Raw genomic sequence first — 144,179 nt, forward strand, 5'->3', positions numbered from 1 at the left:
GTACATTTATATGTACATATATAATCTATCACCTATGTGCTATCTTTGTATATTCATCTATCATCTACTATCAATCTATCTGTCCCCTATCTCTTATCAGATTCTAGAGAGAATAAATGATATCCTATTTGTGTTTGGATTCCTATATAACCTGAATAGAACCAATAAAAATAATTCTAAATATATCTAGGTAATTTTATCTCTCCGAATTGCTCAAGTGCTATAGGGACATTTTTATTCTTCCTCCTTAGGTGTTCATGTAAAGTTTGGTTTCACAATTGCACAGTGATTCTACTGGTATCTCAGTACAAAGGTGGGGCTATTCCTGCGTTGCCAATGAATCGCAAACATCCTTGGCATTTCATAGAGAAGCAATAATTGTATCTCCTTTACAACAGCAGGTGGTAAGTTTAACTTGTTAGGTCCTACACAAAGAAGCATTTCCCAACACTACTGCCTGTAACAAATGTTCTACCACCTATTATCTACTGTCTATTACTATCATCAATTCACATCTGCAATATTACCCAAATTCTCCTCACATCCTAGGACATAAATCACAGGTATTTCACTGTGCTGGCACATGAAATATAAATTTTTAGGCATTGCATCTCTTGGCAAAGAAGCATTTGAATACTGCATCCAAATCTGGACACAGGAAATCATTACATAATTTGCTCCGATCCCTATTTCTGGCATTTCACCGGTGGTATTCTCCATTGATTGCATGGCACCATATTCTGTGAGGTCCTGCAGACATCCTTGTCTTCTCAGACTGACCTTAACATGCCTCAACTTTTCTCTGCAGTTCTCCCCTTTCTCCATCTACCCAGGAGAAAAGCTCTACCCACCACTACGAATAGCTCTCACCCAAGTAGAATCTTCACTTTGTTGCCTGTCATGATTCATCTCTTGGTTTCCTTGCATTATTTTTTCTCACATTATTTTTTAGTCCTTTGGCAGGATCTAGAGCTGTTATTCATCCTTGGAACAGAGATCCAGTGCTTCAGGTAGAATGTGTTCTCATTTTTCTGGACTATCCCTTCCACTTCAATCTTTTGCCAGTCACTTTTTCGAGACTCACCTTGAACTTTCTATATCTTTCCAAATCCATCCATTTTTTTCTCAAATGCAGCAGTTTTTTTGTGTACCCATTTTGTCTGCTTCTATCGTTTTATTTCCATGAAGATTGCTGTAGAGTGAAGTATGCAGAAGACTACTTTCCTCTTGCTTTTAACCCCTCAACTGGCAGCTTTGAGTCTTTGCAAATGTTTTGTACCCATAGCATGGTCAATACATATTTCAATGGGTTTGGTATCATTCTCTCTTCTCCAAACACGTACCTCTTAACACCCATGTCTGTGAGCTGGCATAGACGCATGGCCAACTTCCTTTCCCCAGATCCCTTCTTCCTTGAGGAGAGGTTGGCCTTGAGGACATTGTGAATGGGAAAGGGAGAGACCAATTATGAAGACATGATTGGATCTAGATTGTCAGAATAATTAAAGATTCTTTACTCTCTTTCTCCCCTGTTGCACTTTTAGATGAAGTGAGTAGAAATGGCACCCCTTCTCGCCTCCCTGGTGCATGCCTTTAACCTATTTTGCATGAGTACCCATTGGTGACACTATTGACAAACTCACATCTGTACAATCCCAAATATTAGCTGTACCTGCAAAAACAAGTGAGAAAAGAGCCTCTCCACTGCAGCTAGAAACTGAACACAGTCTTTAACATTTTACAATCATTAAAAATGCATCCTCAGAATAATTCACTTTACAATGTCAAATTCACACAGTTTTGGGTTTTAAAGAAGTGAACGACTTGGGTAAGTTTCACTCCCTTTGGGGGCCTCAGTTTTTCATCAGAAAATTAGGAAAGTTGAAGTAGAAGGGCACTGATGCTTCTTCTGCCTCCAAGCCTCCATGAATCTGTGACTCTATAACATGTGCCTTGCAGGAATTCTGCAAGGATTAATGTTTCTGAAATAATTTAAGACCCAAGGATGAAAGGTTTTAAACCACTGCCAAAACCTATTTTTATTAAACAAAGCATGCCAGGGAAATCTGCTGTGCCTGGAGACAGCTCTCAGTGGCTCTCCAGTGCTGCCCAAACCCAACTCAGCTCCAGAAACAAGAACATGCCAGGCAGCAAGGGTTCCACAGATGGAGCCAAAGCTGGTGGTGAGAGGAAAGCACTCACATTCCTGAAATTTAGACAGGAAAGCGATGTCTGTAAACACAGGTGCTCTCATAAAAGAGATCGTAGATCGGTCTGACACCGCTGACCTTATGAACACCTAATCACACACTAGGAAAGAGAATGGAGCTACAGAGATAGTATAATCAAGCTTTGCCTTAGCTGCTTAAGAGCCAGAGAGACGCTAGTTCACAGGATAGCTGAATAATTCTATCTAGAGACTGCTGACACTTCCATTTGCATTTCTAGCGTGCTCTTTGAAACCAAGATGTAGGCCAAGGATCCAGACACATCTGGATTGGAATCTAGGCTCTGCCATCTAGTGGTTACAAAATCGGAAAAAAAGTTATTTAGCCCCCAGGAACTTTCACTCATCCAAAGAGAGCTCAGTAACAGTTAATATTGTCCAACCTGCATCTTTGTAAGGATTAAGTATAACAGTGTATGCAAATGTCTTGGTTCATTGCAAGGGTTCCAATGATTAGTGTATCCAGATGTTAACAGTGTCATTGATTTACTAATAAATACTTAGTTTATCAAATGTGTTATATTTTGTAGCTAACATGTATGATGGTAGGAGATGGGGACAGGGGAAGAAGGAGGGGTGGGAGGAGACCAAGAGGAGCTGCAGCAGCTACATCTCCTGCCCCAGGGCTCAGTCTCTGCCCTAAGCCACATCTCCTGCCCCAGGGCTCAGTCTCTGCCCCAAGCCGCCTGTGGATCCAACCATGCTTTTGTTTGTAAGGCATAGTTTTGAAAATAGACTGCAGCTAAGATATGATATCTATACAAAGGGAATCTTTGTATTTGCTCCTTTAGAAATAAGCCACAAAAACAGGCGTGTGGCCAGGCATGGTGGCTCACGCCTGTCATCCTAGCTACTCAGGAGGCTGAGAGCTGAGGAACGCGGTTCAAAGCCAGAATAGGCACTAAAATCCATGAGGTTCTTAGCTCCAATTAACCACTGGAAAACGCGAAGTGGTGCTGTGGCTCAAGAAGTAGGGTGGGATCCTTGAGCTGAAGAGTTGAAGGACAGTGCCCAGGTCCAGAGTTCAAGCCCCGCAATGCTCTGTCTCTGTCTCTCTTTGTCTCTCTGTCTCTGTCTCTCTCTCTCTCCCTGTCTCTCTGTCTCTCTCTGTCTCTCTGTCTCTCTCTTTCTCTCTCTTTCACACACACACACACACACACACACACACACACACACACACACACACACACACCAGGCACGGGCTGGTGTGACCATTATCCAATTATCCAGGACATAGGAAGTGCTCTTTATCCTTGAGGCTGGGCCAGCCTGGCCGCCTAGTCAGATCTGCTCAAAACAAAGGAAAAACTAAAAAGGCCTGAGAATATGGTTTAGTGGTAGAGTGCTGGCCTTGCATGCATGAGGCCCTGGTACCACATAAACAAAACATAAATAAAATTAATAATATGAAAAATGTTACCATTTAAAAAAAGGAAACAGGTAAAACTTCCCAAGAATAACGAAAATTGCAAATTCTCTTAGAGGGTGATCAAAATATTCTAACTCTGAGAGTCAGATGGAAGTGCATCATTTCTTTCTGATTTTTGGGGGGAGGTTGGTTTTTGTTTTTCCCCACAAATATTCTCATTGTATTAATTTGAAAAATAAATAAATATGAAAATACACAAATCTAAAAAAAATTCCAAATGCTATTTTTCACCTATACAATTCTACAATTCCCTACTAGTAGGGAATTGTAGTAGAAAAAAAATACTGGCTCATTTTTTGAGTACACTTATTCTGGGAAATGTGAATAGATCTCTTCCTTTTATACCAAAAGTTCTCTATGGCCTCCTGTGTGGTAAATAGTGCCACTTTCAGTGCAGATACCTACAATATACAGCTTGTAGACTAACACCACACTGCAACTCATTTTGGTATGAATGATGAGCTAAAGAGATTTTCTTTCCTTTTTAAATGGTTCAAGTAAATAAGATTTTTTTTTTGCCATGTGAAAGTCTACATGGAATTCAAATATGATTACCAACAAGACAGTTTTTTGTGAACATAGCCATGCTCATTTGTTTGTGTGTTTTTGAAGGTATCCCATGCCAGAGCCTCCAAGCTGAGAAGTCATAAACACATTTCCCCATCTTCTTGCTTTGTGCTGAGCTTCAGTCCACTGCAAACCACAGTGACGCGCTGTAATTCCTCATTCCAGGTACCATGAATAATGCAGCACCAGAACTTTTTTCTTATTGTTTTAGGTTGTGTCAAAACATGCAGAGAGGGGTAAAAAAAGAGTCTCTGAGAATTACAGCCCTAAAATACAATGGAATGCAAATTATTTGATTATCAATAGCAAAATGGAAAATTGGTAGACTTTTTACCAATTTTTTGACAAAATTTTCCATTGTTTCCATGAGAACATTTTGACAAGGGATAAAATGTTTTTTTTAAAGTCTTCATTGGACATTTACACAATTAAGATAATGAGTACAATTGTTTATATATAAACACTGTTACCCCATCCCTCATTTTCTCCCTACTCCCCTTCCCCCAAAGTTGTGAGGTTTATATCCAACATAATGCCAAGTGAGTATCACTACCACATTAGTTCATCCTCTGTCCTATTTCTGTGATTCTCCTTCCCTTCTACAGATTGAATAAACTTATATACAAGACTCAGGTACAGAAACTTAAGAAAAAAGAAAATGAAATAACTTCCTACCAAACATAAGGACTTCTTGTTTCAATTCTTGGAGTTCATGCTGACACGCTTCATTATATATGGTCTTATGCAGTCAGCTATTAGGTTATTGAAACTTCTTTTACGAATATCAGAGATATCTTCTAGATCTTACAAATAAGGAAAAACATGCAGTCTACTTTTACTTGGTTCTGACTTGCTTCACATAATATAATGTTTTCCAAGTCTTTCCATTTCCTTGTGAATAGGTCAATGTCATTCCTTCTGATGGAGGCATAGAACTTCAATATATGTGTATATATATATATATATATATATATATGTATATTCCCCATTGTCCACATTCCACCAGCATCTGTTATTAGACTTTTTGATAACAGCCATTCTAACTGGGATAAGGTGGAATCTCAATGTTATTTTGACTTGCATTTCTTTTATGGCCAGAAATACTGAGCATTTCTTCATGTATCTATTGGCCATTATTATTTCCTCTTCAGGGAAGTCCCTCTTTAAGTCTTTGTCCCATTTGTTACTGCTGGAAGGAATAGGAGAAACACAAATAGTGAAGAAAGGTTGGATAAATGGAATTGTGTTAAACTGAAGAGCTGCTGCAGGACAAAGGACATAGCTAGCCAGATAAATAGAAAGCCCACAGAGTGAGAGAAGATCATCACATGCCATACAACAGACAAGGGCAACTCAAGAAATGAAATTACACAGAAATAAAATAACTTTTTTAAAAAGCAGTGACCTTGGACTGGGAGTTTGCCCTATTGGTAGAGTGCTTGCCTAGCATGCATGAAGACCTGGGTTCAATTCCTCTGTACCACATACATAGAAAAAAGCCAGAAGTGGTGCTGAGGCTCAAGTGGTAGAGCTCTAGCATTGAGAAAATCCAAGGACAGTGCTCAGGCCCTGAGCTCAAGCCCAGGACTGGCAAAAAAAAAGCAGTGACCTTATAAAGAGTAAAATGTTGGCAACACCAATCTAAGCACTGGTACCATTTAGAACTCCTAGAAAAAGAGCTACCAGAAAAGCAGGGAAAGTTTAGCTAGAATATCTCTTTACAACAGAATTTCTTCACCAAAATGATATGTAAAAAATGAAGTTGGCAACTATACTTCTGAACAGTTCACCAAACAGCCAAGCAAGGAAATCTATTTGCCAATGTTGATTTCAGAGATCATCATTGTTATAACAACTTCAGAAACATAGCCAGAAAAAAAATAATTAAGATTATCAACTTTTTGGCAAGAACAATTTGTCAAAGAGTTGAAGACATTGAGAACACAATTAACAATTTAGAAACAAGACAAATGATCTTGTCTTCCATGATTATCCAAAAAGCAGATGTCTACTCCAGTCGCATGTTCACTGTGAGAGGAGTCAGGGAAGTTATTGAGCAAAGAGCTCTTACAAATAATCTATTGGAAGACATATCGATGACAATATTTTTACAAGAGAAGAAAAGGAAAAGTTGTGAAAGGATTAATTCAGTGCTAGCTGAAGTAGAATCTGCTAAGGTGTGGTTCTCCTGTTAGTAGTATATGAGGAACAGAAAATACCTTATATCTTCAAATTTTAAGTGTATGAAAATGTAAAAGTATAAAGTCTATGATGATTCATTTGTGCAGAAAACCTTGAAACATGGTGTGCTATTGATCCAGTAGTATCAGCAACAAAAATTTGAATTATTATTCTGGGTTGGGGTTACTGATATTATTATTCGCTTGGGTAATTTTGAGCTCAGAGTCTATTCTCTAAATCACTGTTCCCATCCACTATTATCAGACCTCAGTAGTTTGAAAGTAGCCTTTTGTATGCACTTGGCAATGCCTCTTGATGGAATTGTACACGGACCAATGAATGCTCTTATTTAAATGCATCTCAACAAAGCCAACTTCACTAAAACAAGAATGAGGTTGATGGAATCATACAATGTCAAGTACTCCATGTGGGTTGTGCTATTAGGAGTTAACACTATGACCTAGGTCTTCATGCTCACAAAAAATCAGTAAAGGAATGAACTCCAGTTCTGAGCTATACCTTCTCTGATGAACATCTGAAGGAAATTTCTGTATTTCAAAATCCATTTAGAATCCAACCAAAGGACCCATCTTATCTCCTATGGGAGTGGTCAGTCTACCGTGCAAAGGCTTTTCTAAAAGTCAAAAGTTAAGAAGACTATCAAGGAGAATGTAGGGTTTCTCACTAACCAAAGCCCACACTATAGATGGGTGGCAGGTTTTAGCTGTGATGGTCCATGTAAAGAAACATATCATGAACAAAAGATAACAGATCTCATTCAAGACCCACATTAAAAGAAGAACACTTGCAATCAGCTTTGGCAATGGAGAACACCAAAGTTGAAATGCGATGAAGGTTTTCTAGTTATCATGGACATAGTGATTTCTCTCCATGTATCATGTCAATTTTTGTAAACCCCAAGTCTTTAAGTACAACCTGGCTCAGAGTCCTCTGCTTGGAGTTACATGAGGCCACGAATCAAGGTAGTTGCAAAGCTGTGCTCCTTTGGTTAAAGGAAGGTAAAAATATAAAAAGAGGAAAAAAGGAAAGGAAGGAGGGAAGGAAAAAATAGTAGAAAAATCCTTCAGTCATTTTGTACACCAAAAATGGTTCACTTGGATTACATTTTGGATTAGAGAAGAAAAGGCAAAACTAAATTTAAAAGATTTTTTTAAATACAGCCTCCTTCCCAAATTAGAAGAGTAGGAATGTGAATAATTTGAAATCTGATGTGTTTGAAACAGTGTGGTTTTGCTCTTTGATCCAGGGAGCGCCTGTACTATCCTGTAATTTAGGAGGCATTTTGAATCCTGGGCCTCGTAATTCACTGGTGGCCATGTATTCTAAGCATTTGTGGTCCAGCCATTGTCTATCTTTTTCAAGATCAAGGCAAAGTTTGTTGGTTGGGCCGCCCTCAATCCTTTGCAATCGTTCAAACCCATGAGTCTTCAGGAAAAGGAAGGTGAAAGTGAAGTAGAGAACCAATGTTTGGACCTGCGATGCAGAAAATAAGCCCTTGAACACCAGGTTAAGACTCTGATGGAATCCAAGCTGGAGTAAACAGTGATCAGCTCAGTTCCTTTGCTTCATGGTCAAGCACTCATTTGCATGCACAAATTCAGTTTCCTCCCATGGAATGAATAACTGAGCCCAAGTGGTACAGTTGTCTAGCTGATGGGGAAGACGCAAACCATGACCTTGATTGTCTGAAATCTTAAGAACATCAAACATTTTTCTACCACAAGAATTCTCTGCTTAAACCCATTTGAAACAAAAGAGCCTATAACCTTCCCTTACCATGGTGTTTATTTCATGTATTAAGAACACAAGATACAATAACATTCAAGCCACCCTTAATGCCAAATCTTTTTTGTAACTTTTTTATTTAAATTTTATTATTAGGGTGATGTACAGAGGGATTACAGTTACATTTGTAAGATAGTGAGTACATTACTTCTTGAACATTGCTACCCCTTTCCGTACCCCTTCCCGTGGTTTTTTTCCCATTTTTCCCTCCCGATCCCTCCCAGATTGTAGAGTTTATTTCCAACATATTGTCTTGAGAATATTGCTGTTACACTGGTTCATCCTTCCATCTTTGTCTCATCATCTTGTTTCTTCTCCTTCCCTTCCCTGATTCAAATAAACAAATAAATGTGTACACAATATAACAGGTACCAAAGTCAGATACAGCAGCAATAGAGGATATACTATAAAGGGGAAAAAAGAATGAAATAAGTTCACATAGTACATTAAAAACAACAATCACAAGAATAAACTTCTTGTTTCCTTATCCAGGAGTTCATTTTGCTTAGCCTCATCCTTTATGGTCATATGTACATAGATGTTTTTATGAAGCTCCCCAATAACACAGCAATCTAACTCCTGGGTGTTTACCCCAATGTCCAGAAACAAGGCCATACTCAGCCTACCAGAACAACCATATTCATTGAAGCATTATTTACCACTGCTAATATAAGAAACCAACCCAGGTGTCCCTCAATAGATGAATGGATCAAAAAGATGTGGTATATATACACAATGGAATTCTATGCTGCCATCAGGAAAAAATGCCATTGCCCCATTTGCAAGGAAATGAAAAGACTTGGGAAAAAAAATCATATTAAGTGAAGTAAGCCAGACCCAAAGGAACATAGGCTCCATTGTTTCCCTCATTTGTAATAATTAGTGTGCCCAATCTTATAAACTGTTAGTTCATGATACTAACAAATATAAATCTTACATAAACCTTTTACCATTTTATGAAGATAAGGTTCTTGCATAGATTTCTTAGGTCAGATAGCTCCAAACCATATATTTAGTACTAGCAGATTTATTTGGAAAAATATACATATATATATATTCTATTTATATAGGACTATTTTTCAAAAGACCACTGACATCCTTTGCGTACCACAGTAGAAATTTTTAACCAAAAATGAATTAAAACCAGGAAAAAAACAATTTTCTTGTTAAGGTTTTATTTCTCAATCAGGAAGCAAAGTCTTTTTTTAAAAAAAAATGATTCATGCAGAAAAATCTCAGCACCAACCTTCATATCAGATGCCCAAGATCTAAACTCCCCCAATGTCATACTATGTTTCTTCCTAGAAAAAATTTGCTTTAAAACAAAACACACAAAATAAACCCTCCATAAACTCCCACATGGCAGTAAGCGCAGGAAGAAGGCTGGCCCCAATCCCAGCCACAGTGTGAGCTCAGATTGGCCTAAAATAATTATGGCATTATCATTCTTTTCACCAGTGATTGATCTGGACATGGGCATGGGAATGAGACTGACGAGGAAATTTGCTGAGAGTCTTCCGGGAAAGGTTGCTTTACTTTTAGAAGGAAACGAAGTACAGGCTGCTCCTTCTATCTCAGGATTTGGCTTGGCCTGGAAGCATTGTCTATATGATCAGCATCACCCTGAACTGGTGCTCTGGACATGGGCACAGCAGGGAGACATAAGAATTTTTTTGATGGTCTTGGGGCTTGAATTCTGGACCTTTTTCTGCAATTTGTTGGAGATAAGAAACTCAGACTTTCTTGATCAGGCTGCCTTCAAACCATGATCCTCAGATCTTAGCCCCTTGAATAGCTAGGATTGCAGGTGTGAGCCACCAGCAACTGGATAGGGTCTGGATTCTTACTGATATCCCCTTGTACCTGGAAGCAACCATCTCTATTGCTGCCATTCTTTGAGACACACTTATGTCTGTATTATTTAGGCCAGCTGTTGCTGGAGACCTCCAAATTGCTAATAGCGAATACTATTTCTAAAAGTCTATTTCCCTAAGCAGTGGCCGTCTTGGGTGCAATAGGCCAGAGACATGAGGCATGGCTCATCCCAGGCTATCTCCTAAGCTATCACAAAAGCCAGCACTGCTTGAGATGGCTGTGGCTGAATGAGTCCTTTGTGCAATGCGAGACAGACAGACAGACTTACACATAGCTATGGGTAAATATGGAAGGAAAAAAGTGAGGGAATTGGCTGCAGGACTGTCATGTCATCCCCTTTTCCACTCAGGCACACAAGTGGACTGATTTCTACGACCTCCCCAGAGGTTAGGTTCTGCTGTGAGTGCTGCACAGAGAAGACCCGTGTGCAGCCCAAGATGAGGAAGGCAAGCCTGTCAGGTCTGCCCTTTCAGACTCTCCCTTTTCAACAGCTCCAGTAGGAAATGACCTTCACAATGACCTTACACATCACTGGCGGAGAGAGGACACGTGGTGTAGAGGCCTTGGTGTTCTACTTGTCTCCACAGAGTCAGGACCCTGACTTGACTGAGATATGAACGAGCTATGGGTTTCATCACAGCCCCACGCTGGAGGCTTCCTCGGTCAGGCTGGGACTGCAGGAATATCGAACATAGCAATCTTACAGAGCTGTGATGGAAGCTGATCCAGAGTATTGATGACACAATCATTCTTAGATGATAATTTATCTTTCTAATGAATTCCCTAATAGCATTTACGATGAGCTTTTCATGGTATCAAAATTAAGCACCCATGTGCCTCTTCCTTCACTTAAACAAACTTTCCATTAAAATTAATGCGTTTTTTTTTAAATAAAAAAGCAATTTAAAATTCATTCTTGGAACCGGATTAAGGCTGTTGAACTGAATGTCAGTGAGTAGCAACACTCCAGTACTGGCTCAGCAATTTCTAACAAATGTATTCTACTAATATATGATGGTAAAAAATAGAGGAAGCTAGATTCCAGTTATCGGGGACCTTTTAAAATTATAGCTATTTCCGACAAGAGCATGGCCTAGTGATAGAGTGCCCGCCTACCATGCAAGAAGCCCTGGGTTCGATTTCTCAGTACCAAATACACAGAAAAAGCCAGAAGTGGTGCTGTATCTCAAGTGGTAGAGCTCTAGCCTTGAGAAAGCTCAAGAACAGTGCCCAAGTCCTGAATTTAAGCCCCAGGACCAGCAAAATAAATAAAATAAAATTATAGCTATTTAAGTAATAAATAGAAGCTACTTTAATTTAGACCTTATCATTTTTTCTGGGTGTTTGATTTTATTTTTCCAAGGCAGTGTTTCGTACTGCAGGAAGCAGGCAGTCTTTTCTAGTGCATTCCCATGCACTATATTTCTAGTTACATCAAGTCATTCGTTTTAGTGATGTGTCATACTTTTTTTTTTTAGCCAAGTATATACTGTAACCTTTGCTCTTCCCTAATTCCATGGAGGTTGTTGGGGAAGTACATGAGGAAAATGAAAACTGTAAAAGAGTAAATGATTCTGACACATTTATCATGAGAAGAAAGAACTAGGCCTATCTGACATTAACAGGAAAAAAACAATCTGCTAAGAAACAGAAGTACCATACACCAGTCTCAGCTTCCCAGATAACTCTGTGTATGGCCTTAAGTCACTTAAGCTCCATGGCATTTTCAGCCTTTATTCAACAGTGGGGTTTTTTTTCTCCAAAAATATTTTCTTGCTATTTTGGCAAACAAACCCTTTGTGCAAAGGATGTGACAAAATATAGATAATGTAATAAAGAAGCTACAGCAAGCTATGGGTGGTAAGGACATGTCCTCTGTGCTGCATAAACAAAGTTTTCCACTTCCAATTCCTATGTAATGCTTCCTATGAAAAGCCGGAAAATCTGACAGTGAATCCTGGAGAGGAAGGAAATGAACACCCGGACACAGTGATACCCAGGGCTTCCTGGGAAAACCCTGTGAGTTCTTACAGGTAGAGAACACTGGAGACCACTGTTCGCGAGGGAGAACCGTGAAGACGGCGCATGTGCCATGTCTGCATCCAGTAGCAAGTTGAGCTGGATTGCCATCAAGACCAAGTTCAAGTTCAAAAGGCTGTGACCTTTTTTCCTTCCATCCTTCAGATTCCCGGCCTCAAGCATCATCCTGAGATGTGCCCTCTCAGTGTTCTCTGTACCGAAGAATCAGTTCCACTAAAAACCAGAAGACGTTTAGAGGACGCAGTCCTGCGGCACAGTTTGCTCGTATGCATAGGTGTGTCCTTCTCTACGCGTGCGCTGAACCCTGGTCCTGTTGCCTTTATTAGGAGAGGATGCAGAAAACATGGAACTCAGTCTTGTACGAAATCATTGCACAAAGCGGGAACACTTTGGAGCGCAAGCTTCTGGTGCACAAAGTTTAGAATCCGTTTTCTCAATGTCTTCCAGTATTTCCCACAACGTGGGCCTGCAAGGGCTCCCGCAGGTTCAAAAATACATGAAACGTGAAACAGCAGCAGCAGCGGCTAAGAGCTGCCCCATGCACAGTGGTTTAGATGGGGGTGAAGCTGACCTGCCCTGTCTCAGAGCCTTCTCCTCCTTCTCCTTCTCCTTCTCCTTCTCCTTCTTCTCCCTTCTCCTTCTCCCTTTTCCTTCTCCTTCTTCTCCCTTCTCCTTCTCCTTCTCCCTTCTCCTTCTCCCTTCTTCTCCTTCTCCTTCTTCTCCCTTCTCCTTCTCCCATCTCCTTCTCCCTTTTCCTTCTTCTCCTTCTCCTTCTTCTCCCTTCTTCTCCTCCTCCCTTCTCCCTTCTTCTCCCTTCTCCTTCTAGGTCTCCCTTCTCCTTCTCCCTTCTCTTTCTCCACTCTCTTTCTCCTTGTCCTTCTCCTGGGCCCAAGCTTCCTTTCTCCAGGTGTTGGACACGCACCGTGGGTTCATTTTATTGTAGATTTCAGAAGCACTGTGATCCCCCTGATAAGGGGCGGGGGGGGGGGACCCAATGCAGATGGCGTGAAACCCTCTAAAGAAAGGGGGACACGGTGGGCTGCCGTGGACATGCAGAACTTTCCTGTTGGGCCTCAGGAGTGTGATGTCGTTCGATGACCAATCGAAGATCGCCTTAGCTCTCCACGGACGTGCAGGGGGCGGGGGGGGGGGGGGCGCGGGGCTCGGATCTGCCACGTCCAGAGCGCAGGGCGGGGACGCAGGGGTGGGGGGACGCAGGAGTGGGGGGACAGAGGGGTGGGGGGGACGGAGGAAGGCGGGACGGAGGGGGGCCGTCCTGCTCCATCCAGGGCTGGGGTCCCGGCCGGCTGGGCTGCAGCGCCCTCGGCGTGGAAGGCTTTGCACACGTGGTGATCACGTTAAAAATGCAGCATCATCCTCCCTGCTCCTTCCCTTCCCCAAAAGACGGGACTGGAGGGCGGGGGGGGGGGGTCTGGAGGTCCTCCCGCCCTCCCTCCACGCCCCCCCACCGGCACCCCGTCCAGCCCGCCCTGCCCCCTCCCTCTCCATCCACCCGGCCAAACTCCAGCAATACCTGTCAGCGCCTCCCCAAGAGAGGAGCCGCGCGCGCGGCCGCCCCCTCCCCGCCCCCTCCACCGCCGCCGGCACGTGGCGCGGAGGTCCCGCCCGCCGGGGGCGCGGCGCGCGGCGCGGGGCGGCGGGGCCGGGCCGGGAGGGGGGGCACTGCCGCAGGACGGGGAGGGGCGGGCCGCGGGATCGCAGCTCGCGCGGTGAGGGCGGGCTCGGGGGCGGTGGGGGGGACAGAGGGGGGGAGCAGCCCCGGGACGCGTCCCCTCCCCGCGCGCCCCGCAGCGTGGGGCGGCGTGGAAGGGGCGCGCGGAGGTGGAGCGCGGAGGCCCGGGGCCGGGCGGCCGGGGCGGGGGCCGGGGCCCCCCTGACGGACACGTGTCACCTGTGCTTTCCAAGCCGGACCGGGAGGAGGATGCTGCGGCAGGCGCTTCGCAGGGGGCTGCGCTCGTGCTGCCGCGGGCTGGGCTTGTGCGTGAGCCGGCACCCCGTCTTCTTCCTCACCCTGCCCGCCGTCCTGACCGTCGCCCTCGGCCTCAGCGCGCTCCGCCGCTTCCAGCCCGAGCGCGACCTGGAGCGCCTGGTGGCCCCCAGCCACAGCCTGGCCAAGATCGAGCGCAACCTGGCCGGCAGCCTCTTCCCGCTGGACCCGTCCCGGAACCGCCTCTATTCGGACTTGCACACCCCGGGGCGCTACGGCCGGGTGATCCTGCTCGCCCCGCCCGGGGCCGACATCCTGGGCCGGGCGGAGGGCGCGCTGCGGACCCACCGCGCCGTGCTGGACATGAAGGTGAACCACAAGGGCTATAATTATACTTTTTCCCATCTGTGTGTGTTGAGAAATCAGGATAAGAAATGCGTGCTGGATGATATTATAGCAGTGCTAGAGGATCTCAGACAGGCTGCCGTCTCCAATAAGACCACAGCCAGGGTGCAGATGAGGTACCCGAGCCCCACACTGAAGGTACGCTCCTCCCGCATGCTCCTGCCCGCCAAAGAGCCGGCGCTTCCAGTGCTCGCCCTAAACAAGCAAAGACATGCAGAGGTCTCACCCTGGACACTTAGAAGCTGAGGCTTCCTGGGGGGCGGGGAGGGGGGGAGGGGGAGGTGGGAGGCTGAGGGAAGCACACAGGCCCTGGATGGGGAGACTAGATTCTTCAGAAATTCAAGGCCGAATCAAATGCCAAAAAAAATTATTAAATTAAAAGACAAAATAAAGAGGGGGGAAAAAAGAGCAAAGAAAAAAAAAAGTTTTCTGAGACCCTGCAATGACATCTTTGTTCAGGGTTAATAAATCAGTGACTGGAAGGGGGAGGGAGAGGGAGGTGAGGTCCTGAACAGTTGGGGGCATTTCTCTTCATTCTGGGGATCAATGTATTATTACTGACTGCACATCCACTTGATGCCTTCTCTCCACCTACCTCCATCTTCAGCCTGGCTTGATGTTTTTTTTTAAACATCTCGGGAGTTTGTATATCAGCACCCTGGAAGTGTGTGTGTGTGTGTGTGTGTGTGTGTGGGTGGGTGGGTGGGTTTGTGATGGAAGGAAAGATTCCAGGAGTTGTGTGCGTGTGGATTTGTGTGGCAAAGGACACAGAAATTTTCTGTGTTTTAAAAAAAAAGAGTTGAAAGAAAAAAAAACACGCAATTTCTCACCTAGGAATGAGTTTACTTAGTCCTGCAATCCTTTCCCACAAGAAAATCCAAATGAAAGCAAAATTGTAACACCTCAGGAAGAAAATAGACAAGGGAAAAGGGAGCACAGATGATCAGGATGGTGGATTGTTCAGCTTCTAATGACATATGATCTATATCATATTATATATACTGCATACGATATGTATACTGTTTATTTATCTTGCTGTGGGAGGATGGCCATTCAGATTTGGTTGCTCAGATGAGGTTTATGAACTCCGTCTCCACTGTCAGGATCAAACTACAGCAGGTGCTGAGGCATGCAGTCTCCAGGTGACTGAAGTTCTGGGACAGATGTGACTTCCTAGAGTCACTGCACCATTTGCATTGCTTGACCCTGCCAGGCTTAGAAGCCTGGGTGGCCAAGAACTCCTAAGACAGGTGTTTCTCATGAAGAGCCACCAGTCCTCCTCCTTCTGTGTGGAAGAATGTGTGTGTGTGTGTGTGTGTGTGTGTGTGTGTGTATGTTTGTGCACATGTGTGTTCCCATAGAAATAATGACACAGGAGGGGACCCTAGCTTCAACACATAACCAGCCAGCATCATTCAGTGATGGAGAAAACCACCGAGTGCCCGTTTATTTACTTTCTTATCTAATACAATCAATATGGATATATAACAGAAGAAAATGGTTTTCTCAGGATTATTGTGAGAGGAAAATCCTTGTTTTCATTTCCCGAATTCAAAGAGAATTTGGTACACTTTGAGCCAGAGGTTCCTCAGGAAGTCTCATAGATGTCTTCCTTTTTTCACCATGGTGTCCTTGTTTGAATGGGTCCAGAGGCCGACAGGAGTCTCACTTATGCCAAATGGTGAAGTTTAGTGCACCTAGAGAGCTGTACCGTAAGCTTTCACTCCAGGTACAGGACATGTTTGCTTCAAGCTTACTGGTGGGAACAAGGTGGATTTGGGCACTGGGGCAGCATATTTCTCCTTTTCTGAGTCCTTCAGAGTCCTTCTCCTTCTGAGTCTTTCTGAGAGGATGTGATGGAGGGTGTGTCTTTCTAGCCTAAAGTCTCTTAACCAAGTTCTAGCCTCTGCCATGAGTCTCTGTCATATTGACCCCAGTTCAATTTTCCTATTGAGTCAAATCTGTAGTTCATTCACGTGCACAACAACTTGACTCTCAGTGGCCCTTTGCCCTCCCTGAGTGTAAGAGGACTTTTGTTCAATAAGCAACTGCAGGTATGTTGTTGAGCAGGCAGTAGCATTTTGGCAGTTACCATGTCTTCATCTTACACATTTGATAATTATTGCTTATCCTCATATGATTTCGTGTGTACAATTGTAGGAATAAGAGGTGGAGATGAGTTTTACTTTCTTGGGGGCATCGAAGTGCTTAATTCCAACATCCTCATTCAGTGTTACCTGTAAGAAAGACCTGTGCAATCTCTGGAGAGATAGATAGATAGATCGCTGACTTATTACCGTGCTAGACCTATAATGAATGCTCCATCTAAACTTTTTGATCAGTTGCTTGGTAGTTGTACACCTTGGTGGGGTCCGTGAATAATCATAAAGGAACAATAATTGATTACAAAGTTTAACATAGTAAAATTAGTCTATAAACTGTGAAATGCTACATGCGGACTGCTGCACTTGTTCCGCTCTGTTCCATGCATGCTTCCTCCGTTGTCTGGGTTTGTTTCTGTTTCCGTGGCTTCTGTGAGGGGCTGATGAGATCTGTTGGGGTAAATGGGCCCATTAAAATCTTCTTAGACCAATGGTCCCCTCTCAAACACAGATGTAGTCTCACACAGGCTCTTGTGGCATAAACTGTTATTTCATCACTATGATGGAAGCCCCAGATTCTGTCAATGGAAGCCCCAGGGATCTCAGGATCCAATGAGGTGACTTCCTGTTTCTTATGGGAAATTTGGAAAGTATTTTAATTCATGTGTGGTAGTGTTTGTCAGAGGATACCTCCATGATGTACCCTTAAGTTCAAAATCCACTGGTGTGTGTGTGTGTGTGTGTGTGTGTGTGTGTGTGTGTGTGTGTGTGTGGTGTGAGAAAACTTTATAGGCACTTATTTTTTTTTAGTCTTTGAGTTCATTTTTCTCTCCCCTGCCACCTTCCCACCTGTCCAATATGGAGCTCTGTTCTTTGATGGCCAGGGACGGTGACTTGAGAGGCCTCACAGAACAAACAGCAGAGAGGGGATGCCCTGATTGGAACCTGGCAGTCACTAGGCTTGAAGGAAGCCTGGGGTCCGTGGTGAGAGGCAGCGTGAGGTGAGTGAGCACTGACCACAGGGAGAAGTGAGCGGTGACAGCAGGAGGTCTTCTCAGCCCAGCTCTCCTCAGGACACCCAGGTAGCTCTCTGTGCACGAGGGTTTAGAACTTCTGATCAATGTGATTATCTTGACAAAGTGACAGTGACAAGTAAGGCCACCAAAAGTTGCCTTCTGTGGGTAATCCACGCAGAGGCTTAGATAAAGCTGGTATGAAAAAAAGAGAGCAATATTCAGCTTAGACTACTACAGAAAAATAAAAAGAAACATACAGATTTTCCAGAGCTGGACATAAAAGATGCCCAGTCTGAAATCTCTGCACTACAGACCATAAATTCTACAGCCTGGCCTGGCTCGTGACCTTTACATTATATCCTTGATTAAACACTGTTTATTTGCCCCTACCCAACACTGTCTTGTTCTATGTAGATAGTTTCTCAATACTGGTCGACTAATTTGCTGTGCACGGCCTTGCACTGGTCCTGCAGTCTCACCAAATGTTTTGTCACCCTTTGAACCTCGGTGACATGCCTTTATGTTAAAGCTGTACTTACATTCCCTAGGTCTCCGGACCTTCAATCCCGTTAATTTGAGGACTATCTTTTTAAACCTATAAGCACATGTGCACAATCACACACATTGTAGAAAGTGTGTTATATAAATGTAGCCATATTGAATAGTGAAGGGAAAACTCAACATCTTGCTGAAACTGGTTTCTTTATAGAAGTGAGATGAATATTCGAGATCCATAAGGAGGAACTGGGCTGAATTCTGAGAGTGACTGGCAAAGGAGGAAGCTTCTAGCCTGGCTAAATGCATCCCCTTTGCCTAATATGGTACCTGACACTGAGACGAAGTGGTTGTGTGACATTAGGCAAGTTTTCAATATGGGCACCAGCTTCTTTCTACCACAAAATGATAGGGCAGAGAAAGAAATGGCAAGAATTCTCACCAGCTAGTGCATGTCTACCGCAGTGCAGACAAGAAGGCAGCATCACAGTGGGTTTTCAGTGGATTGATTCCATTGTTACCGGAAAGCACCAATCATGGAATCCTAACAAATAATTGCATAAATATTTTTTTCAGGCCTGAATTCCTTTGTTCCCTAGACTTTTTGTGAGCACCAAAATAGCTGAGGACACCCTTGGTACAGAGTCCTATCTCCTGCTCTCACCTTCAACAGCAACCATGTCGAATCATTTTTCTAAGTACTTATATATGATTCCTTTAGTTCTGGGAATGCCGGAATCAGGGAGGTTATCAGAGTCAAAAGGAGCAGACAGGATTCTTATCCCCACTCCCCGCCCTCAGCTCACCTGACATCGCTTTCCTCAGGGGTTCAGAAACATCAGGGACTTGGGATGCAGTAGAAGAAGTCACCCATGACGTGTAGAAAACAGATGACGAGACTAATTCCCATTCCTTGAAATAACACTCCATACCAGTTGAAGCAATAATTCACAGTACTAACATTTTTTTCATTTTTTCCACTTAAACTTCTAATAACTGAAGCAGTTCTTGACTCCGTGCTTTTCAAAATGTACTGCATGTGCAGGGTATTTGGTATTTTGTCCCACTGGTTATTATTACAGCCTGGTGGGACCACATTGCTTTTAAATTCTATTTTAGAGATTAGCATCTACTCAAGCCTATTTTGGCTATGTCCAGACATATCTGCATATGCTCAATATAAAAATTTTTAAAGAAGAAATCTGAAATGCCAAGTTTCTAGATTGGTCCAAGACAACTCTGGGGTTTCACAGCCCTAGGGTTTCTTTCCCTGGTGGAACAAATCACCCAGCCCCCTTCTCAGGATGGAAAGCTAAGAGTGACTCATTTCTGTGGATTGTTTCTGCCTGTGGGCTGGTGAGTAAGGATGCATTCACGAAGCCCTGGTACACAGACACATTCCAGCGGTGCTTAAACACAGTCAAGAACGTACCAATGGCGTTGTCATCAAGAAAATCAATTTTAGTTTTGTCTTTTAGGACTACCCTTCTAAAGGATTTCACAGAGATTAGCACCACTGTGGTACATACTGGGAACTTACTAGAAGTTAAAATTCCCCAATCCTCAGCTTCTATCTGTTGCCCGGAATCTACATTTTAACACAGTCATTCTTTTGCACATTGGATTTTGAGAGTTGACTCTTAGCCACTAGGTGGGCTTCCAACCCCCTAGCTCATGCCATGAGTTTAAAGTAATGTGTAGGTTCAGGTCAAAATTACCGTAAGGAGATTGTAAACAAGCCTTTTACCATGATGGTATGTAGTGGAAACACGGAAGACCTGCCTGGCAAAGTAGCCAGGGACTGTTCATTGAGCCACCCTCATCTCTGCCCTCGGTTTGAGCCAGTTGCCCCTCTAAGCTTAAAGCTGATTACTGTCTTTCATTACTTTACTTTCTGAAAATGGAGGTATTAAGTCTAACCATCTCTTTGAGGGGCAAAAATAGCATTTTTCTCAGGCTTCTTGGTAATTATTTCACAATAGTAGCAGCACAAAGCCCTAGTTAGTGCAATTAGGTTAATATTATGTGAGAGCCCAAGGTAGAGGAGCCATGCCTAGGAGGCCAGGGTAGAGGAGCCATGCCTAGGAGGCCAGGATGTGCCTGGAAAATGAAATTGTAATCCATGCTTTTTTCAGACAGGACTGTGTTGGAACTGACAACTGAAATCAAGGCTGATTCTTGCCACCTTTCTGGGGGAACCGGGAGCCTCTGAAAAAGACCTAATGAGCAGCGAGCACTCAGAAATGAACGAGTGGTGTTTAGATACAGGATTTGTGCAGGCCCTGTCAATGTTACCCTCCTGGGCTGCCATCCCAGCCTGAGAGGCCCACCGGAGAGTCTCTAAGGTTCCTCTGCTGTGTCAAAAGTTGGAATTTGACTTTGGATTTTCTTCACCATAAAACAGCCTTTTGCATGGTCTGTTCTCTCAATATGCCTACCCAGCCGTATAACTGCTGCCCTCTCCCCATCTCCCCTTCCACCCTGTCAGATCATCTGCACAGCAATTACTAATCACCAGCCACATCCCCACCATTGTACTGGAGTAGCTCTTAGCAGCAGGGGGGAAGTCACCGGAAATCATCCTGGAGATCCAGACTGGCTGCCCTTGTTCTGTACCTACTGCAATTCTAGAGCAGATGGAGCCTAAACAGCCCAATAGGTAGACTTAGATGCCTGCTCAAGCATCTCCCAGTGCTCAGTTTTGGTTGGGCATAGAGGAAAAAAAACTTGAAAAATACTATTAAAAAAAAAAAAAACCTAAATCGTGGGTCCCCTGTCCTGACATCCTCATGTAAGTAGTCTGTGAGTGGCTAAGGCTTGATTAAGATCTCTGATAATCAGAATGAATTACTAAAACACCAAAGTCTCCTTTTTGACCTTGCTAGCTTGACTTTGGTTGTGTATTTGTTCCTCTACTTATTTATTCATATTGGCATAGTCTAAGTTGCATATGGGTAAGGAGTTCCATTGTGGCATTTCCAGACAAATCTATTCTGTACTTCCATCATGCTCACCCCATCTAATCAAAGCTTCTTTTCCTCTTCATTCTGACTGTCGCACCTTTGGTATTCATCCCTTCCTATTTTATTGATGTTTGTGCTTTCTCGTTATGGTTTCTTACACAACTGGCCTACGCAGTGAGATCATAGCTATCTCTTGATGGTGTTTTCCCCTCACCAACAGTACAGAAGAAATGAAAAACTCCCGGCCAGGCCTTTGAGATCTTGCTTCAGTTAGGTTTCCTTACCTAAAACTCTGACATAATTTCAGCACACACTCCATCGGACAATGCAGAGACTGAAAAGCGAGCCCCTCACTCTTCCCTTACCTTCATTCATGTGGTGCATCTTGCTCAGAATGTCTGACACTATCGAAATCTCCCCCCCACAGACACACACACACACACACACACACACACACACACCTGTTAAAATCCAAGACTCTCAAGTCATCTTTTTCCTGAAGCGTCTCTAGGGTATCAAGAAGGAGTCAACATCCATTGTGCACTGTAGGTAGTTATTTGCATGTCCACATACCTTCATGTTAAGATATGCGATGAATCTCTGCTAAAATATAATTCCATATATGTAATGCACAGGTAGGTAGGTAGCCTTCTCTGAATAAGTTAATTTTCCTTGAAGGACTGAGCCAGCAAGGTAGAAGTTGGCAGGACAAGCCCTGAGCAATACTGAAAAGGAAGAGAACACAAGGTCATTTGGGTTAGTCTAACATTGTGCAGCAGTATCTCAGCTCTGAAGAACGATGGCTACAGAAAGGCATTCAAAACTGTGTCCATGGATAGCCCCACTCCATGGGGCTTGCCAGCAATGTCACTCTGGACTCAGGAAACAAAGAACCACTAGGCACTAGGTAAATACATCATTTCCAGCCTGTAACTGATTCTAGAAAAATAATGAGAACTAAAATTAAAATTAAATATATATTATACATATATATACACATACATACATTCATACATGTGGTAAGTTTGCCAGCTATGGTACAACCAAAGTAGAACAACCAATTAAATTTGTATTCCAGACATGAAATTATGTCTAAATAGGTAATGAATATTGCATTCTTTGCTTGTCTGTAATTCAAATTAAACTTGGTTTTCTGTACATGACCTGCTGATCCTGGTCCCAAAGAAACCCACACAATCACATCTGCAGACATCACAAAGTCTCCGGGTCCCCAGAATCCATTCTAACTTCACGGTAGTGGGTACCAGCCAGCCAGGGGACTAGAGACGAGAGCAGTCTAGCTGCAGGCAGCAGTGGATATGCCACCAACTCCCAGAAATGCCTGGCCAAAGGTGGTGGGATCCAGTGTCTTAGGCAAGTGAGTTGATCGAGTGATATTTAAGTGGCTCTTGATGTGATTTTAGTAATGGACCCTGTTTTAGGAAAGCCATGCTACATGTAGTCAGCATTAAGTCTGAGAGAGTACACTAGGTAAAGATTACACCTAGCGTGAAATGCCTGCTATTTTACATTGCAGAGAAAGATGAAAACTATTTAAAAAAGAATTTTTTGATGAGTACATGTAAGTGATATTTGATGGGAATATCTGCAAGCTGTAAACCTGAACCCCTAGACGAGAGGGCACACCCATGGCACGTATCTTTAAAAGCCCTAGACAAGGTAGGTTCCCCACTGCATAAACCCTCGGAGGCAGATGCAAACCTGCTGTTCACCTTAGACAATGGCACTGGCAGGTATCTGTGCAGTGTAGAACATACCCTGCCTTCCTCCAGAGTTACCCTTTGGGTTTTCACGGCTAGAAATGAGACCTGTTCCCATCGTTGCCTTTTACACAAACTTAAAAATCCATCCTGTCGATAAGGAATCCTCAGGAAAATGAAGTTTGGTGTGGTGGGTTTGTTTGGGATTGTTTCTCGTGGTGCTAATTGAGGTTGTGTGGCTCTGTCTGATCCAGCGTTGGCTATAACTTTCCACCAAGAGTGGCAAACCGTGGCTGCCATCGCTTTCCACGCGCAGCTGTCTCCAAGTGGCCCATTCTGCATGCAAGGTTCGTCGTGCCAGTCGTTCTTGACCAGGAAACAGACTTTCCTGTGCTAAGTAGAATAGACGGCTTGACTGGAGGAGACACAGTGGACTCTACGGAGTCTAAGGATGGGGACTGCGGGGCAGCGGTCAGTGGCCTTGGAGACAGACATCCAGCCTAGAGCTGCTCAGGAGAATGAGAGAGGCGCTGCGCTGAACTAGTTCAATGACCTCTTTCCATGGCTGGCACAGAACTCTCCCAGGGAATAGCACAGAAAGCCAAGATTAGTAACTTGACACTTCCTTTCATTTCATTCTTTCCAACCATTTTTATCCTGGGGGGGGGTTGTGGGGGAATTGCTTTAAGGAATTGTAATCTTTCTAGGCTGTGAAACCTGAGATATGGTATTAACTTCTTATCGGACTGTCTCTTGTAAAATATGTCAAGTTGTATACTTCTAGAGTTTAACCTGTCTCTGAAAAATGATGTTACCTGATGTACCTTCCTGGCTGATAGAAATATATTTTGGTCATTGATCAAGTACACTGATGAGAGCGTCTCACTTGCTGTCTTCTATCCAGTATCTTGAAAACTATTGTTGCAGCCTTAAGGTTGCCATCATTGGATAGCATTCTCACTCACTTAGCTTAAAGTACCAACTGTTCCTTTTAATTGAAGTAGGACCTGTATATTTATGAATTAATATAGGGAAACCAGTTACTGATTGCGTCTCTCTTCTAATTTCTCTTTATATATTAGTAAAGAGGGTATAAAGTGAAAAATAGACAAATGTTAAGTTTGCTACTAATTTTTCCATTTACATGTTTGACTTTAAAGGCATTAACTAGCAACTTTAGAGACCTATTCTCCTGTGTAAAAATACTTTTGTTAATCCTCATAATGTAAATTTTCCAAAACTTTTGACATCGGGCATTTTAAATTGTAACCTTCTGCTTAATATACACTCAAAATTATGACAAACTGCAGAGAGATGAGAAAAGGCAAGGGAGAAATCATTCACAGACCCACTCACCAGCTCTTTTAAAATATCCAATTATTCAGCTGTAAAACACATGGTGGTTACCACAGGATACATATTTTTAACCCAGTTTATTTCCATTGTTTCATTAACTCTTCATGGAGATCACTTTGTTGCCAAAGGTTCACTGACTGGCTGCAGCAGGGTTGACAAAAGCCTTCATGTAATATCATTTTTGGACTCAGTCTGGGGTGGAGCCTTCCAAGGGTTTTCACAGTCCTCGGGCAGGAGAGAAAGCCAAGCCGTCCAGCTCATCCACAGATGCACTATGCTTGCTCTTTGAATGGATGCTCTGGGAAAGCAGCCTCTTCTAAGGTGATTCAGAATGGTAGCTTTGGTTAAGTTTAGCCACTGTGAAAGCAAGATGCAGATAGAGCTACCTACTCCAGTGGCTGTTCTTAGTCCCCCCATCCCCCTCCCCCACAAAAAAAAACTTGGGCAGAAATTACAAGGACCAAAGTTATTTACATACCAACTCCAAACTGCTGTAAACTGCTAAGGACCTGATCTAAGATTCAATTTCTGAGAGCATCTTGTGGCTTACCATTATTAAAAAGTAATTGTTACTTCCTTTTAGTGGTTATTAGCTTAATAATTATCCAAAGAATTATTTAGAAATCTTTCAATTGTGTGATGTCTAGCCTTTCCCCAGACCAATTAAACTCTAATCTCAGAAACAAACTTGAGCTCTAGTATTTTCAAGATGCTTATAGAACACCAGTGGACAGCCCACTCAAGAAACCCTGGAGGACCTCAGACGGGAATAAGATTACCTTGCCATGCCAGCTCTTTTGCAGACAAAGTGAGAGAGACCATAGAGAAGAGCTTTAGTCAAGACCCATGCTGCTTCCTCTGGTTCTCAGCATCATATCCAGTTTGGGGGTCTCCAAGGAAGGAAAGAATAAATACTTGGACATGAACCACAAGACCAGCTTCTTCCTTCCCAGTAAGCTATCGGTGCTATGAAACTAACAGAGGCAACCGTGTCTTGCATACTTCCCAATCTGTAATTGCCTGCCTAGAAACACAGTGTTTTTATTCTCTACGTGTGCTCCAAAGATGTAATGAATTCCTCATCATAGGAAAACACATCCCTTAAAAAGTCACTCGCATTGCATTTATGTGAGGAGCTTTAAAATATGTACATGCATGGTAATTATTTATTATTAGGGTGATTGGAGCCAAAGGCAATCAATCTAAATAGTTCAAAGAAGTATAATAATAAAACCTGAAATAAACTTTCACTTCTTGTTAAATTGTTATTAGCTCCCTTGATTTTCATCAAGAAAGTCATACACATCCCGAAGCGGCTAGTGTTTGCTACTTCAAAACCAGTTTGTCAGCATTATTTATTGTGAGTCTGCACTTTCCAATGAGTACATAACAGTAATATGAATGAAAAATCAGGTGAATTAACTCTGGTTTTCTAGCTGTCAAAGTTGGAACATGAATTTTAAAATAACTCGTAGTCCTGGTATAAATACATCTTAGTTGAAAATCTTCAACCCAATTGCATATCTTTTTGACTCTTTGCCTGTGAAAAATAGTAACAGAATTCTTTCATAGATATGTCCACTGGTTTTAGAAAGCTTGAGAAATCAAAGTCATTTATAAATGGGTCATGACTTACCCGAATCAGTTTGATGAGTCAACCTAGACTAAAACAGCCTTAACACAACGTCTAATTAAAGGGAGAGTAAGCTGATTAAGGTGTAATGAGTATTTAAAGTAAGTCCAGCCATGTAGGAATCATAACAATCTCTGTGCCCTTCTTGGGTCACTGGAAAGCTTTTCCATTAGCTACCCAGTGGGTTCTCAAATCATATACTCCTTCTCTTATTATTTTTAGATTGCAATTATAAATCACTTGACACATGGGGTGAAAGCATGCTTCCCTGCTCCACTGCAGAGGCAGGGTGTGCTCTGCTGGTGACTACTATCCAGAAGTTATCCATTACAAAAGGAAAGGCAGAATGACCCACCAGCCACCTTGTATGAAGTACTCCATCTTTGGCAGAAAGTTACAAGTACCTACAAAGTCGATCCCTACTGCCCTCTATTTTGTGTAGTAGTATAAAGTGAAGAGTAAACTCTTCTTTCACCTACTATGGTAAATATTAAATAATTGTGGCTTCATTAATGGAGTTTAACATAGCCACAACTGATTTTTGTGTGTATACTTTCACAATACTTTATTGCAATAGCTTTTTCCAAGGTTATCTAATTTAGAAATTATGTATATCAAATATATATCAAATTATATGAATCCATCTAAGTATCTATCTGTTTATGTGTCTGTCTGTCTGTCTGTCTTTGTATCTATCTATGTGTGTATCTAGCTACCTAGCTAGCTAGCTATCTGTCTATCCATCGGTCCACACACACTTCCTTGGTACTCTAGTTGCTACTCAGGGTCAGTGGCTCTTTTTAAGACATTTGTTCTTTGTATCTGTTTAAAATATGGCATTTCTGTTTATTCTTTTCCAGCAAAGGAGAAATCCAATTATGCTATCTTTTTTAGTGGTATCCGCTAGCTGTAATGTTTCCACATGTGTGTATGATGTGTGTGGGAGGTACTCACCCCCATCCTGCCTTCTCTCACCACCTGCTTCTTCCCTGTCCCTCTCCCACCTTGAATATTTCCTCTTTGACATTCCCGCCTCATCTCCTTCTAAATTCCAGATATGTGACACTTGACTTCTTTCATTTAATATCATAATCTCTACATCTATTTTTCTTGAAAATGATGTTTATCTTTTCTGAATTCTCCACGTGTGTCTTTGGAAATTTTAATCATAATCTCATAGACTCCTCTTCTTTAGCTGAACTGAGGTCTACACACACACACACACACACACACACACACACACACACACCTCATTCTTGATATCTTTCCTTGATACATTAAACTTTTTAATTTCAGGATGGCAATGTGTCTGTTAAGTCTTCAACACACAGGATGTCTTCTTTATGATGATTTTGAAGTACTTTCCTTGCATTTTCTTTAGACTGATGAATAGGTTTTCTCAGTAGAGATTTATCCCAGCCTTCCATTTTCTCAGACTTTGTTAAACTCAATGACTGGCTAATGATATGTAACAAGCTCCTTTTTAAAAAATTCTCAGAAATATATGGTTTAGTAAGGAGGAAAAAAGCAGATAGGGAGTGAGCAGCAGAGCCTAAGAGGTTAGTTAGTGCAAATGATACAGAGCTTCAGAGTCCAGACTTGATTCCTTATCAGTTTAGCTTCCTCAAGATCTCTAGAATGTTTATTTTAATAAGAATGGCATTATTGGAGGTAGGGAGAATGGGGAAACCTTTCAAAGAGGTTTATTTCAATTGGTAATAAATGTTTTTCTTTCAAGATGCATTCATTAAAATTGAGGCCAGTGGAAAGTTGCTCTCAGAAAGCAGAGATCTATTTTGCTATGAGTAACTATTCTGAAGGTTATGAAGTCAGCATAAAAATCACAATAATGCTATAGACTTAAAAAATGACCACAAAGCAAGAAATTTTTTATGAGTCTGCACCAAGAACTAAACAGGAGAGTTATTCATCATTCACAAGACCTGGCTGAGAGATGGCTGGAGCTTTCCAGCACCCCACAAAGCACCCAATTCCTGGTGTATAATAATAGTTAAAATAATGATGGGATCATTTAATCAGACAAAAATCAAAACAACCATGAAAGACAGCTTTTGTAAATCATGAAGCATATGCAATGAAGATGGTGAAACCAGCAAGTAACCACAGCTAAAATAGAATTGATTGGGTAATATTTGGTTTCATAAATGTCTCTGATTTAGTTCCCATTTGAATGTTAAATTGCCACTTTTATTCCCACTAAACAAATGAGTCATGTTTATACCTTTAACAAAACCTTGCTGGAACCAAATGGGTAAAAACACTCATCAAAAAATCATCTCACACCTTACTAATCAATTTTTTTTGTCTTATGGACCTTTCTGGGAATTAATGCTCTGCTACAATTTATAATATTGTAAAACTCTCTGTTAAAAATCATGCAGTGGAGGCCGGGAGTTTGGCCTAGTGGTTAAAGTGCTTGCCTAGCATGCATGAAGACCCAGGTTCGATTCCTCGGTACCACATACATAGAAAAAAGCCGGAAATGGTGCTGAGGCTCAAGTGGTAGAGCTCTAGCCTTGAGAAAGTCCAAGGACAGTGCTCAGGCCCTGAGCTCAAGCAGTGGAAAGACACATGTTTTTCGTAGGGATTCTTTGTACTAGCAAAGAACTAAATAATCCTACTCTGTGTTAAATGGTTTTGCCTAAATGAATTTAACCATCCTGGGTCAAAAATGGAGATATTATTATCTGATTATCCCAGAATAAACTCTTCTTGTTCTATCATAGTAATTTAATCCTCTTAATTCTCTGGATGGCAATTGTTTATGTGTTATTTTTCATGCCAACATAGTAAGATTGCAATCTGGGAAATATCTCTCTCTCTCTCTCTCTCTCTCTCTCTCTCTCTCTCTCTCTCTCTCTCTCTCTCTCTCTCTCTTTCACACACACACACACACACACACACACACACAGGTTGAAGGTAGTGATTGAGCAGGCTATATTTATGTCTCTGCAGGTGACATTCAACATGTCCCTAACAGCCCAGTGGCAACATGTCTCTGATCATTGTCATCTTAATAATGAAGAAGCGGGCACAAATAGTTCAATATCTCGTCAAGGTCCACTTCAATTGGGCAGTGCCAATATGCCGGCTGCAGAACCTGCATTTTTTTTATCATTACACCTTCAGCTGGCTCTCTGTAGGTCTCTCAGTTTTTAATTTGGTTGCTCAGATTCCTGCACTCATGCCCAATGTGTCCATGGGAAATACAAAATGAAAAGTAGAAAAGGATTCACTGGATCACCAAATTCATTCTCCTCCAGAGCTAATAAAAGTGTTTCCTGATGGCATTTTTTTTCTACAAGCAATCTAGTCAGTTTTATTAAGCCAAATTTATGTTCTCCTCATTTAATTGATTGAATTTCTTCCATTTTTCTTGGGATCTGCTTCAGAGCACTAATAAACCTGAGTAATAACATGACACTACTCCATTATAAAACTATTTCTCTTGATTATGGTATCCTGCTGTCCCTTTATCTATTAACAATATAGAATGACCTTAAATAATTCTTCCTATACTAAGGAGTCATGTTGATACTTTGTTTATTTACAAAGGATAAAAGTCAGAGGCTACAATGTGGCTTCAGAAAAGAGGGATGATTCTGAGGTAGTTTTATAATAATGCCTGTCCACAGGTTTCTACTGGAACAAATTGGCAGCTGTAGCTTTTCTAATTTTTATCTAGTGACCATTAGTCTGTGGGTATGCAGAATAAGCATTGTAGAGTCTTTACTTGGTGTAGGATCCTAATGGATTACGTTTCTAGAGCATTATAAAGAATTGCCATGAGCCAGTGAATCTCCAAGGCAATAACTGCCTTGCAGTGATGGAGACATGGCCAGTAAAGAGAGGATCTCATTTCCTAGGACAAAGGTGGGAAGGCTGATGAGAGTCATTCAGTCTTGAAATATTCCTTACAAGTCCCTCAGGTATGCTGTCCTTTAAGCTAAATGTCTTTGCTCTGCTTTCTTTGAACTGTGGTACTATTGATTTGAAGGGAAGAGAGGCAGGTAATTCTGTGGTGGAGGCTGTCCTGTGGGCCCTAAGATGTTAACATTACCTGTGGCCTCTACCATTAGATGCTACTTGTAGTTCTCTCTTTTCCCTCATTGTCATATGGAAAACCTCCCCAAAATCTCCACTTATCCCCTGGGGTGGAAAAGAGCTAGGTTCATACTGAACCAATGTCCCCAGCCTGTGAATGCCGAGGGATTAGTTTCTTCAGATTTGTCTCTTCTTTCTGTAACACAGGCAATTGGAAAAACTGTATCTTTGCACCCAATCTCAACCCCTCCTGGGGCGTGCAATCTGTTTACTCTGGCAGCAGACTGAGAACTTGAGCCTTCAGTGTCCATAGTATCTAATACTGGCAGGAAGCCAGGCCCTGGACTCTGTAGAATGTCTGGAATATCCACAGAAAGCCACTAAGAAATCCTCACCAGAATCTTTCCTCCGCTAAGTAGACAAACAACAAACAAACAAACAAATAACTAGACTCATTCGCTTGAGAACATTGCCATCATATTCAGCCTGGAAGCCGATTTCCATTGTACATCCTGTTGGTGTTGAAAGCTCAGCATTTAGGACTGAGCACAGCTGGTTCTTTTTGGATGTTCAATAACTCATCTTCCTTATTTTGGAGAGTCAGAAACAGCAAGTGAGGTTGCTAAATCCTCAAGGTAAATACCAGAGTTTAGTCGCTAGCACAAAGGAGGGAAAGGTGTGATAAATCACACAGGACTTTAGGAAAAACTATCCAAGGAATGCCACTTGCCAACTGGGTTATCTGCCATTTGGTTAACATGGGCAAAGCTGGGTGGTTGCCTTGGGAGAATTTAGGAACTCAGCTCAGCAAGCACTAGCCTTTGTCGATATTTTCTACATTGCCATGCTGTGTCACCCATGCACCGAGCTCATTTCCCAAGTGAAGTATTTTGGCTCTTCTGAACATTGCTTTCCTCCGACATCAGAAGACAGGCATGGGAAGGCAAGCCATCTGCTCAACTGCAGCTTGTGGAAAGCAGATGACATTTGAGCGACTGCTTGATGATAAATATTTCTCATGATGCTTTCTATTCTCACAGTTGGCTATTTACCGCATACTCCATTTTAGTTCATTTTGCCCTGATCTGAGCTTATCTTGGCTTTCCTCTTGCCCTGGAAGCTGTATTCAGTCATCCAGAACTCTAGACTTCTGGAACCGTGTTGCATGGGAGGTTATTGACACAATTTCAAGTAACTCATGATCTAGACCTTCGACTTCTAATGCCTCAAAAGAGGTACCATTCTAACAAGAGCATTAATTCCAGGACATTCAAACAATGTTTCTCCTTGTATATACTAGGACGCACACAAGTGCTATGACTTGCATATGCTCGTGTCTAAGTCAAGGTAGACTGCTATCACAAAATACCATCCATAGAAAGCAGCTTAAAAAGGACATCTATTTCTAACAGTTTTGGGCATTAAGGCATGGACAGATTTGATGGACCTCTCTCCTCTCTGTAGACCCCTGTTCTCTCTGTATCTTCACATTGTCGAAGGAATGGGAGGGAATCCTGGGTCTCTTTTTCATGAGGACACCATGGGCAATAAATGTGTGGAATCTCAACGTAACTACTTTGGGAAGGACACAGCATTCAGTCTGTAGCACCTCACTTACAGGAAGTTCCATGGACAGTGTGGGATGCTGATGAAAAGGTAAAGTGATTTATCTTAGAAACACTAATGTTTTGTTTGTACTGGTTCAGTGATTGACTCCACAAGACAGAAGTAATCAAAATGGAATGTTCCATTGGTCAGACTGGGCACTTTTGTATGTAGCTCTTTGGAGGGTAAATGTGGGAAAAGGTAAAAGGTAGTTATAGACACATATATGCAACCATTATTCTTTCTGAGGCAGTGTGAAATCATAAATGATTATTTTTTGTCCAGGAGAATTTTTCTCAGGTGATATAGTTATACACGTGTACATATGTAGGTGATTATATAGGAATATATGCATGCATATATCTACACACAACAATTGAATTTCTTGGCTGAAAATTGACCAAGCATGGTTTGTAATATTCTTTCAGAAACAAGAAACAAAACCAACAGTAGTCATTAGAACAAGAAGCAAAAGGAAGGAAAGAGAACTTAGGCAAAAAATCTCAAAACCAGTTTACAAAACTCTTCCCGCATAAAGAATAAAGGAGATAAAACTGTCCTGATGATGGCATCCAGTGTTAGGCTCTGAGAGTGGGCCTCTCCTGGCTGTCGTACCAAGGGAGATTTTATGAGCATTCACAGTATTTTTTCCTTCATGAGATTTTCTTCAGAACCTAGTGCTGTGGCCTGAGCCATTGTACCTACTTAGTGCCGGGGCCTTCTCTAACGCATCCCAAACAGGTCTCCATTTTGCTATATGCCAAAGATTTTTTCCTGGATTAACCTCTTGCAAAGTGGACTTTATTCCATTTGAAACCTTGAGAAGATGTACCATTAGTCAGATGTTATGTTGCATGTGGTATGTATTATTCAATAAGTTGCAGAGTCTCTTAAAATGCAGAACAGTTGAGAAAACTGTGGAAGTAAAGCATTGATATGGTTAGAAGGAAAAGATGAAATAAAAGTAGATATTGATGGACAAGTTTAATATGAGAATCCCTGAGGCTGGGTACAATGGCTTATTCCTGAAATTCTATCTACAGGGAGGTTGAAATTAGGGAGAGCACAGTTTAAAACCATCCCAGCAAAAAATGTTAACCCTCATCTCAAACAAGAGGAATACACTGATATATGCCTGTGGTTCCAGCTACAGGAGCATTATGTAACAGGATCACATTTCATGGCGGTCCCTGAGGAGAAAATGTGAGACTATCTGAAAAATAATTAAAACAGAAAAGATCTGAGGCATAGAACAAGAGGCCTGAGGACCTGAGTTCAATGCCCAGTACTGCCAAAAGAACAAAATAAAACAAAACCAAAAAGGAAACTAAAACAGTAAAATAAAAATCTCTGAATCCCCACAAATAATAAAATTAGTAGAATTAACTATACAATTACATATCATATTTAAATTATAGCTAATTAAAAAGAGAAAAGAATAAGTCCCTCTTAATATGTCTGATTTAAAGTGAAATCACAGTAGAGGAATAAAATGGATACTTCTCAGCAATCCAGAATCCCACTCAGAGACGGTGAGTTGATCATAAGGCTCTCCCAGAATGGAGTTGTCCTGTACAGCTGTTTTTCTTAACCTGATTCTGCAAAAGAGGTGATCCAGTGCCAAGTACAGTACAGAAACCTAAATATGGATGAGTGGTGTCTGGGAATCAATAACTGAAAAAGATGGAATGAAAAGGGCTTAACTGGGAAGAAAAAGCAGTTGACAATATCTGCATTAAACTCTTAATGAGAGCAGGCTTTAGGATGGTTTTCCAATGTGTTATCATAATTCACTTTTTAAAATGCATTTGCTTAGTTGATGATCTCTTGCAAAGGAGTTGTCATGTAATGATGTCATTGACAGAAACAGTGTACCTTTCAATATCAACCCTTCCAACATTCTCACCCACCCCTCCCCTTCCCTCACTCTTCACTTTTTGGACCAGGCATTGAGATCATGACTGCGTTTTCCCCCTCTTCTCGTCATTATTCGTCTACCCCTTCCCATCCCTCCTTTATTCCCCCAAGTACTAAGTAATTTACAAATGTGAGCAGCTTCCATTTTCCATGTTCACTGGTTTTCTAGTTCACACACATTGTGAAATCATAAGGCTCTTGCCCTATCAAAAGCTAAACTAAGACATGGCAAAGAGTAAGGAATGCAGCTAACATTTGACATAGGCTTTAAATGCTTTGTGTATTCCAGCGAGAGCCTCTCATACTCCGGGATCTGTGTTTTGGACCCTGAGAAAGCTAAGATGCATTTACCCCAGCCTCACCCCAGATGCTCAGATCAGAAGGCCAAAGGCTGCAATCTGGAATCAGAGCTCTGCCTGCCCCTTTGTTGTGTCACTTTCTAGCTGAGTGGCATTGGATAAAATGACATCTCTAAGCCCTGGCTTCCTCCTTTAGAAAGAATGGCAGTCATGGAGAATATGCTAGAGAAAACTGGAGAGATGGAAATAAGACATGGTGTGAGGTCACTGGAACACAACAAGCAACCGGTAAATATTAACTCTGGAGAGATGAAAATAATTAAGTGCAATAAAGGTTTGTGCTAGTTGGGTTTTCATAACTATGTCAAAATACCCATGAGAAATAAACTTAAGGAAGGAAGACTTAGTTTGGTTCACATTTTCATTACTTTAGGGCTGAGGAAAGACAAATTATGGCAGATAGAGTATGTGGTGAGAGAAGCTACTCACTTCGTGATGGCCAGCTATCAGAGAGAGAGAGAGAGAGAGAGAGAGAGAGAGAGAGAGAGAGAGAGAGAGAGAGAGAGAGAGAGAGAGAGAGGGAGGGAGGGAGGGAGGGAGGGAGGGAGGGAAAGAGAGACAGAGACAGAAACAGATACAGAGAGAGAGACAGAAAGACAGAGACAGAGAATACAGAACACAAAGTGACAGAAACAATATTCCCTACCATCCAAAAATATTCTCCCAATAATCTATTTCCTGGGCCCCATCTTCCAGGGTTTTCACCACCTCTAAATAGCCCATCTGATTATGCACCCATCGTTGGATTAAACCATCGTAAAGATCAGAGCTCCTCGTCATGTCCCAGTCATTTCTTCACAGCTCATGAGCTAACAACCAATCATTTATATGGCCTATACACGGGTGTCCTAGACCCAAACCATGACAGGGGTCCAAGACGGTCTCTTCACACCCCTATTTTGAAGAATGGAAATTAATTCTTCTAAGTGGCTAGAGTTTTCTCTTTTTTTCTGGAAGTATTGAACCTTGAGATTATATAATTATTACAACTGAGCAATTAAAAATGGGATCAAGAAGTTATTTTCTCCCTCATTCTGCCAAGTTAGGGGAGGGAATGGAATTATACTGGAGTAAGACTGTGGGCCCAGGGAAAACTCTGTAGCTGTAAAGGTTGTTAGTAAATGTATCAGCCCTAAAAAGGGTATTTTTAGAAATAAGACACACAGTTGTCTCCCCTGGATGATTTAGTCACAGAGCTGACTGGAGCCAAAGGGGTGAAGTCTTCAAGGTCTTCCTCCCATTCCATGATTGCTGCAGGATGACATGCAGAGTTGAGAACTTGAAACTAAACATCATGGAAGAGCAGGAAAGGGTGTGGCAAAGGTCATGAGAAAACCGTGTTTCTGTAAGGAATGAGGCACCTTCTAGGATGTGTGGAGTTGCATGATCTTTTGAAACTTTGATGTGGAAAACATTAAGATAAATTATGCTTGAAAATTCAGCTTAACCTTGCAGACTCCAGATCTTATATGATTCTATTGCATTGAAATACCCAATGGTATTTGGGTTTGTTTTTTTTAATGCCACTGGATAAGATTTGTCAGGCCTTACTTTATGTGCTTGCAAACATTTAAGTATTTGGAGATTTCAGCTTCAAATTTTCCATTTTCTTCCATTTACAAAATTCTTATATCGCTCATTCCAATAAAAGAGGATTCTTGAATCAGGTGCAGGTGGCTTACATCTATAATTCTAGCCACTCAGGAGACTGAGGTCTGAGGATCGAGGTTTGAGGCCAAGCTGGCTAGGCAAATCCATGAGACTCATCTCCAGGTAAACACACACACACACACACACACACACACACACACACACACACACACACAAACACACACACACACACACACGCTGGAAGTGGAACTGAAGAGAACAAGGCATGAGCAAACTTTACTTTAGAGTATCAGCTCATAAACACAGGAATATGACATTGGACCATTAAATTTTTATTTTAAAACTGTGCAAGTTCCAATTTGGTTGGCAAATGGTATATTACTAACCTCTGCATTGGTTTTCTATTTTTCCCCCAAAATGACAAGTCTTTTCCTCTTCCGAGTATTACATTGGCAGCTTCAAATTTGAGTGGTTGATCTCTGCTTTCTTTCTGCCCTCAGAATGGTCCCTTAAAACCTGCAGGAGGATTCAATTCCATATAAAACGAAAGGATCAAATACAATACAGGTTGCAATTATGTCCCGGACTCAACCCGGAATTAATTTGTGGACCTTGAAATGATGGGTGAAAGAAGGTAGTTCCGGAAGTTTGAACAAGAGAATCGCCTGCTATTTGGTGTTTTAAATATTCTAGGAGCAGAATCTTTTTCATAATCCCCCAAACGTTCCCTTCGTTCAGCCACCTCAACATGCAAGCACTAAAATTAAAATATTAATGAAATGCATAAACCAGCAGCTCCTTCCATGAAGAGCTTTCTCAGTTAGATCTTTCACTATGTTAATGAGACGCCATGGGGAAAAGGAAGCTCTTACTCTTTGCTCCTACACATTCCCCCTCAAACCTCCACATGCTTTATATTCTGATTTCCATATATTGAAGCCTGTTTTACTGTTGGTTTTGGATCAAAGGTGTAAGTCTGAAAACTGCTTTTAACTCTGGGCTAAATAGCATTGCTTCCTTCGTACAATCCACTGCAGCCCAAGAGAGCTGTTATAGCACATCTGATAGGCTTTATCCCCTCTGGGACACAGACAGCCTCACTTTTATAAATAGTTGGCATCTGGAGGTAGGTTTTTTTCTCTTTCTGAATATTGTTATGAGCTTGGCACCTATCAGGGTGACATTTCGTAAAGTCAGTATCTGCTGTCAGTAGAGGAAGCACCAGCATTTGTGTTTAAAGAGTGGTTACTTTCGGGGAGGTAGAGATTTTGCTGGTGTTTTGTGTTTTGGTATTATATTAAAAAGAAAAGATATGCCTGTGGCAAACCTGCAGCATAAGCTATCGCTCTAATGACTTAAACTAAGATAAACAGCATGTGTGCCCAAGATAATGCTTACGAATAAAACAGGGGAAAAAAGTGGAAAAAAAATAGAATCTTGATGTTCCAAGTTCCAGTCTTCTGATTCCGAAAGTCAAAATAAAATGTCACCTATGATCATAAAAACCATAATCCAATACCTTAATTAAGGCTTAACATGGTTTAGTAATCCTGCTTGTCATCTGTCTCAGATTGACATGTAGTCATTACTCTGGATTAAAAGACAACGTTTTGGACCAAGGAGTTATAATTTTGTGAAAAGTCACTGTTAGAAATCAGGATTCATATGGAAATGTACTGACTTGCTTTGGTGTATTTGTCTAGAGGAAAGGTATGTTTATATCTGCTTACTAGATGGGTTTGCTTATACTTGAAGGCCTTTAAAAATGTATTGAGTTTCTCCAGCTTCTTCCTAATCACATCTGTATTCCTCTGTATTACCAATATAGACAATCATCCATTATCTCTTTCCCTTACACAGAGGAAAAGCAACATACATACTAGGGAACTAGACCCAATATCACAGCTGTTCATCAGAAATCAGAGTCCAACCCCATCTGGCTGTCTTTGTTTCTGGCCAGTATTCCTGGGTGAATATTGAGCCAGTGAAAGAAGTCGGCATCTGTTTGAAGTGTGGGGTTTTCTTGGCAGTTATTTCTGATTAATCACTTTGCTGATTAGTAAAATATTTATTAGGTTCCCACAGTGTCAGATGTCTGCCTCGTGTTTTGACTAAACAAAAACCCAGAAACTGCAGCATAGATCCACAGGGTAGAAAAACGAGGAGCAAAGAGCAAAGTGGTTTTTCATGGAGTTAAAGAATGATACAGAAAACAACATCTAGAATATCAAAACCGGCTCAAAAAGAGCAGTGCAGTTCTCTGTCCAGAGTGCTGAACTGGTATTTCCTCTGTGAAGGGCTAAGAACCCTTACCCTAACCATGACTTGGAGCTTATGTTTCTATTGCATTTTGTAGGGGAGGGCATTGTGTTACCTTGCACCATGCTGTGTTGCGTTTGTCTCACAGATCGAATGAGGTCTCTGGAAGGGAAGAATTTCTGTAAGGACACAGAGCTGGGAAGGAGTGAGCTTAAACACAAGTCTGACCCCATGTGGGTGGCAGGGTCTTTCTACACTTCCTCACGGAAGCAATACGCAGTCATTTTTGGCTCCTGGGTATTAATCTATTTGGGGGCCTGGATTTTGATTAAAATCTTCAGTACATACACTGATACATGAAGCAGAAAGATAAAGAAAGATTGAGGAGTAACACTTTTTCTTTTTCTTCTCTTGGAGTTAAGCAATAATAGGAGAATTAAGTATTTATGCCAAACAATATGTCATTGACCCTGGCTAGTATCCTCACCTGTCATTTTAGACAGAACACAATATACTAAAGCACTCTCTCTCTCTCTCTCTCTCTCTCTCTCTCTCTCTCTCTCTCTCTCTCTCTCTCTCTCTCTTTAAGAATGCTTTAAGGGAGACCCATGTTCACTGTTTCAAAGCCAGTTTATTTCATGGATGGTTACTTCAAGGTCTTATTGTATGCTTTCCAAAATGACAGCTAACCATTTCTCTCCAGAATTATTGTTCTTAATGGTGATTTCCCGAAAACAATGTTGCCACCTTTTTGTTGTCTAATACATGGTAATAGTATCTAATATTGAGCATGGCAGGCATCAGTAGTTGGCGAGTACAAGATTATGGAAATCAATGCAAAAGATATTCTGGAAAAGGCAGAAATAATGCAAATGTGCTTGTTTGTACCTCTCGTGTTTGGCTCTTTTCCTGTGGCCAGGGGAGGCTCCAATGATGTCCAGAAAGGATGGAGACAATACAAGGCACTATGTTTGGTTTTGTTTTTTAAAACTCTTAAGGCTTCTCCATTGCTTCTCAGAATGACAAAAATAAAAGAGTAAAGGAGACAGAGTTCCTCAGTTTGCATTCTTGATCAACTAAGCTTAGGTAAATGGGGGGTCCATGATACTGGGAAGAGGTTTAGGTAAATAGTATCTGAGAGATGGTTCACTCTAATGGCCATAAGCAGATTTTCTTTACAAGTTAGAAGACCAACTGGTTTATTTATGCAATCATAACTTTGTGTTTTCCAATCTAAAAAGATACACAATACCAAATAAGGATATTTTTAAGCTAATAAAACACCTCGTAGATGTTGTTAATAATTTATGAGAAGGAAGTCTATGGTAGGCAATCACAAAACAAAACAAAATCAAACACTTATTCTTCCTTCAAGGAGCTCCTGGTAAAGAATGAGAGAAATACAATAGGAAACACTGCATATAATCATTGTCAATGTCACCAGAGTGATACAAAAAATACCACATGACTTCCGATGAAAGAGATTTATTTCTTCTAGCTTAAGGTTCTTGACATTTTGAGAACAGTTTTTTTTTAAATTATGTACAGATAGAAAATTCCCTTCCAATTAAATTGACTTATCTTGGAAAATTCTGATGTTTCCTCAGTAGTGACTATGGTTTAATGGGCATATTGATCCAATTTGGAAATCTGTCCATGTTATTATTAGCAGCCATGGTATTAAATTATACAGCAATCCAAATTGTTCCTCACCCTCTCTGCTATTCCTCCATGAAGAGGAGCTTCCTCTCCCTCCCCTGGTAGTCACAGGGCCTGAACCCAAGGCCAGGCCTCGGTCCCAGAGCTCTTGTGCTCAAGGTCAGTGTTCTACCACTTGGAACCCCAGCTTGACTTCCAGTTTTTGAGTGATTAATTGGGCCTCATGGGGACTTTCCTGCCTGGGCCGGCCTCGAGCCATGATCCTCACATCTCAGCCTCCTGATAGCTCAGATGACAGGTGTGAGCCACTCGTGCCTGGCAGAAGCTCATTTTAGTTCATTCTTTATTGCTTTATTTTACTTCTGCCTATTCAAATTATTGGCCTGTGAAATTATTCCCAACTTTGGAAATATTCGCAGAGGAATGAGGGAAGGAGGGGAGAGGAAGAGAGATTCCTTTCCTATAATACACGGCTAACTCATGTGTCCCTAAATAATCCAACTGCCTTTACAAATAAATCATAAATATTTAACAACTTAATCTAACATATTCAACAACTTAATCTAGAAGCACCATATTTTTTCCACAACTAACTCTGTCTTTACAGATGTCTGACTATGAGGTCATCATTGATTTTCTGTGCACTGTACCCAGCAGAGAATATTATATTTTTCCTAATTATTTTCTTTCAACAATTTAAAAAAAAAAACATCTGAGGTAAGTTGCCAGGAATCTGTCATTGTATAGTAAACACATGGTCTAAAGGACTCTGCTTCTATGGCAAATAGCCAAGCCAAGGACAGAGAGTACATCGTTACAATGAAATGCTAATTTCTCATTAAAAGGCAAATCCTTTGTAGCAAAAGGCTGAGCAGGATGCAACCTCAATTTCCTTTTACCACACTGAAAGAAGAGTTCCAACTAAGAAATCCTTAGAATCTGAATTGTTTTCATTTTAACGAATTAGAAAACTCAAGCACATGATAAGCCCAGCACATAGTCAACAGCAACAAAACTTGTATTCTGAGTTAGCTAGCCAAATGGGGATAAGCAGGACAGCAGCATCATGTTGCCTTTGCTTAGTAACTATTTATAAATAAATGCTTAATACATTTATTGCTAAGATAATTCAAGAGACTAGACTATACAGGACCTGTTCATATTTTGAAGCAAACTGTTCTCCAAGTATTCAAATCCCTAGACATATATGTCTCCAGTTACATCTGGAAGCTGACACATCTTTATTATTTTTTTCTTAAAATACTATTTTATGGCTGGACGCTGTAGTTCAGTAGCAGAGTGCTTACTCCAGGATGTGTGAAGGATGAGGTACAATCTCCAACACTGCAAAGTTAGAAATGGAACGGATGGCCTTACTTAATGGTGGAAATGATGTGATGGGCACAGCAACCACTGGTGTGGATCTTAGAGAGAGACAGATTACATGAACTCTCAATGGATCGGGAGAAAGTGAGGGCTCATAACTTCTGGGGCAGAGTTCAGATCAGGGTATGAGAAATTACTGAGAGAACATCAAAGCTCAAGGGTGAGTTCTGACCTTAACAGTCATAAGAGGTCTGAAGGCAACTCAGACCTCTCTGAGGGATAATGAATGACGAGAAACGCGGAACGCGTTTAGATTGGAATGGTGTACGGGTCCCTTGTTCAATTGGTCTTAGCCAGATTACTGTTAAATTTAGGTTTCACAAGGAAGTGTAAGAACTTTGCTCCAGAGAAAACTCTTTGCCCATTACCCTTCTTAGCCAAGACAAGCCCATCTTTCCACTTTTTGTCAGTAAGGACTAGTGAATCAGCAGTTAGGACTTGGTAGTACAGATTTAAGGTTTACTCCCGTTTGCAGATAAAACTTTAACAAAAAGGAGAACTGGGACATAGCACAAGTGGTAGCATACTTGTTTGACGAACATAGGTTCTTGAACTCCATCTCTAGCACCACCAAACAAACAAATAAATAAGTTAAATAGCAAACGAACTAGAACAGGATTAGAACTTCATATTCAGGTATGTTATAATTGCACATTGAAGCAAAGCTTTCTTTTTCTGTTTCTGTAAAGCCAACCTTAGTTCATTCGCATATAAGAATGGTTAAACTGATTTGTTTGCAAAGTAAACCTAGGCTTATTAAAAGTGGCATGATTATTTCTACAAGTGAAGGTGAAATTTTTATTAATCACCTAAGGGTTTATTTTTTTAGTTTGTTTAGAATTTCTCATTAAAGACCTCAAATCAGATTTTTAAAACCTACTTGAGATTAGGAACAAGTCAGGAAGTTCTCACAAAACTTCCTACAGATTTGGGTGAATTCTTAGCATATTGAGGCCCCCAAGATATCCCAGGCCCCTCAGCCTGCCAGGAATTGACCAGATGCACACACCTGCAGTGTCCAAAATTCCTCAAGACAAATACAGGCTGTTATTCAAGGGTCTTTGTGAGCATTGGTCTCCTAAAGTTCTTTTCAAATATGACTTTCTGGTAAAGCCTTGGTAAAAGAGTCAGTGCTTCCAGTTATATCCTGTTATGGAGAAAACAGATCATTAATAAATTTATATAGTGTTATTCAAATAACATTATTGCCATGCAAACGAAAGCACTCAAGATTTTCCTAATTCCGGAGGGATCAGTTTAGAAAAAGAGAGAACTGTTTCATCACTGTTCATGAGGACAGCCTTACCAAACTGCCATTCATGGTGGGTGGTATAAGAATGAAAATAAAAAAATGTCTTTAAGTCAGGAAAATAAAACAGTAAACCATCAGGGAGGCCATAAAAACTATAATCATCCTGGAATTTATTGTCTCAAATGAGCCTAAGTACGTCTTTACTACGATGGAACAAATCCTCTGAGATTTTCCAAGGGTCATCTGAGGAATGCCAAAAGTTCATTTGGAGTCAAAAATACTTTACCTAGAAAGGGAGGTTTCCCAAAAAGGAACACAAGGTTGAAACACTTTAGCAAGTAGGATCCCAGATGACTCTTTAACAACTCTTAGGCTCTCTGAAGTAATCGAAACAGACTAAAGTGCAGCACTAAAACCCACAAAATTATTTTGCAAAGATGAATAATCTTTGTTTCCTAGGAATATTGCTTAAAGGATAAATAAAACGTCTTAATTTCTTGGTTTAAGAACAGACAAATAATATAAGCAAATATTGTTTTCACAGAGAGAAAACTAAATTCCAGTTTTGCTCTGGTGTGTTTTATTTTATCATCTTTTTTTTTCAAAACTTCCAAATGAATCCACTCAAATCTTTGTGAGCCTGGCCTCATATAGAATCCTTTTTTTCTGTATTCTTCTTTTTATATAGAATCCCTCTATTTATTCAAGTTTGTCTTGTGTTTTCTTTTCTCCTTGCCATTCTGGAACCACCATTTTAACCTTAACAAAGATTTATCCTTCATATCTCATATATTTCTTTAAAAAAATACATGCTACATTCCTAGACTAATTTCCATTATTCTTGCAATTTCTGGTCATTATAATGCATATGTTTAGAAAACATTAGGTAGTTAGACAATTGTAAATTGTCTGATGTACATAAAGATTTCTATGAAAGAGAACAAATGTTACCAATAGAACACTCATATTTTTACACATATCTGCTATACTGACACCTAGGACAGGAAATTCTGGCTGACGCCTGGCCAGGCCAAGAGTCTAACCAGTCTTACTATCTCTTAGGCAAACTGTCCATAACCAACTCTAACATCAGTGTCTCTACCACCAAGTATCCAGAACTCTATATCTCAAGCTCAGTTCTAGTTGCCCTACCAGTCTAGTCTACCAGTGTCTTCCTTTGGTGAGGGAAATCATCTTCGAGCAGGTATGTGAACACGATGGAACCTGGCTCTAGTCTTCTTTCCTTCCTGCACTTACTCACACTCAGTCTACACAGGGTTTTCTCCATCACATTGAAGTTTCCCTCTACGAGCTCCTTTTCTCTTCTGCCATCTGCTTAGTGGAGGAAGTAACTCTGAACCCAAGTACCCATCTGATCTACTTATCAATCTATTTGTGTTATGATAAAATTCTATCACACCCTGATATGTAATATTTAATATATACATATATCATACACACATATATTGAAGATCTTGCTTCATATTGTTACCAGAGGAAAATTGTCCACTCCTCATATTTCATCGGATGTTTTAAAGATTGTTGACTATGGCGACTATGTCAAATTCATTAAAATTACGTGCGAAACTCCTTCGGTCTCTCTTCAATTCATCCTTACTTTTCCATGCCAGATGAGCCATGGCCGGCAGGATGGGATTCAGATTGCTGTGGAAGCATACGTGGGGAGGTTTTCCATTTTCTACACCAAACAACCCCATCCTGGGTGTTATTCTGTTCCCTTCGAGTGCAGCTCAGTATTTCCACGCGCTCTGATAGGAGCTGCCAGCCCAGTTCAGAGGGAGTGGAGATTTTTGATACTTGTTATTATTTGGTATTTTTAACAAAGCATACAGAATTGGCAGTACCATTTGAAAGGCCTCCCTCTAAATACCTGCTTATGTAACTAATTGCTGAGTCCAAAGAGCTTTACGTTCTCAGTCAAAGCAGACACCTACTTACCAAGTTCAAGTAATTCCAGGTAAATGAAGAGGGCTAGATTGCTTTCTTCATATAATCTCTCTAAAGAGGAGGGCCTCTCTCCTTACTCCAAAGGCATGACATGTCGCCTTGAATTCTCTGACTACTTGCAGAATTATAGGGAGTTAATTACATTACAGTGGAAGAGTGACAGAATGTTTTCCAGAACAATGGGCCAGACTCTTCTACTCTTGCGTCTGTCCATAGCTGTCTGTAGTGGCGGCACATGGAAAGCGGTTCTGTTTCAAACGTGTTAAGTTGGCAGTGTGATCTAGGCATGCTCTCCCTGTCTAGACAAATTCTGTAGGTCATCCTTCAGTGTCAGCACTTTAATTGAGGCCGTCGTTTGAATGCAGTTATCTGCTATCAGTGGGGATGGCACCACACGTTGAATTTATATCAGCCCTGCCATCAATACCCTATTCCTGGTATTGTTTTGCAAGGACCAGTGAGGCCTGTGGCCCATCATGGAATACTAGAGAGAACCCTGGCGGCACAAACAAGACTGACGCTAGCTTCGAACGACACTGCCAACATTACATCTGTCTGAATAACCTGACATGGTGCTCAGAGGATGGGGCAGCAAACCCTTAAAGAAACCATGTGTGCTTAGAACAGTCCATGTAGCATAAGTGCACTGCACTTACACATGAGATGGAACGATGGACGATATATAGAAATGAGGCCATGGTGTATGTGGGGGGGAATCCCCTTGGCCTTGGCTTTTGGGAGTTGCAACTGGAAAATGCCTCTATGGGGATCTAATGTACTCTGAAATCAGATTTGGATCTTCCCTCTCCCAGCCTTCTTCCCACAAATCATACCCCAAAACCCCACATCCTCGCTCCACTGGAGACTGTGTCACACCTTGTTAGTCTCCTCTGTTAGATACTCGGAAGGAAAGCAGAGGGGGTACTGAAGGATATACCTAATTCCCACACCCAAGGAACCTCAGGAAGCCCATAATGAAGAGGCCCGCCTTCCTGGGGCCTGGCTTCCCCAGCAGCTGTGCCCCGACCATCACTTACTACGTAGAGTCCAGGAAGCCCAGGGCTAAGAGGGGCCATGTGTAGTATGTTACAAGGAAATTTGAATGAAATCCTCTAAGCTTCCCTTAAAATACCTAGTTTCCCTCTTTAAAAAAAATACCTTCTGTCTTTTGAATTTGCTTCAGCCTAGAAGCAAGATCTAGGTTACATAGAGGCTGAACCTCCAGAAGAAGAGCAGACGCACATGTCCTTTGCTTTTCTGTGTTGCTAAATACACCCTACTTAGAGAGCGCTGGAAATGTTCTCTGTTTTACCATGGAGTCTGAAGGTGGTGGGACGTTATTGGTGTCGAGAGATATGGATTTAAAAAAAAAAATCTTCAATGAGTTTTGGTTGACGTTTTTTTTATAACTAGAAGTACCATGTGAAAAAAATGTTCACATTGCTTTCAAAGTTCAAGAGTTGATTTTTTTCTTTAAAAATTATCAAATACAAAGACACTGGGTGTGTCTTTGCTTGATACCCCAAATATACCATTGAATACCAAGATTAGCCCATGCTCTTGCCTCAAATCCATCCATCTGCCAAAACCAGTGTCAGCGCATGGGCGGAGGTGAGCCCCGCCCTCTTCTTTCCCGTGCTGAGAAAGGTAATGCGCAAGTTTTGCACGGATCTGTGAGGTAGGAGAGTGCTTGCTTTCTTGGCCTGGCCAAAAGCTTTCAATTATTTTAATAATCGGGGATGAACATCTTGGTCATAGTGAAGGAAATTATATGAACCTCATTAGAATGTATATCACAGACTGCGTTTTCAAAGTGTGTCTGTCCTTTGGGAGATTACAAAGAAAAGGTAATTTAGTGAAGATAAAATAGGCTTAAGCCAGTGTTGGATTCTTTATCTAGCATTTTACAGACATAACATAATTATTATCCCTCACTGTGGATTTGCGAGAGTTGCCTTTCAAATCTAGGAAGGACACAGGTGGAATGAGAAGGAGGAGGAATACAGAGAGGAAGGGAGGGAGAAGAAGGGTGAGGGAAGGGAAGAAAGACAAGAAAAGAAGAAGGGAGGGAGGGGGAAAGGAGGGGAGATGAATGCCATTATGTAGCACGCAAACCAATACAGCAAAGAGAATACTGATGGAGACTGGCAAATAGAGTAAATATTACTATCAAAGAGATAAACTTAGTGACCTAGGCAACTGAGAGATGATTTGCCTCTTGATAAAATGTGGCACATGTCATATATATATGTGTGTCATATGTGACATATGACATATATATGACATGTATGTGATATATATGACATATGTGTATGTAGGTACGTATTTTTCATTTGAGAATTTTCTCAGGGGTTTACTTAAGGAAGAGGAGTCCAAGAAACTTGGTCTGGATTGAGAGAAAGATGAAGCTCTTCTTGTTTCTGTGGTAATGAGCATAGATTTTTATAGTATTTCCCCCTCCCTCTTATTTCTGGTTTTCCTCATAAGGCAGATTTCTCGAGCATTCTTTGCAGTACCTGATTGCCCTAGCACCAACGGGTCCTTAAGTGCAAGGCAAGTCAGACTATTAGAGATAAGAGCAACCTGACCTCTTCCTTGGTGATGAGGAAGCTGGTGTTCAGAGATCTCCACTGCCATCCTTCTGTGTAGTAGCCAAACATGGAGCCAGGTAATGGAGTCCTCCATCCTGGGTTCTTTCTACCCCAGGACAGGCACCTGCAGAGAACTGGGGTCAGCATTAAATAGCTGAGCAAATACACAGTGTGATTTACATATCTCAATTGCACTTTTTATGCTGTTGCTAGGGCTTGAACTCAGTGTCAAATGCTCTTACACCACCACACTGCTGCCCTAGTACTTTGTTGGGTAATTGAAGGCTTTTCTTTCCAGGCTGGCTTTGAAATGAGACCTTTCAGGTCGCAGGCTCTGGGGTAGCTCTGATCTCAGCTGTAAGCCACCTGCACCTGGCTTGTGTGTGACTTACAGAAGTATATATTTATATACAATCATATATATCTTTGTGTGTAATTATATATTTATTAGTAAGAATATCATCCCATTCTAACAGTTATATAGACCACACACACACACACACACACACACACACATATTTTGGTTCTCATCACATCTTCTGTTCGTTGTCCTTACCAGTAATAACTTTGACATTCACAGGGATTAGTGCGCCTGCTCAGCTTGTCAGTGCTTGTGGTGAGGATGCTGAGGAAGACAGGATGTCTACATGGTTCCTATATGGAACTTCCACCCTTTCAAGTATATCCATACATGATGCCAATATGTGTGCCATGTGTTAGGATCGTGAGTGTTGGGGCTGGGAAGGAGAACCCAGAGACCAACTCGCTCCCGTCCTTATACAACTGTCCTCCCCAGGGTCCCCTGTCTTCATTGGTCCCCAAAGTCTCCTTCATTGTAGCACTTCATCAGATAGTGACTGAAAAAATGGCACCTAGTATAATCTAAATAAGATTTCTAAACACTGGGTCTGCATCGGCCATGTTTGTTAATAATAATAATAATAATAATAATAATAATAATAATAATAATTCCAAACTAGGCTTACCTCATTTGTATGCTAGAGTATTTGGTTAAACTTACTTTATATCCAGGTTGGCTAAAATTTTTTATTTCATTTCAGTAAAACTGAAAGCTTATTTCTCAACTTTCATCTTAAAAAAAACAAAACAAATACCTGAAATACAACACTCCACTTAAAAAAATGATTTTATGTAGTTAGACTGTTTTAAAGTTTTGAAGGTCTTCATTGTTAAAATGGCTTTGATGACAATTTAAAAAAATGCTTAAGCCAAGATTTTGGCCTAATGGTACAGTGCTTGCCTAGCATGCACAAAGACCTGGGTTTGAATCCTTGGTACCATGTACATAGAAAAAAAGCTGAAAGTGGTGCTGCGGCTCAAGTGGTAGAGCTCTAGCCTTGAGAAAAGTCCAAGGACAGTGCTCAGACCCTGAGCTCAAGCCCAGGACTGGGAAAAAGAAATTGGGATTGAAATTTGTATTTCATTAATCTAGTATACTATCATCATTTCACTTATTTAAAAAAATACTTTGTAGGAATCTATTTACTTATTATGGGCTTATATCTCACAAATATGAAATCCCAGAATGTGAAAAGAAAAATGATCAATGGTTTATTTTTTATTTATCATTTATTTATTTATTTCTGCCAATCCTGGGCTTGAGCTCAGGGTCTAAGCACTGTCCTTGGATTTTCTCAAGGCTAGAGCTCTACCACTTGAGCCACAGCACCACTTCAGGCTTTTTTTCTATGTATATGGTACCGAGGAATCAAACCCAGGTCTTCCTGAATGCTAGACAAGCACTCTACCAGTAGGCTAAACTCATGGCCCTCAATGGTTTATTTTAATCCTAGCTTATATGCACACTTTACATTGGGATTGGAATGCAAATTATAGTAAGAAAGAAATATTATTATTCAAATGATGAAACCATTCAAACTTAATCATTAATGTGGAAATTTCATCACCTATCACACACAGAAAGGTTTTCTTTTCAGCAATGGAAGAAAGGTAATCACGTAAAGTTTCCAGCACTCTTGCAGAGTATTCTTTACTAAAAATTAACACAACCTGAATCACAATCACCTTTGACAGGGGTTGTGCTGCCAGGTTATTTGAAGACTCTTCAGAAAGAGTTCGAATGTCAAACTATCGCATAGATCGAGCAAACATTCTATTTGTTCCCAAGTACTTTGAGAACATTGTCAAGTAATTCTTTCTCGACACAACTGGCTTTGATATTAATGTCTTCACACTCTTCTGTGTCTTTAAAAGACATACAGTTTTTAAAATTTTGTCTTTTATCTTATTTACACTGTAGAAGTGGGAATTGGATGGGAGTGATTTCCAAAGCCACAAAATATTAACTGGACTAAATGAAAGCTAAAGAGCCCAAAGAATATTTTTCCAACATGACTGCTGTTGGAGAAATAATGAATGAAGTATTACATGACAGTGAGAAACCATCCTCACCAGTAATTTTACTGGCTTACAGGGCAACCATTTACCTATTAGAGGCTGCCTCTGCCAACAATGTCCTATGTTGCGTCCAGAACCTGCAGTGCTGCAGAGATTTTTTTGGACTGAACTCTTTTCTTTCAAAGCCATACCTATTCAATAAATCTTTTGCAACAGCGCATAAAATTAAAGCCTTCCATAAATCTAGCCATTCTCCAGCTTAAAACCCACATCTGTGGTGGATTGTTTTGTTTTACAATAATGGACAATTACATCCAACAAATTAAGAAGGCATTTTTCAGCTCTTCCTGGAAAAGCCTAATTCCCTCTCCACTCTCCAACCCTTACATTCCTTTCAGTTCCTCGAGCTGTCCTTTGCCTGGAGGTCGTACCCACAGAAATCTTTCCCCTCTTCCTGTTATTCCCAAGTCCTTCTGTTTTGTGCAAAGAGAAAATGGAACAGGAACACATTTTGGGGAAATGTTGCATGAGAATAAGTGGCTTAAAGAAAATACAATGGCTTTTGGTTTCCTAATCTGAGAAAATTAGACTGTTAAAATAATCTGGTGCTGCCAAAGAAAAGAAAATGAAGCCACTAATAGTTTTATTCATTAAATAACCTAGACTTAGCAATTTATGCCAGAAGGTGAATGCATTCAGTTAACACATGCCATGGAGTGTTTCTTCTAGAAGAAACTTGTTTAAGACATAGGGAAGTTGTTAGTGAGCAAAACAGAACAGACACTATATCTCAAGTGCACATTCTGGCAGAAAAGAGCAATTAAAAGATTATATTAGATCCTGGGGCCGGGAGTTTGGCCTAGTGGTTAAAGTGCTTGCCTAGCATGCATGAAGACCCGGGTTCGAGTCCTCGGTACCACATACATAGAAAAAAGCCGGAAGTGGTGCTGTGGCTCAAGTGGTAGAGCCTTGTCCAAGGACAGTGCTCAGGCCCTGAGCTCAAGCCCAGGACTGGCAAAAAAAAAAAAAAGAAAAAAGATTATATTAGATCCTTTCAGATAGAGATCATTATCAAGAAGACACAAAGTAAGCCTGTGCAGGGGAGAGGGCGTCCAGTTTAGGTTGTGCAATTTAAATGCTTTCTTCTAAAGCAAAGAGCTCTAGGATAGAAAGCTCGTTAGCTTAGAGAAGAATGTAGGAAAATATTCCAGGTACAAGGAACAACAGACACAAAGGTCATGAGGTAGAAATAACTGGGTAGGTTCAAGGAACCAGTAGAAATGCCAAATAAGGTGATGCAGAAACATGATCACAAAATAAGGGTAAGCAATTATTTGGGAAGAGAGGAAATACTGGGGAAAAGAATCTACAAGGGAGATAAGTTCGAATCGTTGCTTGGGTAGCAGGAGTTGAGTCTTGCCGAAGGCAGGAAGGAGGGGGAGACCTCTGTCGGATTCTAGAAGTGATCAGACTTGCAGTCAGAACATCTGACTTGGAACCTGGGTTCCTTTCACTGACTAATTTTTCTTCCCTAAGTCTCTAGGCTTGCTCATCGATTAAACCCAACAGCTGTAGTATGTGATTGATAACAACTGTGACCAGATGTGAACATGTTTCCTGGCTGTGTTGTCGCCATGGTCATTATTTCTGATCACCACTCTCGAACTGTTCGTATAGGTCATATTTTCATAGAGTTGAATAGATCATAGACGTGAAATTTGTTCCTACTATAAATAGAATGAGAAAATTGAGGAATCCAGAAACCCCCAAATCAAAGGAATGAGCTTTGGGTTTTGTATTCGGTCCTGCAGTTTGAGTGGGCAGCAGGCTGAAGGGGTCACCTCATGCCTGGAGGACCATTCTATGCCTTCATCCAACTGAACATCTCATTCTCCTAGGATATTATGCTAGAAAATACAATATTAGTGCTTCTTTGATTCTCCTAATTATCTACTGACTAGTTCTGAAGGGACAATCTTCTGTAACACCTTGCAAAAACAATAGAAATTTTTCATTTCCATAATGTTGGCAGGTGTATTTCTCAGAAGCAAAGTGACTGTGTAAGTGACAAATACAGCTTGCAAGACTTTCAACAGAACTCTGCATTCCAGCAGGTCCAGAGATCTGATTATTATCCTTTCTTTTTGGGTTCAGATACATAAAATCGTGCACCTGAATGTGAATGAGAAATTCATTCCTATGCATTTCAAAATATTGGGAAAATATAGGACCGAAGCCAATCTCTAATAAAGCAATTCAAAAAAAAGAACCTAAGGGAATTAGACAGTTTAGCTAGTCACATACAATGAAGATCCACTATTTCAAAATCCTTATTTGTCTTCAATATTTTCAAGACATGTTATGAGCCATCTCTTTGATCTGCTGGAATTTCTCTCTAAATGAGGCCTAAGAGCCATATAAATCTCTGCACTGGAGTTTCCTTAGAAGTCTTTTTGGTGACCAAAATGAGTAAAGGCAGGAAGCATGGCACACACAAAGCTTTTGAAAGATTCTTTCAAATAATCAAAAACAAGAGTCTAAATGAAAGAAATAGTAAGTAGACTGGAGACGAAATGTATACGAAAATTCAAACAGAGAGAGAAGGCTAATTGATGAGCATTTGCATGTGGTGAGCAACCTCAAAGCAGTATGGGCTGTGTCTCAGTTCCCAAGAGTGAGTCCCTCTTCCTTCCTTAGAGCTTGCCTGTCCTTGCCTTCCACTCCAGCCACTGCATGTTGAGTGGGGCTTATTCAAAAGGGGGCCCTGGGAAGCTAAAGTCAGCTTTCAGTTTTATTTTTATAAGTAGAGGAGAAAGAACTTTACAAAGATGTCACAGAAATGAAAAATAGCAACAGGGGGAAATCATCCAATAATTAAAAAAAAAAAAACAACTAAAATTTGACAGTCCTAGAATTTGAACTCAGGGTCTTTTGCTTTGTATGCAATTGCTATACCACTTAAGCAACTTGCCTCTAGCCCTTCCTTTTTTATTTAAGAATGTGTTGGCTTAAGTTAATTAAGATGGTTGTAATTATTTGTCATGCAAGGGCAAGTGACTAGGAAATTTCTCTACTAATGTTTTAAATTTAGGGTTTATACTATAAATAGCATCTCTACTTGCTGGGAACTTCTGAATTTTTTTGTGTACTTGCAACACAATCTGAAAAGAGTTTGTTGTGTGCTAAAACAAAACTATGGAAAGTACCTTAGACAGAGTGTAGTACTTAGATAGAGGGTACTTAGACAGAAAGTACCCTTGCTGGAGGCAGGTGTTTGGAAGGAAGAATGCAAAGAGTAAAGAATTGCTCACATCAGGAAGTGGCACTGTGGCTCACAGAGGTAGAGCACTAGCCTGGAGCGGAAGAGCTCAGGGACAGAGTCCACCAAAAAAATGAAAGAGAGAAAGAAAGAAAGAAGGAACGAAAGAAAGAAAGAAAGAAAGGAAGGAAGAAAGAAAGGAAGGAAGGAAGGAAGGAAGGAAGGAAGGAAGGAAGGAAGGAAGGAAGGAAGGAAGGAAGGAGAGAGAGAGAGAGAGAGAGAGACAGAGAGAGAGAGAGAGACAGAGAGAGACAGAGAGAGAGAGAGAGAGAGGGAGAGAGAGAGAGAGAGAGGAAGGAAGGAAGGAAGGAAGGAAGGGAGGAAGGAAGGAAGGAAGGAAGGAAGGAAGGAAGGAAGGAAGGAAGAAAAGCTCACATCAACATATTAAGGAAACATTTCAGTACTATGCTGCATTATGCAGTTACATCACCAATATACAAAAGAGGTATCCCAAAAACATACACAAGAAAAAAGGTATTCGCATGTGTGTGTGTGGTGTGTGCGGTGTGTGTGGTGTTTGATGGAGGTGGTATGTGTGTGTGTGTGTGTGTGTGTGGTGTTGATTGATGGAGGTGGTGTGTGTGTGTGTCTGGTGTGTCTGGTGTGTGTGGTGTTGATTGATGGAGGTGGTGTGTGTGTGTATGTGTGTGTATGTGTGTGTGTGTCTGGTGTGTGTGTGTGGTGTTGTTTGATGGAGGTGGTGTGTGTGTGTGTGTGGTGTTGATTGATGGAGGTGGTGTGTGTGTGTGTGGGTGGTGTTGATTGATGGAGGTGGTGTGTGTGTTTGTCTGGTGTGTGTGTGTGTGTGTGTGTGTGGTGTTGTTTGATGGAGGTGGTGTGTGTGTGTGTGTGTGTGTGTGGTGTTGATTGATGGAGGTGGTATGTGTGTGTGTGTGGATGGTGTTGATTGATGGAGGTGGTGTGTGTGTTTGTCTGGGGTGTGTGTGTGTGTGTGTGGTGTTGTTTGATGGAGGTGGTGTGTGTGTGTGTGTGTGTGGTGTTGATTGATGGAGGTGGTATGTGTGTGTGTGTGTGGTGTTGATTGATGGAGGTGGTGTGTGTGTCTGTCTGGTGTGTGTGTGTGTGTGTGTGTGTGTGTGGTGTTGATTGATGGAGGTGGTGTGTGTCTGGTGTGTGTGTGTGTGTGGTGATTGATGGGGGTGTACCCCTGGTGACTTGAGCACGTCGAGGCGTCTCCACGTTCAGGAGAGATATTTTCATGTGTGGCACATAGCTCCGTCGCGCGGTCTCCGCGTTCGCGTGTGTGGGGTGTGTGGGGAGCCAAATGATCCAGTGGGGCCTTGGGTTCCGGGGCCTCCCTGGGCCTCCAGAGAAGCGGCCCGGGACGGAGGAGGGGTGGCGGGACGGGGCGGTGCGCGCTGCGCCTCTGCGTGCGCCTGGCGCCGGGAGCCAGGCGCCCCTAGCCCTGCGCCCCGGGCCCTGCGCCCCTGGCCCTGGAGCGCCGACCGCCCTGCATGGGGTCCCTGCCCGCGGCTCCGCAGCGCCCGGCGTCCCTGGAGTAAGGCGCTTGTGGTGACGAGGGTCCCTGCTGTCTTTTCCAGGACGGGAGGAGCAGTTTCATCGGACACCAGCTGGGCGGGGTGGTGGAGGTGCCCAACAGCAAGGAGCAGCGGGTCAAGTCGGCCAGAGCCATCCAGATCACCTACTACCTCCAGACCTACGGCTCCGCCGCGCAGGACCGCATCGGGGAGAAGTGGGAGCGCGAGTTCTGCAAGCTGCTGGGCCGGCGCCAGCAGGAGCACGGCGGCGACCTCCAGCTCTACTCCCTGGCCTCGTTCAGCCTGTGGAGAGACTTCCACGAGACCAGCCTGTTGGCCCGCGGCAAGGTCCTGGTCAGCCTCGTGCTCATCCTGACCACCGCCACCCTCTCCAGCGCCATGAAGGACTGCCTGCGCGGGAAGCCCTTCCTTGGCCTGCTGGGCGTGCTCACCGTCTGCATCTCCATCGTCACGGCCGCAGGCATCTTCTTCCTCACCGACGGGAAGTTCAACTCCACCCTGCTGGGGGTCCCCTTCCTCGCCATGGGTAACTACCGCGCCTGCGCCCCCCACCCTTCCTACCCGGTCCTGCGTGGTGGCTAAGATTTTTTGGGGTGTGTGTTGTGTGTGTGTGGTGGAAATTTTTATTTGGAGTGATTCTCTTGTGCCTTATTAAGTCTTTTAAAAAAAAGGTTAGGGAATTAGCTTAATGCTGTCAGATTGTTTTTTCCTGGTTGTACAGTATTGAAATCCCCTACAAAGTTTCTTCCAATTGGATAGGCCGAGGAGTATAGCATGGAAAGATAAGAATATTCCAGACCTGCTTTAGATGGGTCTTGACAAAACGAATGGATTCATAACGACGGAATCTATGACAGTGGTAAGGAGAATTCTGAGGACCACTGCTGTACCAGGCAAATTTCAAAGACCTTAGTGTGCTGTCCACATCATCCTCCACTGTCCCACATCTTTATGAAGTCACACCTGCCCACTGCCATCATACACTCCAGTTTTGTTTTTGTTTCTGGTGAGAAGAATCGGTGGGCATCCTCAGGAAAGATGATGCCTCCCAGTCACCCCTAACTGGTCTCTCAACCATCCACAAAAGGTCGTTTGCCCACACATGACTGTACTTGTGAAAGAGAAAACAGACTCTGGGAATAGGATTGTGAAAGGACTACCAACAAACCTGGTGTATCTTACCAACAAAATCACCATGGTGATGTAGCGTTCTCCTCCCATTGTGTTGTGATTTGGAAAGCTTCGAGATGATAAACCCATCTGAGTAAGAATGTCTACAGCTGAAACATCATTGCTTTCAGCTTCATAGGTTAAAATATGGTGTGAGTAATTGTTTTATCATCCAACATGGAAGGTGCAGGTGATATGGTTGGCAAAGACCCCAGATAACCTATGCCTTTGATGCCCACTTCAGCAAATCTTTGTGCGTGTGTTGGCATAAAAGGAAGCTTCACTGGAAGTGCTCAGGTTCTTTATCCAACTTAATTATGGCCCTGTTCAGTTAGCTCATCTTGTTGAGCATGCATTTCTTTTTGTATAAAGTGGGCAAAATAGTACACATCTTCCAACAAGTGTGTGTTTTTTTAGTAAATGTAATAGAATATAATTAAAGTTAATAGCAGATAGTAAACCCTTAATGAGCATAGCAAATCTGAGCAGTTAACTGGGTATGTAAAGTGAATTTAGCAAAGAACAGGAAACACCCATTGCCTTCAAGAAATTGAGTAGTCCTGGATTTTGAATATCACCTTTAAGTGCCCATTGGTTTTATTCATAAAAATGACTTTATGGAAAATTTTGTGATCAATTAAGGATGAGCCAAATTTGCTATTTTTTTAGTCCAGTCATGACTTGAAATAATATATGATACTTGTAAGAATTGTACAATGTGAATTACAAGTGAAACATGGCTTGCTCAACATTGACAAAATTCCTACTCAGGCTTTTTTCTAGAACTGTTAGCAAATTGGCTGGGTAATAGAAAGATTTTTCCAGAAAAAGGTAGCATTATAGATTGCGTACCAATAGGAGAAAACAAATCTACCTCTTCTAATGGTACACTGTAATGCTGGCTTCTACAAAGTCAGTGTTGTTTTCATTCCTTTTATAATAAGAGCCCCGGAAGCCATGGTGATGGAAAATGCCACTTCCCGCCCTTTGCACCTCTTGTTCTGACCTTTGCAACAAGAAATCAGCCTGGGATGGTGTAAGTGCAGCCTTGAGCACTCTTTTCTGAAAGGAACAGTTCCACTATGTTCTGAACACACAACTACAAGGATTACAAGCAGAGACTTGGGACTTTTTGTTCCCTCACGAGGCAGTCTGTTTTCTTGTGTTTCCTTTCGCCAACAGAAATGATGGTAGCAATAAACTTGTCAAAATTGAGACTGGATGAGTGAAAAGCTTAAAAAGCCCGTGTTTTCATCGCGATGCTGGTCGCACCGTGTATGACGTTCGGTCCTCCTGAATTGTTCATAAATGAAATGAAGCATCTGGACCTACCTGGTTTCCCCATTTTGAAGTTCTTGCAATATGAGGCATTTCGTTCTTTGTTGACATTAGCATTGGATCACTCCTTATAAAAACGTTTTAAGGCTCTAAGACCAAGTCATTTTCACTGCCTTGCAATCTGAGAAAAGAGGGAGAGAGAGAGAGCTGGGGGGCAGAGACAGAGACTTGAGACTTTAGAATAAAATAGGCATATTTCAAACATACATAGAACTTCAGATACATGAAGTTAGTGAGACACAGAAAGCAGGAGGCAATGAAGTTGGTGTGGGCGAATGTGATGTTGAATACAAATGAATTGAATTTGGCATATATATATATATATATATATATATCTGTTAGTGGTATTGATTGAAAAGAGTCCTGGTGTGAATCATGGATCAGAATTGAACAATTCAAAGTCAATTTGGTATAAGGAAAAGACTCACAGCTCTTTAAAAAAAAAAAACCGACAAAACAAACAAGCTCTGGCTTTTGTTTATTTTTTCTAACATTTATTAGTGGCAGTTCTGGACTAAGGGCAAGTCACCCGATCCCCATTCTTCTTTTAGTCAATGTGTTGTCTAATCTCTAACTTCTTCGAGGGATTTTTGCTCACCATTGTGTGTGTCAAAATTGAGACCATCCAGCCTCATTGAATCTCACATCCGTGACTGCCCGTGTTAACCCTGCAAAGCTGCTGCCTTATCTTTGACCACTTGCATTCCTTCTGAGCACACAGTCATCATTCATTCTCTTCACTGACCTAGGTAATAAGTCATTTCACAAGCATATACGCAGTTCCAGAAGTGTTCTACACACTTGCACTGTTGTGGACAGTTTTCATACTTGAGGTCTAGTGTTTTCAAATTTGCATTGTTGAATTTCTGTTGGTCAAAGGATCCAGTCCAGATTTGGGGTTTAGAAAACAGAATGACCGTAGATAGGCATAGCTTCTCTAGACATATGCTCAACGTCACAAGTTAAGTTCTGGTGAGCACCTAAAAGGACTTCATTTAGTTTCAATCCGGTATTCTTTCTTTATTCAAGCATGTACCAGTAAGAATGCCACTAATTGTGTAAGCCATTGTGAGCCTTGCTTTCGATTCCATGTGTTTCCTGTCTCTCGCAGCAGGAGTGGGGGCTGATGTCACACACCGATGCGGCACTGGCTGCTGCTGCACCTTGCTGATAATCTGCCGATGGTAACCATGACAACAAGCTAACGATTCTATTTTCCTGCCCCTTTTGAGTTGGTATTGTGTGCTGGGAGTCTCATGCTAATCATGCTGGCATCACTGGACACATAGAGATGATTTGTTTATCTCCCGGTTTCCAGATACAATATGGGACTGCAGTCTTCTGAAACCATCCCACCTTCATTTATCATCAGTGGATGCATGTGGTTGCAGAGTCTGGCTACATTGAGGCATCAGAGGTCATGAAGGAAAAGACATTGAACAGAACCAGTCAAGTTGTTACCTTTGTGGATTTTCTACTCCAGGGCTTCAGAGAGGAGAAACATGTTGATAAAATAAATAAATAGAGAGTAGTTTTCACTGCTGATGCTCAATTAAAAAAATAGAGCCGAAGAAGGAAAAGGAAGAACATTAGACAGCCAGTAATCAAAAGACAAAAATAAAGTTAAAATTGAGTGCTCAGAGAATGGAAAGAAAGAGCCATGCCACTGTCTGAGGCAAGACCATCTCTAGGAAAGGGCACTGTTCAAGGCAAGGCTCTCTTACAGGACTTTGACTGGTGAAGTTGATGAGGAGCAAGGGAATGGATTGGCTAAAGCAGGGCAGATGTCCTGGGGCCAAGAGAAAAGATTGGAGAGGTAACCTTGGAACAGATCTTGAGAGGCACCAGGAAGTATGTTAATTTGATGAGATAGAAAGAGGTTTGAATCTGCTATGAAACAGGAGGTTGTGGTCAGGCCTATTTGAAATGTACCTTGGATGGTATCATGTAGATTCGTCTACAGGTAGCAGGAATGGTTCTGTGAGGTGACTTTTTAAGACGTGGTTACAGCCCGTTGCACTGGCACAGACCTGTAAGATTTTGGAGGTAAAGATGAGGTGGGTCACAGTTCAAATGCAGCCTAAAGCATAAGCCCGTGACACCTTCTTTTTAACAAACAAGATGGGTGTATGCTTCATACCTGTAATCACAGCTATACAAGAGGCATGGGTGAGAGACCCAGGCTGATTCAGACACAAAGCAAGGCCCCTTATGAAAATTCTCCTTCATAAACATAGAATTAAAGAAGTGGATGCGAAGTCTGCCTGGGATAGAATGGTGGAACAGAGTACATGGGTGCAGTGATGATGGTTCCTTCACAGGGACATAAACACCAACAGGAAATTGACAGGATTGATAGACCGACAGGAATACCATGTTGGAAGAAGAGGAATCCAGGTTAACCCTGAGCCTTGAAAACTGTGTAACTAATGGAGAACAGTCATCATGGGACATAATAGATAGTCATGGGGGAGAGAGTTTAAGGAGACTGAATCTTTAGTTTTGTGTCTGTTAAATGTGAGATAACCTGTTAGGCATCAAAACTAAAGACTTTACACTAGTCAATCATGTAGAACAGCTTCTAAGAAAGGATCTGTAGATAGAATCAATTTGGGATTCACCCTGACCTCACTATCATTAGATGCCACCAATTCCAAAACGCTCAGCTAGAAATATAAGTATTGATAGACGCTCATTATAAAGCCTCCTAGACTGGGAAGATAAAACTGGCTCCGAAAATAACATGAAGGGTCAGCCAGAGGATTGCCTAGAGAGCAAAGAGGGAATTCAAAGAGGGAATGAGAGAACCAAGCGCTGCTAATAAATTGTGTACACGGAGAACTGAGAAGTGGCCATTTGATTTATCAATCTGGAGGCCACTGATGCCTTTGACAAGAGCAACTTGGGGGATTGCTGAGGGCAAAGGAGTAATTTACAGAAGATCAATAGAGCTTGGAGAAGAGGAAGTGGAGGCAGGGAGTTAAGGTGATTTTTTTTCTAAGGAGTTTCGGTTTAAAGGGGAATTAATAATGCTTAGCTCGTGCAGAAAATGTGCAGGAAGAGAAAGCTTGATAGGAAAGCACACACACACACACACACACACACACACACACACACAGTAACTTGCAGAAGCAATGTCACTGAGCAGAAGAGTAAGGACTCACTTTGAGGCACAACTGGAATCATTGCTGTACATGAGATCCCTTGTAGTTAGTTCATCTATGGTTATGGAAGGGGAGAATAAAATGCACAAACACCTGCAGACAGGTTGGGTGGCAAAGGGCACAGGAATGTGGAAATTCTCTTCAGTGTCTTCAGCTTTGTCAGTAGAATGTAAAGTGACTGAACATCAGACAGGGAAGTTGAAGGAGAAGGCACTGAGTTTAAAAAACAAGAAGCAAGTGTAGAGGCTGAACTAAAAGAGAAAGATTGAGGATAGCTAGAAAGCATTAAGAACTTACTGAATTTTGTATCCATGGTTGAAAAAAATAAATCAGTAAGCCACGCAATAGCATGCCAGCTATAAACAGCTAGGTGTGGAGTTGAGTAAGCAATGAGTTAATTCAACCAAGGGGGAAAAATCAGCAATGAGAATTGAAAATATACACAAAGGTAACCATACTTTTTACTCCTGCTAGAAGCAGCTAAGAGGTGACAGGGACAGGAGACCAAGATATTTCTTCTCATGCAATTTTATTTTCTTAAGTGTGACAGCACAGTACAGAGGTTAACAAGAAGAGTTGATGGTTTGCTACAGCATTTTTAAAGTAATTAGATTATGTATTAGAAATGTTTCCCTGTAAGTTTATATTCCATAGGTCCTGTTCTACTCAGGAGTTATTACATGCATCAAAATCTTCCTGGAAATGACTGCTGTGAGAAGATAGAGGATCTTACTTAATAAGACCTCAAGAATGTTCAGAGAGCTGAGATAGAGATGTGACTCAAATGGCAAAGCATCTGCCTAGCAAGAGCAAAACACTGAGTTCAAGCTCTAGTACTACCAAAATAAACAACTAAATAAAGGTGACTGTTCAGTTGTAACTATTGCCCAGACATTGTTTTTATCACACTGCTTGGGGAATAAAAGAGCAATCTACTTAGGGAGATGCGAGCTAATAATGTGAACTAACCTGAGACTTACAGATTGGAGTCAGAAAACTTTGAGTATAATCCAGTTCTTCTTCCTTGCTTTAGTGATGTCTTTCCTCTTGGCCCAATTCCTTTCACACTTCTGTAAGATGAAGAAATGGGCTGACAATGCCTTAACACCCCTTGCACATTGACTCTTGAGCCAGGGTGGTATTCAGTAGACACAAGAGTACTTTCTGCTCTTCTAGATTTTTGTCTCATCGGAGGCTAAAACTTGATCTTCCCTGACTCTTTTACTATTGTCTAATGTACCAAAAGCACATGCTTTGCAAATGCTGATGCAAGGCATCTAAACTATTCATTGTTTTATCTTAGATATCTTACTGCCTCCTATCTGTCATTCTGTGATTTTCATTTCCTTGCATTGAATTCTATACTTCTTGTATAGCTTTGACTTAAGCCTCCTGGGTCAGAGCTTCTTAATGAGTTAAAAATACTTTATCCCTCTTGTTTTATTAGACTTTCTACAGGAAATGAGAAAGGGAGAGATTTTGGCTCAGGGAGAAGTTCACTTCTTTGCCCAGAACTTGAGGCTTGACTAGACTTCACTTTGTGTTGCCTAGCACTGCCCTTGGATCTCTAAGCTTCTGTCTGGCCTCTGGATTCCATCTCTACCTCTTGCATATTATGACTAGCGAGCTCCCCGGGTCCATGAGCAGAGTTTAGGAAGGAGAAGTGCTGTTCTACAACACACTTTTACTCAGTGACAATCATTAGGGACCTGGTGACATTGCTCATTTCAGGAGTAGTTGATATGCCAGATGAGAATTTCCAGCAAAAATATTTGCAAATGTGGCTGAGGCTGTGCAAGAGGCTCTGCCTGTATTTTTTTCACTTCCTGAATTAAATTCAAATGAGGGCTGAATATTAAGCAGGCAGGAAAAGTAGAGCAGCAGCAGAGCTATTCACGTGCCGGATAGCTCGTTCTCTAGCTTAGAGGTCTAAGCCATCCTCATATGCATGTCTATCAAAAGCAGCTGATGTTGACTTGGCTGACAGGTCAGAATGCTCCAGAAAAATAGTCCCCAGCTGTCACCAGAGAACGGTCCTGTAGTGCTATATCGAGATAAATATGCCACTCAATCCTGGGAAAGTTGAGGGGTGGAAATGCAAAGAAGTCTATACCATTGCTTTTTTTCTGATGAAACAAAAAAAAAGTCCCTTCCAGAAAAAATTCACTTAAAAAAAAAACTGGATATTTATTCCCTAGATTCAATTATTTTCAAGCCCGAATTTTTGGACCCTGTCATCTATCACAAAGGAAATTGATGAAGAAAAATGAAATATATCTTATGTTATTCTAAGCACAGAAGAAGCTCTGAGCATCAATTCCCCCTTGCCTTCCTGGAACACTACGGCTTTACATATCAACTTTCTATGTTGGATGGTTTCTTCTCCAGTGATGGACTAATGGCTTCATCTAGACCAAGACTAAATGCTGCTATTCCAGACTTGGCTTATAAATAATAACAAATATCCTTAGAGAATACCAATGTGAATACAGACAACCCTGAGTCTGAATTTAATGTAAGGACAAGGTGCTTTCTTTGCTACTCCTGGCCCTCCTAGCCTTTTCCCGAGTAGGAAACGAAACATGTATGGCTCTGTGAGCTTTCTGACGATTCCGTTGAAAGTACAGCATGCCAACTTCAGTGCTGAATGCCATAATGTCAGTTAATATAGAGACCAATGTACTAATCCTGAGTTTTGCTAATAGTATTTGAGAGGACACAGTTAAGGACAAGGATAGAAGATAGCCATCTTAGTAAAGGACATAAAGAAGGTGATGGAGAAAAGAGCGATGTTTTGATCAGAAAGTATAAAATTATACCAATTAAACCAATTCTAAAATTAAACCAACCCATAGTTTAGCGTGATTTCAAAGAAAGAGCTGGGTGGATGAAAACAAGTGCGATGGCTTACTTGATCAAAGGAGAATTAAATGATATCACAAAACATACGATCGCTGACAGACATGTTGGACACAAGATGGGAACGAAGGTCCTGAACATGTATTGTGCAGCACTTCCTGGCATAGCCCTAACACTACCGTGATGGAGTCACTCTATGATACGGTTACGTCCTCTCCTTCTGCTCCCTCCATGGTCGAGGGAGGCGTTAGTTTACAATATTGTCTTTTCACTGCCCTGTGCTTAGTAATTGACGTACTTCTACTTTCTTTTACTAATTACTTCGTTTTATAGCAAGTGTGTGTGTGTGTGTGTGTGTGTGTGTGTGTGTGTGTGTGTGTGTGTTTAATACAAATCCGAGCGTGAAACTGCACATCCCATTTCACAAAATCTAGAGTGATGGCTTTTTTTTTCTGAAAGTCTTTCAAAGTGATTACTTACTAGAAAGATTTAGATGTTCAAATCTAAGTAGTTTAAGGTGTTATTTCTTTGTTTCTTTTTTGAGGTGCTTCAGTGGGTTTGAACTCGGGGCCTCAGTATTGTTACTTAGGTGCTTTAGCGTTGAGCAGCAGCCCTTCCCCTGCATCTGTGCATCCAGTATGTGTGGTGGGAACTCCAGCACGATCAATGGGCCCGGTTTGTTCATGGAGAGAGGGTCCTACTGGACTTTGTTCCTGGCGGCCTTGGGTGCCAACCCTCCCCGTCCTTTGCCACGCACTGGCTGGGGTTGTGCGTATGAGCAACCACACCTGGCTACTTGGTGCTTGCTTGTTGTTTGATGGACATACATTAGTCATCAAGAAGTCAGGCAGTTAACAATTCTCATTAATCAAAGCCATAAAGCCACCAGGACCTTCGCCAAGGCTTTTGTGAGACCATGACTGGCTGTGCCGTAGCCTCGCCTTCTTCCCGAGGGCCTTCATTCTCCTGGCTGCAGAAGAGGAGGGGGGGAGGGAAAAAGGAAAACTATCATTCCTCCACTCTAAACTACCTCCTTCACAATAGAAGTAGAGGTAGAAAGGAAACTTGAGCAAAATTGAATGCTTCCAGCCTGGATGACTGCACTGTGCTCAGCTAATGCTTCGACAAAACTCTTCCTGTCATCTATGGAAGTGTTTCTAGAGGTGTGATTTCTTTTTCTTTTTTTTTTAACTTAACACCTTAGCTTTCTCTCCTTAAAACAAGTTAACCCAATTCAAAGGGTTAGAGGCAATAGGAGCTACTGGTTGCCAAGCAAAACTGAGCCTGAGTTCCAAGAGAATCAGTTACATAATTATCTGTAATTTTACTGTAAGATGGAATTAGAATGTCTATCTCATAGGTCAAAAATCGATATGGTAAAAGCAGAGCTGGCAAAAACCAATTTCCAAATGTAAGAATCTTACCAAATTGACAGGAGCAAGTTGGTAACAGAGAAATCTAGTCGGCTCTCTCCCAGGAGACTTCTTTTCCAGGTGTATATAAGAACACTAGTCAATGATCAAGGGGTTGAGATCTGAAGATGGTGGTTTAAAGCCAGCCTGGGAAAAAAGTGTCTATGAGACTGTTATCTCCAATTAGCTGCCAATAGAGCTGGAAGGCGGAGCTGTGGTTCAAGTGGTAGAGCACTAGATGTAAGCAAAAAAAAGCTCAAGGACAGTGCCCAATACCTAAGTTTAAGCTCTAGGATGGGCAACAGAAAATATTAGTTATTACTCAGGAGACTCTGAGGAGCCAGGTAATATCTGATAAAAAGCCTTCCTCTCTGTAAGAACGTTGGCAGAATTCCTATCACACCTCTTAGCCTGAACACCATTTACCTTGCTCTATCCTGGCTCTACCCATCCTGGCTCCTTCTTTTTCTTAATACGTTGGCATTAGATGAATCACTATCGGTCACCATATAAAGTAAATGAACTAAGCAGATAGATTTTCTATTCATCTTTTTTTATTTCTTGGTTACATATTAAGTCTAAAAAAACATCTTTTTGTGATTTCCAAGTAAATGGGATTCTTCCCTACTGTTTTTTGTTTGTTTGTTAAATTATATTTTATTGTCAGGACAATGTATAGAGGGATTACAGTTACATTCATCAGGTAGAAAGTCCCATTATTTCTCACACTGATACCCCTTCTCATATTTTTGTCCCCCTTTCCCTCTCCCTACCCCCTCCAAATCATCTTGTTTTCCTCCTTCCCTTCCTTATTTCAAAAAAACAATTAAGTGTATATACAATATACCAGGTACCAAAACCATGAAACCGTAACCATAAGTGGAAAAAGAGAAAAAAATAACTTCACATAGTACATTTAGAACAACAGTCACAAAGATAAGCCACTTGTTTCCATATCCTAGAGTTCTTTTCATTTTGTCTCATCCTGTATGACCATATGTACATAGCTTTTGAGGTATTGTGATCCTCTGTTAAGAGAATCCTAGATTTGTACTAATTGTTATAAATAAGGGAAGCCATGTGTATAAGTATCACATCTTGTTGATCCACTCATCTACTGAGAGGCATCTGGGTTGGTTCTGTATCTTAGCTGTGGTCAATAATTCAGTAATGAACATGGTTGTGCTAGTAGCTTTAGTATGGCCTTGTTTCTGGACATTTGGGTAAATGCCTACAACTTGTCCCTAGTTTAAGCTGAAACATAGTTGGATATAAAATTGTTGCTTTTCCAGTCAGCCTTTCCAATTAAAAGAAACTGCCTGTCCTTGTTTTGAAGTGTGATTCTGGTTCCTTTACAGCTAAAAATAGCCTTGGCACTTGTTCCTGGCACACTTACTTCAGTCTTCTACCTAATTGGCTGTCCACCTCATCCTCAGTCCCTCTCAGCACAGCCGCTTTCCAAGTATTTCCTCCTCATTGAGTTTCCTCGCCTCACCCTTCAATGCTACTCATCCCCCTCTCCAAAACTGAAACGGACCCTGCTACCAAACCCTCGGCTCTAGAAATTCCAACATCTGTTCTTGGATAGTCGGGTTTTTTATCTTTTTTTTTTTTCAAAAAAGAAATAGACATCCACTATAGGAAAATGCTGAGAGAAAAATATAAGCCTATCATCTAATACTATCGATAGGTAGATGATAGATACGTGATAGGTAGATGTATATAAATGATAGACAAGTGATAGTTGTAGATTAGATAGATATTAGATGACAAATGCTAGGTGGTCATTAAATGATAGATAAATGATTTAGGCAGATGAGACTGATAGATTAGATAGATGGATAGATAGATATATAAACACATCCATAGACGGGTAAAACTCTACACATACAGATACAAAAAAAAATGAGGTGACAAAATGTATGCTGATTTTCAGCCTGCCTTTCCATTTAAGGATAAATCAAGAATGTTTACACACGTACCAAAACTTTACACATGCTTTTCTTGCTAATAATTACATGTTAACACATGTTGGCTCAGCTCAGATGAGGAAATAAGACATTATTAGTGGCATCTGAAGCCTCCTGATTTTCTCTCCTTTATTGTGTCTGCCGCTGTGTTCATCAGCATTCTGGTGTTCACAGTGACCTATTGACAGCTTGTGTTGTATATTTTATGTATGTGTGTGTGTATGTGTGTGCTACAGTTTCTTAACATATTTTGGCAGTATACTGTGATTATCTCTAGTAATGACTTTCATTTTTAAAAATTGAGACTTTGCAACTAACGTAGCTTCATTAAAATCTTTTCTTTGTAGGTTATGCCTATACTAAGATTAAACTGTTCTCTTAGATTTTTCCATATCTCTCTGAGGGGACTTTTTTCAGGGTAAGGACTGTGTCTGTTAACCGAGGATTGAATCTCTTTCACCCCTTTACTAACATTTATCATAGCACTGGATATCAATCTATCCAATGTGCTGTCTTCCCTTTTCCTTACTAAAATTGTTCTATTGTTCTTATTGTTGCTAAGTTTTGGTCCATCTTTTGCAATGCATTTATGAACTTTATTTTTCACTTTTCCCTTTTTCATTTGTGAAAGTTTAAAAGGCTCACTTTTGATTTAGATATTGTTTTACAATGTGTTCTGTATACTGATCAAACCCTAAATTAACCAAAGCCCTCATTTCCCTCTTTATGTGGTAAAATAAGATATCATTTGGCCATCATTCTAGTACCTCCTGACTTACATTTTGTTGATCTGTAATTCTTCATTTCTAATGTTATTTTTTAACTTCATTAGGGACATACTGTTTTTTCTCATTGTAATTCCTGGCCTCTAACTTATATACTACACATACCCAACAATGTGAAAGAAAAAAGAAGAGAAACTTTAAAAATCTTGTTTCCTCTTTCATCTCAGTTCAACCAAAATCACTTTCTTCTTTCTGAAAGGTATTATTAAACAATTACTTCAACACAATTTAATGTATAACACAGTAGAAATCTCTCAATTGTTTGTAATGTAATCATGAAACCAATTATAATTATCAGTGTGAACATATCTATATTAAACTATTGTTAATGAAAATATATTTCTGAGACATATATTGGTGGTTATCACTTTTTATTTAGGGTCTATAATTTTATATCCTATCACAAAGAGAAGACATTAAATTCCTTTGGATTTAGATATTTAATAAATGATGATGTTATGAATTTACAGAGGAATTGAGCTAAATATTATTTCATCTACTGCTAAATGTTTAAGAATTATAATCCATAAATTATTGTTTAGTGTAAGATAAAATAAAAGGATTAGTTTTCTTGCTAGGTTATAGAATTAGAATATCAGCCTAGACACCATAATATTTAGTTTTTTTAAACTTGAACTTTGTGTTTAAACTATTGATAGGTTTTGTTGCGCTTATTGGTATATTGGTATATTATCAACCAGTATTCTTTCTTAATCTGATGAAATAGCTTTAGATATTTACCATCAGTTTTATTGTGCTAAAGCTGAGTTTTATTTCAGAGTTGTGCTATGAAAAACTAAATTTGAAAATCTTAGTTATTTGCTCTTAAAATCATGAAATACCAACAGTGCTTCCCTAAACAGAAAAGGATAAAAAGATTTTTTAAAAGCATTTTAGTAGCATGCTTTTCAGTTGCTCTCTGTTTGAACAGAAAGGAAAAGAAACTAAATATTAAAACCACCAAGAACTAAGCTTTTCTCTCTTGGAATTCAAAAACAGAGTGTGAATTATGCATTAATGCTGGCATTACACAAGCAGCATTAAAACTCTCATCAGTCCTAACCTTTCAACATAATGAAAATTCATCTTTTCTGCAGAAAAGTAGAGGCCAACAAGCAATCCTCACACATTTTTAAGTCTAAAATACTTACTTTTCTTTTTTTTCCTTCCTCTTGAATCATTTTCTTCCATCTTGTTATTTGATATTTATCATGTACTTTTTACATACTCCATCTTTCAGAAACATAAAATCTTAATGAAAAATCTTCCAAAAATATTTCTGTATTTATCTCTTTAATTTCAGCTTTCAAAGCATTCATGGTTATTTACTTTCTGCTTTCACATATATAACATAGATGATCTTGTAGGTTTCTTTTAAAAACATTTAAAGCTATTTATTTTCATCTGCATTAATACCCTCTATGGTGACCCAATCTTATATGGAGGTCAGCTAATATCATATATATTGATGCATTAATTTGTTGTTTCGTTCTTCTGGGAACTGAGATAGGCAGTAGAGATGAAGAGGTAAACTTTTGTCCATGGACAATACTTTCAATTTCTACATGTGATAGAATAAGGATGATGTGGGGCATCGTCTGATACCAAGATACCATTTGGAACACAGTGAGGCAATCAGAAAGCAGAGAGATCACGCGGTGATCCACGGGCAGAATTTGTCACACTGAAACAATGGGCAATACTTGTAATTAGAGACATGGCTACAGACTTTAAAAAATAGCTCCTCTCCTTTGCAAAGCAAGGAAAGCAGCTGAAGAAAGATTCACAGCCTCGAATTTAACAGGGAAGGATATTTGTTATCATGCTAGACAAAGATGAAAGGGAATGAAAAATATCCGTATATATCCATCTCCTTGAGCTTATGCCATGCTGAAGATTTCATGTCAGCTAAATTCCACAGTTATAAGAAACATACAAATCATCTTTCTAATAGAGGAAAATGAGATGTCAAACCCGCCATAGGAGAGACTCTATGACCTCCCACAAGAGCTTGGTCTGACATCATCAAAGCTCAGGAAAGGTGAATTGAAGGAGGAGTCTACCCCTGTGATTACTGGAAAGGCAGTGGCATGGATTAGTTCCTCCTCTCCAGAATGAGACTGAAGGAGGGTGGGTCACCCCCAACCAAACTGGCCTCCTGAGTGCTGAGAGCTAAGGAGAGACACAACTACAAAGGCAGGACTAAGGAAGATTTCCAGTGAGCTAGCCTGCCTTGGTGCTGGAAGACAAGCCCATCTCCCTTCCTCTAAACATCCCTCAGGAGTCTTCAGATGCTGTTCCACATAGAACTGCATCCATTTTGTAACTGGAGAGATGGGTGCTGCACCCAAAAATAACATGGGCGAAACAAGCAGATGATGAAATGCTACCCAAAGAGCAGTTTGTCCCAGAAAACAGCACAACCTCAAAGCATGCTTTGTAAGACACAAACGCTCTGACCCCTCCCAGAAAGGGCAAAATGCAAAAAATAGACCCAAAAGAAAACTGAAAAAGTGAAGAGATAGCAAAATGGAAAAAAAAAAAAAAGGAACAACACAAGCTGACAGAGCTTAGGGGGAAAAAAGTGGGTGGAACAAACAAGAGTGAAAATATATTTAGAAATATAGAAGGCAGATGAGGCATTACATAAAAAGAACAGAAATAAGAACCAATGGGAGAAGAGTCGATGGAGAAGGAGACAAAGGCATCAACATAATCACAAACATGATTCCAGAGAAGACAAAAATGCAGATTAGAAATGAGAGCTCCATTATCACCCAAGTCATCATTCAAGCAGAAAGACTAAAATCCTCTCCTAGATAAGAAACTTTGCCAAATGTTGTTATAAAATGAAGAACCCAGGCTGGGAATGTGGCTTAGTGATGCAGTGCTTTCCTGTTATACATGAAGCCCTAGGTTCCATTCCTCAGTACCACATAAGTAGAAAAGGCCAGAAGTGGCATTGTGGCTCTAATGGTAGAGGTCAAGCCTTGAACAAAAGAAGGTCAGGGGCAGTGCCCAGGCCCTGAGTTCAAGCAATAAATAAATAAACAAACAAACAAACAAATAAATAGAAGAACCTAAATAAAACTCAATGGAAAGAACATGGTAAAACCACCAATTCTGAATTACACAAAGAGACAGAGTACAAATCTTAAAAATGGGCACATATATAATTAATAAAATTGAGAAAGAGGGAAACATTGTATGTGCCTCTCCTTTTTCCAGAGGCAATATCTCTGTAATGATTAGCATTGGAAGGTGACGTTACACAATAATGATATTCCTTAACTTTTTCATAAATATCATTTCTACTTTAAAGTGTCAGTTAGGAACCTGATAGTTGTAAACAGGCTGCTATATGAAGTCTGGTCATTTTATTTGAGAAACATATTTAAAGAAAAAGGTGACAACATTCCTTTGTTACAAATGGTATTGAGTACTTAACCTTGGCATTATACAATGTGTTTAAAATAAGACTTCAAAAAGCTACTCACATAGTCGAAATCCATTTCTTTAGTAATCCATTAAAGAATAGAGAGAAATATTAAGTAATTAGGAAGAAGTTTTATAGGAGTTTGAATGAGGAAGCAGTGAATACTTACTAGAAAAAGAATTAACTTTCTTCCTCCTCCTCCTCCTCCTTCTCCATCTTCTGTCATTGACTCCATAGAATCAAGAATTGTACCTATAATAAACAGCCACTGGGTAAAAAAGGATGAATGAATGAAACTGCTACAGCCTGATTATAATAATCTAGATAGATTGAAATGCTTTAAATTGCAGATGGGTTTCTGGCTGGTATTTTTATATCTATCAAACCAACTTTCCTGCTTGCCAATAGGTTTTAGTCAGCAAATAAAAATCAATGTTAATATTACCCTATATTATGCATAATTCAAAAGGAAAGTATGCAAGAAAAATGGGTGATAGCTTCCAAAATAATTTCATGTTCTCAACTGGAGATAATTTCATTCCATGGAGATTAATCAGCAATATCCGGGCATATTTTGGGTTGCCAGATCAGGAGGAAGCTTCCTAATGGGCAACTGATGAGAGTGGTTTGCTTGTGCCTAGGCTAAGCAGCCCTACAGCAGCCATGACCATAGATCCAGTCCAACACTGAGGGCATGCCTGGGTTGGGCGAGTGGAGGAAATTGAGGAAAGGCCTTGCACTGATGTATTACACTCACAAACCGACATGGTGAATTGAAGGCCTTTCACACAAAGGTATTAGTAATAATAACGATGGTGATGATGATGATGATCAGTGTCACCATGGAGGTTGAGAGACGCTGCCTTTTCAGCTTCACCACCAAAGGCACTGCGCTGCTCTGAGAGTCCGTCAGGAATGTGTTTGGCTCTGTCACAGAGCAAACTGTGACGGGCAGCGAGAGACGTGAGAGTCTGGCTGTGGAACAGAGAGCACAGGAAGGATTAGCACTTTGCCTGCTGCTAAAACAAGATGAAATACTGGAGCCAGTTCTTCTCTCCTTTCCAGAACGGAGACTGGGATCAAAGTGAACAAACAACAAAACTTGCCCTTGGCGTCTCTCCTAAAGCATTGCTTCTTGTTGGCCTGGGCTTTCCTCGACTTCTCATCTTCACCTCTCATGTGTCACCTATCGGTCCTCCTTCACCCCATCTTGTAGACCACCCTGCACCAACCCTCTTGACCCACCTCTGGGGTGGGCGGGTTCAGTGCACGCCTTGATCGTCATTCTTTTACCACATGCGGTTTCCCTGAGAACAGAGTTTCCATCTTCATTGTTCTGATTTACAGCTTTAGCAGGAGGTTTGCACAGAGCACAACAGTGTGCTTCTTATGTGAGTGGAAAGTTGAGATTGTCCTAAGGAGGACTTGAAAAGGAGAATGTGCATCTTTCGCAAATCATCCTAATTCTCGAAGTTGTTAGCGAATGCCTCATGGCTGCCTCTGTGTTCATCATAAATTGGAAAACACAGGATTTAAAACACAGCCTCTCTTTAGTACCAAATTAAAGTGTGAACCTAGAACCCTTGGGGAGACAGTGGCCTCTGCAGAAGACACTGCGATGTTTGGCTCCTGTTCTGCAGTTCATTCAGGCAGAGAGCATTGCAAAGCAAAGATGCCTCGAAGCCAGACCATAAAGTGCATGTAGGTAATGCGATCACTTCAGCAGCCAGCGCTTCCCTGGGAAATTACTGAGTAGACCTCAGCCACATTATTACATTACCAAACATTCTTTGACTTAATGGAAGAATTCTACATGCAAAGCACTTCAGACAAGAAACGCCACGCCTCGAGCTGCTTCTCCATTAGTTCATTTCATACACTCTGTGCTTGATTTCTCAATGACGACACCAGTGTTCATCAAAATCAATATACTACCATCATGTGTGCATCCAGCATCTTTCCAATAGAGCTATTAGGACATTGAATGTAATGGAATTCTGAGATGTATAGGGCAGGGATAGAGTTGGTTATATCCTAACTGGGATGTTAAAGTGTACAAAGATTTCCTACAGACCAAAACTCATCCAAAGTCAGTGACAAATCCAGCACTTGGAAGCAGTTAGATTTTTCAGGTTTTGCCAGGTCATGAAATGCTAATTAAATGACAAGGAAGAGTCTTACCTTTAATTTTTTAGGGACTGGACATTTGTCTTAGTGGTTCGATTCCTTAGTACCACATAGGTAGAAAAAGCCAGAAGTGGTGCTGTGGCTCAAGTGGTAGAGCTCTAGCCTTGAGAAAACCCAAGGACAGTGCTCAGGCCCTGAGCTCAAGCCTCAGGGACTGGCAAAGAAAAAGAGGTAGCTAAATTGTGTTAGGATCAAAATAAAGATCTCCCCTTCCTCGTATGAGACAGGATTGATCCTCATTTATCATTCTGAGTACAGGACCGGCTCCATGGTTTACAAGATGAAAACTTGTCTAGCATTGGCTCAAGCGACTCAGGAGGCTGAGATCTGAGGATCACAGTGTGAAACAGCCTGGGCGGACAAATCTGAGATGCCCTCATCTCCAATTAGCCAGCAAAAGAAACCAACTGTGAGACGCTTCTTAGTATGGGGACCTGAATAACTGCAGGCAAATAAATGGCTCTTTCTTGACATACGCCATGTGCCAGTCACTGGTAAGGGTCCTGAATACAGGGAAAATTAAAAGGAGATCATCACCTTGCAGAGCAGACAGACAAGAAAACAGAGACAAGTAAGCAGAGAATTTCATTAAAAATAATTTAGGATGAGTAAATCCAAACTTCTCGGCATCACAATCAATAGAACTATTATTCTGTCATCTAAAAAGCACTGAAGGCAATTTTGCATGTCTACTGAAATCTCCCACTGAAGAGGCAAAAAGAAATCACATAGAAAGAAAAAGTTGGGAATTGTATTGTTTTCAGTGTCTCAAACAAGATGAAATCTACCCTCACTTTCCATTTCAATGCCCCCCAAATCTCAGAATGAAAAATGACAGCACTCTTCAGAACAGTGACTCAAAACTCTCCCATAATTGCTTTTTCCCTCTTCTTACTTTTCACATCTTTCTCTATGGGCCTTTTTTCTTCTTCTCTCGTATCTCCTTCATTATTTATTTCACAGTTGCTAGAGAGTTTCATTATGTTCTTTTCTCATATAGGTTTATAAAGTACTTCAAGTACACTCACACCCACCCACCCACCCCCGACTCTTTTCTTTCTCCTTTACTGCTCTTTCTCCCAAAAAACCCTCTTTTATATGGTGTTTTTTTAAGGCCTAGATTCTGCATACAAAAGAAATGGTATTTGTCCCTCTGAGTTTGATTTATCTTATACACCATATTCATCCCTATTTTATCATAGTGCACAAAACAAATCTCTTAAATCTGAGTTATTTTTTTCTCCTTGAAAACCTGGTTTTGTTGTTATATAATTGCTACACCTTAATCCTCTTAGTCTTAGCTAAAAATTTAAGAGTCCTTCCTGAAATACTTAGTCCTCATCCCTCTCAATTTCCATATAAATTCTTGCTAGATATACCTGCAGAATGCCTATGTATCTATCCGCTTCTGTTCTTCCCTGTGACTTGATAATAAGCGCCTACCTGCACCCTAGGATGCCTTCCTGACAATTGTCTTGAGTCTTGCTTCACCCAACGTTTGTTCTGTGTGATTCAGAGGCTTGTCAACTTACTACTACTCCTAATGAAATAATAGTAGTAATAGTAATACGACTTCCTTGCTACATCAGTTAAGAACCCTGTTGGTAAGAGACGTGGAATATTCAACCTAACGAGGGAACAGAATGTGTGGCGAATCACAGCTCACAGATCGTTTCCCCAGCACTTGGAAGTAGTGAGAGTACAGCGTGGCTAATTCTCTAGGATTAAAGGAAGAAGCTTAAAAAATCTGAGGGGGGGCCGGGGGCTGCGGAAGAGGTTACGTGGAGAGAATTGCCTCCAGGAACTGTCCTTGCCTCAGGGACAGACGGACCCTGCAAATTTCCTCAAGCAGAGACAGTGAAATAAGTTCCCTGCCCCCTGCAGAGTTCCCTTGGAGAGGCTGCATTTCCAGCCAAGGAGACCAGAGGTGCCATCTACACAGCTCAGCCTGTGTAAGGCAACAAGTGGGGAGGGCTGAGGGGCAGAGAGAGATGAGTGAGGACAGGAAGCAAAACCCAGCCGCCCTCTCTCTCCTCCACACCCCCACCCCTTGTTCTGCTCTGCCTTTCAAGGTCTCACCTCCATGGAGACGTGCCAGTCAGTGCTCAGCTGTCACCTCCTCCTCCCTCCATGGAGACCTGTCAGTCAGTGCTCAGCTGTCACCTCCTCCTCCCTCCATGGAGACCTGTCAGTCAGTGCTCAGCTGTCACCTCCTCCTCCCTCCATGGAGACCTGCCAGTCAGTGCTCAGCAAGCCTTTGGGAAGCCTTTGAGACTTTACACTTGTTTGGCTCCCCACCACAACCCTAGTCTCCACACCACCCACTCGTTTCTATGGCATTATTCCTCCATCTTCTGTGGAAGGACGTTCACTGACAACTTATCTGAATAAGGCACAGGCCAAGCCACCATGTGTACTCAGGTGTGCTCTGCTTCTGCTTTGCCCTGAAGAGTGAAGTTGTTTGTTATACTTTCATGATCAGAGAAATATAGAGTTATTTGTTTGTGCATTTGTATTCATTCTCCTGACTTCTTTGATTTTTGTCTGTCTTGCTAATCAGCCAAGGAAGCAAGCAAGCATTCAAAAGAATGCAAGGAATTGTGTTCAAACCCCACTACTGCCTAAACTCAAAAGAAAGAATAAGAAGAAATGGAGGAGGAGGAGGAGGAGGAGGAGGAGGAGGAGGAGGAGGAGGAGGAGGACAGGAAATGAAAGGAAAGGAGAGGAGAGGAAAAAAGGAAAGATAAAAGGAAAAGAAAGGAAGGTTAGCGACAAGTAAAAGGGACAGAATGACAAGGGGAGAGAAGGGGAGGGGAGGGCAGAGAAGGGAAGGGGAGAGAAGTGCAGCTAACGTTGCAAAGCAGGGCACAGGTTCTTAGGAAATGAGGACACCTACTTTCTAAAGCAGATCTTTCCAGACTTGATCTTTTAGGAATGCATCTGTGCATAGCACTAAAGCCAACTTTGTGACCTTTATTAGAGGTAACGAGAGCAACAAAAACCACCTCCATCTGCAGCTTACTTCCCTGTCCTTGAAGCTGGGGTGTGTGTGTGTGTGTACACGCATGCACTCACTCACCTCTGTTCTTACTGAAGAGCTGGAGGATTTATGAAAGACAACTCCATGTATTTCTGGGTTATTATGAGCTAGAACAAGGGATCACCAAGTTCTGTCCTTTTCAAAGGTGGTCATGACCCGCGCAGGGCAAGTGTGGTCATCCAGGATGTATTCGTAGCTCCTCCTCTGGATCCCTTTAGATTTTCTGCGACAACAGTGGTTGGAGCATCGTTAAGTGTAGCAGGGCCTCTCCTTTGAGAGGATGTCTGATTTGAATAAACAGCCCTAGGTCATTCACAGCCACAACACATGAACAAAGTGAATGGCTGGGTTGCATCACGCAGTGTCTCTAACATGGAGGTGAGTGGTTAGGCTGAGTTCCTGGCCGGCAGGAGCTTCCTGACCTGAAAAAAGAATACCCCAAGGCTTCTGATGGCTGCTGTTGTAAAGGAGGCTGTGCTTCACAGGGTATAAACACAATTTCAAACAGGTCGGCATTCCAGAACATCAAAATCAGTGTCCTGCTTCTAATTCCAAAGACACCATTTGTTTTGTTCTGTTATTTCTTTGTGGCAGTACTGGGGTTGGAACCCAGGACCTTGAACTCACTAGGTAAGCATTCTAACACTTCAGCTCTAAAAGCCCTTTGCTTTTAGGCTTTTTTTTCCCAGATGGGATATCAAGTGTTTTTTGTTGTTTTTTTTTTTTTGCCTGTGTCAAGCTTGGTGTTTGATCCTTCTGCTTTCTACCTCTGAGAAGCTGGAATTAGTGGGGTGAGCCATTCACCTAGCTAGAATGCCACTCTCACATAAATATAAGTGCGAGTTTTTATCATGTTTTTCTATTTACTTTATCAAATGTACATTTACTTTAACATATGCAATCAAAAATATACATTCTACCTATTTATTGAGTGCCCTTCAGTCAGTGCATATAATTCTTAGATCAGGGTAAGCATATCAATCTACTCAAATATTTAACTTTTCAGTGGAAGCATTCAGTAGTTTTCTATATTTTCCCAAATGATAGATAGAGATATGTTATGTACATATACATATATATATTTCCAATGCTGTTATTTATAGATACCCTGCTGTTCAGTAGAACAATAGAAATTCATACAGCTATATATCACTAAGTATCCATTTGCCAACTGTCTCCCATCCATCCCTTTTTTCCTTCTCTCTTCTCCGTCCTCTGACAACACAGCTCTATTGTCAGCATCAGACCCCAACATTTTTAGCTTCCCTGTATAAGTGAGATTGTGTGATGCTCGCCTTTCTGCTTTAGGCTTATTTCACCTACCATATACCTCAACTCCATATTGTTTCAAATGAGAAAGACTTAGCCTTTAAAAAAATCATCAAATAGTATTCCATTTTGCCACTGGTCAAGTGATACATACATCACTATTCCATTTATTGGCTATGGTATTGAGTGTGTTAAGAAATATAGAAACATAAAGTCTCTTCCTTGTGCTGGTCTCTTGTATATAGCTAAATTAACATTTTAAGCATAATTATGCCATCCTCACTTTTTATCAGCCCCCACACACTTTACAAAGATTAGTTCATGAAACCACCTATGAGGTGTTTGCTGTCGGTCATATTACAGGTGTGTGAATTACCTAGTATGTTTCTAGAAAGCATGGACTTCTAGAAAACACTCTTATAACTAACTTATGCACAGTTTTCTGGTAGTGAAGTTATGTCTCCAATTTATTTATTTCATACTACTTGGTCTAGGTATATGAGATAAGTTCTATCAGGGAGAAATATGCACACACACACACACACACACACACTATTTAAATTTAGAGTTGGTTAAACATGGAGAATGAGGAGCTCAAATATTATGAAGACCCCAAGGTCAAGGTCAAGGGGAGATCTCCACACATTTTCGATACTAAATTAGGGCCCAAGCTGTAAGGTTCTGGCAATAGCAATCAGCTCAATCCATATGCCAAGGCTCTCTTCTTCCAGAGTGCACAGCTGCTTCTTCCTCTGGAAGCACCGACGTATGTCTTTGTCCTTTCTTTTCTCTCCCCAAATCTCTAAGGCATCTGTTAGTGGTGGGCTTAAAGTGCCAGTGGAGATTCTAGGGGGTGTAGTTCCACGTGGCTGGCCCTCACCTAAGGAGGAAGAGTGTACATAAAAGCAGGATTGGGTGCTAAATTGCCAGTATCGGGAAACACTGAGTGGAGAAAGTTTGGTTCTAGAACAGTTGCTTCTGTGTCTGTATTAGCACACCAGATTATGGAAATCTTAGAGGCAGCACCCGTGGTCAGAGAGCCAATATTTATTAATAATCTACTCTGGGAAATGGTAACCTTCCCTCCACTTTCAGGATGCAGTCTTGATGACTGTTGATGTGGGTTGCCAATCTTTATGTCCCTATTAAACACAAAATCCTGTCAACCTTGCTGTAAGCAGGAGTAAATAGATGGAAGAGGAGGAAAATTGGTGTAGTCTCTGGGTGACTTTGCTTTTTAGCCATGTCTTTCATAAGGCTCTTTCTCCTGTATAACGAACACATCAAAGTAGCAAAGGAACATGTCTATTTTGCCAGCTATTAAAACATTGGTGGAAGATTTTAAGTATTTATGGTTTTAATTTAGACTCAAAATACTATACAGTGACCTAGAAAGATTAAGGCTTCCTGGTATAAAGTTTGGAAAATATTCAGCTGAATAATGGGAGAACTCCCTCTGGAAATGAAAAATAAAAAAAGTCTGTTAAATTGCTTCTCTTTCCCTTTTTCTAAAAGACTTTTTTTTAGAAAGTCATCTAGGGAGGAAAATGCATGGGTGACACGGAGCTTTGTTAAGGCTAGTATTTCTTTCTAATTATACTACTGGGGACGCGATACCAGAAACATGGCATGGGCGATTTAAACTCTAAATGCGGGCTAGTGATAGCTGCTACAATGCTTCATTACAGTGGCATTAAACATGTGCCAGAAATGTCTATGCAGCTCTCCTGTGGCTACCATTTATCATTTTCTTCTCAGGCATACCGAAGATTCAACATCAAAAGCTAACAGAAAAGCTTGGTCAAATCCATGCCTCTCACTGGAGGGGGTCCCTCATAGAAAACACAGATGAATGAATAACACAAGGAAAGCTCCTATCTGTGCACGTGGGAGTGAGTTCATGTTAGATCACTCTCCTTGATGATATTCCTGATTCAGAGTAGTGCATTGCTTTTGGAAAGCTTTCAATTAGCATATATTCATTATACAGAGGGGGGTTTCACTATGACACTTCCATACATCCACACAATGCACTGCGAGAAAGCTCACCCTCTCTCCCTCTCTTTAATTCCTGACTCCCTATGGTGAGAGCACTTCATGAAAAAAAAAATTTCTAAGCTGCCAAAAGATTTATTTGTTACCAGGAGTCCCACTGTCCTATGAAAGGATCAGGATATGTAGTTAACTGATATGCCCTGATAACTTGCATGGTACATGATAACACTTTTTTTTCCTGATTGATGGATTGCTGAATGAAGTGATAGAGTACTTTTGTCCTATAGATAAAATTTCCCTAAGATTTAGGGGGTGGGATGTCAGAGAAATTACATGAGACTGGAATCAAAAATATTTGGGTTGAAATTCTGCCTTTATTGTCTTCTTTCTGTGCATTTGGACTGATCACTAAAACTTCCCTAGCTTCAGATCCTGTGTCAAGCTGGGGAGAATCATGATTTTGATCATATCAGAAGTGTTAGAAATATTGTTGAAAATATAAAGTGTTAGCAGGGGAATGAATAATTTATCCATCCAACTCTACACTTTTGAGAGTAAAATATGACTCTTTGTGTGTGTATGTGTGTGTGTGTGTGCACGCGCACACACGTGCGTGTGTGTTTATTGTAATTAATAGAGGGGTTACACTTATATTGGCCAGATAAAAGGTGCATTACTTCTCATACATTGATACCCATTTCCTTCCCACCCCAAAGATGATGCTTAATAATAACAGTAATTATAACCAGAAGTATCTGACATAAATGAGGACCAAAACTAATCACCTATATGTATATACACATATATATCATACCCATACATGCGTCCCTCTCATGGCAGACACACACATTTGTGACAAGTTCATAAGAACTGTGTCCTGACAGTTTAAGTTCTTGCTGAGTAAGAGTACTATTAATAATTGCTAGATACCTGTGTCTCCTGCCTATAATCCTAACTACTCAAGATCCGATTTCAAAGCTGTCTCTGGATGAGAAAGTCTATGAGACTCTTTTCTCCAATTAACCACCAAAAAGCCAGAAGTGGAACTGTGGCTCAAGTTGTAGAGTGCCGGCTTTGAGAGAAACAGATTAAGGATAGTAGCTAGGCCCTGAGTAGTTTACATATACTTCAGTTTTCTTTCTTCTCTCTCTCTCTTTGTCTCTGTCTCTGTTTCTGTCTCTCTCCGCCCCCCCCCTCACACACACACACACACACACACACACACACACACACATACACACTGTTAAAAATACCTCATCTACTACATCATGGAGCAATTGTGGCTAGCCCTACAGGCGAATCCCAAATTGATAAAAAAAAAAAAAACACATTTATTTTTCTTAAGGAATTTATAATTTTAAGACTGCTGCTCGACCCACCACCTATGACACAATCAATAATTAATAATGGCTGTTTACCCTTTGTGAGACACTCCATTAAAGAGAAAAGGGAAGGTAGCTATCCCTACATTCAGGAGAGATGGCAAATTGCTTTTATTTACTTATTTTTTGCCGGAGTTCTTTAAATGGTACAGTCCAGAATAGAATGTGTCCTGAGATGCCCAAATAATGGCTGCTCTTAGGTCTCTGAACGTTTTACCCATTATTAAACAACTGGGTAAAAAGAAAAACATGAAAAAAAAAAACCCCACAGGAATTCACATCCACACATAATGCTGCATATTTTCTTGTAGCAAAGCATAAAAATAGCTAACAACAGCTACCTAAAAGCAATATGAATATGGTCATGTTTTTGTAATACTGACATTTACAATGTGGAAGTGGAAACATTGCCAAGACCTTAACAGGAAAAGTTGCTAACCCTGTAATTTCAAGTGGAATACACATCTGGTTGTGACTCTGTGTGTCATATGAGCACAAATACCTTTTAGGAATGCTTAAGTTAGGATCCTGCAAAAAATAAAAGGAAGAAGAAAAGGCCGCTAAACTATTTTTCATAGTGTATATTATGAATCCGTGAGAAAATGTACTGCACTTACGAGACCCACTTCAACAAATCAAAGGTTTTCACTTCATTATTTAAATTAAGCATGTTCACAGTTACCTTGCCTCTGAGGCCGTTTGCTTTCTGAGAGACACATTTTCCCAAAATTAAGGGGAGGGAATCAATAGTTCAGAGAGTGTTTAAATGCAAAGGATGATAACGCCAGGCTGGGAGTGTCTCTTCATCAATTGAGATGCAGAGCACATGACTGGGAATATTTTAGATTTCTTTGCATTTTGTTTTATTGTTTCAAATATTTGAAAAAATTTAATCTCATTTGATTTTATTTCCTCGTGTCTTTATTTATCGGCCATCCTTGTTCAAACTTGTATGCAATTACTCTGTGACTAATGCGTGCCTTCCACATTTCCTGTGGACTAATGTAGACTCCCTCTGTAGCTTGGCTACTCGTGTAAATGTGAGTGTGTGAGGCTGCAGACTGACTCACCTGCCTTCAAGGTGAAGAGCCTGGGGAGCTTCGTTTCTGGGGTGAGCGTGGTGAATTCGAGTCACTTCCTTGTGAGCGGAGCTGGCCTCCCTCCACCTCCACGCCTGTGTGTGCCCAGCTCGGGGCCCACGCCTCTGGAGATCCCTGCACAGTGAGAACTGAATGGACCCGTGCAGACCAGCTCTGCTCTCACCCTCTCAGGAGTGGAGGCGCAGGCCAAGGCCTGGACTACCCCAAGCCATCGTGCCCCCCCCCCCAGCTGCTGCTCCTCACACTGTGCTGAGGCTCCCCCACCCCCAGCCCTCTCCTCCTGGCCCGCAGCCAGTGGAACTGCAACCTCCCTCAGGATTTGCTCATCCCAGCCCCTTCCCAGGAGCCAGGTGGACCTGGCAGAGATCCCAGGGAGGGAGAGGAAGCACTCCTACAGAGGAGGTGAAAGAGGAGGGGAGACAGGAAAGGGACAGGAAGAAGCCAAGGGACAAGCTCAGTTCGGCTCCTCAGGACAGAAGGTCTGATGTTTTTATTCCAAGCTAAGTTCTCTGCAACCCCCAAAACAACTCAAAGCTAATACTGGTTTGGAAATGAAACTTACAGTCCATCATTATTGTCTGAGTCAGTTGTTCCATTCCTGGAGCAAAGTACCTCAGAGAAATCCACTTAAAGAGGGAGAGGCCTTCGAGGTTTGAGGCTTCAGAGACTGCAGGACCCTCTTGGTCTGGTCACTTTGTGTGCCAGGGCACAGGAGACATCACAGTGGCCGGAGGAGGCTACTTATTCCATAGTGGCCAGCAGAGAGAGAGAGAGAGAGAGAGAGAGAGAGAGAGAGAGAGAGAGAGAGAGAGAGAGAGAGAGAGAGACACCCAGCCCTTGGGAGGCTCCTCCCTGCAGGCCCAATGATCCAGGGCCCTGGTTAGGGATTAACCCTGCCCAGGCTGGGCCCTCTGGATCCAGGCCCTTCTCCAGACCTGGCCCCTCCTGGACGCTGCTGAGGCGACCTTAATGACAGGAGCCTTTGTAGGATGGCTGGTGCTCCAGTTGTGACAAATGACATGCTTAAAGATTCGACTCCGCTGGGGATGCTGCCAGTCTGCAGTGAAACCAGAGCAAAAACCTGTCCTTGTACTTCTCTCATGTCAAGGATTGGACGAGGACCGCCCAGGTCTTCTCTGGGGGCGGGAAGCCAGGCTGTGTGTGACAGTCGCTCACAGAGCCTGCCCTGTGGGAGGGCAGAAGTGACAAGAAGGCCATATTGTGGCCTCTTCATTTTCTTAAAGGCTGTTAAGCTTTTATTTGTAATCCCTTAATATAGCCTCACCTTGCTGTAACAGGAGGCTGCAGCCTAAGACAGCTGAAAAGTAGCATCTTGGGTGGCAGATAACAGATTGGAAGTCAGAGCAAGAGAAGTCTCGCTGATGGAAGGAAGCTGATTTTAAAGCACAAAGCCCAGAGACAGGGGACAGCCATTCATGCAAATAACTCTACTTGAGTGGGAGATATCAGGAGGAGGAGTTAGTGAGACACCTCTCCCCAAACAAACCAAGCATGGCAGTCCACAGCTATAATCCCAGCCACACAGATAGGATAGGTGAGTGAATCATGAGACGCCATCAGAAAAGTGACCAACAGCAAAGGAAGACTGCTCAGGTGGTAAGAATGCTCCCCCAGCAAGGTCCTAAGTTCAAACCCCAGTACCTACAAAAAGGAACAAAGAACAAAAATACCACGTCTACAGATATGGCCCTGTGACTGATAAAAGAGAACTATTAAACAAGACAACACATGCACAATATACTACTAACTTTAAAATGTTAATTAGACACAAAAGGGTACTTTTTCTCTTATCAGTTTCCCTTTCCCACCCATCTCCCCTCTAAAGAAAAACCAAGAATATCTTACAGAAAAGTATAATAATAGTTGCCTTGGAACTGCAGCTTTATTTTTCAGAGAACATATCTTAAATTTAGAGTAGCTAGCAGGTGTTTGTTGGTTTGGTTCTTTTTTAAACTCCCTCTGATTGTTTAGCTTTTACAGCAGGCAATGTTAGTGCCCCAAACCAACAGTGTAGCAAATGGAATTACACTTCAGCATCGTTTTCTTTTTTCTTTCCTCTTCCTGTGATTTTCAAGACAATCAGCAGAATGTATTTAGCTCTACTTAGGCCATCCGCCCTTCCTGCCTTTGCCGTCATTCTATAAGGGACGGATGTTACCTTAACTCCTGCCTCTGCCTGCCAGCTAATTCTCACCCTGGACCACCAGGCACCTGTGCTTGGTGAGGAGTCAGGATATCTACGTGGCTGTCCATAGAAACGCGTTGATAAGCAGTAGGCATGCTTCTCCACAATAATCTGTTCTGTAGAAAAGAAAGCTTTCAGAGGTGAAGACTGACTGAATCCACGACCTCTACCACAAACATTTTCATCTCTGGCCCTTCCCTCTGTGTAATAATAGACTCATGCCTGTCATCTGTGGGGACTGATAGAGCCTAAAATAACAATACGTTCAGTGAAGGAATACCTACCTTGGTTGAATATGAATTGAAATCAGTTGCTATAACCCAAAGTTATAGTGCTGGGCCATCAACGTTTGTTTCTCTCTCAGGCCAATACAGGTGATAGACGCAGTTCCTATTATAATCAATATACACAACCGGGCTGCCTTCACAGAGCCGAAATCCCAGATCCTCTCTAGTTTGGTGGTCTGCTATCCCTAGGACTTTGTGCTTATCCCTCTGCCCTCCACCATGGCTTACTCCCACCCACCCACTATCTAGCCAGACCTCACATTTTTCTCACATCCCACCACCCAGTCTCTGCTCAGATAAGGCAGGATGGAAAAGGCAGACTTCAATCTGTGTAGGCACTGAGCCAAAATCAGCATTGGAGTTCTATTAAAGAAGAGGAGAAATACTGAGAGAAAACTAGACCATCGTGGCCAAAATATGTGAAATGATCTTTTGTTTTCCTTTTCCATTTAGAATTTTATCAAGGGAAAAACTCTACCCAAAAGACCAGAAAGAAACTAGAATGAGCTCTCCTGTATTTAGAACAGCTAAATGTATCTATAGTTAGCTAACCACACTTTCCAACTATGCTGCCATTGCTGAACTATCAATCCCTTTTTATTTAATTATCCACAATTGGTTAGAAGAAGACAAAGAAGGTAGCCGGCAATAGCTTCCCCAGTTCTGGCCATCCAGGCTCTTCTCTCATGCTGAGCCATTCCAGAGGCAAATCTGGAATCTCCCTCCTGCAGAGCTGATAGGCTAATTGCAAAGGAAGCTGCATTCCAGGTCGAGGCTGTACAATGCAAAGGCATTCATTCTTATAATGACATTACCCATGACCTTTCTGTTGCTTTCACCCTTTGTGGGCTCCTTAAAAATGCACTAAGGTGAAAGAACTGAAACTTTGAAGAGTGTCTTACAGATAGACGCACACTTGAGCTTTCTTAGTTTGAAAGGTCTGGGAATGCTCTCCATGGCTTCCAGGGAGGCCATTGAAGATGACCTAAAAGTATGCTATGACATACATTAAATACAAAAAAAGATTGAGAGAGATTTTCAGAGCACTGTGATGAGGTTCGTAGGTCTGTGGGTTGTGAATATGTCTCTGTGAGCTAAGATGCTTGGTCTATGTTTGTGACAGCCACCACCCAGTTCATTGAGGAGTTTGCATCTGTCTGACTTTTGTTACCAGGACTGTGTTAGGTCATTGATGACTTGCTGAATTCTTCCTGGCCTAGGAATTTTGGAAAGAAATGACTACTTCTTTTATTCTGAATCTTTGAAAACATAGTAGTTTTTACTCAAAATTAACATCATTGAAAAAAATTAATGAAAAAGAAGTGGAAAAAATTGAAGTATAACAAATGCAACTATGTCTTAAGTACACAGTTTTGTTAAACATTGTTTTATTTTATTTATTTTTTTTTTTGCCAGACCTGGCTTGAACTCAGAGCCTGAACACTGTCCTTGAGCTTTCTCAAGGGTAGGAATCAAACCTAGGTCTTTCTTCGTGCATGCTAGGCAAACACTCTTCCACTAGATCACACTCCTGGCCCCCAAACATTGCTTTAGAGAAAGAATTTCTATATGACAAATGATTATGTTTTACTTGAATCAGTGATTATACAGAGATATTGCAAATATTTGCCGAGTGTCAACCCAGGAAGATGTAAATACAGAACGGTTTAATCACTGCCTTTGGCAGGAGTCAACTTGGTGAGCAGATTCTAGGATGTAGTTCATTTTGGTATGACATCATGAGCCCTTTTCACTGGAAATCTTCACTTCCCTGTGATAAAGTAGGCTCGCAAGAGCAAGCAGCAAGATGCCTTTTGGTTTCTAAGGGTGGTGTGTGTGTGCACATATCGAAAGGTGGGTGAGAAGGTTTGGTTTAGTGTACTTAATTCTGCAGCCTTATGACTAGAAACTGAAAAGAGCAATCAAGAAGCTCAGATCTTCCTAAATGGAAGTGAGGAGGAAGCCTTCTCACTGTGGCAGATATGTAAAACCAGGGTCTCCTCACAGAGGATGCAAATCACTTCACAGAGGCCAACAGGGTCCCCTTTCTGCCTCACCAGAGCATCTTTGTAGAGGCAGGGTCAGGGGAACGGAACCTCATTTGACAATTTACAGCTTGGTGCATCGGGCTCTTCTCCCCTTAACCTCCTGGCTCTTCCGGTGGAACTGAAGAACAACTCAGGTCCTCATGCATGGCTCTGCTAAGAAAGCCACGGGGATCCGGTAAAACTGGCCACCTCCAGGAACCCAGGCCACACATCACTTGAATGCCTTGCCTTCTGTTGATGCCAACTCTTCCAGTGGCCACCATTCAGCTCTCAAAGCAAGTTTAAGAATACATCGTTCCCCTGCACACAGAGAGTTGTCATAAAGCCGTAGTGACCTCCGTAAAGACATTTCAGTTTCTGTAAACTGTTTCTCCATGGGAGTAGAATTGTGTGTGAATCCTGACTATGCATCAGTAATAGTAAGTACTACAACATAGACTGAAAACTGAATGAACATGCCTAGCAATGTAAAGAAATGCTGACACACTAGATAGGTCATTTTCTTGAAAAAACGAGTACTTGCTGATTTAACACCAGCTATAATAATCCTCATTGAAGAGCATCTGGGGGAGGCTGGAGTAGCCCTCTCTTGGCTTTACTTGTTAAGTAAAGTAGTTCTATAAAACTCTCTGTGCCATTTAGTTAGATTTCTGCAGAATCACTATTATAGACCTTTCCATATGCTTAATCATTATCATAGGCGGACAGATTTTATTGTCCCAAATTCGAAAGGAATTCTAATAAGGGCTCAGAAAGTATCTCTGGCAAATTTTGACAAAGTTAATGAGAGAAGAGAGAAAAAAGAACCCCGGGATAAGAAAAACATGATTTTCAAGTTCCCTTTATACTGTTGTCTTTGTCTTCATTTTTTCTTTTTTACTTTATCATCTTGCTAGGGTTTTTCATAGAAACAGAACTAATATTATATATTTACATATATATGAGAGAAATATGTATACATGTATATATTATATATAAATAACATAACATATATCATATATACATTAACATATATCAGTTACATTAATATCATCATATATGTGAATATGAGGAAATTTTCCACACAATAATAGAATCTGAAAAACACCCATGATAATGTGTTGTTCATGTTAAAGGCTCAGGAAAGCCAATGGTAGAAGTATAGAAATATAGAGGAGTATAGAAATAGAGCCTTTTGCCTAGGTTCAGATCAATTAGGCAATTACCCTCTGTTTCTTTTTCTATTTAGAATTCCACAAAATTGACGGGAGGCCACCACATTGAGAAAGGCAATACAGTCAGTCTTCTGATTCAAATGTAATTCTCATCCAAAAACACTATCACGGACACATCTAAAAAAATTCCTTGACCAAATATCTGCGTACTCTGTAGCCCAATCAAGTTAGCATGTAAAATTATCCATCACATGGCGCCTACAGAAAATATTTAAGTGGCCACTGAAAGATTAGAACTTTTTTAAGAAAAGAATTTGATAGTCTGTTTATAATGCCCAACACTCAGATTTTTTGGATATTATTTAGTACATAGGCTAAATTTCTTCACTGTGGTGCAAGGAGAAAATAAGAATGTATGAGAACAACCTCAACAGATTCGACCTCTTCAACATACTAAAATCTAAAAGTCTTGGAAATCATCTGTGAGAACTAAAGCCTTAAAAGAAAGAAGTCAGGAGATAACCTATGCTCTCTTAGTTTGGGTTCAGCTGAGGAGAAACACTTTAATAGTGCCTTTCGAGGTGTTTTCTTCTCTTTCCCATGACTTCAGTTTATCAAAGACCAGTTGGCCATCAAATTTCAAGGCCTTCTCCTGGTTGAGTCGCTTTCTTTCTTTCTCTGACTTTTTGACCATGTGGGGAATAAGAGGAGGTAGTGCAGAACACCACTTCCATTTTGGAAACTAAGCTTTGGGATGATAGGTCAGTCACTTAGATTGACATAAGCTTTGAGGTCCTGGTCCTATGAAAGGACAAAGCAACATCCTGTGTGGAAGGCTCATGGAAGGATGTTCACAAGACAGAACAGCTAGCAGCAGCCTCCTCCCATAGTGGTAAAGGCTACTCGTGCTCAACCCACAGTGACACGGAAAGGTGCTGAGTTCATTGCAGCTTATTGGAGAAGTCACTATTTTGTAAACTGTGCTTGCTGCAGATGAGATTTAGCTGAGCACTGACCAAAAGCTCTTGACTTTCTTCTCCAAAAAGTCTCTGGACAGAAGCATTCTGAAGTGGTAGCAGATTATAGAATATGATAGCTTAAACACAACCAAGATCATGCCCTGAAAATTCTTGATAAATCTCTACAGGCACCCTATGCAGAATGATTTGTGAACAGGCATTGTGCTGCACTGGACATGTTTTGCATTTCTATCCTCTCCAACACAACCTACATACATATTGCTGTGGGAATTTAAGGAGTTTAAGGCATGAGATTAGGCATGGAAATTCAGGAGGAGCTAGTAGATCAAAATCAGACTAAGTGGGCTACCAGAGCAAATGGGAAGTCAGATACCAGAGGTGGATACCCAGAGGAAAGGCCATGGTTGAGGGAGGGAGAGAACCACCGTATGTAAACCTGCCACTCACATCTGCAGGCACTGTCATAGCTGGCTCCTCCTCCCCATCCTTTTCCCTATTTTGATTTACACTCAAATGGCATTTGCATTTCTCTGATACCAATTATGCATTTTATTGTTCCCTTCTTCATAGACTGTAACCCTGCCCTTCATATCACTTGGAGTTCTATGTCTCTAGCCATGGCTCCTTTATCTGTCTTTTATAACGTTAGTGCTCTCTACAGCATGAGAGTGGACATGTCGTGGCGTCCCTCCCCATGTGGTGCGGTCACTGGAATGAATGTGAGTACTTCGACGGCTTCCTCTCTGGGGGTAACTGATGTATCTCCTTGGCATCCAGTATGCATTGGACACATCCTGTGACCAGACACTGAAGGAAAGGACACAGAACCAGGTCCTGCGCTGGACTCCCCTACACAAGGTCCTAGGTTTTATCCCCAAATCTACAAGTTAAATGTTTAAAGTCACATTCTACTTTCTTTTTGAACTATTCCTCTCCACTAAGAGAATGGATCTAGAGAGAAGAAAATGAGATCCAAAGCTAAAAACATGAACAAAGTAAGAAACTTTTTCTTGATTTAACACATTTACAGAAATTAGATATTAAAGAATGCCGCTTAAAATCTCCTGGTACTTGTGAATTTACTGACCAGATCTTCTTTACCCTTGGGTTATAATAATGCAACACACACACACACACACACACACACACACACACACATGCCACTTTTGAGAGAAATTCCAAGCACAATTTATTTCATGTTCCCAAATGAAAAGCTGCGTGAATTTGTCCTTTCGTTTGGGAACAAAGAAACACATCAGGCATTTTAGTATTCAACCATATGTCTCAGTTACCTGCAAGCATACAAAATTGGCTAAAGAGAAGACATACTGCACAGTGACCCCATCAGAGAAAAAAAAAACAGAAAGATTAGAGTTTGAGTTTATTTGTATGCAATGAAAAGGGGATGCAAGTAGGAAAAATTAGTTGAGAAAGTGTTGGCTTTGTTTAGCATGGAAGAGGAAACCATTGCTAATTAACCCTCAGGCTAAATTCATTCCCAATCTTTATCATCCCATAGCCTCATTCTTACTGAGTTCTAGAATCATTTTTTTTACTTCCCCTTTCCCACTTATGCGTGTCATCTCGAAGTTACCTGCAGTACCTGAACATAAATAAATAAATAGTCTTTGAAATGTCTTGATTTTCCTGATAATGTACTTGTATCCAAACAATAGATACCTGATCCTAATAGCCCAGACTTCAACTGAAATCCTCCTGCTTCAGCCACCACGTACTGAGTTTACAGATAAGTGTCTCACACTGGACCTTAACATGCCTTATCAGTTTAGTTCTTTAAGAAAAGCCTCCATCTCCTGAAAGTTGAAACTTCTTAAAATAGGAAGTGTCTTGATTCTTTCTTTATAGTCCCTCAGAATTCAAAGTATGACCGGTATTGGATGAATGCTTGACTTGTAGAAAAGTGTTATGCCTGGAACATGACAATTAAAGGATGTACTTTTTTTTTTACAATATCAGAAATAGAATAATTCACCAAATCTGGAGTGTCATGGAAATGAGAAGATGCTAGCTCATCTGAAATCAGACTTGTAGGTCCCGCGAAGCTCCCCACGCAGACCCACCCCTCCTCAGGCCCCCAGTGCAGAAACTTTCTCCCGCTTAATCCTGCTGAAGCCTTCACCCACTACCTGTATTACCTAGGCAGCTGGCTTACCTGCAGGCAGGCACCTTTGCTTTTCTGAGGTCACAGCCCAGACCCCCAGGTCGTACCTCCTCGCTACGTAAACTGGGACCCTGTCAGGGATCCCCTTTTCCATGGGCCCTCCCTGCTCATGGCCCAGCAGTTTCTTCTCCAATAAACTGTCTTCAGCCTCGACCAAATGGCAGTTTACTTTTGAGGAAACCTCACATCGGGTGCTGAAATCCGGGCCGCGGTGGTGCAAGCACCAAATCCCAGCCACTAGACCACCAATCTTTCAACAAGACTGACATCTTGTTGCAGTTGCAAAACTTTTGGATTATTGCAGGAAGTCAGAAAGCTAAGTGAGACTGGAAAGCAACACCTACTCTCCCTCTAGTTAGTAACTTGCTCTTATTTGTTTATTTTATTGGTCGTACGCGGGGCTTGAACTCGAGGCCTGGGCACTATCCCTGAGCTCTTTTGCTCAAGCTTAGTGTTCTACCACAGAGCCACTTCCACTCCTATTTATTTATAATAAATCAGAAGGTTATTTCTGTTGACTTTACTTACAGCCAGTGGCAAATTCAGTTTTCAAGAGGGCAGGGAGAAGGAAGGAGGCAGGGACGTAGAATTCGGGACCTTGGCTGGGAAGACCTCTCCTGCAGCGCACACAGGAGGGCCCAATATTCCATCCCCAGGGTGATGAGAGAAGCACTGACTCTCGCAGGTGAAGACTCTCCAGGTACTTCCACCCTCTCGCTGCTTAACGGAGGCACAGCTGCAGCGCCCAGCGCTCTCTCTTGCTCCCAGGGGAAGACTAAATTAGTGTAAATAATGTGGGATTATTATAAATACTGCGTAGTGAGGAGAATAAATTGGTTCCAATCATGTGGGTACTTTCTTAAGTACTGACTGATGAGGAAGTTTAAGTAGGCTGCAATCTCTAAACAAGTGGAGGAAGCTGCCTGAAGGACGGCGCAAGAGGCAGGAACGCATTTGTAGTGAAGAGATTTTAAAAGAAGAGGAGGGAGCATTTCCCAAAGCATTCCACGAGGCCAAGATTAACCATGCAAGACATGGCAAAGAAAGTAAGAGGATGGACCTCCATCTTCCACCAATATAGATGCAAAAATTCTCAGTGAAGTACTTGACAACCAAATCAACCAGTGAAAATCAATACACACCATGACCCAGTGAGATGCATCCCATAAATGCAAGAGAATGTTGACATCTGAACCTGTATCTACCAACAGAATAAAAATCAAAACTCACACAATCATGTTACTACACACGAAAGAGGCATTAGACATACTCCTGAAATAGTTATGATAAAACACCCAGTAAAGTAGCAACAGAGCAGAACTTCCTTACCTAATGAAAGTCATTTATCAAAAGTATAAAGTTAGTACCATAGTTAATGACAAAAAGATTCAATGGTAGCCTCAAATTCAGAAACAAAATGGGGGTGTCTGTATTCATAACCTCCATTCAACACGAAAGCTGAATAGCGTGCAGAACAATTAGGCAAGAAAATACATGACATCCTGATCAAAAGGATGACACAAAGCATGACTTCCTTTGCAAAAAAAAACTTTTAAGGAACACACTAGAAGCTTATTAGAACTAATCAAATGTCGTTGGAACTAATACCTGTATCTTGCAAGGTTGCAGCAGGATATGAGATCAATACACACAAAAAAATCAAATGCATTTTATATGCTAACAATAAGCCATTGCAAAAATTAAATTAAAAAAGAAATTGCCAAACACCTTGACAAATTATCAGATTAGCAGTCTCCTTATCAAATTAGCTATTGAGGCAAAATGGTCATGAAGGAAAAGAAGGAAGAACGGACATTATCTCTACAGCTACATGACTGAGAGTGGAGGGAAGAACATGAGGCAGAGGAAGAAGGGAGTACCCCATCTCTACACAGGAGACCACCATCGAGCTTGGGCCTCAGAAGAGAACACACTCATTCCTCAAGTTGACAACAGGTATTGATTGAGTTCTGAGCACAGCAGTAGAATTGAATGATGAAAGAATTATGGCAAATGTGGTCACCTAGCCTCAAAGGGACCAGAGTCTCACCAGACCCAGATAAATGAGTTGGGCTGACAAACCGAATGGCTGTCTTGACTTCTCAAATACCTCTCTATACTACATGCTATGCATTTCTTGACTATGAAATGAGAAATAATATGCCTGTCTACCTCCTGACTTGTCCAGGAGACTCAGAAACAATTAATGTCCCCAAGATTCATTTGTACCTATACCTCACTTCAGTTTGTCCCTCTTTTGTATATATTGTTAAGAGACAGCTTAAGGAAAGAAAAGGAAAAATTCATTCTCCAAAGAAATAAAGGACCACTATGCTTATGGAATGGGTCTTCCCAAGACTATTTACATTTTATATCTTTTTTTTTCCAGTCCTGGGGCTTGAACTCAGGGCCTGGGCACTGTCCCTGGACACTTTTTTGCTCAAAGCTAGCGCTCTGCCACTTGAGCCACAGCACCACCTCTGGCTTCTTCTGTGTATGTGGTACCACAGAATCGAACCCAGGGCGTAAGTTGAATATTGTAATAATTTCTTCTTGTAGATTGCTCTTGCATATTATGTAAAGTGAGAATATTCTGAAAACATAAAAGGGAACCTGTTATGCTCAGCATGGATGGCTCACCTGTAATCTCAGCTACTCAGGAGGCTGAGATAGGAAAATCACAGTTCAAGGTCAACCTAGGCAGTGAAGTGTGGGATATTCTCATCTCTAATAAACTACCAGAAAGCCCAAGGTGGAACGGTGGCTCAAGTGGTAGAGTGCTAACATTGAGCACAAATGCTCAGGAACAGATTCCAGGCCCTGAGTTCAAGCCCCGGGACTGGCCCAAAATTTAAAAAGTGAACCTGCTTTGGTTTTATAATCATTTCAAAGCTCTGGAGTTTTCATATGCTTCTGAGCATCAGAAAGTTCAGATCATGCACCTCAACTTTCCGATGGTCATAGAGCTCAATTCATCCTGCCCTAGGGCCAGTTAGCTGTTTTACTGTAGCATTCTACGGGGATTATTATGATCGTTTCTTGATAAATCTCTGCCTGATGGAAATGAGCAGGATAAACTCCAAGAAGATGATCAAGTTGGAAAGCAGTGGGATTTAGCATAAAGGAGCGATGAGGATCGTGACAGGTTTCCGTCACGTTCTGCCATTCCGGTTGATAACTTTAAGCTTGAATCTCAAAATTATGTTAGTATCCTATATGTCTAGCCAAGACCCCAAATGAATAGTCTCCCGCACGTACAAAACCAAATGGGAGCCGTATGTACTGAGCGTCTCGTTTGTGCCAGGGTCTGCCGTGGGCGCCGCGGCTTAGTCTTGGCAGCAGTCCTGTGAGGTGGGTGCTTCTGTCTGTCCTGTCCACAGCGAGAAGCTTTTGTTGTTAAGGCGATGGAAGTTGTGCAGCTGGGATTGCATCCTGGACACCCGTCTTCCAGGCTGTGCTCTGCGGCTCCTGTGTTCTGCTGCCTGGGGGAGTCAATCCCAAACATTGTCAGGCAGACCTAACCTGTGTTTATGAACTTGGGTTCCAGCAGGGCAAGCTAAGCCATGGGCTGCAGGAAGGGGGCGGAGAGCAGGGAACTAGGGTGAGAAGACCGATGCTTTAACTGGCCAGGGGGGCTGAGCTTAGCAGAGGTTCCTTCAGAGGGCAACACTGCATGGTGCCAGAGAGGATGCACCAGAGACTTCTTCAGCTTCCTCAGGCCATGGAACTGTGGCCAGCCGCCAGCAGCTCAGCCACTGTTCTCCTCCTGGGTGTAACTCTAGTTTGTTCTGTGAATCCCAAACTAAGGCAGACTCCCTGTCCACATCCGCAGCAGAGGGAGAGCGCCTCTCAGCCTGTCTCTGAGCTAGTACCGAGGAAGAATGCCTGTGTCAGGGCAGGGATTGCAGAATCAGTCAATCCCTGAAGAAGCAGCACTTCCCACCACAAATTTCTATGGACAAAAGAAGAAAACAAAACAGGTGCTTGTTGTTGTGGGTTTTTTCCCCCAAAGTAATCAGAGGAAAACATGATATTCAATTTGAATACTGGAACTCAGCCAGCCCCCAGGCCTCCGCAGCTGTCTCTGGGAATTAGGGAAAATTTCTGGAGGCAGGAAGAGTGGACCACTGGCTGTCTGCACTAACTGGCTCAAGGTGACTCTTAGCACAGCAGCCCTTTTCGTAACCACTGAGGTTCTTTCTTTATGGGCTAATGAATAGAAACAAGGAGCAGGGCTTACCCAGGCCACATATTATCCGATAAAAAGGATAGTGAGGAAACGTAAACCCTTCTTCACCAATGCACACCTTTCTTCCTGGTTACTGATGTATAATTAAGTGATGACTCCCTGGTATATTATTCAACAGAAAGAAAGAGAACAGGTCACATTCACTGCACGTACTGCAGTGGGACTGTTCTAAATCATTTTTTTTTCATATTCTCATCAGTGCTTTAAGTTTATCTAGCTTAGGAAACCAAGGCACTTCATGGTTAAACTACTTCTCCACAATCACTATACAGTAATGAAACCAGACTTGGAACTAAAATGTCTCATTTCACAGTCTGTCTTTTCAGTTGCTGACATATACAGCTTTTGCTTTTTCTTCATTTCTTTTTCTACTTTTCTTCTTTCTGATTAGATACAGAGGAGGGATGTATCTAGCACATTTTTAAAAAAAGATTGTCTCTGATAAAGTTAACCAGCCAATAAAAGCAGAACCAAAAAAAGAATCTCTGGTTGATTAACTTAATGACTATCTGAATGATCAGTCGTTCCATTCCTGAGCTTTCTGGTTAATTGAGTTTCTACTGGCTTCAAGCCATGTGGTTCCAGGACAGTTCCAGACATGGAATGTTTTTATTTTGTTGTCATTGGTAAGAAGCATGAGGAAACACTCAGGACTCTGACCTTGTCATGAGTTATGGTTTTACTTGGCATCTATCTATCTGTACAGCTGCTCACCTAACTTTTCTCTTGAAGAATATCTAATAGAAACTGAAATTGGGCATGGATTAAATTTGCTAAGTAAGATTTCTCTCATTTCAAATGCATTCCCTAATGACTAGAATCAGACATTTTAAAAACCATCCCAGTCCTTGGTGCTAAAGGAATCCTAAGTTATCATCCGCTTTAGGCTTATAAAGATGGAGGATTCCTGATGCTGACAATTAATGAACTGTTAAGTTCACGTATATGGACGTGATATTGGTTTCAAATGGGACAAATAGAATGTTATTAAACTTCAAAGTGGTGGTATTTTATTATATTTTCTTAGTGGGAGACACTCCAGAAGTACCTTCAAGTGAAGGGCAGTAAATTTTCCATCTCTTTGTCATTCATTCATTGAAGGCTAAGATTATCTTAATTTTCATTTCTGTACGTTCCTTACTCACTCTCTTTAATTTGACTCTGAATTCCAGGTCTTGATTTTAAAATATATATTTTGTATTTATTCCACAAACTATGGCTCCGTTTCTCTCGATGATTATGTGACTTTCTATCTACTCCCAATTTTCCACCCATTTTTCATTGCTCTGCTTTGCATAAAGAAAGAAACCATTTGTTCCATTCAGCTCACACTCCCTTCTCCAATAATGATGCTGAGGTTTTTGTTCCTCCCAGATCTTCCCTCATTCCCAAAATATTCCCAACTGGCATTCTGGTTCCAATGAGAACCAAACTAAAAGCCCTGACTTTTATTTTTGTTGTATTCTAGCTGTGCAGTTCTCTCAGGGCTTACATCTTAGCCAATGGGTCTTTGGTCTTTTGCTTTTTTCACTTTCTTATGCTTCCGCAGTCTCCCCACTCCCATTTTATTGCCCAGCAGATTTATTAGTATATTCTGCAATCTGCCAAGTTTTATAGGCCACCATTTCCTGACTGGCTTCTTTTCTACTAAATCTTAACAGATGTAGTTTGGTCTCCGTCTATACAGGTCTGCCAAATGCTGACTTTTATTGTTTATTGGTGCCAGTCTTGGGGCTTGAATTCAGGACACTGTCCCTGAGCTTTTGTGCTGGATTCTAGTACTCTAGTAGAGCAACTGCTCTACTTCTGGCTCTTTAGGTGCTAAATTGGAGGTAAGAGTCTCAAACATTCCTGCCTAGCTAGTCTGGCTTTGAACCATGATCCACAGGCTCTCTGCAGCCCCAGAACAGCAAGGAAACCTACAAAGAGTTCCAGTGGTCTACCTCAAAGCCAGCTCCACTGTTGCAGTAAAGATAAGCAGTAACCAAACTACATTCCTAATCCAGTGACCTAGAATATTCTTTCTGTATGATAGACATGCTGCAGCTCACTGCCCTGTACTGTTTTCCACCAATGCTTGGGTGTGATTTCTGCAAGTATTGTTGCTAAAAGAGTAGCCAACCAAAGCAGGAATGGCGAGGGGAGGATAGAAGACTTTCTCTGGAGGTGGTCATGAGATGTCACACCTTCTAAACCTGTTTCTTAGGTCCATGTAGGTCTGTGTGGAGAATGTGTGTCCTGTTGGAAGTATCGCATGTTCACAGAAAACGGAGACCCACCAGTGTATCTTCCAAAGGCAAATACAGAAATTGCCAATTCTGTGGATTCCAGAGAACTAGAAACCACCCACCAGTGCTTATTAAAATAATGTATCAAAGAAAACCCCATTAAGGAGTACTAATGCAGGTAGTCACAATTAGTTCCGATAGAAGTTGATCATTACCAAAATTGGGTTCATTTTTAAACCTAAAGAATGGGGTGATTTCTAGAATTTTAATAAAAGCCTTTTTATGCATCGCCAAGGGTTCCAAATCAATAATTGTGTTGTTTTTCACATGCTGCATCTTCTCATTAAATGGCACAGAAAGAGATGCTGTAAAACGTTTCTTTTTTTTCTTTTTCTGACTGAGAAACTTGGCCCATGAATGAACTGGGAGCAGGATACAGATGAGAAAGTCCAGGTGCCTCCATTTCTTTCTGTGTGCTTTGTGCTGGACCATTATCCACTGAAGTCACTGTGCAACTATCCTGGAATCCAGAAGGACCTGGTCTGAGTGGAGACCAGCAAGCAATCCTGAAGCAGTGACCTGCCAGCCCACCTGACCCTCCTCTGACTGCCTCTGAAAGTTCCCTGTGACATGGGACTGTCCTAAACATGCATTCCTTCACACCCATGACCTCACTCTCCCTCACCTAAAGCCAGTATCTGCCAGGCCTGAAAATGCTCCAAGGAGCTCTCTTCTCAACTCTTGCTGAAAACACCATAAAGAGTTGTCTTCCCTATGTAATAAATCTCCTTTCTCTGTCCCTCACCATGTCCCTTTGTTTGGTATAGAGAGGCAAGCAGCCAGTGCCATGTGGTATTCCTGGAGTCTGTGTATGATGTTTAAGTTTGAATTTCATTATAAGAATGTAATACCCCTGCACCCTCAGAATCAACGTGGTGCATTCTCTTCTAAATTCATGTCCCTGCTATTTTTACAGTAATCTTGGTGGTTTTATCGTGGGTGAGTATACACTTTCCCATGTATATGGTCTTATTTTTAAGATGGTTGCCTTAGAAGTTATTATTTGTGTCCAATTATCCAAGGAAGTACAGCCTGGACTTACAGAAGTGGGAAGAGACAGACAGTGTTTCTTGTTTGCCTTGTGATGGCCTGGGAAAAGTCCTTATGTTTACAAGTCCTAGTTACAAATGTATGTGTTCACATTTAGTTAGATAACATATAACTGTAGAAAGATGTATAATAAACTTTAGAATTTATAATAAAAAATTAAAAGGTTCATTTGGGACCCACACAGAAACAAGTATTCAGTTGATTTAATTAAAATAGAGGTTAGTTGGACATCTTCTGGACAGTGGTAACTTTGCCGGATATTCCACATAAAAAGTAACATGAGGAGGCCAAACATAGGAGTTTGGCTTAGTGGTAGAGAGCTTGCCTCGCATGCACTAAGACTGGGGTTTGATTCCTCAGTACCACATACATATTAAAAAAACAAAAAACAAAAAAACAAACTAGAGGTGGTGCTGAGGCCCAAGTGGCAGAGCTCTAGCCTTGAGAAAGCCCAAGGACAGTGCTCAGGCCATGAGTTCAAGCCCAGGACTGGCAAAAAAAAAAAAAGTAACATGAAAAGAAGCTAGGCAGCAGTAGCTTACATCTATAATCCTAACTACTCAGGAGGCTGAGATCTGAGGATTGTGGTTTGAAGCTAGGCTAGGCAGGAATGTTCCTGAGAGTCTTACTTCTAATAAACTACTTAGAAAAAGTTGGAAGTTGTTACCATGCCTCAAGAGGTAGAGCGTTAGCCTTGAGCACACAGAGGGTCAGGGACAGAGCCAGGGCCCTCAATTAAATAAATAAACAAATAAATGAATAAATAGCATACAAAATAACACGTTTTCAGTACCAGCGTCACATAAAATGCATTGCTTTTGAAGAATTAGCAATCTCACCAAAAGACTTGACTCACCCTGGGGAAAACATTGCTCATGGTTCAAAACTAATGTGAATGGATAGAAAACAATCATTACACCTTCACGGATGGCTTTATGGCAGTGATGACCCCTTACCAATGGATGAGTGCGTCCAGCAAGAGAGGGAGAGGATTGCAAGGTGCAACACATAAGCAAAACTGGGGGTCTAAAACCCATCCTGGGCATGCGCACAGGGCAGAGAAAGGACACCCTGGCTGTGGTAAGCAATCAGTCTGAGCTTCTCAGAAGTGGTCAGGCACGAAAGAAGTAAAAGAGTGGAGAACCACAAGAAACACTGCAGAACGCCTAAACCGGTAGGTTAGAGCATGTCATGTGTGGAGATCATGTTTCTGATTTCTGTCACTCTTAGAGAGTGGTTCTTTAATCTAATATGGTTTAGAATCGTTTTCCACACACACGGTCCTTTGCATCGCATAAAACAACAATATGATCTTGTTCTATTAAAATGACCATTAGCAAAGGCAAGCCAGATTGAGACATAGTACCACGGGGCCTCTCCCACCCCTCCCCCCAACTCCAAACGTCCCATGAGTCCTCATTTCCACAGAGGAATGCTCTAATGAAAGGACTCTTTCAATTACCTTACCGTAACATTATCTTAATATTTTACTTATGACAAGATAGTAACAGAGATAATTTGTTTGGTCAGAGCATCTGGAGAAAGACATGAATAAATATCTAATGTTGTTTGATTCAACTTCATTTAGTATACATATGCTGAGCCTGTAACTAAATACAGGAAGGAATAGGTCATTGTCTTTTTAAAAAAAAATGACTTTTACCCAAATGTAATTATCTTAACCCTTTCTAGTTGCTAGGATATCTTTATATTTTTGGACTGGAAAGCCAGAAGGGACAAATTTGGAGTATAAGTGGCCTTTACATTCATGATAGGAATTCCAATACCTACTTTCCTTCTGTAGCCATTAATACTTTCCAACAGTTCCCAGAAGACAATGTGTCTTTAATCAGCTTACCTGCAATCATCAGGAATAGATTCAATGGCAGATAAAAGCTTTGTTTACATTGGCTCACCAAATGGAGGTTCCATTTTCCTAAAAAAAAAAATGAAAGGAAGGAAGGAAAGAAAAGAAAAAATAATTCCGGCGGAAGGCAGACGAGGCTATTATTGAGGATGCCATGATACCGTTTAGGACAATGTGTCTTGTGGTTTTCAAATGCACATCCTTAGATGACTGACCGTTAGTTACATTGCATGGTCCAGCGCTACGTCACACACAATGCCCCTTGTTGAAAATCAGGCTGGACAAAAACGTTTTCATGCACACCCAAATCTCAAGTAAAATTTAAGAAGAACCGAGTGGGTTCAACTACTGTCAAACACCAGCAGCACAAATTTCAAGTGATAGCAGCTATTGCAACACCTTTGTGAAAGCAGGAGACTGGGCCCTTGGCACCCACGGTATATGCTTCCAAAGAGGTGGGTTTTGAGGAAAATGTACACATGCTCAGAGGGTTCAGAACTCTACTGCAGACGTTGCGCTCTGTCCCCCGACACCCAGCTTCCGCTGAAAACACCACCCTCTAACCTAAACACCTTCACTTTCGCTTTGCTTTTAGGTCACATTTTGCCTTAGGTAGGCAGACTTTCCCCAAACGAAGAGCAGGGGGAAAATTCAGCAGATCATGTATAGAAGAAAACAAAAGTGATGCTGATGGGAGACTGACTGAGATCCCATGCACTAAATCCCTAAATGAGGTGGATTTACTGTACTTAGCGAATGGGAATGCAACCCAGAACTCCGATATCTAGATACCACACAAGATACATTTTCCAGGGATTTATGAACTAAGACACTTAGTGTCATTAAGCTGCACCATTGTCTAATAGCTTTCCTGGAGAATAGCCCGAGCACAGCTTGTATCCATTCACAAAGAAGAAGAGGAAGAAGGAGGAGGAGGAAGAGGAGGAGGAGGAGGACAATCTTGCTTAGAACTGTTATGTCTGCAAGGCTGTGAGTAATCTAGGGAGGTTTCCATTCACTCCAAAATTAACTATGAATGCCAGGGGTGTGGTAAAACACATGTCTAGGAGGGGGTGAGGCTCTGAGGTCAAAGTTCAGTGTTACCAGGGGAATTATTCTGGGTGAGCATGGATAGATTCAAGCCAGGGAAGTGAAGAATGAAAAAAGGAATTACAGATAGGGTATAACACTTTCCCAGCTGCTTCCTTAGCTCCTAATAGCTGGCAGGTTCCTGAACATAGCAGCTCTGTGGCCCACAGCAGCCCAGCACACTGGTGGTTTAGACCTTCGCTAGCTCCACCTAACGCGTCCCGAAGGGGCCAAACCAAGGCCATTCCTCGCTCAGGTGAAGCAGGCAGCCGTTCACCCGTCCCCTCCAGCCGAAGGGGGGCTTTTGAGGAGCCCAAGGGTAGCTACTGCTTTCACGCTTGTCCTGGCAAATCTTGCCCTGGCTTTCGTGTGACCAGACAGATTTTCTTGTCTCCTACTTGCATCCAATGTCGAATAAGTAAATCTGTGGGTTTTTAAGCCATTTGGCCACCCAGCAGGTCCCGGAGGTCGTCCGAGCCGCGGAGGTCATCCAGGGCCCCGTCCAGGACCCCAGAGGTCGTGCAGGGCCCCGGGGAGGATCGTCCAGGGCCCCGGAGGTCGTGCAGGGCCCGGTCCAGGACCCCGGACATCGTGCAGGGCCCCGGGGAGATCGTCCAGGGCCCCGGAGGTCGTGCAGAGCCGCTGGAGCGCCTGCTCTGGGAGGCCCTGGGTGGCTCTTGCGCAGGGGGGAATTCGCGCGTGGCCCTGACAGCTGCCTGCAGCTCCTGGGTGGACGGGGACAGAGGATGCGCGCTTTCTTTTGCCCAAAGAGGGAGTGGTTGCTAATGGTGGAAACGGGACCCCCCCCCCCCCCACCAGATCTGGAGAGCGGGGCGCGCGCAGGATTGGAGGAGGATTGGCAGGGGTGGGGGCCGGCCAGGGGAGGCCAAGCCAACCAGCTCTCCCCCTCTCTCCCCTTGTCTCTGTCCCCTCTCCCCCGCAGGGCACGGGACGAAGGGCGTGTTCGAACTCCTATCCGGGTGGCGCAGGACCAAGGAGACCCTGCCCTTCAAGGACAGGGTGGCGGACGCCTACTCGGACGTGATGGTGACCTACACGGCCACCAGCGGCCTGTACCTCGTCACCTTCGGCCTGGGCACCAGCCCGTTCACCAACATCGAGGCGGTGAAGGTGTTCTGCCAGGGCATGTGCGTCTCCATCCTGCTCAACTACTTCTACGTGTCCTCCTTCTTCGGCTCCTGCCTGGTGTTCGCCGGGCAGCTGGAGCAGAACCGCTACCACAGCGTCTTCTGCTGCAAGCTGCCGTCGGCCGAGTTCCTGGAGCGCAAGCCGGTGTGGTTCCAGGCAGTGATGGGCGCCGCGCCCCGCGCCCCGCCGCCGCCGCCGCCCGCCGCGCCGCCGGCGCCCCCCGCGCACCCCGAGGCCGACCCCTACCAGCACCACTTCCTGCAGCACTTCCTCCGCGAGCACTACAACGAGTGGATCACCAACATCTACGTGAAGCCCTTCGTGGTCATCCTCTATCTCATCTACGCCTCCTTCTCCTTCATGGGGTGCTTGCAGATCCGCGACGGGGCGGACGTGCTCCGCCTCCTGGCCAGCGACTCGCCCAGCGTGGCCTACGCCGCCGTGCAGCGGCGCTACTTCGGCGCCTACGGCCCGGTGATCGGCTTCTACGTGTACGAGCCGCTGGAGTACTGGAACCGCAGCGTGCGCGAGGAGCTGCGCCGCCTGTGCGCCGGCTTCACGGCGCTGTCCTGGGTGGAGCAGTACCACCAGTTCCTGCAGGCGCGCAACATCAGCGCGCACAACCAGAGCGACTTCCTGGGCGTCCTGCAGGGCTCCTTCCTGCGGCAGCCCGAGTTCCAGCACTTCCGCAACGACATCATCTTCTCCAAGGCCGGCGAGGAGAACCACATCGTGGCGTCCCGCCTCTACCTGGTGGCCCGGAGCGGCGGCCGCGAGCAGCAGAGGGACGTGGTGGAGATGCTGGGCCGGCTGCGGCCGCTGGCGCTGTCCCGGGGCATCCGCTTCATCGTCTTCAACCCCTCCTTCGTCTTCCTGGACCACTACAGCCTGTCGGTGGTGGCGCCCGTGCTGACCGCGGGCTTCGGCGTCCTGCTGGTGTTGGTTCTCACCTTCTTCCTGGTCATCCACCCGCTGGGAAACCTCTGGCTGATCCTCAGCGTGACCTCGGTGGAGCTGGGGGTCCTGGGGTTCATGGCGCTGTGGGACGTCCGCCTGGACTGCGTCTCCGTCCTGTGCCTTATCTACGCTCTCAACTTCGCCGTCGACCACTGTGCGCCCTTGCTGTACACCTTCGTGCTCGCCACCGAGCACACCCGAACGCAGTGCGTCAAGAGCTCCCTGCAAGAGCACGGGACGGCCATCCTGCAGAATATCACTTCTTTTCTTCTTGGCTTGGTCCCTCTCCTCTTCGTGCCTTCGAACCTGACCTTCACACTGTTCAAATGCTTGCTGCTCACCGGGGCTTGCACACTCCTGCACTGTTTTGTTATTTTACCCGTCTTCCTAACCTTTTTCCCCCCTTCCAAGAAGCACCACAAGAAGAAGAAACGTGCCAAACGAAAGGAGAGAGAGGAAATCGAGTGCATAGAAATTCAAGAGAACCCTGATCACGTCACCACGGTCTGAGAGGCGGAGACCGATGGATGGATGGAAGGAAGGAAGGAAGGAAGGATGGATGGATGGATGGATGGATGGATGGAAGGAAGAAAGGAAGGAAGGAAGGAAGGATGGATGGATGGATGGATGGATGGATGGATTTGGTTTTTTTGTTTGCTGTTTATCGCTTTTTCTTTCTTTCCCCAATGTCGCACAACGATGCAGGGCGAGCCGAGTCCATACCTCAGCTGCTTGGGCAGGCCGGAGGTGACCAGGCAAGTCAGATGGAGAGTGCGTTCCTCTGACACAGCTGCTTCTTGGGGGAAGGGGGAGAAGAGGGAATAGGAGCAGAGAGGGAACTTGCATCCTTGTTCTCTGGGAAAGATCTGTTTCTCAGCGCAATCTTAGAGCTCTTCCGAGGAATGAATCCATCCATCAATGAAGTGCTTACATCGAAGGCCAAAAGGTCCAACTCGTTCTACAGAGAAAATGCTTAGGAGACATGGAAAGGAGAGGAAAAGTAGCCTCCGAATAGCAAAGAGGACACAGGAAATTTTAAACTTGCCATATCGCTTTTTCGTGTCTGTTTATTTGTTTCTAGAGTGTTTGTTTCACAGATTGGTTCAAAAGAAACCTATGCATTTGGGAAGTACATATTTAATCCCGTCTAAGCCAAAGGTCTTCCCACCCCATTTTATGTATAACCGCAAACACATATATGTCAGTGTGTCTTCTTCACCACACATGGAGGCCTGTTTTAAAGAAAGTGTACATTCGCAGCTACTCTGAAGTTTACTCTAAGAAAAGTCTCACCAGCTTTAGCCAAGTATATCAACTCATCAGTGGCCATTCAAAATCAAGTCAACTGTCCAGACAGCAAGAGTGTTCCACAACTGTGTGACAAGTGAACTAAACAGAATTTTTGAATCCGGACCCATCAGATTCTACAGATTATGTGGTTGGTTATTGAGACGCTAGCTTTGGGTGACCTAGCAAAATACACAAAAGGCATTTAAGCTAATTCCCTATGAATGATGTTTAAAATCTCTTGTTAGAACTCAATAGTTGAGATGGCTTTTCCTTGGCCCTGGCTAGTTCTCTATATCTAACAGGCTGAGATGTTACTTTCAGAGAGCTTGGTCATCTGCAAATAAGCACTTCACCCCCCCTCTCCATGGGTATGCATAGAAGGGTATACAGGTGTGTGTGTATGAAACAAAAATGAGGTATTCTGTAATTACATCATTCTAACTTCAAGATGGTGACCGTACACCATCATCAAATAGAGATCATTAACATAGAAGAAAGGAAACATCACTGGGGAACTTGCACTGGGAAGTAGAGGTAAATAGACCATCCTCATTCATCACTCGTCATCAGATGGCTCTTAATGCAAAGAAAATAGTCTAATGATGTTAATTCTAGTATGTACCTTGCATTAACCCAGAATATCAACCCAGGCCATGACCACAGCAGCAGTGGTCCCACTAACTAAAGCAATATAATTGTGTCACTTCTTGCTATGTCATTGATCTGGTTACCCCGAAGTAGTTCCTTGACTCTCTGCAGGTGGCGTCCTAACGGAGCCTGCCTGCTGCTGAATTCTTAGAGCTGTTCCCTTGTCTGAGGTCCAATGCAGTTACCTAGTCAGTAGACTGCTGTTGGGAGCTTAAGTGGATTGACGCCGTGTTTCTTGTTGGAGAAAGATTTCTAGAAAATGTCATTTCCTGCGTCACATAGTAACACAGTTCATTTCCAGGTAAGAAAGCACAAATGTCCAATGAATATAAAAATCTGCTAGAAAGCTCCTTGAGCTGAAAGAAACCCATTCCCCACTACCTTGGATTCTACCGTTTTAATTGAATGAATATTATTATCTCTCGAAGAAAAATAAAACATCTGAGCTTAGATAAGTCCAAAAAGGAGACACCAACTCCTCCATTCTTGTTATCATCCGTTGGAGATTAAGTTGATAGATGAATGGAATAATGAAACAATTGTGCTATGACAGATTATTTGCCAGAATGCTAAAAGAAAGGAAAAGCAGATGCTAAGACGCAAAATGATTAGATAACAGTTTAATTGAGCAGAGTTTGTTTTCTCCTACCTGAAAGTCTTTCCTTCCCAGTGGAAATGAACTGTGTCTTCTATGTTGTGTTCATTAAGAACCGCCTCTATCCAGGAGGAGCGAGAAGAGCTGGTCCATCACCGTACTCATTCTATTCACTGTATTTGTCCAGACATGTCGCAGGAAATCCTAGCCCATTACCTCATGAACTGCTAATGCCAGGAGAAACTGGTAGTCTAAGAAACCTGGAGAGCATGATCTCATATTTGAAGAGAAATACTTCTGAGATGTGTTTCAGTTTGAGTTCTGGGTTGGAAGGGAGGAGGGAATTCCTCTTTCACTGATCACCGGTCGTCTGTGAAGATGACATTCTGTCTGTCGCATCCCTGAAAAAAAATGGGAGGTGAGTAGTTCAGAGCTTCTGCTCTCTTTGCGCTTCTTTCCATTCTGTGTTACACACCCCATCCATGTACCTATTTTATTTTTGGAAAGCTGACCTATTGGGGTCGGTTTCAGTCTTGATTGCCATAATTTTTTTCAGATTCAGAGACGATTGGCAGCTGGTTTACGAAAGAAAGAACAAGCCATGCCAGTTGTCGAAAATGAATATGAGGACAGTGGTACCTGGGGCCAAATCTCCAGGGAGGCTTGAATAGACTGTCGCCAACCCCAGGCTCTCTGTGCAAACGAGGTAGAACTTTTTTGGTTATATCTGTAAAGTTTCTGGGACAAACATCAATTTGTCATTGTTCAACTGTCTGGGGAGAAAGCATTTTGGAAGGAACATTAGCTTTTCCAAAACACCATGGTACTCTCTAGTAAACCATAGCAATAATTCACAAAAATAGATAGAACTCCATGTTCTGGAAGAGTTAATGCACCATCCCCTCCCCCCCAAATGCCTTAGCTCAGACTTCAGAAGCAATTTGAGCCCAGAAAAATCTAAAGGAGCAGCATTCACCCTCCCACTCTTACTGTGAAACAGAGATTTCTAAGGTTTCTTTTACTCCTTTACTGAGTAGCAAGATGCACCTTAAACTATGAGATCATGATTTCCAGGTAGCACCCACTTCGGCCTTTCCCAGTGGCTTGTGCGGGTCTCTCCAGTTGATTCCACCTGTATTGTCTATTTGTGAAACATAAATGGCTTCAGATTAGAAATTTGTCTGATATCAGGCTAGGACAAAAGAAAATGGTGAGAAACATGTTATATTTGTTCAATATTTTAATTTACCAACTTGTTTTTCCCTGAAAGCGAGAGCTTTTAAAGTGTGAAAAGCCCCCACCTTATCTGTATTGAAACTTGAATGAGAATTTGTCCCTGTCCCCAAACCCCTCCAGCCCCAATGAGACTTTGAAATAGAAAGAACCTCATACACCCCACTTTCTATAACACCACGCTTCAAAGAGGTACTCAACCTAAATTACAGAATGAAATAATGGTTAGATTCTTAATCTCTGAGGTTGGAGAAAATGTTCGAGTATCTTATGCCACACTTAGGTCTTTTTAATGAAAGACGTGTGCAGATGTCAGCCCATGAATTTTTGCAATACCTTTGAACCTCTTTGAAGGTTATGCATGAATATCTCATGACAGAATTATTGTCCTCTGTGGTTATAGTATGTGAATGTCTCATTTGATTCCCATTTATTTCCTCAGAAACTAAACTCACAGGTTTTATCTTGTACTGTAAAAAGAAGGATTGTGATGAATTCTCCATAAAACCATTCTGTGTGTTGAGCTCAAGTGTAAGAGCCATGGCCATTGTGTAATTAACCATTGCACTTTACCATATCAAGCTAACCCTTCTAGACTTGTGGTTAGAACTAGAGATGGACTATTGCCATTCAGAATTACATGTATTTTTATAAGTTGACTGAAAATATCATAAATTACAGTCACATATTTTTATGACCAAATAGTTATAAATGCATGGCACTATGCATGCCTTGTTACAAATAATACATAGATTATAAAAGATGCTATTTTCAGGGTCAATGCACCTTTGATTAAAATTTTCATATCCTTATCATAAAAGCCTTGTGGGTTTTGGTCTGAAAGCCTAAAGTCCATAGAACATTCCATCCTTACAGGAAGCAATTTCAAAATTGTCTTCCCAGCTTAGCATGAGGCAGCCACCTCTTCTAGACTGTCCACTGCAAACAGATCTCACTTCCAGAGCAAGGGCCTAGGAATTTATACTGGCCAGTAATAAGCCTTCTTCCTCTGTATTCTGTTTATTAAAATCATAGTTAACCAGAAGATTCAGCACCATGGAAGTGGGGTTTAGGGATTGTCCCTGGGGAATTATTATTCCTTCATTTGTGAATGAGAAAGAATTTTCAAGCATAAACTTTGATTTCTTTCAAAGGAAGCTCCCTCATTCATTCTCCCTCCCTCCTCCCCTCCCTCCCTCCCTCCCTCCCTCCTCCCCTCCCTCCCTCCCTCCCTCCCTGCCTCCCTCTCTCTCTCTCTCTCTCTGTCTCTCTCTCTCTCTGTCTCTTTCTCTCTCTCTCCCCTCTCTGTCTATCTTGCCCTTTCTGAGACTGCAAAACCATGACAAATTTTATTAACAATGCCTCAAAATGTTGTCAATGGTTGAGTTGAAATCTTCTCATTTGACATCAAAACAGAGAACTGGGCAGGAGCGCCATGGTGCAAGGCTTTATGCTGACTGTTTGCAAGCAATCATTGGCAGATATTTGGTGTAGGGAAAATATACACTAGTAACGGTAATGACACTGACTAAAATGAAAGCAAAACAAAACTGAAAGCAACAAAGCTTCTCTTTATAAAGTCTAGAATGAAAGGGTTTCCTGTGGGTCTGATAGTGGTAAATCACTTTGATTTTTAAATTAAAGCTCTCAGGTTTACCTACCATCATGTTTTAGTTGGAAGGAAAGACATAGTCTTCTGTCTTTTAATTGGGTGGCATCAGATTAGCCACAGTGTCTGGAATGAGATTAAAAGAATGTTGACAGGTAGACAGGCCTATGTCTCAGAAATCAGGATATCTGCATATAGATGTGGCTAGACGGGAGAAGTGATTGTACACATTTTACGGTTTAGAACACAGCACAGAGAATCATACAGTGCCTCAAAACTATAGCTTTTTAACCGCTACTAAACTTGGTTATGTGCAAACATACCCCACTGGAAGGGTGCTTGGACTGGATTTCAAAGCAGGAACTGAAGCCATAGATCCTTCATGAGTGACAATAAAGCACAAAGGAGGCACTTTGCGAAGAGGTTTCAAGTTAGCATCCATGAAAACCTCGCTGGTTTCCAGCGTGGATGTGCCAACTGCCTGGATCAAGGCTAGACAAGGGAGAAATACAATTGAATTGATTGTTTTAGTCAGTTTTTCTGTACTTCTCTTGTGAAATGCAAAACAACTCCAAAAGAACAATACATAGGCTCACAAAGATATTAACAGAATAGATGGCAAGGGAAAGACAAAAAGCAAATGATTGCTTCAGTCAGGTTTTTTTTTTGTACTTTTGTGAAATGCAAAATGAACCACAGGAATAACAATGGTATAAATATGTACTTCATGGATGGATCACATCTTAACTCTTCTGCAGCTCTAACAGTACAATTTTTAAGAAAAGGCTTAGCCTGTAAGCTGGGAAGTTCTATCTGATATATATATATATATACATATACATATATATATTACAACGAAGTATTTCTACACAGAAATCAATCACTGCTAATTTTTGCACTTTTATAAGATAGACAAAGCCATTCCCTGCTATTTTGCCCAGTTGAATTTTCCCTAAGACAATTCCTCTAAGTTGTGTTAATTACTAAGTTTTGTTAGGAGAAAGAAACATGAGGAGGCTAGGAAGCGAAACTTGCTTGTCCCCATCTGAACTTGGACTTTTTCAAGTTATTTATAATTTTGCTCCAGTTTCCCAAACAGCTCATGTTGGACGTAACATTTCTTCTCTTGCCTTGGCACCGTGATTAGAGTTATTATCCATAGGACCCAATCCACTCAATTGAGAATAAGTATTTCAATATTTTGGGGAAATTTCATTGAGGAAGTCACCTTTCTATAACTAAAATAGACCAACAGGATTAAGATCAGTGGAGTTTATGACAAATGTGTGACTTTCCAGAATGGAGAGATTTAATTGGTGGAGGCATACTATATTATGAAGAGTATTTAAATTGTCTAAGTTAAGATGTCTGATGATATCTTTCCCTATAGTCTGAAATCACTTACAGTACTATATTTGGTGTATTTGCTGGATACTAATAGTCATTTTGATAGAGCTGGAAGGAAAACAACAGAAGATTGTAGCTGGCTGCTGGCGGTCCACACCTGTAATCCTCAGAAGGCTGAGATCTGAGGGTCTTGGTTCAACACTAACCCAGGCAGGAAAGTTCATGAGATTCTTTTCTTCAACAAATCCCCAGAAAACTGCAAGTGGCGCTGTGGCTCAAAGTGGTAGAATGCCAGCCATGAACCAAAAGAGCTGTGGGGAACCATCCAGCCCTGCGTTCAATCTCCACAACTGACAAAACAACAAAAATAAAAATCAGGAGATTGTCATACTCTTATGTTTCCTAGTACACTTATTTTGATGTAGCATAAGGAAAATCTAGCAATAAATTAGGCTTGCAAAGGCAAACACTGAAAGTTGAGGCAGAGCTTAAGCAACAACTTTATTTTCTCTTAATTATGCATGTTTTTCAGCAATAGACTCTCTTGCTCTTATGTAGGAACTATATCACTGCTTGGAAAGGGCAGGGGAGTCTCTCTAGCTACCTCATAAAGTTATCTGAAGATGAGCTAGCATGCAGCTTTTGAGTAAATGGCAATATCATAATGCCACAAAGCAGTATTTATCAACTCCCTTTTAAAATTATTGTATTTTTTTATTATCTACAAGTGGATGCACAGAAAGGTCGCCATTCAACCTATCAGTTCATGAGTACAATGCATTTAATCACTCCTCCCTGATGCACATTTGCTTTGGGGATTTGGACAGGATTAAAGTATAATGAACGTCCTGACGTGCAGACCCACTCAGACATTCTCATTAACAGGAAATATCCATGAATATGACATCACTCACGACAGTTGTCCAGCTGTCTCTTTACAGACATGCCAGAGCAAGGGAACTCAGAAAGAGATGCTGACTTTGACCTGTGGTCATGTTTCTCTGGAAGCGAAGATAGGAGGATCTTGATTTTCAGTCAGCCCAGGTTTAAAACACTAGCACTGATTCTATGTCAGGAATTCTCCTGAGTGATGAAGCACGCCTGTTACCTCAGCTACTTGGGAGAAAATGATAAAAACAGTATGAAACTGGTTGGGGCAAAAGCATGAGACCCTATCTTGTAAATTAAAGCAAACAGGGCTAGGGGCATGGTTTAAGTGCTAGAGCACTTTGCAAGCAAATAGGAGACCTTGAGTTCAAGCCCCAGTACCACAAAGAAAAATAAATGAATAAAATAAGTACATAAAAAGAAATTAAATGATCTACAACAAATGTTAGTGAAATGCTATCAGCTGGGCGGGGGGCGGGGAACTCAGTCTGCTCATTTAGTTATCCTAGGCAAATATGAAGAGAGAAGTTCCTAGCATAGCAGTTGGCATGCCAATTCCCTGAATGGACACAGTACCTCTGTTTGCAGCTGGAGTCCTCAGATGGGCCACTGGGGAAGTGATTTGTTGGTGAAAAGAAAACCAGTAAGAAGAAATACTCTTCACTCATGCCTACATGCATTGTAGGCAGGAAAGTAGAAACAGAGCATGTGCACATCCTGTTCAGTCAATACCAACACAAGAACTCATTGTTCCTTTTTCTTGGCTATACCAAACACTAACCTCTACAACAAAATTAACAAATGGTAACAAGTAGGAAACCATGAGACACCAGTGCCAGCAAGGCCATCTCACTGAAGAAACCTAAAGAAGAATTTCCAATATAACTTCTAATATCAAAAAAGTACTTCCTCTGTTGTATTTCCATCAGAAAATACCTTCTTGAACCTAGAGGGCTACTCAAGGAGCCATTTAGACCTAACAAGAAGAAAACAAAAATACTATTTCAAAGCTAATGAATTGTCTGCATTAGGTCCACTTGCAAAATTCTCTGTATCCTTGATAATTAAAAAAAGAACTTGTAAGTCAGGTTTTTTATGATAGGAATTGACAAATAAGATTCCTTATAGATTTTCACACCTAACAAATGAGTAACATACCTCAAAGGGAAGTTATGTTCCAAATATGCTATTATTTCACTATTATTTTCATTCTTTTTTTTTTGTCTGTTCTTTTTCAGTTCTGGGGATCAAACCAGGACATTGTACTTGCTAGGCAAGCACTTTCCCACTGAGCTACAGGCCAGCCCTGTTTTCATTCTTGAACACAATGATACATAACGATTTTAGTGGACTTTCTCAGGATTGCTTTACTTAAGAATTCTATGCTGCAATGACCCAAAGCAAAAGTCCTAAGATAAATAATAAAATCTTAGCTACTTAAAAAAAGTCATCATATTTACCTTTATCATATAGCTTCTACATGAAGTTATTCATAGAGTTAGCCTTCCATTTCCATAACAAAAGCCACAAAAAACTAGTTTCACTAGGCTTAATAAGGCACAATTTGTTTTTGTTTTTTTTATTATTATTATTTATTTATTTATCCTTTTTGCCAGTCCCAGGCTTGAGCTCATGGCTTTCTCAAGACTAGTGCTCTACCACTTGAGCCACAGCACCACTTCTGGCTTTTTTTTCTATGTATGTGGTACCGAGGAATTGAACCTGGGTCTTCATGCATGCTAGGCAAGCACTCTACCACTAGGCCAAACTCCCGGTCCCATAAGGCACAATTTGTATAAATCATGAAAGATACTGTTATTTCTTTGTAGTTCCAAATGTCAGTTGCTTATAGTAGTTCTTCTTTATCACAGCTTCAAGTGTTATAAAAGCTAAATTGTTCTTAGACATTTCTTGTCATAAATAGGATATGTCGCCATGGAAGGTCATTATACTCAACTTACTTATCCAACCTCAGTGAAAAACTCGGGTTGATTAATTTTCAGAGACAGATTCACGGAGGCCAAGGTTAAAATCTACCAAGCGTCACATCTTATGTCATTACTGTGTGACATCACATAATCCCCACAATTTTAATCCTTGAATCATAGATTCTAATGTGTCTCCTGCCAGGCATGGGGTTTGAACTCCACTGCTTCTGCCTGCTAAGCAAGGATTCTACCAGATGCGGTCAATTATCCTGACATTCTTAAGAGAGGGACTTACTTTGAAGGAAATTGAAAAAGAAATCCTTCAGTAAGTTTTAAAGATATCATTATGAGTCTCTGAATTCATAAGCATCTCTACATCATGCAATTTTTTAAGTGTTTGTAGTAACTTCAGATGGAAAGCAGAACTTAACTGGCCCAAGTGCACTCTGCCTAAGACATCCTGCTTTCTGTGGTAGCACCAGCCATTGTCTCTCCCAGTATGGGAGAGCCACAGCAGATGAAGACAACAGTATGGTCCACGTGGGATCCCGAGTGGCGAGTGGAATCTGGGGAGTGCAGCTCCTGTCTACTGCCCAGCTACAGGTCAGGACGGCCTCACCCACAAGCTATCTGCAACCACCGCCAAGTGATTTAACTCAACAGGATCTTACTTGGGAGTATTCAAATCTACTTTAAGAAGCAATGAATCCAGGGGCATTGTGAATAATTCATATGTGGATAATCAACATTCACGGGACTTTAGTACAAGATTATTTTGAAACAATTAACCCCCATCTACTTAAAAGATTTGTCATTCCAAGTCAGATACCACTGGCTCACACCTGTCAACCTGGCCAGTCAAGAGGCAGAGTTGTAAGGCTCACAGTTAAAAGCCGGCACAGGCAGGAAAGTCTCTGAGACTTACCTCTAATTAACCACCAAAATGCCGGAAGTGGTGCTGTGGTTCAAATGGTAGAGTGCCAGGTCTAAGGGGAAAACAAAAAGCTTAGAGACAGCACCCAGGCCCTGAGTTCAACCCCTAGTACTAGCACAAAATATAAAAGGACTTATAATTCAGAATGATTCCTATTATTGACATCGTTTACAAAACAAAAATATGTGTTTCACTTAATAGTTTTCTATGTCATTTCAATAACAATGGTGCCTTAGTTTATTAGAAATAACTGATTCATTATCCATTTTCTTGGCCAAAGTTAATGTTTTAATTTGGCTTGTTTTTCAGTTTGTCTTCCTTGGTTGAAATATATTCAACGTTTGTTATTTCTTAAAAAATAACTTATTCTTGGGCCAGGAGTTTGGCCTACTGGTAAGAGTGTTTGCATAAAGACCTGGGTTAGATTCCACCCGTATATAGTACCACCTGTATAGAAAAAAACTGGAAGTGGTGCTGTGGCTCAAGTGGTAGAGCTCTAGCCTTGAGGAAAGCCCAAGGACAGTGCTCAGGCCCTGAGTTCAAGCCCAGGACTGCCCCCCCAGAAAAACAAAAAATAAAATGAAAGAACTCATTCTTAGAGAAATTGAGGCATATTGAAATGACTTTTTTGAATATTTTTATCATCTTTAAGTAGTTGTACAAAGGAGTTGCCATTCACCAAAGCAGTTTATGAATCCAGTGCAGTTTGGTTAGTGACTTTCCACATTCTCACCCAGCCCTCCCAATCCAGCCCCTTCCTTCACTTAGTTTTAGGATATATACTGAATTTCTTCAAACCTGCTCTTCTTTTATTTGTGGCCTCAAAATCTCAACCCACAAGAGAACATGTATTTGGAGGGTTTTATTTTCTGGTATTTTTCTTTTATATCCCATTGTACAAGAGTAGGCCATTGTATAAAAGAAAACTCCCAGCTTGGTCAGAATTTACTGTCTTTTCTGATGGGTGATGCACTAGAGCTTAGGGTTAGGATGCTTATCTTGATAGATAAAATGGCATGTGATTTAATATAAAGAACAGTATCAAAGAGTAGGAGTGATATCATAAAAAGATATTAGCAGACAAAAATGCAATGCAAGGGCAAACTTTTGAGAAGGTCCTACATAATTGAGCAATTTTTTGGTCCTACTTGGTTTCTGATTATTGATTTCCTGTGTTTTCTTTTGTTGAACATATTGGAAAGGATGGGGAAAATAGTAAAATATAGAGAATTCTAAAAGATGCCTGGCTGTTATCCCCTTAAATGACAGGCTATGGAATTCAGTGGCACTCAGGACTGCAGTTTGTTATGGTGGGTTTCTGAAGCACTCCTGGTTTGCTATGAATTATACCCCTCACTCCGCAAATGCACGCCAGTATTGGCCTGTGTAGTAGGCTGCAAGAAAAAAAAATAGCAGTGCCAGACCTCCTGACTTGAGACTTATAGAATCTGTTGATGAAGCTCTGGCTAGAAGACCCAGGGAGAGGTTTTGAACTCATCACATGGAGGATACTGCAAGACCAACATCCCAGACTGAAAGAAAATGACATATACAAGAATGCACAGAATGTGGAAAGCCACTGGGTTGTCCAGCATGAAGAATAGAGTGGCTGCAGGTGGCAAAGGAAAGCAGCCATCAGAGTAACAGAATACGGCACTCTGTTGAAAGTCAGTTCATTAAGGAAGAGCCTTTTCTGAGATGTATTCTTGGGTTTGAAGACAGTGAAAAGTTTATGGAATGCAAGCACTACCATCGTAAGTTCTGTATTTTGCCTGTCCAAGGGAAAGGTCCAAATGTTTGGTGATGTGGTGTACATTTTACAGCTCTTCTTGTTTAGAATAGTAGTGGTTGCCAGAGCCCATTCATGGCATGGGTTTGAATCCCCTGGTTCTGAGGCCCCGTCTGTGTTCTGACTCCATGCCAGATCACCACACACAGACCAGGTGACACTCAAAATGTAAGAGGGAGAGAATGACCCGGTCCACTGGCTCCCAAGTTCTCCAGGAAATGAAGCCCAAGTAGGACGTCAAAATTAACCATCTCTTAATATTACATTGTTAACAAGTCAAATACTATTGGTTTAATAGGAGAGAGAGTAGAATCCCTACTTAGAGATGATTTTGAAAAGGAATACATCATCATAAACAAGCTCTACACTCCTATGGGACAGTGAATCATTTTCCTCTATCTTAAACCAGCATGAAAGGTACTTGTGAAAGATGTATAAATGCAAATTTTATGTGGTGAGACATAATGGCATAGTTTTCTCCTCTTTTCCCTCCCCTTGTTCTTTTCTAAATGCAAATTTTAAGACAATGCATTAGTTTAAGTGCTTGACACTGTTTTTCTTCAAATCACTTATGACTCATTTTTGCTCTTTCTGGAAATCACAGTGAGATATAATATATGTGCATAGTGGAGAATAAAATGAGCTTGTTTATATTGACCACTGCTTTGTAGTAAAGGTATTAGTTTTAACTAAAAAAAGCAGACATGAGGATTCTTCAAAGTTTGAAGGGAGGGATTTTCATCTCTAAACCTGAAATGAGCATTTCCTTGAATGACAGGGAGGGTGGAGTTCGTTTGGGGAGTCTTGGTTTGGAAATGGTTCAACAGGCCATCTGTTCACAGAGCTGAGAAGTCAAGAGCTGCCAACCAAGCCACCAAAGTGGACTAAAACCAACAAACAGACTCCCACAGGCATTGTGGATGGATAATCTCAGGATCAGCACAGCCAGTGGCCTGGAAAAATCTGCTGTTATCACAGCAACCTAGGGAGATTTTCAAAGCTTCCCTGCCCTCAAGTGTATATAAGGCCAATCAAACCAGTAGCTCTAGTCACTCTCTGGTTTTGTCAGCGAGAAATTTATATGTGTAGCTGAATTTCAAAACTACTGGTCTAGACTACCAAGTGAACAGATTTAATCAAGTGAGTCCTAATAAAAGACCTAATCTGCGTGAAGTTTTCTTTATTGACTGTTGTTTAAGTCAAAAGCCAACATGGTGATGCATCCCTAAAATCTCAGTATTCAGGAGGGTGAGGCAGAAGGATTGCAAGTTGAGGCCAGCCTTAGCTACCTAGAAAAGCATGTCCCCCACCCCTCCAAAAAAATCCCAAGACAAAATTATGTATGTAGAGTTCCCAAATGGATACCCAAAGGCAAAGCGATTCTTGCTGGTAGAGTCCATGGCAGCGGGAGTGAATCACACTGACGTGTGCACTTCAGATGACGTACAGCTCCTAGCATCGTGCGTGATGTGCTTGGTCTGAGCCATCACCAGGAGCAAAGGGAAGGACGCAGTCTGTGGCCTCCACGCGCAATGCAGTGTGGATGTGAGCTGTCCATAGAGGAACTGCATTTGCACAGCCAGGAAGCAGCCTGGGATCCAAAGAGCATCGTGCTGAGGAATTTACATTTCATCTTCTGGATTCTCGAAGTACTTTTCCAACTTATCATGACTAGAATCAACACTTAGAAGTATTGCTCTGTCAAGATGAATGGAAGAGCAAATGGAGGAGAATACTGTCATTGCCAATGAGAAATATTAACCATGGTCCAAAATTCTGAAGTTAAAAACAAAAGGAAGAAGTAAATGAATATTATTGCACAAAAGCTGCCACCCTCACCAAATCGGATATCCAAGAGCTTCTTTCTGTCGTATATTCAATTATACATAGCAATGGCTTGATCATCATACTTCCTTCCATGCATATAATGTAGTTTGATCCTATTCCCCTCCTCTAATAAGAAGTTTTGCATATTCAAAGCTCCAGAATATGGTATTATGCCAATTAATACTTAGAAGTAGTGCATGTGCTTCTTCAAACTAGTTACAGACTTTACCATTAGACGTTGAAATGTGTGGATCCTTCACTCATGATCTTTTTACCATGGCACTTGTGTCGTCTTGGTCACATACCTATGGATTTGAGGTACACAGTGTTTTGTTTTTATTTGCAGAACTATTACTTCAAAGCCATCAGAAAATCTGTCTCTACTGAACAATCACTTTGGTCATCCAAATGTTTAAGTTAGGAAGAATTTGTCCACATTACAGATCTGATCTTTAGCCATACAAGTTCTATTCTGTCTTTAATCCCACCATAAAGATACTATAGTGTTGTTTTTACTCAGCAGATATGGCTATGGTTGTATATATATGAGAAAAAGGAAATATTCACAGTGCATCTGACACAAAACAGTTTCACAGATGATCTGGTTCTATTTAATACAATACTCTCCCTCTAGAATAATTGTGTTGTCAAACAATCTACATTTATAAATGCATGTGCTTCAATATTACCACCTAAATGTCCAGAGAACAGTTTATATGAACCCTTTATATTCCACTCTAGACTAAATAAAACATATGAGCAAATAACATGCTTGAGAAAATTCAAACTCAGTTGAATCTTGGTGTGGCAAGACTATGCAACATGCTGACAGCAACGAGACGGCCCGGTGAGTCAGGACTCCTCCAGGTAGCTCACTCTCCTTCATTTATTCTCCATCCTGTATTTGCCTGTCACTGAGAAAGCATGCAGAGAGAAAGCTAGGGCAGCTACAACCCAACACTAAAGACTTGGGAGAAGGAAGGTAGTAGGTGAGATAGTCACTGACAACTATAATTAAAGTATGTCAGTGGAGGGCTCGGGAGTCTCAAACATGACCTGCATCCGAATTGCCTGGGAACTTGGGCCACAGATTGCTTCGTCTCACCCCCAGAATGCCCAATTCAGCATGCCAGAGCTGTGGACTAAAAATGGGTCTTGCTAACAAGTTCCCCAGTGACACGAATGCAACTGGTCTGGAAGGCTCCACTTTAAAATGTACTAAAAGGGCAATGTGTAGACAGGGATAGATATTCTGAGAACAACTGGTCTAAGTGTGCCCAGGAATGGAGAGAGAGGTCAAGATCCCACTTCTAAACAAGAAATAGGCTCAAGAAGCAGCATGGTCAAAGTGCGAAGGACAATCAGGCCATAGAAACAGATCTACCTGAACCGCGGTGTGTGTGCCAAATCTTCCCGCTGCTGAAACATATGCACGGCTACTAAGAACTCCAGCGCTGGGCCTGAAGAATCTGTGGATGACAAATACACTCAGAAACCTATGAAGGGGGTAAGAATATATCATTTTAGAGAAGGCTTGGTACAGAGCAGTTTGATTGGAAGTTCAAGTTTCTGGAGAAAACACGGAACGTGCATGGGCTGTTGCTTTGCTAAGAGGTGAATTTAACTGGTCATTCTGTAAATTTTTTTTTAATTTGCTGAATTTAACAACTCCTAAAATGCAGCGTGTGAGCCAGGTAAGGAACATGACCCAGAAGGAGTGAATCTGAATGATATTCTATTGCTATACTAAATAATAGCAGAAGCTTGTTTCGCATATGGCACGGTGACAGTTTAGCCAATCCATTAAGGAAGCTAATGTCTGGGCTTTGTAATGGAATACATTTTTCCAAGGACCTTAGCAATATTCACATTGTTGCCTGTGTGGAAAAAATTTGTTTTCCTTTTTGTTCCTTATAAAGGGATGATCTTTCAAACCAGTCCAGTTGGTAACAGCCACTGCCCTCCAAAGTCTCAAACACATCTGCATGTGACATTCCCCAACGTTTTGATCTCTCCCTGCAAGTGCCATCATTAAGTACCAAATTAAACACAAAAGGAGCATTGACAGATATGCCTGTAAGGGGGAAATGCTAGGTTCAATCAAAGCCCAGAGCATCTGAAGGTGTTTCTGGTCCTGTCTTAACAAGAACCATTTTGAAATCTGAATGGCCACTAAAATTTTAAAAAGGGAAAATGTTATTGAAACTCATAGCAGAGGCATATACAAAATATTTCTAAAAGCCAAAATTCCCTTCCCAAATGTTCCTTGGGGTTTCTTTTAAAAGCACTACGAGTAAATATTACGAGGTTTTGTTTTTTTTAATTGTTCCTAATATCTGGAAGTCACAACTCAAGGTTGATTAAAACACTAGTTGTTGGCTGGAAGAAGCTTTTCATCAGTTGGAAATGTTACAGGGAAACTGGCAAAATAAAATGACATAAATCAGCCATATCATTGAGTTACTAATCTGCCCAAGAAAGATTCATGAAAAACCTGTAGTGTGCATGATCTCTCTACTTAGGGAAAAAATGGTGTTCAGATTGCTCAGAATAATAAGATAATGTCTAGTAGAGAGGAGAAACTAAAGTTACAGATTTGCCTTAACTGAAAGATTAGTGCTATGAAGACAATGCAAATTCCAGATATATCTTATGACAGAAATTAACCTAATCAAAAAATTGTTCAAAATTCTTAGTTTGTATTGGCTTTCAATAATAGAAGTTATTCTATCACATTTTTTGATGGAAAGAAATTTAGGTGAGTGCTGCATTCTTTTTGGATAAAATGATAAGTTTCAAGACAAGGACATCCTAATCAATCAATTACTGTATTAAATAAAAAAGGCACAAACTTAAAGGTATAAACCTTTCTGGTTAAAGTTAATATACTAAAATAAACTATTCAATATGAGTGTGAAAAGATTCTACCCTAAAGGAAGGGGCAATGGCAAATAAAGGTAACAGTCAAGCAAGAATTCTGATGAAAGGAAGAAATGAAGACACGAAGGAAGGAAGGAAGGAAGGAAGGAAGGAAGGAAGGAAGGAAGGAAGGAAGGACCACATTACAAAAGGCCATCAGTTTACCATGGACATGACTAAGGCATAAGCAGAAGGGTTGCTTAGCCTGGCATGAGTGGTTCATGCTTGTACTCTTAGCTACTCTGGATGCAGAGATCTGAGGACCGTGGCTGCTCTGAGATAGCTAGGACATACGCATTTACAAGATTCTTATCTTCAATTAATTCCTTCAAAGCCGGAACTAGACCACGTGGCTCAAGTGGCAGAGCACCAGCTGTGAGTGAAAACAGCTGAGTGAGAATATGAGGTCCTGAGTTCAAGCCCCAGTATTGGCATTTTTTTAATGATTTTTTTTAACATGGCCCAAAGTCTAAGTACTCAAAATGATTTAAACGTCTACTGTTCTGTTGAAATGTATAATTTTTATTTTCTTCGTGCGTTCGTGTCATTTGGTCACATAGAGCACTTGAGAGGATGGAGGCAAGGAATGGCACGGTTTCTTCTCTTGAGGCCTCTTCATCCGTTGTAAGATGCTAACCAGGAAATAGCCATGAGCAGCAAATCACTTACATGGTGTATACTTAAGGGCAGAGTCAATTGGTAAACGAAGAGAAACATCATATGAGGGACATCCAGGGGCCTGGAAAGCCTCACAGATTTCACTTGTGCAGTTGAAGCCAATCTTATTCCTTAGCAAGTCATGTCAAGGCACATTCACTAATACATTTGAAGGTCTCCCTGGTGATTCACATTAACACCTAGCCTTGCGCTCCCTCAAGCACTTATCAGCAGCTTACATTTTAACAAAAGCCATAATTTCCTTTAACAGAGCAGGGACCCCTTCCTTACCCAACTTGTCAGTGGAAAGGAACAGAAACATGGTGGAAACATGGCGAGATTGTCCTGGCAGCCATAAATTCAAGTGGGAGCAATGGCTATGATTCTTCTTATTAAGCTAAGGAAGAAACAAGAAATCTTCCTCAAACCATTTCTAGCTGGAATGTAAGTGTTGCCACACAAGCACAAAAAGCCAGCCTGTCAAAAGCATGAGAAAAACAATGTATCTTTCTTCCTTCCCTATGAATGAATAATTTATTGACATTTTACCTGCTGTTCCCAAATGCATGTTTAATGATTCATTGGTTAGTCCCCAAAACATATGCTTGTCATTAAATCACAGGCTCTGTAAGATCATTAACAAGTCCTCTAATAACTGTAAGAATTAAGGAGTAATTGGGTGGCTTAAATTCTTTGTCGCGACAGGAATGCAAGCAGTATTTTCTGTACAAAGGTAATAATTATGTGTTGATCTTCTTTCTCCTAGAACTTCCTGAGCTTCTAACTTTTTCTTTCCTGTATGGAATGTGTTTTAGTTCCCTTAACACCAGTAAAAGTATTGCTCAATTCCATCTATTGAAGTTCCGATTCACTCAGCAAATGTCATTTGTCCCAAATGGCGAGTGTGTGTGTGTGTGTGTGTGTGTGTGTGTGTGTGTGTGTGTGTGTGTCTTAGTTTAACCCTAATATAATCTTTTCAAAATGACTTGCAATTTATATTGCTGGAGCACTGAGTTATTTGTGCTGGGAATTAATGGCTCTGAATGATTGTACCCTGGTTTCAGCATGTGCTCAGCTCTCTGAAATTGTTAGAGCTTCTGAGAAGCCATGATAGCTTTGATTTCCATGAATGATTTTAGTTCTGTTTGACACTCAGCTGAAATGCCTGCTTATACTTTTATTCACTGCGATCTTGATGCTGTAGTAGGCTGAACAGGTCCAGATCTCTCTTGTACCTATTGCTTTATCTGACAGGGTAAATTTGCTATGGGAGGGGGGTAAATATTAGATGCTAAAATGAGATATTTCTTCTTGCTATTGTTTCCAACTTCAAAATTGAGGTATGTCTGCCATAAAATCAGGCCTGTTCATATTTGCAATCTCTCTCTGTCCTTAAATGATTGCAATATTGATTCAGTGCTCTCACCAACGTCATTAACTCAGTCCAGCTCTTTCTAAAGTGTGTCCACGAGTCTGCACTCAAGGTTGGGTGTCCCTAGATGGCACATTCCTGTCACTCCAGCTGACAAGCTCAATCAACTAAAAGCTCCAGAAACATGTGTACTTAGATTTGGGCTCAAGAATGAAAAATAAGGTTAATCCATAGTTTCTTTATCCCTGGTCCTCAAGGTCCTGATACAGTGTCCTCATAATTTCAAGTTGTTAAAATGAAATAAAATTTAGAATGTGGGTGTGAAAATGCCAACTGGCGCCAGTAAACGCAGTAATGGCCCTTCTCAGTTCACTATCTGTACACATGGCGGGGACAGAGTTCCCTTCCTGACGTGACTTTACCACTCTGTTATGGCCACTTCCCTGATGAAAATAAGGAAGCTCTTACTGAGAAAGAGGAGCCCCTTAAACCAAAGCACTATGAGATAAGCAGCGTAGATAGAGAAAGGAAGTGAGCCATCACTGCAATGCAATACTGAACTACTCGGGGTGCAATAAAGACGTGTAGACATTCCACGTGACTATGTCATGTCATTCGACTCTTCAATTATTGTTCAGATAAAAAGCCATTTTTATCTTGCCATAGGCCATGATGGAAAAGTCAGTGTGATGCTAACTTGCTCCCAGAAGAGAAATGTTAAGAAACAACATGATTTTTTTTTTATTAAAGGGAAGATCACCTATGAAAAGGAAGATTTCTTGCAACATTTTGTCGTCTGTGGGTATCTATCCTTACTAGCCTAGGGAAGAGAATAAAGTTCTGATTTTCTGCTGATGTCATGTTATTTTCCACAGACAGTACAATGCAGCAGCACACAGTTCCACTTGGATACAAAACTGTTGAAAAACAAGAAAATGGGGTTATTTAGAAACATTGTAATATTTTTCAGGTATGAGATATGAATTCTTCTGTCTAGATTTTCTTCAAAAGGTCATTTTGGCCAAAGCCAACCATCTCTGAAGTTCCCTTAAGCCATCTGGATCACAAATTTTGTCGTGCTGTAGCTGTGACAGTTTAGATTCATTGCCAAACTGTTAATATCATTATCTAAACACAAAACTCGTACCTTCCCATTATGAAAAGCTACTACAGATGTATGTGGATTTCTAAAAAAGTTGGTATCTACATGCTTTTTATATTAGAAGACCATGTGAAAACACAATTAATCTGATGAATGCTGTTAATTATTTTAACTTTTTCTATTAGGTACAAAAATGTTCATAAAATTATTCTCTCTATAACTTACCAAGATTTATCAGCTTGTGTAATTTTTATAATCAGATGTCTGGTTTTCTAATTAAAGTTTTGTCAAAGAAATATGAATTGTGTGGCTCCTTCCTTCCTTGAAGTCATATGGCTGAAATGCCAGCAGAGCTTCCGGGGTTTCTCTCCTGTTCTCTGTGGTGGGGAATGGGGGTCCCTACGGAGTCCTGCTACTGGGAGAAGAATGAAAAAGAAGGATGAGAAACCATGAGGGACGTGCTAGAGGGAGGACTTTGGAGTAATTAGAAGCTTGGGGACCCAGGCATGCTCGGTTAAATGTTCCTTTTCTACACCAGACCCAGGCTTGTCATCTCAGTGACTCAGGAAGCCAGGCCACAAAGATCACAGGGTCTTATCTACATCAGTCAATTGAACCTGTTGACGATGTATGGCTCTCAACTACATGGGAGGCCATAGGTAGGAGGATCACAGTCCAGAGTCACCTCATGGGGGGAGAAAAATACTACATGGCTCATGCCTGTAATCCTAGCTACTCAGGAGGCTGAGATCTGAGATCATGGTTCAAAGTCAGCCTGGGCACAAAAGACCATGAGAATCTTGTCTCCAATTAACCACTAGAAAACCAGAAGTGGCACTGTGGCTCAAGGGTAGGGTGGTAGCCTTAAACTGAAGAGCTCAGGGACAACACCCAGGCCCACAGTTCAAGCCCCATGACCTACAAAAAAAAGAAGAAGAAAAGAAAAGAAATAAAGGACTGGGAATGTGGCTTAGATGCAGCTTGCCTGCTAACTCGAGAAAAGATGTGGCACCGAGTTAATAACTGCATCATCAGGAAAAAAAACAAGCTATTTTTCTGATGTACTGTCAGATCAAAGTATTGATGTGACACCCTTAGCATTTTCAATAACATCCAATGTGATAAATCTCTTCATCTTGCAAGACTTGCTTATTCTAATCCAACCTCTTCTCCCTAAGTGCTTCAGGAAGATAATTGTTGCATCTGAGAATGAGGAGACCCTAGGAAATGAGAACGACAGAAACAACCATGAAAAGAAGCCCTCCACTTCATACTTTGCAATGCCATTGACAAATCGCAGAAGGTGTTATCAGATATAAGACTTTTCTTTTCCAGACAGTCGACCATACCTACTTACAGGGAGAAAACTGTATAAAAAAATGAGGAGAGTGGGTTACATTTGTCTTACCATAACCCCATATTTTAGGCTGGTTGTAATAATTTCCTTAGAAATGAGGTAACAGAGAAAAGGGAATAACACTGCCTACTGAGAGAAAGCAAGAAAGAAAGAAAGAAAGAAAGAAAGAAAGAAAGAAAGAAAGAAAGAAAGAAAGAGAAAGAAAGAAAGAGAAAGAAAGAAAGAGAGAGAGAAAGAAAGAAAGAGAGAGAGAAAGAAAGAAAGAGAGAGACAGAAAGAAAGAGAGAGAGAAAGAAAGAAAGAGAGAAAGAAAGATGTCAAAAGTGTTATTCGATAAAGTTGCAATTTTAGCTTGTTTGCTGAAATACGGATCAAGCAGTAAAGAAAACCCCTAACATCTCAAAGTCATCCCAATATGTTAATTTTTAAAAGTCATCTCAATATGTTAATTTTTAAAAGTCATCTCAATATGTTAATTAAAAAAAACACACATCCGACATGGGCATTCAATAAGTATGTAAATGATGTGTTCTAAGCATCAGATTGCAGGGAGCATTTTAGGTAATATTACCAAAATCTTCTTTATAGATTCCTTGGGCCCCACACCTTCCCATGGTCAGGACAACAGCCAGTGCATAGGAAAGAAGCTTGACGAAGGGAGGACTTCGGCTCTCTAGAGTGGAACATGACTCTATATCTCCATTATCGCCTCAGAACCCCTGAACCTGCTACTTACAACAACGCAGACAGTGGCCCTGAACCCCACCAGAGAAGAAACTAAAAAACAGAGGCATAAAAATGTCAAAGACTCAAACATTAAGGAATACAACACACCACACACACATACGCACTAACTTACCAGAAACATAACTTTCCTTGTACACTGAGGAGAAACACTTGCCAAAATATAGTTAGGCTAACAGAACTAAATAAAGATCTGAGAAGGCAAGCTGCAAGTCCCTTTTGTAATATTTATAAGAAATAAATAGGCCAGGGCTACTTGAGGTGACTGGCAGTATTGTTTCTGGAGATGAAATAGCTTTTTACAAATCACTGAAATAGAAGCCGTGGGCCGCTTCCAATGCCAAGAGTGTAGGACACATTGGAATGCTCAACAGTGAGAGAAAATGACTGGGAGCAGTTAGACTAATACACACACAAAAATAGACCATGGCTCAGGAAAAATAGAGCAGTGACACACAGAAGTGTGGAAGAAAATAATAGATCTGAGCCAGTGAGCCCGAAATATGAAGCACTGGCTCATTCCGAGTTCTAGTGCTGATAAGTGCTTGAAAGGGCATTTGGTGGTATTTCTAAAAGCAGGAACTCATTATCACCCTGCTTGGAGAGCAAAAGCAGATAGGTAGAGGATGCTTTTTGATACAAACCAAGGTTTCCAAATACTTCTCTATAGAATCTTTTCTTTAAAGGCCAATGTAGCAATAGGATGTGAACACAATACCTCTGTAGCCTGGAATCCATTAGTCCCAATGCATTATTTTTTGACACTTCAGTCACTCAGACGATTTTTGACAACCATTGGTAAGTGGAGGAGCAGAAGTGGCCCTTAGTTCTGGGCTGAATGATAACATTTTAGCCTTGTGTATAAAAATAATGAATTTGTTCCATCAATGGCGTGTAGCGCCCCTGCCTTTCTTCTCTTGATGCAGCACATCGAGCTTCTGTACGTGTCACACACGAAAGCCACCCTACCCTTAGGCTTGCTGACTGAACCGGGCCCAGCAATGGAAACTCTTCCCCCATCTCTCCCCAGCTCTACAGGATTAACAATCTAACCTGCAGTTCTAAGCTGCAGTTCTTTCCTTTTTTCATATATCTTTTATTGTAATTAATAGAAGGGTTACATTATATTCACCAGATAGAAGGTGCATTACTTCCCATACATTGATACCCTTTCTCATGTCTTGGTCCCCATTTCCATCCCCCGACCCCAGCCCCTCATCTTGTTTTCCCCCTTCCCTATCCTATTTCAAATAAGCATATATACAATATATCAGATAACAAGGTAAAACACTGTAACATATGAGATAACCAAGAGATGAGAGACAACATAGTACATTAAGGACAACAATCCCTCATTATATGAGCTGCAGTTCTTTCTACAGATACCTACCTTCTGCTGCCCAGTGTCCCATCATGGAAGGATGGCTTTCTAGTGAGGTGATACACTCTCATTTCAGACCAGCAGTAGAAATGTCATCCTTCTCTCTGACATTGACTCTTCAGTCAAAACCAGAATGAATCCCACCAATTCGTAGCTTTCTTCTTTCCAAATAGCATTTTCTTCTTATAAACGTTTTCTTACAGGTAGCAGTTTAGTATGCTGTGTACAAGATATTGAGGGTAGAAAGAAGACATATCTCCACAAGGGCCCATCAGATCAGATAAGAAACAGCAAGGCAAAAGGAAATGGCAACAGAATTCCTGAAGCTTGAATGGAGATGAAAATTCAGTCATTCATTGAGGAGACAAACTTACACTGAAAGCCAGGAATGCAAAGGAAATATCTAGTAAAAACCACTTTAATGTTTTAAGACCACAAAACCCTAGAAAATCCCGTGGATTGAGAGGACAGGTGATGTGGAGGTTCTTGTCTGGTGATCACAAGTGAGTCTCTGGCTTGCTCCAGGGTGCCGCCTCTTCCCTCTGCTCCAGGCAGAAGAAGCTGAGTAAAGGAGCCGCCTCAGGGCCCAGGACCCACACTGGGTTTAGAAACAGTCTGTTAGATGAGAGAGAAGGCCTCCAGAGGGCAGAGAGACAAGAAGGTGGAAATGGAGGGAAAGGTATACAAGTGAGGACTCTAGGGAGAGCAGGAAGCCTGAAGAGCACAGAGAGTGGCCCGGAGGAAGTGTTCACACGAGATCCCTGCCAAGACTGCCTTTTTAAGGCCTTATTCTCTTCCGAGAAAAAAAAAAAGGAAATAAAAATGCAAAGAGGAAAGGGTGTACATCAGAACTACCAGATCATGTCCCCAGCTTTTGATTCATGTTTCAAGGTATCCGCTAGAGCACGTGATCAAAACAATTTATTCAACTGCCACCTGAGCCAATGCTGCACTGTTGTGAATAGAAGGCAAGCACTCTACTACTAGGCCAAAGTCCTGGTCTCCACCCGTACTCTTTAACATACATATAGCCAAGGTCATAGAGGTCACCGCAAGTGGCCAGAGTAACAGACAGATAAGTAGGAGAAAGCTAATGGAGTACCTACTTTGTGTTTTGAATACGAGCTAAAAACTAGTCTTGTTTTATTTAAACCATCACCATTGGCTTTTCTCCTAAACTCATCTAAGAGATTCTGAAGCCAGTTGGAAGGTAACATCTAAAATTGAACTAAAAAATAAAATCTTGGGAAGGACATTTTTGCTGTACATCTGAAATCGTATTTTAAAAGATTTTGCTCTTCTAGTATTAGGGTTATTGTGGGAGAAAGAAAGATTGGTTAGGATGAGTCTTAAAAGTTGCATCTCCTGCCTAGTAGGCAATTTTGCTTTCTTCAGCATTTCTATGAGTTTAGTTTGGGATTCTGCCAAACAGCATTTGCTGAGAATGCCCAGTTTGTTATTAGAACCAATCTCAGGCCCCCTCTCATCCAGTCCTATTTTCCATTAAACTTGATCTTGAAGAAATATTGCATTTGACTTGTCCAGAGGGAAGGCGATGAGAATGGCCTTCTCCTCCTTAGTCAGCTCTGCTTAATCAGAGGAATTTCACACCAAGACAAACCTGTGACATAATGACTGACTAAAGCCTGAAGTCAGCCAGAGGAGGTTTGCTGAGGCTGTGGCTACAGCAGCTGCTTTGTGGTGCTGGAAATGCGAATGTACTATTGTAAATAGATTTTCCTAAAACATCCCTTCCCATGTTGCCTAGCAAGATGAGGTCACTTTCCCATTGCTGCATCTCAGTTTGTACCTGAGACTGAGAAAATACATCTATTTTAGTTGTGATTGTATTTCACCTCCAACTTGATCTTCAAATGATATAATGTACATGTATAACTTGTATTTTAAAATTAGAAAAACCAAGAAGGTTGTCTTTTTATATGTTTAATAGAAGACACTTTTAATCACTTATTATCTGGCATCTAGCAGAAAAAGAGCTCAGTAAAATATGCATAGAGAGAAACAAAAAAAAATTTTTTTTGAACTTAGTGCCCGGGGACTGACCCTGAGTTCTTGCTCAAGGTTAGTACTGTACCACTTTGAGCCACTGCTCAACTTCCCATCATTCGATGGTTAATTGGAGATAAGAATGTCACAGGGACTTTTCTGCCTGGGCTGGCTTTGAACCATAATCCTCAGATCTCAGCTTCCTGAGTAGCTAGAATTACAGGCATGAGCCACCAGCAACCTGCTTGAAACAATTTTTTTTTGTCAGTTGTGGGACCTGAACTCTAGGCCTGGGTGAGCTCTTCAGCTCACAGCTACCGCCCTACCCCTTGGCCTGGGCATTGTCTCTGAGCTCTTCAGCTCAAGGCTACCACTTCTGGTTTGCTGGTGATTAATTGAAGATAAGAGTCTCCCGGATGTTTTAGTGCCTGGGCTGGCTTTGAACTGCATCCTCAGATCTCAGCCTCCTGAGTAGCTAGGATTACAGGCATGAGCCACTGTGCCCAGCTTGGACACAAAATTTTGTTAATGTTCTATGATTTTTACCCCTTAGCATAAATACTAAGAAGGTACCTTTTCCTGATTATTGACAGATTTTCAAATATAAAAGAAAATGAACAGTATGATCTGTTAGGATTTTACAAAGGCCATCCAAGTTTCCTTTAAGGAGAGCTAGATGTTTCTGTCTGATTATTTTTTGGACCTGCTCTCTCCTGGGGGTTGAATTCAGGGCATCCCCTTTGCCAGGCAAGCCATCCAGCCCTGGAACCAGACCTCTATCCCTGCTGGATTTACCTGCTTTTTTGGATAGGGGATCATGCTTTTTGCTCTAGAATTTAGCCCATTGACCACTGAATTCTTGAACAGATCCAGTTTTCTCCATTCAGAAAGTGCAGTGTCCTAACCACACTTAAGAAGGAAGCTTAGGATGATGGTGAGGAAGGAAGCTGCCCTGCCCTACCTTGGTGGATGAAGACCCAGAATGTGCTTAAATGGCACAAACATTTAGGAAATGGTATGAGTGCAAGAGACGGTGTACATTTCCTTTATATTTTAATGATCCATGGCCTGCTAACAATGTATTAAAAAAAAAGAGGCACTTAAGGGAATTCAAGTATTCCTGGAAATAAGAACTGCTCACTCACTTGAAGTAGGCCATCCATGCCGAACTGACTGGAGGCCTCAGAGGGCACTGGGTTCAAAATCAAAGTGGAGAGAAGAAACTTGTCCTAGTTTCTATCAGTGCATGTGTGTGGCTGAGATTTTTTTCATTCCAATGTCATATGGGAGGTCCAAGGTTTGGGGTGAGGCAATATGGCTCAGGGAGGGCCCTTCCAGGCACTGGCAGTAAATGGCTGGGTCCAAAAGTGGCTCTACCACTTACCAAACAAGCGTGTGATGAACTCTCATTTTTCTCACCTGTACAATAAGTTATAACAGCCGTTTATACTTCAGAACTTTACATGCACATACATTCAGATATATATATATATTACATATTATATATGGCTACTAAGGATTGAGTCTTAAAGTATTTTAGTCTCTAGCTTTCACTAAGGTGTTAACAAATATTTATTGAAGTTATTTGTCCTCAACTGTCATTTGATGTGGACTTGAAAGACATGAACTAGTAGTAAGAGCTGATGTCTTCATTAGCATCAAGCACTTAGAACACAAGCTTAAACTACACATGTCTTGGGATCAGCAAAACAGTTTTATTTTCTTCAACAGCTCATAAGGAGACTCGTTTGTCTGTAGCATGCTGCTGGCAGCTGTTAGACTGAGCAGACTAACTGCCTGTATGCTGGGGACAATCAAAAGTAAAGGCACAGGCCTGACATAAATCTCTTCACCAGAAGCCTCATTCTCACTGGCCCCAGTTTCGGCAATCCAGGAGACTGAATGTGGAAAACAGGAGACTCTTGATCCTAGAAGCTTGCACAGGACAAAGTCTTTCTGTTCACAGACATTGGGTCATGACACGTGCCCTGTAAAACTCATTAGATTCAACACGGAAGATTGGGAGCTGTTTGACTTGGGAGTTACTGTTCGCTTGTTTGCTTGGTGCTGTGGCTGCAGTAGAGCAGAGCTAGCTTTTGTTTTCAGTAGTCTTTGGAAAAGAACCCCACTGTGTGTGGCAATATTCCCAAAGGTTTTAAACTATAACTGCCCCTCTTCTGTGTGTCAGGGTTAATGCCTCTTCTCCCCTCTCGGTTCTTCCTTTCACGCTTGTGACATACAGAAGCGCAAACACATGTTCTCGTGTCCCCTCTGTTTAGGTTGGGTTGGTTTTTCCTCATTTCTCTAATACTTTCTCTCGTGCTTTTGTGTGTGTCTTCCTTACATGCCTGTGATGAAGGATTGAATTGTTTGCTGGGGTGATAGTGCTACTGGTCACTTGACCCCTTTAACCTTTGGGGGTCCCTGGTTGAAACATACCATGTTTGATGTTGACACGTAACAATAAATGGGAGAACCAATTGTTCTAGCTAGAGAATGTTGCTAAGAAGAAGGGAGAAAGGGTAACGTAGAATATTTATTGGTTGCTCTACTTTCTGGAGTATGACCTTGGAACATTTCCTCTTGTTTAGACAAGGAAGTCTGTGACATAACTCATAAAGATATTCTTGGTTACTTGGAAAATTCCCAGCACCACGAAATGTTCAGAAATGTTCCTAGCCAGTAAACATTTATACCTAAGCCTGTGGAGGTCAGAAAAGTCCACACAAATCACTATTATGGGTAAATGGAGAATTACTGAACGATGCAATTTGGCTGGTTCCTTTAATGTAAGGAACCCTATTTTAAATCCATCAAAGTCTCACATTTATTACCCACTGAGTTCCTGAATCTTCGGATTTAAAATAAACAATACCGACAAAACCAAAATGATTCAGAATGCCAGTGCAATATATTTTCTTTATTGAAAAACAATGTACTTGAATAACACAGCTGTGGCTTGAAAAGAAAAGGGAGAGAAATTATTTTAAGCATGTGGATCAAGAGAAACTGACAGAGATGGAAAGGATTAGCCAAGTGTTCACAACACAGTAGTTCAAAGTGTCCTTCAGTTCATATGCAACTGGACCGGAACCACTGAGTCAAACATCTGCACATGGTCAAAGAGAGTTCTTACACATTCTGTGTACAAGTTGACTGGACAGATTATGTTTCTACAAGTGTCCCAGATAGTATTTAAATTCTAACCATCTACAAGAAGAATTAACTGGTGGCGGTTTCTAGGACATGTTTACAACATTAGAAGCATCAGGTTCTACAGCTAACACAGTGAATGAAAAGCCTTCCCATTGCGTAGGACGCCATTGGCATCTCAGGATCACCATTTATTTTAGTCATCTGTGAAAGTTGAAGAGGGAACACTTACTCTACGTTGTACACTCGGGGTTACACTTGAACATCAACACTTCTCAAGCTTCAAAAGAATAAACACGAGTAAGCCACTACGTTCTTTGTCAGCATGTTTCAAAACATACACTGGAGCTTGCCACTTATTTCTGAAGCCCGGGTGAACAGGCGTGGGGGTTTCTCGGCCTCCCAACAGAGGTGCACCATTTCTCTCCACAGTCACCACCATTATCGTGACTCTCCATCCATAACATGGGTGCTAGCAAATCGGGAACTGCTCTGTTTAAGAAAACAACAACATTTTTGAGGTGCATCCTGTCCACTGATTCCAGCTCCTGTTCAACACTCTCCTACGTTAACGATTCACAGACTCAGAACCATGTATCTGGAGGACAGTCCCTGAACCACGCTCTCTAAGCCTACACTTGTGTATCTGCTTACTGAAGTGCATCTCAGCAATAGAAACAATTAGAGTGCAGGTGTGGAGAGAGGGCTGTTTAGTCTTTGATAGCTCAGCAAGTCAGTCAAATGTGTGTCAACTACAGAGAGAACCTGAAGTTGAAAGCCCAGTGGGAAAGGGCTTCAAGAACAGTGCCTAAGCTGAGTGAAACATACAACCAGAATGGTTCCAAGCTGGATCCCGTACCACTACAAATTGCACACCAACTTTGTAGGTGAAACGGACAACTATAAGAGGGCCTATGTCCCACTCCTGAGAACTCCAGATAGAATGCAATTATTACTCACCACACAAAACTTCTGACGAGAGTTAGATCTGTTTGACTCGGGCATACACATGCGTATATTAAGATGTAGATACACACACCAATATATGATATTTAAATGATGGATGGATATGTAGATGCATTTAGATAGATAGATAGATAGATAGATAGATAGATAGATAGATAGATAGATAGATAGATTTCAATTTTCCCACAAAGTGGACAGACATATTATACAGCACTAATGGCATTTGTTCGTTTGCTTGGAATGATGTGCTCATTCCCCATAGTGTTTTAAGTGAGCTCTCTCATCTCTGCATGGATTGCAGAGGTGCAGCTGTGAGCAAGTCCAGAAATCAGGCAGGTAGGCCCAGCCCATCCACAGTGCATGCCTTCCAGGAATATCTCACACAGAATGCACACCACACATGTCCTTCACCACGCCAAGACTGATTTTATCAGTCTGCTCATGGGTGCTTTATATATATATATATATATATATATATATATATATATATATATATATATATATATCTCAAGACTTCATGCTTGCAGGTCCTCCACCACTTCAGCCTCAGCCATTTTGCTTTCACTACCTTTCAGACAGGGTCTCATGCTTTTTGGCCCAGGCAAGCCACCGATCACCATCTTCCTAGCTAGATCTCCCACCTAGCTGGGATTACAGAAGTATGATACATGCCTGAGTCTTCTTTGAGACAGGGGACCAGTAACATTTGAGGGAGAAGGTCTAACTTGACTTTAATCTATAATCCTCCTTTTACCTACCAACTAGCTTGTAAGTAAAGACCGTAACTCTTCAGCTTGACTTCCCCCACCCACCACAGCTGCCTGCCCACAAAGATGTATACTAAATTACTATAATGACCAGCATTGCCCTAAGGTGAAGGACCACCAGTGACTGGCGGGTACCATTGGGTCTCTCTGTTGTGTCTGGTTCAGGAAATGTGGACAAGGGCTGAAAGAGGTTGAATGTGTCATATCTAGAATCTTCCATCGCACTGATGTTCTAGAAATACATCCTGACAAAGGATATATCCTATCTGTTCTTCACCACTGCTTAACCCCAAACCTTTCAGCTAGATTCTTCTATACTAAGATTAAACTCACCCAAAAAAGGTAATTCAGGTGATTTATGATTCTACTGAAAAGTCTCAAGCATTGTGAGATTATCTGCTTATCTGGTTTTGCCTCATAGGTTTGTCTCTTTAAAATAAAGATAAATTCTTTTCATATTGCCCTGTGAATGAATAAGGAATCAAGTAGAAAAATGCATATAATAATATTACTGAAATAATACTGGAAGGGAAGTAATTATGTTTGCATTTTCACATCTGTGCAATAACATTCTAATGGTTCCAGGAAGACTGAGTTACTGTTGTAATTTGAAAACTCCAAGAAAAGAACACTTAAGAAAGAACTTAAAAAAAAATTCTTCCTACTATTTCTGTGGTATCATTATTGGTTTTAGAGTGTACTGAAATCTGTGCTTATCTGCTATATATACCTATACATATATATACACATTTTCTGTACTATATATACATGTGCATTGCAAATATACATTTTCTGTGTTATATATACACATTCATATAGAGAGAAATATATATATATATACTTCTCTCTACAAATATTATATATATACATTTCTGATAAATTTACATTATAACCCAGTCCACTGGGGAGGTTATCCCTTTCTAGCAACAATTCATTTTGCCACTTTAAATATTTGCCATCTGTGTCACGCTGTCTCTGGAAGAAGAACTGGAAATGTTATTATAGGACAAATAGGAAATCTTGAATGGCAAATTTCTCCAGAACAGCACGATGGTAACATAGAGCAGTAGCTAGAGTACAACAGAGCTTGTTCCACGCCGCCAGGCCGCCCAGGCCCCCTGCAACTTCCCTCCCACTGCCCCCTCCTCTCTCATGGCTGAAACCGGAGGCCACCTGGGGAGACCCAGTATCAGAGGCTCGTGCCTGGGGCCTCATATGCCACACAAGTGCTTTGCTTTGGAGACTGCTGTTGCTTATGGCAGCCCTACTCCTTTCTCCCACTTTTGAACATTATTATTAAGAATCTATATGTTTAGGACAAACCAGATCCATGCATTATAGTATTATATCAACAAAAATATTTTAAGGAGTTTTATCATCTCCGTTTCTGAATAAGTAAACAAAAACTTGAAGAGATTATTTTTCTGTGGCCACATTATCAAATTAGAAGAACATCTAGCGTGTGATCATTGTTTCACGCTTGTTACTGTACTTCCTGGTGTTTTTTTCATTCTAGGCTTTAATTCTACAACTTTTTAAATTACGAGAGTAGGTTTAATAGAAAATAGGATCCCAATGCTTTACTCTGTGCCTTTCCTGCTTTAATCAGTCCAGAGACATGTCTTTAATCACCTGCAATGAATAACGGTTTATTATATAATTCCGTGGTCCAGATATACACAGGCCTGAAATCTAGTGAATTACCCTGGGTAATTATAGCATGTGGGGAGAGGAAAAAAGAGCCTATCACATTTGCTTACCTTGACCTACTTTAAAGAAGCGATAATGTTCTTTATTGCAGCCGTGCATCCAAATGTTCCCATCTCCACACAAGCATATCTCAGCCAGAATAAATGTCCAGTTCATCACAGTCGTTTGGTTTTTGCCTTGCAAAAAGCTCTGAGAATGCTGGTGTTTAATTCTCTGTAGCTATTACAAAACTGTCCAGCTTCTCATGATACATCAGAAAATAACTGCATTAATTCTTGGTAACTGTTTGCATAATTTTGTACTCGGAGGATAAACACCTAACAGGTCATCTAGAAACCAATATTCTGTGACCTAGACCAGGAAATGTGGAAAGGACAGCTAACAGCAGCTTTTCTGGTATTCCATCCAGTTCTCTATGCAGCCACATCATGGGAACTGCCAATAAAAACAAAAGTCTACCCAGTGGGTTGGCAGAAACACCACCCCTCCCTTCCCACATCACACGGCAAATAGACGGGAGCCTCCCAAATCAGGGTAGTTGTGCCTGGGCCATGGGACAAGCAGTGGGAGGGCTTGCCGTGGTCTGAAGGACTGACCCTAAAACACACAAAACGCCACAGAGAAGCCAAGGACAGCACCAGAACCTGCCTTTACCATATTGCCAAAGAGCCACAGCACAGGCCAAGTCAAGCTGGGTTAGTTCAGGTCCCTCCCCCTCCTAGTCCCACAGTTGGGGTTTTATATGGATTTATCATTCCTGCACTGTGGACAGCCCGACGTAAGTAATTCAGTCTGAATTCTAGCTCTGTGGCGAACTTGTGACTTTGGGCAGGACATGTATACTTGCTGTGTTTAGTTGCTGGAAATTTTTTTCCCTTTGCTTTCTCCATAGCATTGGAAAACTGAAGACAACAACGGAGAAAATAAGCTAACCATGACAATGCACAATAAAAACAAGAGAATCAAGACACCTTGGACCCATAAATTGACATGTTGAATTGAAACCCCTCTATAAGACTAATTAAGGATGCATTTTTAATTCATTTGAAGAATAAAAACAGAGACTCTTATTATTCAAGAAAATCCTTAGCCTAGTACCTAACCAAGTGTGTTTGTCCTGCTGGGCCTCTTGTTTCTATAAGCAACATGGAGAGTGCAGGACCCATCAACTGCTGCCCACGACCCCCTTCCAAAACTGGTGTGCTGTGGAAAACTCAGGGGCAGAGGCCACCAACCTGGTAAAGCTTGCACCTTCTCACCTGCTAGGTGACTTTGTCAAGTTATTTTAAGTTTGTGAGTCTCAATTTCCTCTTCTGGAAATGGAGGAATACATTCATATGTAAATCCCACCTCCAAAGGTTTTTTTTTAAAGACCTAAAAGAAGGGACCCATTTAAACCCAGGAAACCTGGCACACCATGAGCGCCTGAGGGATGTTATAAATAGTGTCTCCTAAAATGTCCTTGCCAGGCACCAATACCAGATGCTACTTCTAGCTACTGAGAAGGCAGAGCCCTAGAGGAACATGGTTCAAATACAGCATTGGCAGGAAAAAAATCTGTAAGATTTCATCTCTGTTTTACTGGTAAAATGCTGGGCTGGAGGCATAGCTCAAATGGTTTAGTGCCCACTATGGGCTAGAAAGCTGAGAAAGTGTGAAAAGCCCTGAGTTCAAACCCTGGCATCAACACACATACACACACACACACACACACACACACACGCACACGCACACGCACACGCACACGCACGCACATGCACATGGACACACACCCACACACAAAATCTGTCAGATGAGGTAAATAAAATCTAAATACAAAGAGATAAAGTTCAGGTTAAAATAAGATATTTGCCAACCTTTGTTCACATAAAAAGACTGAGTCTTTAAAGGAAAGAGATGGGAGTCTAACATTTGCCCAAGGGATTGGAAAGTAAGAACCCTTTTCTGTTGCTTGATAGGGTTTCTAGGCATCATGCTTTTGGAAAGCTTGTTCCCACAAATCAGACATTGATGACATCTGATGACATCCCAGGATGTTGCTTTCTTCAACATATCAGAGGAAGAAGCTGGATGAGTGACAATTTGCATGAAGATAGGCTAGGGGTTGGTCAGTGCTAAAACTGGGATCTAGATAGGCGTCCACTGTGTGATTCATCATCTTTTGCACCTATTTGACTTTTTCCTCGTGAAGTTTTGCTAACATATTAAGCAAACCAGAAAATAATGCCATGCATGAATGTACATGATATCACTGAGTACACAAAGCAATCTAAGGAAACTGGTTGTTCTCCTGAGGTTCACACCCCTGCAAACAAAGGCAAATTATCTCTGTGCCTCAGAAGCAAGTGGTGAACTGTGGTCACAGCCGTCCGGGAGCAGTGAGCTGGGCAGTTCACAAGCAAGTCCCATTTCTGGTCATTGTCACAGCCTTTTCCCCACCAATCCCCTTTGTATCAAAACAAAATACAAATTGCACTTTTAATGTAACCAGTAGTTGGACAGGAGAAATTTAGGCTGGGTCCTGAATGACAAAGTTGGTTTTGCCTCTCAGAAGGCCGCAAGCAATGGGGATCTTAATTTGAAGACTCATGTTCATCCTTCCTTTTCATGGAATCTATCTTTGAGAGTTTCAGTGTGCTCTGATACCAGGGAATTCTAACAAACCTACATTGGGCCAGGGAGCCTGAGTTTGTTATTAAGAAAAGTATCTATGCTAACCAGATATGGTGGGTCCAGTTTATAGTCCAAGCTTCATGTGAGGGAAAGACTGGACAATTGCAGTTCAGTAACTATATGCAGTGGCATTCACCTCCCCCTTCTCAGCTACATGGAGAAGCAAAAGTACAAGGATCCCTGCCCACAGCAGGCCTAGATTTAAAGTGAGACTTATCATGAAGATAATCAAAGTAATAAAGGGCTCATTGTAGTAGAGCTTTGCAAGCACAAGACTCAATTAACTCCTATTATGAAGTAGGAGGAAGAAGAGGAGGAAGAGAAGAAGGAAGAAGAAAAGGATGAAGAGGAGAAGGTGGAGAAACATGAGAGGGAAGAGGAGGAGGAAAAGAACAAGGAAAGGGAGAAAGAAGGAAGTGAAGGAAGGGGAGAATAGAAAAGGGAAGGAGGAGAAGGGAGGGGAGGAAGAATGAGGAAGAGGAGAAGAAGGAGGAGGAGGAGGAGGAGATATCTCTCACAGTAACTGTGAAATCACCCTTTCCAGATAAATTCTTCTGAACTGCTTTGTTCTAAATGTCATTATTTTAAGCATTCCACATCATTCTTAATTATGCTCAATTTTAGGAACTTTAACACACCAATTGTAGGTTTTAGGGTTTCAGTTCACTTTGGTGCATTAACAGAATCCTATTATTGTTCATTTAACCTTCAGGAAGGGCACAGATCAGAGCATAGATTGATCACCTGCCTGTCACCAAGATCTGGGTTTCTGCATCCGTCATTTCCCAGTTGTACAATTCCACCCTGCTCGTCCACATTTCTAATCCATTCAGCATTTACAAGGTGCTCTAGTTTGTTTCCATCCCCCAGCCTTCCTGTTTCCATTCTCTCTGGCCTGGCATCATGCCTTTCTCCTTTGCTTAAGAGTCATCTGCAAAAATCAGACTCTAAGAATAGTTATGTTTCTGTTTTACAGTCTTGAGCAAAGAAGAAAAGAAAGAGAACAGTTCTGTTGAGTTATAGGAATAATTGCTCTCTCTACAATAACCGAAACAGGATTCAGGTTTATTTGGTCTGACTTCATATTCTCCAGATGTATTAGAAGAACATCCTCAGGAGGCTTTCTTTTTTTAGTATTAAAATTTAAGAATTTAACTGGGCATTGGTGGCTCATATCTGCAATCCTAGCTACTCAGGAGGCTGAGATCTGAGGATTATGGTTCAAAACCAGTCTAGGATAAGACTCTTAACTCCAATAAACTACTCAGGAGAAGCCAGAAGTAGCGCTGTCCTTCCCATGGTAGGGCTCTGGCCTTAAGCACAATGAGAATCAGAACAGTGTCAGGCTCTGAGTTCAAGCCCCAGGACTGGCAATTACTATCATTTTATTTACTAGTAGTACTTGTACTAGTATTTATAATTTGCACGTTGAGTATTTTAAATTCCATTTGTATTATGAATTCCACTTTCCCACTGAAAAAGAATGGCCACAGGTTTCTCATAATCTAGGAAGACAGCCCACTTCTTAGAGGGACTCATGTTCTAAGTGTGTTCAGAAGTCTTTAAAAGAAATAATTCCATTTGGATGATTTCTGTCTATATGGAATGGGCAACGACCTGCACACTAAATGTCAGGTATAAGAATGGTTCGTGTACACAATTCCCAGATTCTACTCCCCAAAACTGGCACCAGCCTGGAGCAAGCTTGCAGAAATAACAATTGCCATGGTGAAAGCATCAGTGGCTTCTATGTCCCTTTCTCTGAATTAGGATAGGCCGGCCATGGAGGCAAATGGCAACTGCCCCAAACGGGGAGACGGCCTGACTCCAGATTATCTGATCTAGCCCCCCTCTCTCATGGCCCCGGTTTGAGCACAAGGCAAAGTCCTTATGACTGAAGAAAGTTAGGAGAGGACATGGGAATTTCTATTCACCTGATGACTCTTCCACTCTCCCAGACTGAAATACTGCCCCCACGACAGCTCATTCCAGCTGTGCTGTGGGAGAACCATTGTTTTGATCATCCATGTTCATTCTTTCTCTCTTAACAGGACAAGTGTGTGGAGGCCGGTGGGCAGTCAAATAACACCCACAAAGCAAACTCTCCGAATACGAGACACAGTATAAACTCTGCCGTTTATCCTCTTCATGGCCAGCAAGCTTGTTATTCTTGCTCAGAGGAGATAAAGTCAGGTTTCATGGAGGGGAGTTAAGATGAAATGATGACCGTAAACATGCCATACACACACCAAAAGGAGGGGCTGGAGTGGATGATGAGATCAAGGACAGCATCTCCTACCCCTTCCTACCTATCCTATTCCCTTCCTAAATATTCTACCTGCTAGAATTCTAGTTCAGGCTCGTATTCACTCATCCCCACCTCTGTCCCCCAGTCTGCTGCCACATTTTACTGTCATCTAACTATTACAACAAAATGCACCCTGCAAAGACTCAACTGCGAGCTCCTTGGCATCCTCTCCATCTGCTCTATCCTTCTTCAACTGCTTGTACACTTGAATCCATTGGACATCAAGCTTGCTCCTGCCTCTGCTGAGATCAACTGGTCTACCCCCTCCTGTGTCTACAAACAGAATTTTTAGAGCATAAGGTGTGACCTAAGTCAAGTGCCTACTTGGCAAATGCCAGACCCTGAGCACTCCAAAAGCCCCCCAATTTATCCTTTAATATCCTACACAAATCACACTTCTTCCTTGAGGCCACATTTCACTCATGTTCCTGTACTGTCGTTCATCTTGAAGAATATGTTCCCTGGAGGATAGAGTCATATCTGCATTATGATCCAGCCATTGCCTGGGATAAGGCCATGAAGCAAGGTGGATCCCCATTCCAGTGATTCTTTCTGGAGCATTCTTTCCTATAGGCATGTCCCTTGAACTTTACTAGAGTGACAATGGGAATCTGTGGTGTTCTCTTGGACACTTAGAACTGCCACAGTAAATGGAATCCTCAAATACACATCCCTCAAACAGGACCAACTAGAGTATAAAGGGGAATAACATGTAACCCTGGAACACTATTCTCTTACATGAAAGGCAGAACTAGGAAATGGGGAAAGAGAATGACAGAGAGAGACAGACAGACAGACAGACAGAAGTTTTATACCATTCCACTTTTGAATTTTCAATGACAGATTAACTGTGTGGTGTTGTTAAGTCTGAGGATTTCATCAGCCAAAAATGTTCGAAATGATAAAACCATGAAGCAAGTTAACATTTTCTCAGAGGAAAAGAAATACTATTATAATGTTGGTTTATAAACAGACCCCTCATCATCTCTCTGGTGGACAATTTTCCCACAAAACAGATATCCTAATTGAATTAAATTGGTAGATTTCATGTCACAGTTGGCATGTCAGTTTCAAAATATGCCATCTGTGTGCCAGGCTCTTCACTACAAATATATATATTGAATCCAACAATTCTGGACATCGATTTTCATTTCTGGGCAAGAAGATTGGGCATTTGTTTCTGAACAAACTGATATGTTTTATTTCAGAATAGACAATAGGGAAGTTAAGTAGCAACCTTTTGGTTGAAAGAAAAATATATTCTCTCTCTCATCTCTGTAACCTAAAGCAGGATTTTTTAAAGTAAAGAAGAGCATTTTTTAAAATAGGAAAGGAAAGGGGGGAAAACAAGGTGATTGGGAGGAGGTGGGGGGAGGGAAATTGGGACAAAACATGAGAAGGGGTATCAATGTGTGAGAAGTAATGCACCTACTATCTGGTGAATATAACTGTAACCACTCTATACATTACCCTGAGAATTGAAAAAGTAAAATAAAATAAAAAGAAGAGCATTTTTGATCAGGTGCTGGGCGCTCATACCTGGAATTCTTGGGGTTACTTGTGAGGCTGAGCTGTGAGGATCATGATCCAAAGCTAATCCAGACAGGGAAGTCCATGAGACTCTTACCTCCAATTAATCACCAAAAATGCCAGGTATAGAGCTGTGACTCAAGTTGGTAGAGTGCTAGCCTTGAGGGAAAAAAAAAAAGCTCAGGGACAGCATCTAGGCCCTGAGTTCTAGCCCCAGGATTGGCACTCTGTGTATATATATTTCTTTTCCTGTAATATTTAGCATTCATATCTAATTAATCATTAATGCTTGTAAAATTTTGTTTCCAAAGTATTTCTAGATTCCAGTGGCTTCTTCTGCAACCCAAACCCTACTCTCCAGGCCCTCTTCAGTCCTCTATTAATCAACCTGTATTAATCTTGCCCTGTTACATCTGTAAGTCATCCTTTGAGGCTTTACAAAGCATGGCATTGTATGAGAATGAGAGCTTCCACTGAAACGCAGAGTCACAAGTGCCATTCCATAGAGACCCTCATGTAAGACGCAGAGGTAAATCCACAGTTTCCATCTTAAACAGGCAGCCCAGCAACTTGACTACAGGTCTCCCAGACACCATATACATTTTGACAGAATGGGGCCCAGGCTCAAATTCTGTGGTCTAGAAATGAGATCTGATAATAATTTACCCAGGACTAAACATCCTTCCATAGCTTTCCAAAAAAAAAAATCCAAGTTCTCAGCCTTCTCCACAATCTATGTACTCATCCTTTTTCCCCAACACACTCTCTCTTCAAATAAAAAGACTGTCTTGTACTTTTGCCTTTCCTCTCCACAGACGCACAAGACAGATAATGACAATTTGAATTTATCCTTAGCTGTGACCACAACCCCACACAACTAACAGGTTCTTTATTCGTAGTCCAGGCCTTCCTGACTGCCTTAAAAGCCATATATCATTTCTAATTCTCCATCCCATTTGTAAATCAAGCAAGGAAATAGACTAGGACTTTAAAGCAAGCAAAAGAGAGGAAGTAAATTTAAATACAGAATAAATCTCAATAACCATACATCAAAGCAATAAGAGGGATATACTTGAGAGCCAACTAAGTATTGGGAAGCCTGGCTTTTTAATGACAGTGTGTGTATGATGTTAAGCAGGCTGTATAAATTCTCTGTGCCTCAGTTTCCAAATAAGGGATAAAAAATAAACTTTTGGATTGTTCAGATTTTTTAAAGCAGTCTAATAGATTTGGGCAATTTGGGCTTTTTTCCCATGAAGTACCAGAAAATTCACTTTTCAGATTGTGCAACACACAATAGCTTCCCAGCTGCTCAAAAAGACAAATAGCTATAAATAATCTGGACATAGTCTTGGTTGCAATTCCATTCTTAAAAATCCTTTGCTTATGAAAATAGGTAATGAGCTAGATATGACTCAGCATTTGTGTTTTGCCCAAGACCAATGCCTGGTACACGTAAAACTTAATAATATTGTTGTTGCTATTATTTTTAGGGAAATTTTCTTTCAGGTAAATAGCACGATTTGCAACCTCCTGTAACCTGCTTTCATTATTCCCCCACTCTAATGAGAACACATTGTGCCGGTTTGTAGTCGTCAGGATCCCTATGAAATGGGCTCTTAGCTCTCACTCGTGAACTCCATTCTTCATTCAGGTTTGTCATCTGAAAGAAAACCAGTCACATATTTCTGGGAAAGTACAGCCTTCCCTGTAATTACAAACACTCGGAGGCATAGAACTTAATTGAGAAAACCCTGGAAGACATTCTAATGGGAAACATACCAATATTAGCCACTTGGCTGGTGTGAATAATTTTGTTCACTTGAAAATCACTTGAATTGAGTGATAGACTGTTAATTAATAATCGTGTTGAATTAAACCCAGATGATACTGGATGAAGCCAAAGGGTTCAACTTCTAAGTACGGAATAAATCGCTCCTTTCCTTAACGCTACCACTCCATGTCTGTTTATAGCACCAAAAATTAAAAAGCAATTCCTAACCTGTATAATTATTTAGATATTTCTAATTGGCAAGCTCATGGCACTTACCTCACTCTCTGATAAATTCAGGGTACCTTAGATCGGGACCAACAGTTAGATGTTCTCACATGGTCTGTGGACTACTAAAATCGTACAATGATGTAACCACTTCTGGAATTTTCCCCAGGAGGTAAAAATAAATATTTTATATGAACTCAACAAATATACTCCTGCTTCCTTTCTACATCAACTTCTGCAGATTAACATATATTGGGGGGGGCACATTGATCTAGAACAAGTTGTTTTTCTCTTTCGCTCACCTAGTCCCCACCTTTATTTTGGGGATCTGCCAAGGCTTGTCCCTTGCTCACAGGGCCTGTGCCAGCAGTAGCTGCTACTACCACAGTGACCCCTGAAATGCTCTGGCCCCTCAGCTTGCCCAAATACCCAGGTTTGCCTCCACTGGCCCTGCCATTTCTGCCTTATTTGTTCAACCCCTACATGCTTCAGTTGCCCTAACTCTTGTCCTGAACAACTCCTGTGAGCCAGCCACTGAACCTGACTGCTGATTCCGAGAGCTGGCTCTACCTTCAACCCAATCCAACAAAATGGCTCAGAAGAAGTAGGCTGCATCTCTTCTAGGCTGGAGGCATCTTTCTTTCCATGGCGAGGCAGGGCATCACCTTGGTAATAAGCCTGTGTCATTCCCATCCTGAGTGATGCCCCCTTTGCATGCCCCACCCGTGTGCTCAACTGAAGAATAAGACCATCTTTTAAAAGGCTACCCTGCCAGGTCTACACTGGCAGCAAGTGCAGCGAAACCAGGTCTTGGAAGTGTCTGTACAGATGTCAGTGGTCCTATATTTAGAGGTAGGTGTCAATTTCACCTACTTAGGAAGTGTTGATAGTCACTTGCAGATTTACAGTCATCATTCTTCACTTCTAAGCCCTTGAAACAGTCACCAACCTGAGCTCCCCCTGTGGCTTGTTTGGACAAGGCTGAAGTGTCAAAAATGTGGAGAAATAGATCCAATTCCAGCCAGTGTGGACAAATACCACAGGCTCATTGGCAAATTTTGTTCATTTTGTTCAGATGAATCTGATGCTTTGCTTTTCCTCTCAGACATTAGCTTTGTTTAATTCTCGATTCTTTAATTAAACCATTAATTCTTGTTCACTTGAGCATGTGTTCTGTGA

At 41.5% G+C, this 144,179-nt stretch overlaps 1 protein-coding gene across 1 annotated transcript; it reads left to right on the forward strand.

Annotated features, from left to right (window-relative positions):
• Nucleotides 1-14,067: 14,067 nt before the first annotated feature.
• Nucleotides 14,068-102,777, forward strand: Ptchd4 (patched domain containing 4). Its single transcript, XM_090355293.1, has 3 exons — nucleotides 14,068-14,616; nucleotides 53,697-54,180; nucleotides 101,105-102,777. The coding sequence occupies exons 1-3, from the start codon at nucleotides 14,068-14,070 to the stop codon at nucleotides 102,775-102,777; spliced, it is 2,706 nt and encodes a 901-aa protein (XP_090211419.1).
• The last annotated feature ends 41,402 nt before the right edge of the window (nucleotides 102,778-144,179 follow it).

Source organism: Megascapheus bottae, chromosome 22 (assembly GCF_031878675.1).
Source record: "Megascapheus bottae isolate mThoBot1 chromosome 22, mThoBot2.hap1, whole genome shotgun sequence".
In the NCBI taxonomy this organism is placed as follows: Eukaryota; Metazoa; Chordata; class Mammalia; order Rodentia; family Geomyidae; genus Megascapheus; species Megascapheus bottae.

Bases quoted from the DNA above. Each gene is read 5' to 3' on its own strand.
- Ptchd4 (XM_090355293.1), top strand. From the start codon at position 14,068: ATGCTGCGGCAGGCGCTTCGCAGGGGGCTGCGCTCGTGCTGCCGCGGG. The intron at 14,617-53,696 runs GTACGCTCCTCC...TGTCTTTTCCAG, and splicing joins ACCCGAGCCCCACACTGAAG to GACGGGAGGAGCAGTTTCAT. The intron at 54,181-101,104 runs GTAACTACCGCG...TCTCCCCCGCAG, and splicing joins GGTCCCCTTCCTCGCCATGG to GGCACGGGACGAAGGGCGTG.